Genomic DNA, 113,600 nt, shown 5'->3' on the forward strand with positions numbered 1-113,600 from the left:
TCAAAACCTACTTTTGCAAACTAGTCCTAGGTTTTTACCTCAAAGTCATTCAAATCAGTGCAGTGCAATTCTCTGGACTCTCTAGATCAATAATGATCAAACCCATGTTGAATAATAATCAAAAACATGTTGAACATTAGCCTTTTGGGTAGCAATAGACCAGTTATAGGTTTGTAAACATTCGGGAAAACCTGGGAAAAATAGCCTTTATGGCTAGAGAATTACACAAATATTGTCCAAAGTAGTTTGATTTAAAAAGATTATAGTCATTTTCTAAAATGTCATTTTCTAAAATGTTCTCCCCATATTACAAGAGCTTGTCACACAGCGATAAGCACTGTTATTCAACGAAATAGGCGTTACATAGTGGGATAGTCTTACAGATCTGAAACAGAGGTTAAGTTTTTGTGGGTGGAGCCTATCTGGTGGCAGAAAATGACGGTTTTCAAGTGGCAGTCTATGGAATAAAAGAATATAAAAAGGTCAATTTAAATTTTATATGTCAAAACTCTGACCTTATTCTCGCAATAATTCTAAAAAGGAAAAAACACTCATCACTCTCTCTTTTCCCCTCGGCTCGGAAAAGTTTATATCCCACACTTCTTTTCCCTCAGAATTGACAAACTCACTAATTTTGAGTTAAATCAAGTTATAAAGACCAAATTAGAAGATATAAACTTGCATTTGCAAGAAAAAAGGCTAAATGTAAAAATTTTAATATTAAAAGGTTTAAATAATATTTCATGCTGTAACTGTATACATAACATTTTGAACAAAAAGCTAAAAAAAAAAAAAAATTACTTATGATAATGAAAACTTAGATGTCGATCAACACCCAAAAGTTTGACAGTCATTATTACCTCTTCATGGGTCGACATTTTATTCAATACACAGTTTTACATATCAATGGTTTTAATGGTGTTTTATGTCTGACGATTGTGTTAGATTACATGTGGAAGCATCTGTTGTTTTGGTTTCTTCTTCACTTGTGTTTTGGAAATTCTGTACAATAATGTGTAATAGCACCCCTAGCGTAAAACATTGAAAACACAGATTCTCAGAGCACAAGTATAGCTCAAATATACTTAGACTTTTTCTAAGTATAAGTCAAGTATACTCAAATCTCATTTTAAGTATATTTCTGAGAAGTATATTACGCACATTTCTGAAAAGTAAATCAAAAGTAGACTGAAAAGTATACTTTCCTATTTTTTTAGTTTAAGTATACTTGAATAAACTTATTTGCCGTAAGGATTTTCATCACTGGTTTCTTTTTCATCACTGGTGGCCCACAGTCCAGTTTGATCAGCTGTTAAATGTTGGAATAGCAGTTATTTGAATTCTTTATATGTAAAAAATGTCTTTTAGTAGATTATTGTGCATTTTATTTACAAAACTCTGCACTGTATGTATGCATGTATACACTACTGTTTAAGAGTTTGGGGTCTGTACTTCATTCTGCAATGTTTTACTCTTTACATTTATTTAATAAAATAAACAGGAAACAGTATTACCTTGAAATGTTGTTTGATTTTAAATTAAATATAAAAAATCTGTTGTCTACTTGAATATATTTTCAAATGTCATAATTTGATGGACAAAACTGAATTTTCAGGATCATTACTCGAATGTTCAGGATCAAATGATTCTTTAGAAACATTCTAATATGCTGATTTGCTGCTCAACAAACAATTTTCTTACTTTTTTCTTATAATAATATAGAAAAATGTTTAAAAAAATTATTTAAAGGAGAAGTCCGGTGTGATATTGACCTAAAGTGTGTTGAATCATGATACCGAGTGTGAACTTACCCTTCATAGCTCATCTCGGCTCATTTATACAGACATTCCCCTTAGTAAAATTACCGCTCGCCACCATCTTGAATTTAGTCACGATAAGTCGAGTGACGAGCAGGAAGGAACTCATCAGGTTATCAGCTTATCAGGTTGTAGTTTCCTTCCTGCTCGTCACTCGACTTATCGTGACTAAATTCAAGATGGCGGCGACCAGTAATTTTACTAAGGGGAATGTCTGTATAAATCTTCTTGTAAATAAACTACCAGTGCTTTTTCAAAGTTCTCAATGTCTCGTTTTAAATGTCAGGGCCCTAGGAAGTCTACCAACGAAGTGTGGCGCTACTTTGTGCCTCGTAAATGGTGTAAAACAGTGATTTATTTACATGGCTAGTCCGATGCCCTATTCACCCTCATTGACAACCTGTTGTTAGCATCGGCTAACTAACGCCAGATTTCGGACTGCAGTGGACAAGCCGAGATGAGATATGAAGGGTGAGTTCACACTCGGTATCATGATTCAACACACTTTAGGTCAATATCACACCGGACTTCTCCTTTAAAATAGGAATCTTTACTGTCAAAAGTTGATCAATGTAATATTATAGACCTTGTAATATTATAGACATCCTTGTAAAATAAAAGTAATGATTTACTCTTTTATTTGCCAATTATTTGCATAACTCCTGTAGATATTGTAAATAAATACAATAATATATACCTTACTTCAAAATGTTTGATGACTGACCAGTATTTTCAGTCAGCATGTTTGAAACTGTCAAAGTGAACAAGTTCTCAGTATGGGGTCTGGTGGGCTGATGTTAGGCCCACACACTGGACCCCCTGATAGCTAGACGTGGGGGTGGAAATGGTCACGTAAGAATGGCCCTTTCTCTAATTTTATCAACATCATATTGTGATTACAAAGCCAGCAAAGCCTGGAACTTTTGCATGACACCTAAAAAATGTCTAAGTAGAGAGATCTACTCGCAGAAGAATTATATTGGTCATGTATTACCAGAAGTTCATTAGAACAATTGAATCATAAAAGACCGTCGAAACTTTACAGCACAAATAAAGCACATTTTGGTACAGAAGAAGAACATGTGTCACAACAAACCCACAAACATTACATTTCTGCTTTTGAACTCTCCAGAAAGTCTGATGTGATTCAAACATTATGTCCTGTGGTAATCTGTTGGTAAAGCAACTTGTTTTGAATCTTGAACACTGAGTGGGACGAAAGCAGCGGGTTACAGGAGTAAAGTCAGCTTTTCTATCTCCTGTCTTTCTGACCTTTGACCCCAGTAAGTGTCCAGCAGAAGCTGACATAAGATCTCTTCTGCCGACCTGTCCTGAAGGGCACGTCTGCACATTATTTGCTCTACGCCTCCACGTTGTCCTCTATTGTCCATGTCTCAGCATGTGTCCTCTGCTGCCTCTTCTGGACTTTACAGGAGAAGCTATTATGCTAATTGCTAATGTGTTACAATTAGTTTATTCAGTTCACACACAGACTAGTTCAGAAACCTAAGATCCTCAGTTATGATATGGATCTGCAGAGAAGTGTGATGGAAAGCTTTACCTTGTTGCTGATGATGTGTTTGTTGTTGAAATTAATGTTGTTTCACTAATAAAGGCACCATTAAATGAAGGAGCCAAAACAAGAGAACATCCCTCAGCATTTTTTCATGCTTTATGTGAATTTATAGTTACAAATGTCTGACACTAATGGTGAAAATATATTTATCTTCCATTTTTCTAGGTGTTTTTTTAAAATAATTTGAATTACATATTATATTGTATATAAATGATTCATACCCCTGGCAAATTCTGACTTAAAGTTACTTTTATTCAACCAGCAAAATATTACTCTTTTATTTACATTTTAACAAAAAGTGGCATGTCCAAAATTATTCATACCCTTCTCAATAATCAATAGATAAACCTTTATTGGCTATTACAGCAATCAAACGCTTCCTATAATAGCTGACCAGCTTTTTGCATGTCTCCACTGGTATTTTTGCCCATTCAACTTTGGCAATGAGCTCCAACTCTTTCAGGTTGGAGGGTCTCCTTGCCATCACCCTGATCTTTAGCTCCCTCCACAGATTCCCAATTGGATTTAAGTCAGGACTCTGGCTGGGCCACTGCAAAACGTTAATGTTTTTGTCTGCTAACCATTAACCTTTTGCTATGTGTTTTGTTCGTTGTTGTGCTGAAATGTCCTCTGTTGTATTGCTCCTTTTTCATTGTGTCATTTACTGTGATTAGGTTCCCTGGTCCACCGGCTGAAAAACACCCCCAAAACATTAGGTTTCCACCACCATGTTTGACAGTGGTGATGGTTTTCTTAGGGTTGAAGGCCTCTCCTGTTTTACGCCAAATGAAGGCTACATCATTGTGGCCAAACAATTCAATTTTTGTTTCATCTGACCATTAAACAGAAGAACAGAAGTCTTCTTCTTTGTCCAGATGAGCATTTGCAAAGGCCAAGCGGGCCTTCTCTGAGAAGTGTTGTCCTCCTTGGTCTGCATCCGTGGAACCCAGCAGTGTGCAGTGTTCGTTGGACTGTCTGCCTTGAGATGTTGCAACCAGCAGAGTCCAGATTCATCAGGATGGCCTTGGTGGTGATCCTTGGATTCTTGGATTTACCTCTCTCCTCCTGGCCAGCACAGGTGTCACTTTTGGCTTCCGACCACATCCTCCTTGCACTGTGGCCACTGGAACTTCAAAACATTTAGATTTAGTCTTATAACCCTTTCCTTACTTGTGAGCAGCCACAGGTCCTCAGTGAGCTCCTTTGTCTTAGCCATGACTGTCCACAAACCAACAGCAGAGAGCTTCTGTTTTTCACCTGTTGAGTTGATTAAAACAGCTGTTCCCAATGAATCAGGGTAATTAGGATGCTTTAGAACAGCTTGGACTATGTGGAATGGTACAGCATTTTGGATTTTCCCATAGACTGTGACAGTTTGCAAAGGGTATGAATAATTTTGGACATGCCACTTTTTATTCAAATGTAAATAAAAGCTGAGACAATTATCTTATTATCGTCTTATTATCTTTTAGGAGAAAGATGTCATTTCTGGTCAAAAAAAACTTGCTGGTTGAATAAAAGTAACTTTAAGTCAGAATTTGCCAGGGCTATGAATAATTTTGGGCTTGGCTGTATATACAGTGCAGCTTGAAAGTTTGTGAACCCTTTACAATTTTCTTTATTTCTGCATAAATATGACCCAAAACATCATCAGATTTTAATTTAAGTCCTGAAAGTAGACAAAGAGAATCAAACAAGTGAGAGAGATATGTTTTCTTTGTCATTTATTTATTGAGAAAAATGATCCAGTGTTACATATCTGTGCGTTGCAAAATGTGTATTTGTAATTGTATGTGAATCTCTTGGATTAGCAGCTAATTTAAAGGTGAAATTAGAATCCATCTGTGCAGATGTGTTTTCAGGCAGTGCAATGACTATCAAATGTCAGTAGGTGACCTGTTTTATTCAAAGAACAGGGATCTATCAAAGTCTGATCATGTTTGTGGAACTGAATCATGACACAAACAAAGGAGTTTACTGAGGATTCCGGAAAAGTGTTTATGATGCTCGTCAGACTGGAAAAGGTTACAAAACCATCTCTAAAGAGTTTGGACTCCACAAATCCACAGTCAGACAAATTGTGTACAAATGGAGCAAATCCAAGACCTTACTGAGAAGTGATCGACCAGCAAAGATCACTCCAAAGCAGAATGTGTAATTGTCTACGAGGTTGCAACAGTTCCCAGGGTAACTTTTAAGTAACTTCTAAGCAACTAAAGGCCTTTCTCACATTGGCTAATGTTAATGTTCAGGAGTCCACCATCAGGAGAACACTGATCAACCAATGGTGAGCATGGCAGAGTTTCAAAAAGAAAGCCACTGTTCTCCAAACAAAAATTGATTGCTAAAGATCATGTGAACATGAGAACTATTGAAGAATGGTTTAATGGATGGATGAAACCAAAATTGAACGTATTGGTTTAAATGAGAAGCTATTATTTTCAGAGAAAGGAAAACATTCTAGCTTAAGAATCTTATCCCATCTGAGGGGGTCACACCAGATGCTGAAAGTAAAGATTCACATACATTTGTAATGCACAGATATGTAACACAGGATCATTTTTCTTAATAAATAAATGACAAAGAAAATATTTTTTGTTTGATTAGGTTCTCTTTGCCTACTTTCAGGAGTTATATGAAAATATGATAATATTTTAGGTCATATTTATGCAGAAATAGAAAATTCTAAAGGGTTTACAAACTTTCATCACTGTTTATATATATATATATATATATATATATATATATATATATATATATATATAAATATATTATTTTGCAAAGCAAAGAATAATTGTAAAATAAAAAGAATAAGAAGTACTGAACTAGATTCAGCAATATATATATATATATATATATATATATATATATATATATTGCTGAATCTAAAAAATAATAATAATAATAATAATAATAATAATAATAATAATAATAATAATAATAGTAATAATAGTAATAATAGTATCAATTCAATAAAAACTGTAATATTACAAATTAAAGTAATTGTTTTCTGTATTTTAAATGTAAGATTTTTTATGTTTTTTTAAGAAGTCTCTTCTGCTCACCAAGCCTGCATTTATTTGTTCAGAAGTACAGCAAAAACAAATCTTTACTATTTAAAATAACTGGTTTCCATTAGAATTTATTTTAAAATGTAATTTATTCCTGAAATGACAAAGATTATATAATGTTAAAAACATCTGAGTTTATTTTTTTCATTTCTTTCTTTTTTTTTTTTTTTTTTTGATGAATAGAAAGTTCAGAAGAGCAGCATCTGAAATAGAAATCTTTTGTTACATTATAAATGTCTTCATAATCACCTTTGATCAATTTAAAGCATCCTTGCTAAATAAAAGTATACATTTCTTTATACTTTATATTTTCTTCTTTATAATTTTCATGTACTCAACTGTTTTAAATATTCATAATAATAATGATAATAATAATTGTTTCAAATCAGCATATTAGAATGATCTCAAAAATAATAACTCTTGGGCAACAAACAAATATTCATTTTCACTTTGTGCAAGGATCGACCCAATACTGCATGTGCTAAATGTTGCATATTTTTTCTGAACTATCGACTTTGTAAAAATTCTGAACCACTGCCATTTCAATTATGAAAATAAATCAGTAGTGGTTTTCTTCAGTGTCAAAGACTGATGCACTGGTACAGTTTACTAATGTAGCCATCCACTAATTAATCCCCAGGGTCTTGGTTTAGGTAATTTAGTTTCCATGGAAAAAAAACTGTAATCACATGCTAGAGAAGTCATGTGAGAAGAGCAAAGGAAATGACTTCACCTGTTCACTTCCTAAAGGTGAACTCAGATGATACTCGCATGCCCTTTGACCAGTGAGACAACAAGGGAAATAGACCTAATGGGGCATGGAAAACAAAAACACACCCTTTTATTGCCTATCTCGGTCTCCACCTCTCCTTCACACGTCTGAGTCTCCATTAGTGTGTGAAAACATTTACAATGCAAAATGTGCTCCTACTTTTACGACACATTACTGGACAAAAGTGTTTGCTCCAATAAATAAACATCATCTTTGTCTTACAGTAGTAAAAAATGAGCACCAGAGCCGAAAGATATTCTTTAAAAATGTATTATGTATCAATTTACACAAATATAAATATGATTGAGGTGATTCCAAAACTTATATAAAAAAGCAAAACCTTCAGGCAGTTATACATATTCTACAATGGAGTACAATGGAGTAGTGTGAAATCAATCCCTGAGAAGCAATTACATTTGTAGCATCTTTTGGGATCACTTTTATGTGCAAGTCCATGCATTGAAATGGAAAGACCATTTTGATTGTGTGAATTTACACAGTGTTGTGATGATTTTGTTTTAAAATATGGGATGCATTTCAAATCTCAAATGTGTGCATGGAAAAAAAACCTATCTATGATCAACTGTCTGAAATGTTGACCTTATTTTACAACAAAGCATATTTTCTCATTAAATCCTATTTACAGTATTATTGAAGATTTCATCACCTAAAACCAACCGGTGTGAAAGCTTCGGCTCAGTATTCAATCGTCTTAGCAAGTTCCGCCATTTTGTTCTGTCATCCATTATGGCTCAAAGGTGTAATATATCAATCACTAGTCTTCATTTGTCGCAGAATCCAGTGGCAGTGCTGCTCCTGTTGGTTCTCCATGCTGACAGGTTGCAAAGTAACCGAGAAACGCAGATATCATGCACTGCTGTTGCTAAGCTGCCGAGGAAGTTCTCGCTCCGGTGCATTTGTTCACCAGGCCTGCAAAGGACACTGCAGTGACAACAGAGAATAACGATTATACATCATGAGGACCAATACAGATACTGCCATATTTCTTATGATTCATTAGCTGCTGTATTTAATAACTTAAAGAATCAGAAAGTGCAGTAAACAGTAAAACTATTTATGATTACGATACTATGCCAAATTATTAACATTTTAGTGGCACATTAAAAAAATAAAAAAAAATCTAAGATTACAAGATTAAAGTCAAAATATTTTGAGAACAAAGTCCAAATATTTCTAGAATAAAGTAAAAATTCTCAATTTTATTCTCAAAATTTTGACTTTCATCTCGAAACATATCAACTTTATTCTCAAAACATTTTGACTTCATTCTCAAAATATTTTCACTTCATTCTCATAATTAAAATTTTATTCTCATAACATTTAGACTTTATTCTCAAAGCTTTGACTTTATTCTCAAACATTTCAACTTTATTTTCATAATTTCAACTTTATTCTCGAAAAATTTTGATTTTATTCTCAAAATTTTGACTTTAATCTCGAAACATATCAACTTTGTTCTCAAAACATTTTGACTTCATTCTCGTAATTTCAACTTTATTTTCAAAAAAATTTGACTGTATTCTCTCAACATTTTGACTTTATTCTCTAAACATTTTTTTATTTTTATATTTTTGACTTTATTCTCAAACATTTCAACTTTATTCTCTAAATATGTTGACTTTATTTTTGAAACATTTCTGATTTATTCTCGTAATTTTGACTCAACGCACTTCTTGTTCTTGATATTTTGACTTTATTCTCGAAATTTCAACTTTAATCTCGAAACATTTCAACTTTATTCTCATAATTTTGACTTTATTCTCAAAACATTTTGATTTATTCTCATAATTAAAAATTTATTCTCAAAACATTTAGACTTTATTCTCAAAACATTTAGAATCTATTCTCGCAATTTTGACTTTATTCTCAAAATATTTTGACTTCATTCTCATAATTTACATTTTATTCTCAAAACATTTAGACTTTATTCTCAAAGCTTTGACTTTATTCTCAAACATTTCAACTTTATTCTCAAAACATTTTGACCTTATTCTTATAATTTTGATTTAATTCTCAAAACATTTAGATTTTATTCTCAAAATTTTGACTTTCATCTTGAAACATATCAACTTTATTCTCGAAATCTTTTGACTTCATTCTCGTAATTTTAACTTTATTTTCAAAAAAATTGATTGTATTCTCTCAACATTTTGACTTTATCCTCTAAACATTTAGACTTTATTCTCTAAATATGTTGACTTTATTTTCTATACATTTCTGATTTATTCTCGTAATTTTCACTTTAATCTCGAAACATTTCAACTTTCTTCTCATAATTTTGACTTTATTCTCAAAACATTTTGATTTTATTCTCGAAATTTCAACTTTAATCTCGAAACATTTCAACTTTATTCTCATAATTTTGACTTTATTCTCAAAATATGTTGACTTCATTCTCATAATTTCAATTTTATTCTCTAAACATTTCGACTTTATTCTCAAAACATTTAGAATTTATTCTCGTAATTTTGACTTTATTCTCAAAACATTTCGATTTATTCTCAAAACATTTAGACTTTATTCTTGTAATTTTGACTTTATTCTCGAAACATTTCAATTTTATTCTCGAAATTTTCTACTTTAATTTTAAAACATTTCAACTTTATTCTCATAATTTTGACTTTATTCTCAAAATATTTTGACTTCATTCTCATAATTTCAATTTTATTCTCTAAACATTTCGACTTTATTCTCAAAACATTTAGAATTTATTCTCGTAATTTTGACTTTATTCTCAAAACATTTCAACTTTATTCTCAAAACATTTCAACTTTATTCTCATAATTTTGACTTTATTCTCAAAACATTTAGAATTTATTCTTGTAATTTTGACTATTCTATAAACATTTTGTTTTTATTCTCGAAATTTCAACTTTAATCTCGAAACATTTCAACTTTATTCTCATAATTTTGACTTTATTCTCAAAACATTTTGATTTATTCTCATAATTAAAAATTTATTCTCAAAACATTTAGACTTTATTCTCAAAACATTTAGAATCTATTCTCGCAATTTTGACTTTATTCTCAAAATATTTTGACTTCATTCTCATAATTTACATTTTATTCTCAAAACATTTAGACTTTATTCTCAAAGCTTTGACTTTATTCTCAAACATTTCAACTTTATTCTCAAAACATTTTGACCTTATTCTTATAATTTTGATTTAATTCTCAAAACATTTAGATTTTATTCTCAAAATTTTGACTTTCATCTTGAAACATATCAACTTTATTCTCGAAATCTTTTGACTTCATTCTCGTAATTTTAACTTTATTTTCAAAAAAATTGATTGTATTCTCTCAACATTTTGACTTTATCCTCTAAACATTTAGACTTTATTCTCTAAATATGTTGACTTTATTTTCTATACATTTCTGATTTATTCTCGTAATTTTCACTTTAATCTCGAAACATTTCAACTTTCTTCTCATAATTTTGACTTTATTCTCAAAACATTTTGATTTTATTCTCGAAATTTCAACTTTAATCTCGAAACATTTCAACTTTATTCTCATAATTTTGACTTTATTCTCAAAATATGTTGACTTCATTCTCATAATTTCAATTTTATTCTCTAAACATTTCGACTTTATTCTCAAAACATTTAGAATTTATTCTCGTAATTTTGACTTTATTCTCAAAACATTTCGATTTATTCTCAAAACATTTAGACTTTATTCTTGTAATTTTGACTTTATTCTCGAAACATTTCAATTTTATTCTCGAAATTTTCTACTTTAATTTTAAAACATTTCAACTTTATTCTCATAATTTTGACTTTATTCTCAAAATATTTTGACTTCATTCTCATAATTTCAATTTTATTCTCTAAACATTTCGACTTTATTCTCAAAACATTTAGAATTTATTCTCGTAATTTTGACTTTATTCTCAAAACATTTCAACTTTATTCTCAAAACATTTCAACTTTATTCTCATAATTTTGACTTTATTCTCAAAACATTTAGAATTTATTCTTGTAATTTTGACTATTCTATAAACATTTTGTTTTTATTCTCGAAATTTCAACTTTAATCTCGAAACATTTCAACTTTATTCTCATAATTTTGACTTTATTCTCAAAACATTTAGAATTTATTTTCGTAATTTTGACTTTATTCTCAAAATATTTTGACTTAATTCTTGTAATTTCGACTTTATTCTCAAAATATTTCAACTTTATTCTAAAAATATTACAACTTTAATCTCATAATTTTAGTTTTTTTTTTGTTTTGTTTTTTTACGTGGCACAAAAATGCCGTCGTAGCAATGCAATGTAAAGCAGCATAAAAAATGTTTTTGTACGACTAAAATAACTGGAAGCGTATGACACTTGAAGGCTTTAAGCATTTAAGTAACAAATAACCGTACAGGAAACTGATGTTTGACCTGCTTGCTGGAGCCCAGGTGTGTGATGGTGCTGGTGTCCATGGTCGCGTATCGGGATGGATGGGAAAACTGGGCAGCTTCTTGTTTGGGAGAGTACACTGAAAAAGACAAGAAAAATCTCAGTTTTGCACATCATTATTTAGAATCACAATATTTACTGCTGTCATAAGCAAAGAAGCGAGTATATTACTGTGTGATTGTGTGAAGGGCTGCTGGGAGATGTGAGCGGTGGTCAGCTGTGTCAGACTGGTGCTCTGAGGGAACTGCATGGGCTGCAGGGTTGTGAGTCCAGACACGCTGTTGATGACGGGCACACTCTGAGACTGAGGAGACGTCAGACCTGGAAAAACATTAAAATGCTGTTAAAGTCTTCAGTCAAATTGTCCTACAAGAATTAAGATAGTAATAATCCTTCACAGATACTATACTTAATATATATTTGAATTACATATTTATCAGGATTATTATAGCTAATTAAAACTAAATGTTCCCCAAAATATAAAAAAATTATGTTTTGAATTTTTAGAGAACAAATGTTTTATAACTTAATGTACTCGTAATTAGATTATAGTACATTTTAAAATACTTGTAATCAAACTACAGTAACTTTTTTATTGATTACATGATTACATATTCTTTTTTTAATAAGTGTTTTATTTTGATTGAAATGAGTTATTTTCATTTTACAGTTTTTATTATTTATTAGGTTTTTCATTAAAATATATAAACATTAAATAAATGTAATGTTTAATGCTTCATGTTGTATTTTTAAATCAACGTGATATATGAGTTAGGAAATATATATATGTACACTGTCATTGTTTGGAATCGTTTTTAAAGAAGCCTTTTCTGCTAATCATATCAAATACAGAAAAAATATTATTGCAATTAAAAATAGCGTTTTTCTATTTTAATATACTTTAAAATATAATTTATTCCTGTGATGCAAAGCTGAATTTTCAGCATCATTACACAGTCTTCAGTGTCAAATGATCCTTCAATGATGTATTATATATTTTAAATAGAAATCTTTTGTAACAATATACACTACCGCTCAAAGTTTGGGGTCAGTAAATATTTTCCTTCTTTCTTTCTTTCTTTCTTTCTTTGAAAGAAATTAATACTTTTATTCAGCAAGGATGTGTTTTTAACTTTTTATTCATCAAAGAATCCTGAAAAAAGTATCACAAGTTCCAAAAAAAAAAATTAAGCAGCACAACTGTTTCCAACATTGATAATAAATCAGCATATCAGAATGGTTTCTGAAGGATCGTGTGACACTAAAGACTGGAGTAATGGCTAATGAAAAATTAGCTTTGCATTACAGAAATAAATTATATTATATAAGTATATTCAAATAGAAAATCACTATTTTAAATTGCAATAATATTTCATAACATTACGTTTTGTTTCTGTATTTTTAATCAAATAAATATAACTTTGATGAGCATATGGACACTTCTATAAAAAAAACATTAAAAATCAGTACATATATTTGGAAGGGTTTAGGTTCTGCAATGTTTCTTTAATAGTTTATTTATAGCTTAAAAAATAAATGAAACGGGGTCCACATCTCACACTTTTCAGAATTTTAAGTCCAGTTTTAATGTTCTTATTTGTGTCAGAACAGTCACATTATAGTTTTACATGACAGTTTGAATCCTTAAACAGGATGAATTTGCTATTGTACCTTTAAGTCCTGTAAATGAACCTGTAACTGAACTCTGTTATGACTGCCTGACGTCTGTTTACTGGCTTAGGCAAGTGTGCAAACATGGACTCAAATGCTTGATTGATCAGTGCATAAAAAGTGTTCTTGCGTTACTGTGGTGGTCACACACCTCAGAACTTAAGAGGGGGATTTGGTGACCTTCAAAACCATATGTGTTACCATCTGGTAGCTGGCTATAAACATGTTTATAAGATCTAACAAGATAATCAAGATGCTTATCAAACTATTACTTCTGCTATCAAAACATTGTTTGTTTGAAAATCCCAACTGGCACAGCAATTGTGGCTCAGCCAAACCTATGTTGGGGGCGGGACTGGGGCAGTGTTTGATGGACTAATGGAAGAAGGAGGAGTTTTTGAAGAAACTGTTTAAATTGTTTCTTACAACTCTATTTGATAACTAATTAGAAAACAATGAAAGACTAAATTTAATGGGTTAGTAGGTTAATGGCTCTCAAACTTTTAGACCAAATACAACATCAGAAAAAAAGAATAATATTTAAACACACGCACACACTCACACACGCACACACACACACACACACACACACACACACACACACACACACACACACACACACACACACAGTAAAAAAGTGCAAAGGATGAAAGGATGTCAAAATGTGGCCTATTAAAACCTATTAACATGGGGATAGATAAAGTTAAATTAAAACCATAATCAACTTTAGAAAGAAAACTGTACAGTTATGCAAGAAATATGTTTGTAAAATGTGTAATATATGTGTAAAAAATAGTAAATGGTTTAACATTTGATATGTAATTTGGTGTGTGATTTTATAAAATTAAAAAAAAAAAAAAAGTGTCTTTTTCCACAAAATTTGTATGTGTGCAAATTGTATATCCAAGGTATTCATTTCTAGTAATTTTGTAGTTAATTCTCATATTTTATTTTCAGAAAGTTTTGGAATATTTTTTCTCTCCGCAAATTTGTCACTATTGAAACTAAGTAATATATAATTATATAAGATTACTTTACTGTTACTTTACTGTTTAAAAAAAAAGCAATGACATAAAGTGCCATTTCAGTATTTTCATAAGTGGAAATTTAGGGGTTAGGGTTCAGGACAGCCACCTCCCAATTGCAAGTAATCACTAAATGATGATTTTATATATATTAACTCACTGATATTTAAAAAATTATTTTGGGTTTCAATACATTCTAAAAGGATTTTAGTAAACTATCTGAGATTTGAATACTTAAAGGAGAAGTCCGGTGTGATATTGACCTAAAGTGTGTTGAATCATGATACCGAGTGTAAACGTACCTTGCATATCTCATCTCGGTTTATGTCCTGCCGTCCGAAATCTGGGGTTAGTTAGCCGACGCTAACAACAGGTTGTCAATGAGAGTGAATAGGGCATCGGAGTAGCCATGTAAATAAATCACTGTTTATGCCATTTACGAGGTACAAAGTAGCTCCACACTTCATTGGTAGACTTCCAAAGGCCCTGACATTTAAAACGAGACATTGAGAACTCAGAAAAAGCACCGGTAGTTTATTTACAAGAAGATTTATACAGACAGTACCTGGAAGAAATTTACCGGCCGCCGCCATCTTGAATTTAGTCACGATAAGTCGAGTGACGAGCAGGAAGGAACTTATCAGGTTATCAACTTATCAGGTTGTAGTTTCCTTCCTGCTCGTCACTCGTAAATGGCATAAAACAGTTATTTATTTACATGGCTACTCCGATGCCCCATTCACTCTCATTGACAACCTGTTGTTAGCATCGGCTAACTGACCCCAGATTTCGGACTGCAGGACACAAACCGAGATGAGATATGCAAGGTACGTTCACACACGGTATCATGATTCAATACACTTTAGGTCAATATCACACCGGACTTCTCCTTTAAATGCTTTTTAAATGTGTTTTGTTGGATGTGGGACAGCAGTTTGCACCAATTCTGTGGAATGGCCCACATATGCAAATATTAGCCATTTTTTATGGTTACGATGTATATAAATATATATACATATATATTAGGTCAATCGATTCAAATATTTAATCGTGATTAATCGCATGATTGTCATGAGTTAACTTGCGATTAATCGCACATTTTTATCTGCTCTAAATATACCTTAAATTAATACTTTTTTAATTAATAGTTTTTAATACTCTAATCAACATGGGCATGGTCAGATATGTATGCTTTAAACAAATGTATGTTTATTATTAGTGAAACCACACTCGACATAGAGCATGAAGACTAGACATGTTTCAAAGGTCGTAGATGTTTTTCAAATAACTTTTTCATGTCTATTAGACACATGAAAGAAAAAGAACATAGAAATACCAGGTTCCCGTTACTTTACATTCTTTGCACTGAGCAATTTACTTACACACGCCTGTTTACATTATTTGCAGGACAGGGCAGCACACTTCTTCTGAGCATGCAAAATGTACATTTATTATTTATTATTACATTTGTTTGCCTCTCTGTGCTCACATACTGTTATTTGATGCAGCCACGTTCTCAACAAAACTGTTTCCATTGTTATATTTTAGTGTTTCTGTTGTCAGACAACCAAAGTAATATGAAATAATGACTGAAAGAAATGCTGAATTATGATCATGATTAAATCGCTAAAAAGAATCATTTACCAGCATCTGGACATACGTCACATAAGTCACTGTTTTAGCTTACTGTTTGAATGTCTTCACGATCTTTGGACTTTCCAGGAGTTTAAAAAATAAATTTATGTGATCTAAAAAACCTGCTTCTTTTAATTTTTTAAGGTATTGTTTTCATTATAATGTACTGATGAGAGCCTGGTCTCATGAAAATGCGTACCAGTAGCACGATTTTCTGTTTCTATATGGCGTGCTATTAATAAGCTGCAATTAACTTTGGCGTGCATATGATATGCATGTGCAAATAATACGCAGTTTTTGCGTGCATACTCGTACGTGGCTCTACGCATCAACCCTACACCACCAATCCTAATGTAGACCGACTCAGCCCGCATTCATTCAATATGTCAGAAGTGCTGGTATGCACAAAAAAGTGCCAGTACGCAAAAGGCCCACTTCAAGCACTGGAAGCAACATAACATCTGGTTTAACTGAAAGCGCTGCTCCACTGCCGTTCGCTGAACAAAGTAGACGCAGATAAAAAAAGAGGGAGCTGCAGTGCACTGGGAGCAAAACATCGTTTGTCCAATTAAGTGTTTACTTTTTGCTAGGTTGGCAACATTGTGCATCTATTTCTTTATCTATGGGCTAGGTAATGGGCCAAACAGAAAATACGTGCTGCATTAATCGTGCACGTTAATTGAATTATAATTATTTAAGAGGTTAACAGAATTATATATATGGCATCCCATAATACCTGCATTTCTTATGTGAAAGTTTAAGAAACACAATGATGTAAGAAAAGAAGAAAAAGGATGAAAATAAAATGGTGAAACACTCACTTTGAGCAGCCAGGCTCATAATGAGGCTCTGTGCTTGCTGATGATGATGAGACGACTGAGACAGACTATGAATGTTGGTCAAAGTGCTCACAGGAGGCAAAACTCCACCAGAGACTGAGATCTGGACACACACGTGCACACACAAACACACAGTGTAAATACATTTAAGGTACACAAAAACACAAGCAAGTAAGAGCATGGTTCCTTTCCTCTGGTGCAAAACGCTGTTTTGAACTGTGAGTGTGCACTAATATAACATAACAAATGTTTATTGGGGGGCCTATTCACTCGAGCCATAAAAATGAATAAATGCACTGCCTACAAAAGCTAGATCAATGCTCTCTTTGACCTAGTTGAGTCAGTTTTCAAATAAAGGCGACTTTATCAATCATGTCTGTAAAATGTACATTGATCTCTGCGACTACATGCTATTTCGGGTCGAAAAAAGGGCTGGGAGACTTGTACTTGTCAAAGCGTGCACTATATTGTGGACACTAAAACAGATTTTGCTTTACCATTTTGGTATCCGTCGATAGCAAGCCGTGGCAGGGGTCCAGACTACCCGGAGACACCTGTTGCAATACTGACTGGCTGCTACCATGGTGACTGATGGTCGTGGAGGAAGTGACCTCACTGGTTCCTTGTTGACTGTACCTGAGTTCTGCATTGAAAAAAAACATAAAAACGATATTTTAAAACTTTTTATTGCTGCGCACAGTTAATGCTTTTTGTTGTTCTGTCACGGCTACTAAAGAAACTAAAACTGCTAGTCGCACTTACTGACCTGATTCTGTCTATCTTTATTTGACCTCGTTGTGTAGCTGTAAATGCAGCTAAAATGATAAGAGTCTGCAGTCCAAACACTGAAAGGCCTTCATCAGACCGTCTATTTCTTAAATGCATTCTCATAAACATAACTCAAAACTGATTATGCTAACTGTTGTGCCGTTTCTTGCTCTGGGCAAACAAATACAATCAAAGAGCTTTTGAACCGTTGGAGGTCAGTGACTGAAGCAGAACACACAGGTTGAGCAAACACGCTGTTCTCTGACTCACTCTCTTGACGTAATATTAATCCATTCGCAAACATTTTGCGGAATTCGGTCCATTTCACAGCCTGACAGTTTACAGCTTTTCAACAGAACAGTGTCCTTTTGTAGTTGTCAAGAGTTAAGCTGAAGCATTTCTGATTTTATTACACGATCATTTTAAGCTACTGCATGATCCTTCTGGGTTTAAAATGCTTTTTACAACCAGCTATCGATCTTCTGAGGGAGAGAATGTGTGCTGCACACCCTCCCAGACACAAAGCTCAAACCTTGACTTGACCCTGGTTTGACCCTAAAGATTGCGGTAAGCGATTTTATGTCCTCTATCTCACATGTGTCTGCGGGTGCGGCTGTGTGTTTTGTTCACATACTAATGGGACGAAAGAATTCCAATAAAACACACACAAACTTACTGCATCTGTGACCATGTTTACACCTGATATTAACACTCATAATGGTTTAATACGACTGTAATAACTGGTAACTGAAACTATTAAAACCATTTTTGTTAGCTGCAATAAAGCTGAAAACATGTTAGACAGGGTTCCCACTTTTCCATGACTTTCACTAACTAAAAAGCTGAATTTCCATTTTTTTTTTGCTTTTACTTGTTAAATGCACTTTGATATTTTCTGAACTATTTCTACACAAATTAATTTACAGTTTTAATGCTTTCAGGGGTTAAATGCTCTGAAGGTTTTTTTTTTTTTTTTTTTTTGTAGTGGAAAGAAAACATCCAAAATGTTAAGTGTTTCTTTTATAGCACTTTATCTATTTGTGTCAATAGATTTCAATTACAATACATATATTTAAAGGCTGTTTTCTCAAAATGAGTTTTTTCTCCTAGACTGAGCCAGAAATCTCCACTTCAGTAGCACTTACACCAAACCCTACATTTTTAAGGGATATATAATTTGTGAGTAAACTGAGTAAGTAAGGTGATATTAGTTAATTTAGGATTTTCTGTTCATCATCAAGTTCATCATTCAGTCTTTTTATTTCTTCCCATTTAGTTTTAGCTTTTCTGTCATCTACTTCTTTGAAGTGGTTATTTTGTAGCCAAAGCTCTTGAAATGTAAATTTTCTTGACACATTTGACTTAGTTAATAGGTACAACATTTGACTTAAGTGACTGCCAGTTGACGAGCAGAAAAGGAATAAAATGGCGCTTAAAAATTGCCCAACCATAACAATATGTCACCTTAGAATTATAACGTTCTATCTGCATTCTGAGCACTTTTGAAATATTGAGTTTTTGCATTCCATAGACTTCTGTAGATAGAACCATTTTTATTTTTTTTGAGTTTGAATAACTCAATTTTGACAAAAATGTCAGATAGAACTTTATAATTCTAAGGTATTGAAAACGGTAAAGAAAAATTACATTTTGATAAATAGAAACAACATTTTTTAGCGACAAACAAAAATCCCTGATATTCCATTACTTGGACAAAAAAATATATATAAAACTCCCTGACTTTCAATGTCTGGAACAGACCTTTTAAAATTCCATGATATTCCAGAAATTCCATGATGAGAAGAACTTAAACTAAACAAAAATGCAAAATGTAGTCTTGTCAATTAAGTGAAATGTTTAAGCACTGGAAAAGCATTAAAATTACAAACTGGAAATAAATAAATCTAAAAGAAAAAATAAATGAAACCTGTAAAAATTAAAATGACAAAAGCACATATCAAAATAATTAAAAATTAAAAAAAATACTGAAAATACAAAAAATAAAAGCTGATTTAAATATTAATAAAAACTATGATAGTATGTAAATAACACTTGGCAGACATCAGATCATCCAAGTCAGATATTAATATCAAATGTAAACAGAGCCTGTGATTATTTGCGCAGCGGCGAAATCTTACTTGAATCTGAGCTACTGTGATGGTGCTGGGTATGTGATGATGGATGGGACAACAGGGGGTTCATGCTGTGGGGTGCATACGTATCCATAGCCAACTTCTGTCTGAAGGCTTCCTCCTTACGCCGATTAGCAAACCAGTTGTACACACGAACCTCCGTGACCAAGTTAGATCCAAGTCCGTGAGCTTTAGAGGGCGACACACCCCTCTGCACACACTCAGCCCTGAGAACACCCAAAAAATAAGTTTTTTTTTTTTCATTTTTAGTTTTTTAATGCATTTAGGTAACTAAATACAAAAGAAGATGAAATAAAACTACTTTACAAAATGTCAAATATAAAAAAATACATACTAACATAATAATATAAAAAAAATTATAATAAGAAACAAATATGTCACTTTAAACCACAAAACCAGTCATAACGGTCATTTTTTTAAATTGAGTGAATAAGCTTTTCATTAATGTATGGTTTGTTAGGAAGGGGCAATATTTGGCCGAGACACAACTATTTGAAAATCTGAAGGCGCAAAAAAAATTAAATCTAACAAATAGCCTTTAAATTTGTCCGAATGAAGTTCCTAGCAATGCATATTACTAATCAAAAATTAAAATTAAAAATTAAGTTTTGATATATTTCCGGTAGGAAATGTACAAAATATCTTCATGGAACATGATCTTTACCTAATATCCTAATGATTTTTGGCATAGAAAAGAAAAATCAATAATTAATTTTGACCAATACAATGTGTTGTTGGCTATTGCTCCTGAAGATGTTTTGTGGTCCAGGGTCAAATATAATTAAAAAATTAAAAAATGTTTCATAAAATTATATATATATATATATATATATATATATATATATATATATATATATATATATATATACTTATATAAATAACACTAATATATATATATATATATATATATATATTAGTGTTATTTTTTTTTAACTAAAACAATATCTAGAGAGAGAGAGCACATTACCTGTTGCATTCCTCTACCAGCGCTTCTCTTTCTTCTTTGCTGGGGTTCTTCTGTCGTTCATAGGCCTGGTAGAGTATCTCCTGAGATGCGGGACCCCATTTGAAGCGGTTTCGCCTCATTCTCTTAGAGCCTGGCTCCCCCTCTTCTACGATCGGTCCTCCAGAACCTCCCACAGCCCCCGAACTGAGTCCGGTATGATTGAATTCTGGGAAAAAAAACAGGACCTGATCCTGACTGCTTGAGTCACTGGGGTCAGAGCCCTGAACACGGTCGAACTCTGCGGAAATAAGAGGGGGACACGATTGGGGCAGAGTAAGGCAGAATCATAATAGATAGTGCTTGGATGGGGAGGCCCATAACGAAGGTGAGCTTCTCACAATTTGATAAGGTTAAAAACGGATACAATAATGGGGCTTACAGAGCAGAGCTCACATGATGCATGCTGGCCTGTGCTAAAATTACAACAAAAGTCCTTCATAAATGTAGGCTATTCAGAGTGAGTAAATAAAAAGACGTGTGACCCTGGACCACAAAACCAATCATAAGTAGCACGGGTATATTTGTAGCAATAGCCGACAATACATTGTATGTGTTAAAATGATCAAAGTAAAGATCATGTTCCATGATGATATTTTGTAAATATATCGAAACAATGCTAAGAACTTCATTTGGGCAACTTTAAAGGCGATTTTCTCAAAATGTAGATTTGTTTGCACACTCAGATTCCAGATTTTCAAATAGTTGTTTCTCAGCCAAATATTGTCCTGTTCTAACAAACCATACAAAGCTTATTTATTCAGCTTTATGTATGTATAAATATATTATTTATAAATTCATTAAAAAATATATACATAATAAAAATGATATATACAACAACATAGCACAAAACCAGTCATAAGTAGCATGGGTATATTTGTAGCAATAGCCAAAAATACATTGCATGAGTCAAAATTATTGATTTTTCTTTGCCAAAAATCATTAGGATATTAAGTAAAGATTCTGTTACATGAAGATATTTTGTAAATTTTCCACCATAAATATATTCAAACTTAATTTTCAATTAGTAATATGCATTGCTAAGAACTTCATCTGGACAACTTTAAAGGCAATTTTCTCAATATTTAGATTTTTTGCACCATCAGATTCCAGATTTTCAAATAGTTGTATCTATACAGCAATGCTTTTTGAAGACCATACATGAAAGCTTTCAGATGATATATAAATCGCAAAAAAAATACCCTTATGACTGGTTTTGTTGTCCATAAAAATATTAAAACCAGATGCGGAAAAAAAAAGCTTCAAAATAAATTGTCACTTGGCATGATATTTTGTCAAGCTATTTAACGCAAAGAGAATCACTATTTTTGTCCATAACTGTTCATAAACATGAACTTCTAAAAGTAACACTCTACAATACGGTCCCATTAGTTAATACATTAAATAACATTAACAATTGTTTACAGTTAATAAACAATAGTTAAAAATACAGTTGTTTATTACCAGTTCTCAAGTCTATTAAATAATATTAACAGACACATTTTCTAATGACGCATTATTTAATGCCTCAAAAGTATTTTCTCATCGTTCTTCCAAGTTAATCAATGTAAAAAAAAAAGAAAAAAAAAGAAAAAAAAAGAAACCTTGCTGTGAAGTGGAACAAAAACAGTCTGCCTACTTCGCATGCAACAGAATTTGAACAATATAAGATGTTGACTTACGTCTGTCGATTTCGCGCTGTTTCTGGACATACCAGGTGTAAAGCGCGGCTCGTTTGGCCGTCTTCATCGGTGTACCTTTATTCAGGTGCTGCGACAGGTGAGACTGGTTGAGCCCTGTCACGTCCACCACTTCGCGCTGAGGAATATTGTGCTGCTGCATGTAGCCTTTGACAGTGCGCGCCACACGCCACGGGTCCTCACTGCCAACCACAGTATCCAATGCTATTATGCGCGTTCACAATGCTTTATTTTAATGTGTAGCCTATGTTATTTGTTAGTGTAAAATTGTGCCTTTATGTTTTGAAAAGTCTAAACATGTAAATAACAGATGTGCATGTAATCGTGCAGTAGCCTAAATGTAATCGACATGCAATTATAACAATTAAAAAAATAAAATAGCATCCAAAAATATTTCAAAAGTACCTCAGATATTTAACAATTTCACAGGTAGTGCTAATTAGTTTTAGTCTTGAAGGTTTTCGCTACGACTCGACAGTCATTTCGGATTAATAGGCTGTAGCCTTCAATAAAATAATAAAATGAATAGTTATAATAGCTATTATGCACGACATATAATTTAATATATATATATATATAAATACAATTCGTTCTGTGACAGCCTACGTCAATACGATGACAAACTGACTTAATAAAACTCTTAATTAGGCTACTTAGTAAAAAATTATGACCAACACTCCGCATTTAACAAGTAGGCCTAAAACGTTTGTGATCGTTTTAATACGCCTAAACGAAAAAAGGAAAATGTCTGACGGATCAGCTAATGTTTGTTTGGGGAAATAACCCATCACATTAGAGAGTGCTCGAGGATGTTGATTTAAGACTATAACTTTAGACAATGAATAACTAGATATCTTTTCCCTCTATTCATACGACATTGTGTATCTTTCAGTTGATGATTTATAGAAATAAATTAATAACAACTACACGTGGTTTCGTTTTGTCTTTACGTCAATATATGTAATCATGTCTATCTTATAAGTTTAAACAGAAGCATTTCGATGTTCTAGTAATTTAAAAAAATATTAAAATAATACCGAAGTAAGGAAAAATTCAACAATAATAATAAACAACATCAGGGTATAGGTTTTGTCAAATCATTTAAATTATCTTTGGGTAACACTTTTTAATTTAAGGTAACCTTGTTACAGTGTAATTACACATTGAAGTACTTGGTAATATTGATTAACTACATGTACTTACTATATGATTAGGATTAGGGTTTGATTTAGGGTTACCTGCATGAAATTATGCATAAGTAATTGTTATTATGGTAAATGCTAATAGTAAGTAACATGTAAGGACACCTAAATAAAGTGTTACCATTTTTGTCATGCAAAAATTAAAACGTTTATAGCTAAAACATAATTAATAATCAGATAAAATAGGATAGAACAAACTTTGCTAGTGTTTGTTACAATGTAACTACACTCTTAAAAATAAAGGTGCTTCACGATGCCATAGAAAAACCTTTTTTGTCTAAATAGTTCCATAAAGAACTTTTAACAATTCAAAAAAGATTCTTTGTGGCGAAAGAAGGTTCTTCAGATTATAAAAAGGTAAAACAGAGATGTTCTTTAAAGAACCTTTGACTAAATGGTTCTTTGTGGAACCAAAAATAGCTCTTGTATGGCATCGCTGTGAAGAACCTTTTGAAGCACCTTTATTTTTAAGAGTGTATGTGAGTTTCTACTGAGAAACAATTGTTTTATAGGTCTGCTCATTGTTGCGCAGTTCTTTTTACTGCTAACGACTTTAAATAAATAAAATGTACTCTGTAATAAAATGTTTTGCCCTGCGTAAAATATTTTAATAACACGCCATTTAGTATCTTTATTGCATCTTAACTCACGATAGCATGCGCTCGACCTCCGCGCGTTGCTCCGCCGCTTCCTCCGTGTTGAGCGACTGCAGCTCCCGCAAGATCGGCGGTGTGTCGAAGTCATCCCCGTCATCCGAGCCTTCATCGCCGGACAGTTTACCCCCTTTACCCTGAGCGCTGGTCAGAGTCAGAAACACCGGTTTGGAGTCATTAGAGTCGCTACCACCGTTGACACTAGCCGGGGACAAGGGTTTTTCCATTTTTATTCCGAATTCGGCAGGGCACGGACATAAATCCTCCAGCGCCTGGACCAGCACATCCTTAGTGACCCCCGAGTCCAACAAGGCGCTCAGGAGCTCCTGCTGAAGCGATGTCAACTTGGACACCATGTCAGTAAACATCAATCCGGTCTCGTTGAAAGTCCTCTCGACTTCGGTAAATAGACGTGTGAAAATAACGGAAATGAAGAATGTTTTTAACGACTGGAAATCATGAGACTAAAGTGTCTTTACGCAAAGTTTCTGCAGTTGTCCAGAGAACCAGCGCACCTGCTGAAGGAAGTAGTTCCACGTTCCTGGTGGGCGGAGCTGACTTGGTGGTCATTGGCTGTTGCACCTTATGCAAATGATGTTTACTCGTTTATGAATATTCTAATATAAACAAGGAATTCGTACCTAAGGCTTATTCAAGTGTTAGAGTTTGAAATGTTCAGTGCGTTTGATACCTTTGGGATAACTTTCTATATACTGGGCTACTTTTTAAAAGGGTGAAACAACTATAAATCTTGAAAGTAAGCATGCAAGCAAGCAAATAAATAAATTAATTAATACTGCATTATAAACATTATTACTATTAATGACATTTCAAAAAAAAAAAAAAGATTTAAATAGTCACACATTTAAGTGCTTCTTTTAATTGATTTACTTTGTAAGTCTTAAACGTTTAAGCTTAAATATATATATACTACCAGTCAAAAGTAAGAATTTAATGTTTTTTAAAGAAGTCTCTTTTCACCAAGCCTGCAATTATTTGATCCCCAAAAAACAGTAACAATTTTAAATATTTTTGCTATTTAAGATAACTGTTTTCTTTTTGAATATATTTTTAAATGTAATTTATTCCTGCGTTTTTAAAGAAATTTTAGCTCAAGTCACATGATCCTTCATAAATCATTCTAATATTCTAACTTGCTGCTCAAAAACATTTTTTATTATTATTATGTTGAAAACAGCTGAATATAATTTTTTTTTCAGGGTTCTTTAATGAATAAAAAGCATTTATCTGAAATAGAAATATTTATTATAAATGTCTTTATCATCCATTTTTAGCAATTTATTTAAAACATCCTTGCTAAATAAAAGTATTGATTTCTACAACTTCTTTTTCAAAAAACAAAACAAACAAAAAAAATTATACTGACTCCAAACTTTTGAATGTTATAGTGTATAATGTTACAAAAGATTTTTATTTTAGATAAATGCTGATCTTTGGATATTTTTTATCAAAGAATCTGGAAAAAAATTACTCAACATGTTTTAAATATTGATGATAATAATAATAATAATAACAAATTTAATAATTTAATAATAATTTAATAATAATTGTTTCTTAAACATCAAATCAGCATATTGGAATGATTTATGAAGGATCATGTGACAGTGAACACTGGAGTGATGAAGTTGAATTAATAATTAATAAGTTACATTTTAAAATATATTCAAAAAGACAACAGTTATTTCAAATAGTAAAAATATTTCAAAATATTGCTGTTTTACTAAAATAAATGCAGGCTTGGTGAGCAGAAGAAAACATTTAAAATCTTTCTGTCCAAAAACTTGTTCAATGGTAGTGTATATATATATTTTCCTAGACCTTTTGGATTTTTCATTATTCCTAAATCCCACATTCTTTGTAATGTAGTTCTTATTTATTTATTTACTTATTTATTTAAAGATAAGATCTGACCTTAAGGCAAGTGTGTTGATCAGCACATCATGTCTGATTATTTATTTAATAGAATTAAATAAAATTCATATTCCTATTAAAATAAAAACATCATCATGATACATCTGAAATGTGAGTCACTCACAAGACCAAATTTGCTGCTGGAACAGAATTTTAATGCCCGCTGCATTTCAACCTTTCTCACACATTTTGGGCACTGGTCATTTCTCAATGATTAACAACAGTTAATAACAAACTTACAGAAATTACATCTTTTTTTCCAGGATGTGAAACTACTTCTGTTGTGAAAGCTGCAGTGGAGTGTGACTGTATCGGATGAATAATTTGTTCAGTTTTTTTTTTTTTTTTTCTCGGACGAAGAGGTTTTTATGTTGTTCCTTGACAGTATCAAAAGCTCTGCTGTCTCCCTAACAAAGCCTCTTCCTTTTCCTCCACCGGTATTTTTCGTAAATATGGCTAATTTGCCTGCAGTTCAAACCCAGAGGTATTATGAAGGTCACTAAGCCTTCAGAGTTGACCAGTAGGCAACTATTCATGGATATTTGATTTGATTTGATTACAGATATATCATCGTTTTATAAGAATGGCTGGAATATGCTAAAATGACGCATTTAGTAAAACTTTCATAGTTAGCTAGGGAATCAGTGACCAGAAAGATGAGTTCCGGTCAGTAAGCTGGACCTTGACTTGGACTCAAAAGGACACATAAACTCAAGTACACACACAAACACACACTTAGAGCATGAAAGAGATGGAGAGAAGTTTATATCTAAAAATGACACCGGTTTTGTTGAGAGCTGGTGTTCTGGGGTGAGGTCTCGAGGCATTTATTGTCTATGTTACAGAACAGTGACAGAACTGTGTCCACAGGTGTTTCACCATATAAAGACTCCGTTGATCACTCTGTTAGACATTAACCTCAGTAATCTAACCTGCATGAGCTTCCTTTTCACGATGATGAGCATGATTATGATTGTTTTGTGTTATAAAACAGCCTAGGTGTGTGAATACACACACCTTGCATTTTTCTATTTATATTTTCTGTAATATTTACAGGAATTTAAAATGCAGATGTTTTGTAAAAATAAATAAATTAATTAAAAATGTGCTTTTTTAGATTAATTATTGTCCTTCTAGTTTACATGTTCAGGGTGGGAGAACTGATCAGAAATATAATTAAAGTCTGAACGTTATACAGCAAATTGAGTCTGATGAATGTGCAAGTGCACACGGTGGAGCACAACTCACTGAAAGCTCTGCGCATTTGTCAAAATTAAAGTGACTCAAAGACATCAGACTCATTTCCTTTAAGGAGGCAGAGGAGCAAATGAGATCAGTCGCAGAGGAAATAAGGAGTGTGAGTGGAGCTACTCTCCCAGAACCGACTGCAGCTCTCAAGCCCCCGCTGACATACACTTACTGAAATCTATCCAAACTAATCCCAACAGTGAATTAAGTGTCAGTAAAAATAGGAGTAAAACAGTACAGGCTGTGAATGAAGGAATCAGGTGGTAATCAAAGATAGTGACACAATCATCATAGCTTTATTGGAAGAAGGAAATTGACTTTCACAAACGCAGTCAGGATCACTAGGAAATCAAACACTGGGGGAAAGGACTTGAAGTTTGGAAGGAGGAATCCTAACTTGAGAGTGTGACTAATACACACTCATTAAATGCATTAAATGGATTGTTTTATTGGTAGGTGAAATTGTAATTATATTTGGCAAATCTGTGACTACTAATGTGAATTAGTTGCAGTTAATAAATCTCTATCTATTCTAAAGTTGAAGTCAAAAGTTTACATACACCTTTCAGAATCTGCAAAATAAGAGGGATCATACAAAATGCATGTTATTTTTTATTTAGTATTGACCTGAATAAGAACTTTCACATAAGACATTTACATATAGTCCACAAGAGAAAATAATAGTTGAATTTATAAAAATGACCCTGTTAAAAAGTTTACATATGCTTGATTAATACTGAATGATATTTTGTTTAGTGAAAGTTGTTCATGAATCCCTTGTTTGTCTTGAACAGTTAAACTGCCTGCTGTTCTTCAGAAAAATCACAAATTCTTTGGTTTTTCAGCATTTTTGTGTATTTGAACCCTTTCCAACAATGACTGTGTGATTTTGAGATCCATCTTTTCACTCTGAGGACAACTGAGGGACTCATATGCAACTATTACAGAAGGTTCAAATGCTCACTGATGCTCCAGAAGGAAAAATGATGCATTAGGAAAACTTTTTCAGTTTGAAGATCAGGGGAAATGTAACTGATTTTGTCTTCTGGGAAACATGCACGTATCTTCTGCAGCTTCTGAAGGCCAGTACTAAATGAAAAATATGGTATTTAGACAAAATAAGAAATAATAATCTTCATTCTGTTCAAAAGTTTTCAGCCCCGGCTCTTAATGCATCGTTTTTCTTCTGGAGCATCAGTGAGTGTTTGAACCTTCTGTAATAGTTGCATTTGAGTGCCTTAGTTATCCTCAGTGAGAAAAGATGGATCTCAAAATCATACAGTCATTGTTGGAAAGGGTTCAAATTCACCAAAATGCTAAAAAGCCAAATAATTTGTGTAACCCGAAGGACTTTCCTGAAAAACAGCAGGCAGTTTAACTGTTCAGGACAAACAAGGGACTTATGCACAAGTATCACTAAACAAAAAAACACAGCTGTGGATCATTCAGGTAAAAACGGTAATAAGAATCAATGTAAACTTTTTAACAGGGTCATTTTTATAAATTGAACATTTTTTTTATTTTGTGGACTAATATGTAAATGTCTTTTCTTTGAAACATCTTATTCAGGTCAGTACTAAATAAAAAGTAACATGAATTTTGTATGATCCCTCTTACTTTACTTAAATAATTGACATTTTGCAGATTCTGCAAGGTGTATGTAAACTTTTGACTTCTTAAAAACATGTTTCTTAAAACATTTTTCATAGTGACAGAAGTTTATTTTTTTGTCTGAGCTGACTTTAAATAAAAAGACTAATAACATATTCTATGTTGTTTCTAGGTAACCTTCCCAGAGAATGTTCAAGGATTCCTGCTTTTTCGACTAATAGCCTGTTTTATCAAAATTAACTTCAAGTAAACTCTAATTCTCATTGGAATTTTCATGATTAGAATGAAGGCCGTCCATTTCAGTCTACAAACTTTTGACCCTCACTCGAAGTCTTTGCAAAAATCACTTGACAATTCATGTAAACTGCACAGACAGAACACCGAATAGCATTATAACACATATCATTCAAAAGCTATGATGCTGTACTGCATTTTTACAACACAGTAAAGAATTCATGAGTTTTTATGGAGACTTTGATGGCTCCTCGAGAGGGGTCAAAATCTGACAAACGAGCACCGTAAATGTAAGAAGGAGAATAACTACAGGAAAAGCATGTGATGCTGGCATAGCACCAGACACTTTAAATGTCTATTACGGCAAATCCATTTTTTAATTTCAGCAGGGATTCCCATCCCGTACACAGACATTTAGCTAAATGGTTACTCAGGTTAATCAGGTATTGCTTAACTAACACACTGCAAATCTTTCAACCAACACAAACATCATTTTAACACTGATTACCTTCCTATGTAACACATATAGAGAGAGAGATAAATGCAGTTTGATGTAAAAGTGTTGTATTTGGAATGTTTCTTTACCATACGTGCATTAGAATTTCTTATTGTATGCATTAGTGTTTTAGAGAGCCTCATTCACTCCTAAAAGATTTTATGGTGTTTTATAGATCCTAATTGTCCCTCGTCTCATGGGACCCCCAGTGGGTAGAGGGGGATGAGGGTGAGCGCTCAGGAACAGACGTGCTTGAATCAGCATTCCCCCCCATTCCTCCCTCCCTCCCTCCTGTTAGAGATGAGTGGACTCTGCCCTGCTGAACCTCACGCTCGCTTGATCTGCTCTTCACAGGAATCACACGTTTCGCCCTCTTCTTCATCCTGATTGCACTCCTCCTGCTGCTTTTCTCTCTCATGCCTCAGTGATCCCGAGGCCCCAGAGGGCCAAAGTCAATCAAGGTATCACGTCAAACTAAAACTCACAGCTAATTTCATTAAAGCCTTTTAGGTTCTGTCTTTGCTTTTGTCGTTTGGATATTTACAGCTACTTTCCCACAGATTATCAGTTATTCAAAAATAACAACATATTAGGATTTATTTAAAAAATGACTTTAAATGTCTTCCTTATTTTTCAGTGTTGATAAGCTGCGCTCAAGCTAAATTATATAAACTTCACTGAGTAGTAGTTTACTACGTACAAAGTAATACAGTCAGTAAAAATTACGTGTGTGTGTAACTAGATTATATGTTCCAAAACGCTCATATTCAGTTACTTTTTTGTGATTACATATTATTCACATACAGTGCCTTGCAAAAGTATTCATACCCCTTCATTTTTTCACATGTTGCAGCATTATGTTAAACTACTATAAATTAGTTTTCCCCACATCAATTTACACTCCATACACCATAATAATGACAAAGCAAAAACCAGATTTGAAAATTTTACAAATTTAAAAAAAATAAAACACTGAAATAAGTACATTGCATAAGTATTCATACCCTTAACTCAGTACATAGTTGAAGCACCTTTACAGCCTCAAGTCTTTTTGGGGTATGATGTGACAAGCTTTGCACATCTGCATTTGGCAAATATCTGCCATTCTTTGCCTCACCTTTTCACCTCTCAAGCTCTGTCAGCTTGGATGGGGGCTGGCAGACATTTTCTAGAGTCCTAATTTTTCGTCCTCCATTATGGATAATGGAGGCTACATGCTTCTGTGAACCTTCAATGCAGCAGATATTTTTCTGAACTCTTCCCTAGATCATTGCCTTAATGCAAGTCTGTCTCTGAGCTCTACAGGCAGTTATTGACCTCAGGACTTGTTTTTTGCTCTGATATGCATTTTCAGCTGTTAGACCTTTTCTGAGAGGTGTGTGCCTTTCTAAATCATACTCATTCAAATGAATTTGCCACAGTTTAACTCCACTCGAAGTGTAGTAACATCTAGAAGCAACATGAATGCTCCTGAGCTAAATTTCGAGTGTCCCAGAAAAGGGTATGAATACTTATGCAACGGGATCTTTTCAGTTTTTTATTTCTAATAAATTTGCAAAGTTGTTACAAACCTGTTTTGTGCTTTGCCATTATGGTGTATGAGATGTAGATTGACGTGGAAAAAAGCAATTTAAAGTAGTTTAACATAACGCTGCAACAAAACGTGAAAAAAATGAAGGGGTATGAATACTTTTGCAAGGCACTGTATATGTTCATAAATTATTTTATTTCTCTTTTAAGGCAAGACACTGCAGGTGAATAGAGTAAGAAAAAAACTAATAGTTATTACCTTACTTATTAAGGAGAAAACTTTTTAATATATTTAAAAAAAACAACAACAGTACACTTATTGTTTTTATGCTTGATCCCTTTTTTATGTTTGACCCACAACCATTTGATTCATTTCTAAAAAAGACTAATTCTTTTTCATGCCATTCCACACATGAATGGCGTAATTTCCTCTTTATAATTCTAGAAACTTTCCCATAATGCAAATATTTTTAAAACATATGGGCTTCGATCTGCATCACTTGGAAAATCTCCCTTGTATTATTATATCATGTAAATACTGGAAATTTGTAATCAATGCTTCAGAAGTCTGGGACAAAATCAGTACTCAATTAGTCCATGTATGAAAAAAATATTCAAAGTACTAAACATTGGTAATGTATAAGCGTGAAATACTGTCTTCATCATATCCAGTGACCTTCACTAATGATGGATTCTAGAAGTCTAGAGAAAAAACAAACAAACCTGAAAGACTTCTTCCATGTGTTTTGCTGATTTCTTGTTTATTATTGTTTGTTCATGTAATGTCAGGATTCCCAAACTTTTTTGTCACCTGAACCCCTTTGAAAATATTTACATGATATTCTAATGACATCTTGATGGCTCTCTGATGTTAGGAAAGAAATAAAATATTTAACCTTTTTTAGTGTTTGTTTAGTTTATATTTTAAAAGTATTTAATTACATTTTTATGATTTAATTATCAACTTTTCATAAAGTTATAAGCCCTAGGTTGGGAAACCCTGATGTATTTAATGCACTTAAAGGGATAGTTCAGCCAAAAATGAAATTCTGCCATAAATTACTAACTGTCATGTCGTTCCAAACACATAAGACCTTTGTTAATCTTCGAAACACAAATTAGCTGACCCTCCATAGACAGCAAGGGTACTACCACGGTCAAGGCAGAAAAAGATAGTAAGGACATTGTTAAAATATAAAATAGTCCATGTGGCATCAGTGGTTCAACCTGAATTTTATGAAGCTACGAGAACACTTTTATGTGCACAAAGAAAACAAAAACAACAACGTTATTCAACGATTTCTTCTCTCCCAGGACAGTCTGCTGCCATTATTGAGGGTCAGAAAGCTCTTGGATTTCATTAAAATGATCTCTGTGTTCCGAAGATGAACGAAGGTCGCATTCGGAACAACATGAGGGTGATTGATTAATTAATAACAGAATTTAAATTTTTCCATGAACTATCCCTTTAATTTAGAAAGAATAGAATATATTTTTTTTGTATTCACAGTATTCACTTTCTATATTAGTTGATGTCTCAGTGATTTCTAGTAAATGCATGTCAGTTCTCCTCAAGTTGTAGTTCATTACATTAACTATGAACATTTTCTGCTTACATTTGACAACCAGGAAGTGTTCAGATTGTCTTTGCCTATAAGATGTGGTAATCTAATGATTAAGCTAATGGCTGCTAATACAAGTTACTGATTCAATCCTAAGAATGAATGACCTAGAAATGGAAGTTACGGTAAGAACAGTTCTTCTTAATTAAATGGGTACCATGTTCATAAAAGTTGCCTCAGGGGACAGTAATTACTGTAAATTGCTTTGGATGAAAATGGCGAGTAATCATGATTTACATTTTAGAGGGTTTAACCAAGAGATTCCAGCTGCTCTCAAATGCAGAAACACAACCACAGCCTTATACACTACCAGTCAAAGGTTTTTGAAACAGTAAGATTTTAATGTTTTTTAAAGAAGTCTCATCTGCCTGCATTTATTTAATCCAAAATACAGCGAAAGCAGTAATATTGTAAAATATTTTTACTATTTAAAAAAAAACTGCTTTTTAAATATATTTTAAAATGTAATTTATTCCTGTGATCAAAGCTAAATTTTCAGCATCATTACTCCAGTCTTCAGTGTCACATGCTATTTTAGAAATCATTCTAATATGCTGATTTGCTGTTCAAGAAACATTTCCATTATTATTAACATTACCATTATTTACATTATACACTGTACCATTCAAAAGCTTGGAGATTTTGGAGTAATTTTAGAGGGGGGTGGGGGGTGATAGGGTGATAGAAATTAATAGTTTTATTTAGCAAGGATGCTTGAAATGGTTTAAAAGTGTTGATAAAGACATTAATAACATTACAAAAGAAAACGCTGTTCCTCTGAACTTTCTATTTATCAAAGAAACCTGAAGAAATTCTAGCTCTTTTTGTAAGGGATAATGTACAGGCAGCCGGTAGTTATCGCAGAAATAAGCCCCGACAGTGTGTCTTGTATCCCTATGCTTGTATCACACTGAAGGGGCTTATTTCGCGATAACTACCGGCTGCCTGTACATTATCCCGCTTATTACACGGCTACTTGCCACATAAGGAAAAAACTGGACATGAATATGAATTTGAAACCTTTTATTGGCATATTTGTTTTAAATTAACATTTTTATCCTTCCGCGAAAGGATATAGTACCACGTGACTAACATTCAAACTATGTACGTTAGTAAGACAATTTAAATAGATTAATGTCGAAATTGTGGTTGTCCAGTGTTTGTCACAAGATGGCGCCAAACGGTAATCTTTGTTGGCACGGAGGGATTTTAAACATATTATGTCTATGATTTTAAACATACAAGTAGTACCGGCTATGCGTTATTACTTTGGAGCGGTGATTATTTGAAAAGAACGAACCTGCAAATGTCTCAACTGACCAATCAGAATCAAGCATTCCAAAGAGCCGTGTAATAAAACATAATAATAATAAATGTTTTTTAAGCAGCAAATCAGAACATTAAAATGATCATGTGACTGGAGTAATTATGCTAAAAATTCAGCTTTGAAATCACAAGAATAAATAATTTTTTAAAAATATATTCAAATAGAAAATAGCTATTTGAAATAATAAAAGTATTTCAAAATTGTACTGTTATTTGCTGTACTTTGGATTAAATAAATGCAGGCTTGGTGAGCAGAAGAGACTTCTTTAAAAAAAAACAAAAAAAAAAAAAACTTTTGACTGTTAGTGTAACAACACACCGAAAAACCACAGCAAACTTGTCTTGATAAACTTCAGAGGATGAGATGTTGATGTAGTTCTAACAAAATTTAAGTTGAAAAGTGTAAATTTAGCAAAAAAAAAAAATGTATTAAAACCTGTTGAAAATGTCTGTAATGTTTTTATACCCAAACCGCTTGTAAAGTTACAGTATTAATATACTATCATAACGGTCTATATTTAGCTCTTTCCCAGCCAAACATGGAATTTTCCATTATTATGAACAATAAACATCATATAAATGAAAACTGCCTAATGTTTGCAGGGTAAAATGTCGATCCAGAAAGTGGTAAAGGACTGTGAAGCTTTGTAGGTGTTGATGCAAGCAATCTATGCTTTGATCATATTTCGCAGCTTTTTGCTCAAAATGTTGCTTTTTTATTAAACTTACCTACTGTATGAGTGTGGTTACCTGAATCTGATACAGCATTTATTCTTCAGTTCAATCTCACATTCACAACAAAATTTTAGTTTGCATGTCTGCTGAGGAAAGTAACTTTAATATCCTTTTATCTGTTGTGATTTCTGATAACAGTGCTGCTCAGTGCATTTGTTAGCTGCATCAAGCTGTTGTTGAAAGTAAAAATAAGCATTCATTTTTTTAAATGAATTTTAAATCAGCTTTACTGCTGACAGGCTTTTATCGCCATCTAATGGTGGAACAATGTAACTAAAATCACCGTCATGAATACATGCACTGTTTTTTTAATACAAAACACTATTATTAAATCCTACTCAATCTATCTAAAATATTATTTATTGAATAGTATTTAATAAACAACAACAGTTATCATAAAAGTTGCTAAGCAATTCAGTCAAAAGTACACAGGCAGCGCTCTGATATACAGCAGAGCCAGTGGTAAATTACAAAAGATCTGGCCGAGGTTAGGCTTCTCTCTGCAGGTTATTGAGCATAAATTTTCAAACAGACGCTATCTTCATTAACAAACTGCATATATGAACTATAAACAAGTACATTGTTGCTGAAAACCTCAAAAAATATATTCCGAAAAAAAAACAAAAAACATTATAGTGGATTTGGGCGTCTGCCATGACACTTGCAGTGAGAAATCTAGTGAAACGGCTGTTGGAGTTCTGTTTGACTCTAATATCAGATTCTTCTTAGATTTGAGGAACAGAAAGAACTGTTGTTTAAAACTAAATATTCTGGGAGCCATTAAATTTTAGTAAAAAAACTATTTTTTCAAAAACTCTGAAAGTTTAACCTGTCGTATAATTTCAGCTTCACTTTTCAAAGAATCTTAGTATAATAAAAACGCAAACAAACGAAAACCATCCACAATATATATTTGTTTTAACTTGCTACAGTACTTTAGAAACACATGCTTAGCAAGTGTGTGCACAAATAATTCAGAATGATCTCCTTCTGAAGTTATTCTTTCATATTAAGGAATAACTAAGAACTAAAAAAAGAAACACTTGAGTCCACATGCGAGAATGTTTTTTTATTTGTCCACAATCTGCAATTGTGTTTTTATTGGTTAAATCACTTTATGTGAAACTGGTTTCAAAGGAACAGCTCACCCAGAAATGTAAGTTTGCTAAAAATCTGCTCACCCTCAGGCCATCCAAGAAGTAGAAGAATTTGTTTCTTCTTTTTAAAAGATTTGGAGAAATTTAACATTTTGATATGAGGGGACAACAGGGGATGAAACTTTCCCTGGAGGAAGTTATGGATTATGGACTTATGGTTTAAAGTTAAAAATGACTTAATGACAGACTTGTTTATAACAAACATGCAAACATGCAGCAAGAGATTAATTGATAAACTAGCATCATGTGGAATGCTTTTATCAGCTGTTTGAACTCTCATTCTGACGGCACCCATTAACAACAGAGCAAAGCATCTCTCCAATCTGTTCATACAACGAAGCAAACTCTATATCTTGGATGGCCTAAAAGAGAGTAAATTTAAATTTATGAGTGAACTATTCCTTTAATACGAGGCTCGACAGGAATTTCTTTGATACTTTGAAATATATTTTAACATATACATTTTTTATAAAATCTAAAAGGCATTTGGACCTCAGACAGTCTTGCTGCATGGCTTCATTACAGCTGAACACATCTGTATTTCACTTTCACTTATTGAGTGCTGTCTGATTCTTTTACCTCCTCAAAGTTCCTCACTACATCCTCGAAGAAATTCACCACAGTCTTCAGATCCTCACTGCTGTCCAACACAGCCTCTTCCAGCTGTCCCTTCAGCCTGGTCAGCGTCTCGTTGAGCACCATCAAACCATCTTCAGGCACCGCGTGATCCCCAGCCTCCTCCCCTGCAGCTCCATCAACCCCAGCAACCAAAGTCACGCCCTTATTGCTAAGGTAGTGAACCAGAAAGCTTTGTAGCACTGGCCTGGATTGGTCAGTCAGTGATGACCTCAGCGCTGTAAGGTCATCAGGCTGGCATACGGACAGAAGGTGCAGAAGAGCATGGCAGAGTTGTGAGCGTAAGCTAGCACAGTAACGATATTCAAGGAAGTCCTCTGTTTCTTCGCTGTGTTCAAGGGCCTGAGCCAAGGCTTGCCAGACTTCGGCAAATTGGTGAGCGTCACCGTAGCGCTCTCGTGTTGATGGAATGGAAAGTGCAGCAGCAGATTTGATGCGTACTTTGAAGTTCTTGCAGGATGTGACAACGTAGGACAGGGCAGAGTAAGCTTCTTGAGACCAGACAGCAGAACCTGCAAGTGAAATGGTATGTGTGTTAAAGGGATAGTTCACCTAAAAATTAAAAAAAGGTCATTAACTACTCACTCTCATGTCATTACAAACGCTTCGTTCAACACAAATGAAGATATTTGTGATGAAATTCCAAAGCAAGGCAGTAAAGACATTGATTACATAAATCCATGTGACATCAGTGGCTCAACCATAATTTTATGCAAATACTTTTTGGAAGCAAAGAAAATAACAAAAATAACAACAACTATTTCTCCTCTTCGCACAAATTCATCAAGGTACTTGAGTTGAAGAGTAATGCATAAGAGAAGAAATTGTTGAATAAAGGTGTCATTTTTATTTTCTTTGCACACAAAAAGTGTTCTCGTAGCTTCAAAAAATTATAGTTGAACCACTGATATCACATGGACTGTTTTAAAAATGTCCTTACTACCTTTCTGGGCCTTGAACATGGTAGTTGCATCGCTGTTTATGCAGGGTCAGAAAGCTTTCGGATTTAATTAAATATATCTTCATTTGTGTTCTGAAGGTGAACGAAGGTCTTAAAGGTTTGGAGTAATTAATGACAGAATTTTTATTTTTGGGTGAACTATCCCTTTAAAAGAACACTCCACTTTTTTTGGAAATAGGCTCATTCTCCAACTTGAGTTTTACAGTTTTGAAATCCATTCAGCCGTTCTCCTGTTCTGGGGATATCACTTTTAGCATAGCTTAGCATAGATCATTGAATCCTATGTGACCAACACAGCATCGCATTCAAAAATGACCAACGAGTTTCGATATTTGTCCTATTGAAAACTTGACTCTTCTGTAGTTATACTGTGTACTAAGACCAGCGGAAAATGTAAAGCTGCGATTTTCTAGGCCGATAAGATTAGGAACTACACTCCCATTCCGGTGTAATAGTCAAGGAAGTTTGCTGCCGTTATATGGACGCAGCAGGCGCAGTAATATCACGCAGCACCTGAAGTTTGGTCACAAATTAAAAAAAACAGTCACATTGGCAGTTACCTTGCTGGGAACTAATTTCAGGCGCTGCGTGATATTACTGTGTCTGCTGCGTCCATATTGCGGCAGCAAACTTCCTTGACTATTACACCAGAATGGTAGTGTAGTTCCTAATCTTATCAGCCTAGAAAATCGCAGCTTTACATTTTCTGCCAGTCTTAGTACACGATATAATTACAGAGGAGTCAAGTTTTAAATAGGACAAATACCGAAACTCATTTTTGAAGGCGATGCTATTGGTCTAATAAGATTCAATGATCTATGCTAAGCTATGCTAAAAAAGATATCGCCAGAACAGGAGAACAGCTGAATGGATTTCAAAACGGTAAAAGTCAACTTATGAACTCGGGGGGAGTTGGAGAATGAGCCTACTTCCAAAAAAAGTGGAGTGTTCCTTTAAGCCCTTAAAAATTATTGTAATTACAAGATCCCAACTTTTAAAAAGCATTAATGTCCTTATAAACTCATAATTACAACTTGTAAACAACCTGAAGTTTTTGGAAGCTTTGACTTTGTTTGACCACTGTACCGCCTGACCACTGGCGAATCTTTTTGCCGCTGATAGTGTCACCACTTGCTATGTTTCCATCCAAAAAGTTGCAAATTTAACTTGTGCAAAATTAGAATCATCACATTTAAAAAAAAAAAAAAAAAAGTGAAAAAAGCTCCATTTACATCCAAAGACAATGACAATAAAATAGTCACATCCTGATAAAATTACTAGGGATGCACCAAAATGAAAATTCTTGGCTGAAGCCAAAGCCGAATGTATGAACTTATAGCCAAAAGGTGCTTTCTACAGTTTTGCCTGAGCATTTTTAACATTCTAGTAGACATTATAGCCTGCTAACAAACCACAATTTAACTTAAAATTAATAAGTTAGTAAAATATTATTTTTTTTGCAATTTTTAAGACCCTCTTGAATCAGGCATGTTTTTTAGTGTACAAATAAATGCAGCCTTGCTGAGCAAAGGAGAATGTTATAATAAATGTATTAATAGAGCTGTTGTAATGATTGTTATTATTTTTGTCTTACTTTTTTTATTTTACAGAGCAACAGTAAAATTCAAAGCTAACATTTATGAATGCTGACTTTTATTTTGGCGGAAACCCGCAAGAACTCCTCAGTACTACTTTATGCTAAAAGCAGCAGATTTATGAATGATTCTCATTACCCTGTTTCAGCGCAGATTTTCCTTGTGCTTTGGACATTGAACCCTGGCTAAGGAGCTTGTGTTAGAATAAATATAATTTGTGCGTGTATTAGACAACATTCTTTAGTTTATTTACTAATGGTTTAAGGCCATTTCACGATTTCAGTCTTCATACAGTAACCAACCACCTCTTTGATATGCGATGCGTTTCTCAACAGTCTCTTGCTGTCGGTGCTTGTAATGATTTTTGCGTCTTTCTCTGACAGTTTTAATTGCTTCCACACTGCCGACATGTTTGCTGCATTAGTGCGCACCTCTATTTGATTGTATCACATCATTGTTCGGTATAATTTATTCAGCCTTCTCGCTTATTATTGCTATTTTCGGACGAATAATTTTGTTTGCCGAACATTCGGGGCATCCTTAAAAACTACTTAGCCAAATAAACCCATCCCTAAATCTTTATGATATTTTGATCTCTAGATGGCGACAAACAACAGCTAAAGTAACTTTAGTATTCACACAAATGCACACATACATAGGGTTGTCACGATACCATAAAAATGACTTACGATACTATACCAGCTGAAGTATCACGATACCAAGTAGTATCACAATACCATGCAGTATTCTGTTAATTTAAAATTCAAATCTACAAAATGAATAAAAAAATTCATTAATAAAAAGATGTAAATGAAAACAGGCAAGATTTTTCTCTGAATACTTCACTAATGTGAATAAATGACTGGCTATTGTTATCCATGAAATCATGTCAACAAAAGTCATCTGAGCACTGCACAGAAGCTTCATAGAGTGACATTTAGATGTGGTATTTATGCATTTAGACTGTACTTATAATTGCATAAATAATGTTATAAGATAAATGTTTTAAATACAAAACTCTGAATATAGAAATATGTTGGAAAAGAATGGAACATGACGGGAAACTTAAAACCGCCAGCAGATGGCAGCAGTGTTCATGATTGAATCACTGAGTTGTTCAAACGATTCTTTCAAAACGGCTGAATCATTCAGGGGTGAATCAAATGACTCGTTTTTATGAATGGCTTAGTGAATCAGTGATTCGCCCAAACTAACGCGAATTCAGATTCGAACACAGAAACGAAACTAAAACATCTTGCTCGTGTCTTATTGCTGAACTGTCACGGGCATTTTTGCTGCCATATCTTAAAATTTCCAAGTTATATATATATAATGATTGATAAGAACCAAGGTCAAAACCACTATGTTAATTAATGGAATTGCATTCGTGATCGCAAAGATGCTTCCAGAAACAAATTATTACACATGTTCTAAAAGTGGGCAAATTAATAAAAATATGAAAATTCTGTCTAGTAAAATATTTTGATGTTTAATAATTGATTCTTGGGTTGATATTTTTTAAATAACATTAGACAGTCGTCTGAATCAGACCCTCTCTTCTGAAACTGCAGCGTGAACAAGGACGTGCGCGTGCAGCTTCTCATTTCAAACTGAACTAAAGCATGGTGAAACACTGAATAGCATATAAAGCCTATACACTGCTTGTACTACACAAAGCACAGCAGAAAGACATTTTGGCAGTCAACTTGTAATGTTTCTGCTGGCGTGCATGAACGTTTTAAACAGTGTTCCTGCCGTGCATACAACATATCTTATGGTGCTACCGTTTGGACGATACTACCGTTTCAAAAATGCAATGGCACCGCGGGTATTTGTAAGCTTTAGTATCGCGATACTACCGTAGTACCGGTATACCGTGCAACCCTACACATACAGCTTTAGATTTTCAAAGTTTGACAAACACTACAAACTTCGCCCAGTGTCTGTGCTATTTCTCTCAAGAAATTATGAACCTTTTCAACATGTGTTGTCCATTGTGGTTATATCTCCAGTAGTTCGTTTTTGTTATTGTTCTGTCTCTTGCGTTTCTTTTTGTTTGTTTGTCAAACAACAGCCCAGTCCAGTGTTGCCACCTTGTGAACCAAATAATTATTGTGAAAAAATTAATGCGCATATGTGAGCCGAGCGAACAGACTATATAGTGCTAGAAAACTGGGAGTGCCAAGAATAAGCACATACTACACTAAGGACGACACATCATGTGTACACTTGATATTTACATCATGTGTACACACAATGATAAAGATTTTTTTGTAATCTAGTTTAAAAAGTAGTTTTGAAAAAACTTTTATTGTAAATGTCAAATTATTTTTGACATTTATACTTTTTAACCTTGATACAGTCATTAAAGTCATGAGGGTCTTCTCCATGATACCATTTCTTATTTTATGTTTTTGTTATGACTTTAAGGGGACAAATATTATTGAACAGTATTATTATTAAACAGTACAACATTATGTTTTTTTCTTTTTAAGAACTATTAATTTTCTCTTCATTATTTTAACAGGACAGCTGCATCAACCTGATTTTTATTATTTTTTTATGAAATAAACCAAAAAAATATAAATGTTCCCTCACCCAGAGGCAGGTTGTGATTTCTGAAAGCATTTCCCAGTGCATAGCAGGCGTTCCAGCGCACTTTCATGGTTGCATCTCCTCTAACTGTCTCTATCAGAGCCCTCATTGACTCCAGCAGAGGCTGCTCAAACACAGGCTTTCCCAGGTGCACCGGCTGCAGGAAGTGAAGCAGATTCCCAAGTGCACGAACAGCATTGCTTTTTACCTGCAACACAGAAAACCTTCATCAAGCTTGGAGTTCATTATCACTTGACACATTATGAAAAGGCAGCTTTTGTTTCTGCCTTTACTGAGGATGTACCATTATTCAAATTCTGATTGATAAGCTAAACTATTTTAATGTTATGGCCAACAACATTATATATGGATAGATGCACAAGGAACTGAAATATGTTAATGATAATTAGCAAAGTTCTATTTTCAAATGATGTTATTAAAGTGTTATTACAGAGAATGCAGTCTTCAAGAAATGGTGCTTATAAAAGGTTACATCAGATTTTTAAGACATTGTGAATAGACAGAAATGTCCACAGTTCAATATGTTTTTTAAGATACGATTTATACATCAATAAATAAGCTTTCCTTTGATGTATGTATGATGTATTGATTTGTTAGGATAGGACAATATTTAGTCAAGATACAACTATTTGAAAATCTGGGGGAAAAAATGCAAAAAAAATCAAAATATTGAGAAAATTGTCTTTAAAGTTGTCCAAATGAAGTTCTTAGCAATGCATATTATTACTAAAAAATAAGTTTTGATATATTTATGACAGGGAATTTACAAAATATCTTCATGGAACATGATTTTTACTTGCAAAAAAGAAAAATCAATTATTTTCACCCATACAATGTATTTTTGGCTACTGCTACAAATATACTTGTGCTACTTAAGACTGGTTTTGTGGTCCAAGGTCACAAATATAAACTACTGTTGAAAAGTTTTGGTTCGGTAATATTTAGAAAGCAATTAATACTTTTATTTAAGAAGAATGACATTTATAAAGTCATTTAAAGACATTTATCATATCAAAAAAATATTTCATATAAATGCGGTTCATTTGTACTTGGTATGAATCAATGAATTGAAAAATATATCAAGTTTCCAAACTGTGATGATAACAAATTACAATTGCTATGTGAGCACAGTTGAGTGTGTGCCTGTGTGTGAGTATTTATGCAAGTAACATTCAGTAAAATTAAGAAATAAAGTGTAATTTCATTGATAATATTAAATATAGTTTAAAATAATGAATAAACTTTTAGGTGGAATTTAGAATTTTCTGTAACACTTTATAATAACTACACGCTATGAACCATTAGTTAAACATTAGTAAATAGTCAATTCATCAGTTATAAAGCATTATCCCCACATTAATAGACAGTAGTGAGCAGTTTATAAATGCAGCTATGAATGTTCAGTTCCTGATTTTTAAGCACATCTATAATGATCAATTAATCCTTTCTAAATTAGGTTTTATATTATTAACAGACAAGTTATTTAGAGTTTTCAGAGATTCTGTAACTAAATTATTAATAAACTTTAAATGCACATTTCTACATATTATTTAGACACACAATGCTTTATTAACACTTATTCTTACTGTAATTCATGATTAATTCAGGTGGGTATAAAACATTTAGTAGTTGTCAGTTATCTATTTTTGTGAGCTCATCTAAAGTGAAGACTATTTATGTCTTGTAAAACTTTTACAAAGCAGATTTATTATAGTTATTATAAAGTGTTACCAAATTTTCTGACATGTAATAAGCTTCAAGCATCAGTAACAAAAAGATACTCACCCTGTCTTTATCTCCGGAAGCTTTAGTGGCAGATCTCAGCATGTTCAGCAGCAACATATCAGAGAACTCCTCCTGAAACTCCAGTCCCACTGACTGCCTGAGGACAACAGATGAGCAAAGGAAAACCATCAGTATACTAGATCAGTGGTTTTCAATCCTGGTCCTGGGGACCCACTGCTCTGCACATTTTGTATGTCTCCCTTATCTGACACACTCAGTTCAGCGCATGCATCTCTCTCCTAACGACATGACAATCTGAATCAGGTGTGTTAAACGAGGAAGACACACAAAATGTGCAGAGCAGTGGGTCCCCAGGACCAGGACTGAAAACCACTGTACTAGATCAATGTATCACACACAGAGATGCGTTCATCTGTCATTCTTACATGTTGACAATGAGCGTGTCGGTGAGGTTGCCTAGTGACCAGGCTGCCTTTGCACGAACATTGGGTGAGCGGTCTTCTAGAGCGGTGAGGATGGCATTAGCCGTGTCTGCCACAAACATCACATCCTGTGGTAAAAAAAACAGCAAAATTAGTAAAGATAAATAAGTGCTGAGTACTTTTCTAGGTGGATGAAGGTGGATTTAAGCTATAAATCAAATGCGTACATTCTTTAGAAATTAAAAGTGAAGCTATTTCAATATATGATAAGCCTGATCCTGTACCTCTCTTAGGCAGGGAAAGAGGATGTATACACCTAGAGCTCTCACTGCTGCTGCCTTTACCAGTGAGTTTTCGCTGTACGTCAGACCCAGCAGTATTGTGATACACAGCATCTGCGTCTTATCCTGAAAGGATCCAAAAGAATATTACATGTGAAAACTAGGGATGCACTGAAATAAAAAAAATTCTTGGCCGAAGCCGAACAAAATTACACACCGGGCCGAAGGCTGATAACTGAACATGGTTTTTCACTGTATTTTGCTATTTTTTCACCATTGCATAAATTAAATAGCCAATATTTGGTTTTTACAGTTTTGCCTTGCTTTTCTAAGAATTACAAAACATTTATTTAACACTGATTTTTAATACTCTATTAGACATAGCCTACCAACAAACTTAAAATTAATAAGCAAGTAAAATAATATTCTTTGGCCATTTTTAAGACCCCTTCTTGAATCAGGCATGTGTTTTTAATGTACAAATAAATGCAGCCTTGCTGAGCAAAGGAGAATGTTATAATAAATGTATTAATAGAGCTGTTGTAACGATTGTTTTGATTATTTTTGTCTTACTTTTTTTTTTTTTTTTACAGAACAGTAAAATTACAATACTAACATTTATGAATGTTGACTTGTATTCTGGTGGAAACCCGCAAGAAGACCTCAGTACTACATTTTTGCTGACAGCAGCAGATTTATGAATGATTCTCATCACGCAGATTTCCCTTGCGCTTTGGACATTGAACTCTGGCTAACAAGCTTGTGCAGAGCTGTCAGAATAAAAACAATTTGTGTGTGTATTAGACAACATAACATTCTCAGGCCTGATAGTGGAAAAAATTCCTGAGCCTGAACTTTTTTTTCCCTTGCCCCCCGAGGTGAGTGGGGTGGAGGTACTATGTATGCGACGCACTTTTAACACATAACTTGTTGGTTCAGTTCAGTCAGATAAAGGTTTTTTTTTTTTTTACAAAAAAAGCTTATAGATTGGCATTTCAGCCTTTATCCCATTAAAATGAATAAATCAAGTATATAATGCATAACATTTATTTAAAACAATGTCCTAATTGTTTAGATTTTTAGAAAGCACATTAACTTCTTTCACATTTACAACTCTGTGTTTGCATAAAAAACATTGGTCGAGATTTGCAATAATCTGACCAAAAACGTGCAAATTAATTCTATGTCACGAGGGGGCGCTTTAGGAGCGATGAAATATTACGGTTTCCCTAAGAATGGCTGAAAGCAAAGCAGCATTAACGCTGTTTTATCAGTCATGAAATGAAAATGCCAACGACACGTTTCTGAGGACAGTCGCTTCCCTTCAGATACATTCATATAAAGACAACAGTGCCGCGTTTTGACTTTGAAAGTGCAGTGAGCATATTTATTCAATGAAATCATTGCCTCTTAAAGTTTAATCCAGCTCTATCGCGATTCTCGTCTTTCCGTCCCCAACTGTAAGACCTCTTAAAATAATTAATCCTCTTCTTTTACTATTTAAAATATTTACCACTTTTTATGGCCTTAAATTTGATACAACTAAATTGAGTTTTAAGGACCCCATGAGCCCTCTACTTCAGGATAGCCCGTCGGGCAGCCGGTCAAATAATGTTGGTAGCCCGACTGGAAAACCCAATAGCTCCGGGACGTCGGGCTAGCGATTTTGCGAGCCCTGTAAATATGCCTTTATCGAAATCCTTAATGTCTTCCCCTGGCTTCATAAACATATCCATGAATTACGGTTTGAGTTGCCAGTAGGAGACAATTGTACAGTATGGGAGCTAAAAACACCTTCGCGCATGGAGCATTGCCTTAACCTGTATCAATCTATTTGACAAAGACACAAGGCCCGCCCCTTCCCTACTTCTGATTGGCTCATCGGCTAGAATGTGACTTGTTTGAGTCGTTGAGCGTCAAGCTGCTCTCTGACCTGCACATCTCAGAGAAATGACAGATCAATATCCGCGAACCTGATTTTTTTTTTTCCCGCAGCCACAGTACGCCGGAAATCCGGCGTGGTGCCGGAACGCTATCACCCCTGCATTCTGTAGTTTATCTACCAATGGTTTAAGGCCATTTCACGATTTCAGTCATCATACAGTAACCAGCAACAACCAGCCCTTTCTCTTCTCATGGAAGACATGCGATGTGATACTAAACAGGCATGTGCTGTCAGTGCTTGTAATGATTTTTGCATCTTTCTCGGACAGTTTTAAATGCTTCCACACTGCCGACATGTTTTCTGCATTAGTGCGCGCCTTTATTTGATCACGTTATTGTTCGGTATAATTTATTCAGCCTTTACGTTGATTCGGACAAACACCAAACATTCGGTGCATCCCTAGTGAAAACTCAAGAGGTCAAACACACTCACAGGCAGCTGGCTGAAAGCTTGTGGTAAGATGGAGGAGAGGGTGTCGCACGCGCTGGTCTGTAGGGTTGGATGCTGCTCGTTCTGTAAGGCGCTGATCAGTGGACCACCCAAGACCTCTGACCAGAACTCAACCACCTGAAAAGGGCAAAAGCACAGAATTAGATCAATATCATGATGTTTGAATTTAGTTTTGTACCACCTCACATGCCCCGTTTTTTACCTGACACACTGACACACATTTGGCACTTGGTGGAGTGTTGGCATCAGCTCTGTACTGCTGGATAATACCTGTTCCCAGTTCTTCCAGAAGCTTGTAAAATACACAGAACTTGTTAAACAGACAGTTTATGAAAATATTATAGGCGCTTGCCAATGCTGGTGTCTTTGCTATGATTCTAGGTAGTTGCTTAGGTGTTCTGAGTGGTTCACACCAAGCCCAATAAATGTAGAGATAACTGTAGTTATATGCGAGTTTTAATAATCATTCTAATTCTGTGAGAACAGGTTATTCCCCATAACAACTATAATGATAATGACAGAGGAATTATATCATTAGAATCCCTTTCAAGGATTATGTGACACTGAAGACTGGAGTAATGATGCTGAAATGTAGCTTTGATCACGGGAATAAATTACATTTTTAAAATATATTCAAATAGAAAGCAGTTATTTTAAAAAAATATTTCACAATATTACTGCTTTTGCTGTATTTTGGAAGAGAAATCTTCCAAGAAAAATCTTAGTGTTCAAAAACGTTTGACTGGTAGTGTATATTTTCACAACTTTAACTTTTTGTTTATTAAACTGTTGTATAAAATCAGTATCACATTTGCAATCATGCAGATATTCTGGGAAAAAAAACAGCACTCTTACAAGTGTGTAACAATATAAAGATATTTGTATCAGCATCTACATCTACATCTACATCAATGGATGATAATTCATTTATGATTCATGATGATTATTATAAGCACGCACTGGAGTTATGTCGCCAGCCATTGCTTGAGCTCTTTAAAAGTCGAGTGCATTCTGATTGGCTAAAATGTTTTTATCGTTCATGAGCAGGAAAAAATAGTTCTGAAAGTGATTTCAAAAAACATTGTTCCAGTGTGTCTTTGTAGTTACAGCTGTGGCATGGATTGTTTCCCCCCATCTCATGGAATTAGAATGATTATTAAAACTTAATAGCAATAGTAATCATTATTGTAATCATCCTCAGTTTGAATGGCCTTCAAGATGTACAATCTGAGGTATCATTCCTACAGCACAAATAGTCCAGGACAAGTTACATGCTCAAGATTAAGACTAAAGGCCTGCTTACACTAAGACAAATTTGTGGCGCGACAACCATTTTAATCTGAACTACTGTTACAATGTCTGCTCAGACCAACAAACATTTAAATTACTGCTTTTCCATAAGCGCCACCTACTAACACAGAGAGAGAATTTAAATTTTCTTCAAGCCCATCTGGCGTTTTTTAATAATTGGTCTGAAAACACAAATTGCATGGAAAACCTAAATTTCCATTGTGAAAATTCCTGTTGGTGCGAACAGACCTCGTTCGTGCATTATTAGGCACGTTGATATTCTGGTCATAATTTTTTTTTCAAGCACATTTTGCCAAATTCCAAACCACATCTATTTTAATAACTACTATTAATTTTGTATTTAATCATTTATAAGTGATATATAATTGTCCATGAAGGCTTGAAGTGAAAAACTTCTTATATTTAGGTGTGCATAATTATATAATTAAATTTTCTTTTACAGATAAAATGAGCCAAAAAAGATATATCACTGAAACTGAAAATCAAAAATTATGAAATGCCCATGAGAAGGATGCAATACTAATTCAATACTAGAATTTGCAAAGTTAAGACATGACCGCTGGACAGCGAAAAGCTCACTGGGTCAGCACCATCAGAAATAAACAGATGGAGAAGAAAAGACACGTTAACTGCAAAATAATTAAGAATTAAGGTGAAGAATTGAGAGTGAAACCATCAGGAAGCAATTAGTCTCCAGCACCACCATTTTCCAAAACTGCAACCTACCTGGAGTATCCAGAAGTACAAGGTGTCAGATTCTCAGAGACTTTTCTTGGGTGAAAAAATCCTAAAAAATGACCCCAACTTAATAAGAATAACATGTTAATAAAAGTGTTTTGAAATACATATGTGACCCTGGACCACAAAACCAGTCTTAAGTCGCTGGGGTATATTTGTAGCAATAGCCAAAAATACATTGTATGGGTCAAAATTATTTATTTTTCTTTTATGCCAAAAATCATTACGAAATTAAGTAAAGATCATGTTCCATGAAGATTTTTTGTAAAATTCCTACTATAAATATATCAAAATGTAATTTTTGATTAGTAAAATGCATTGTTAAGAACCTAATTTGGACAACTTTAAAGGTGATTTTCTCAGTATTTTGATTTTTTTGCATCCTCAGATTCCAGATTTCAAACAGATGTATCTCGGCCAAATATTGTCCTATCCTAACGAACCATACATCAATAGAAAGCTTATTTATTGAGCTTTTATATGATGTATACACCTCAGTTTTGTAAAATTTTACCTTATGACTGGTTTTGTGGTCCAGGGTCACATATAGGCTTTAGTCATATAAATGACTCTTGAAGGACCAGGATGTGATGCTGGTCCTTCAAGAGTCACTCTCAACTCACCTGTCCATAAAAACAGTCCTGATGTATTTCACAACACTTTCAGCATGCTATTCTTATAAAGTGAAGATAATTTTCAGAATTTTTTACCCAAGCAAAATTTCTGAGAACCTGACACATTGCACTTCTGGATACTCCGGGTAGGTTGCCGTTCTGTAAAATGGTAGTGCTAAAGACTAAATGATTCCTGAGGGTTTCACACCTCAATCTTCACCTTAATTCTTAATTATTGTGCAGTTATCATGTCTCTCTTATTCTCCACCTGTTTTTTCTGACTGTGCTGACCAAATGAGCATTTCGCTGTCCAATGGCCATGCCTTAAATTTGCAAATTCTGGTATTGCATTAGTATTGCATCCTTCTCATGAACATTTAATCATTTCTGATTTATTTATTTTTTTCTGTAAAAGAAAACATACCTAATAATTATGCACACCTAAATATAAAAAGTTTTTCACTTCCAGCATTCATGGACAATTATATATCACTTATAACCAATTAAATACAAAATCAATAGTAGTTATTAAGATTGATGTGGTTTGGAATAGGTAAAATGTGCTTGAAAAAAAAAAAAAAAAAGGCCAGAATATCAACGTGCCTAATAATTATGCACACACTTTAGTGATGTTTGCCAGAGCAAGCACCAATGAGACAGGAAATGACAAAGACATAAAGATCCAATACTTTAGCGCCATGAAGTTGCACAGAAGGTTCTTGTTCGGTAAGACAGCGAGCACTGAGTTGCCCCAACTCCAACAGAGACGTCTGAGCCAATGAGAAGTAACCCTTCACAAGATGAGCCAAAACCTGAAATAAACCCCACACAATCAAATAAAGTCTAACATTTCAGGATGCTCAAAAGCTGTGGTTGCATCTTCACAAACAGACCACTCACCTGCAGGGCTTCAAGTCGGACGGGTGAAGGTTCCAGCGATGCTCCACTAGACCCGCCGGCGTCACTATCCGAGTAGAGTTCCTCACGAGGCTGAGTGACCAGGCTCATGCACAGCTGCAAAAGCCAGCACGGCCCCTCCGGAGCCCCCTCAACTCCACCTCCAGGAGATGAGGCCTCTCCGTCCCTCCGAGCGGGATGTCTCCAGTTGTGAGAGAGCTCCTGTGGGGTGCTAATGCCGGGGGTGCTGAGGCCGGATGTAGATACAGGCTGCTGAAGGAGAAGCTGGATCTCTGGAAGGGGGGCTTGTGTTGAGACTACCGCACCAAAGAGGGTGAGACTGGACACACGGACGTTCACATCTACCATGGGAGGAGGAGACACAATGGTGAATGCTCGAATTAGCAGAATTTTTAGAACTTGGCAATCAGACCAAGTTTTCAACAACTGAAAAGTGTACAAATTGTAATAGTACCTCTGTGGCGCACATATGGACGGATCTGTTTCCACAGTGGGCTCAACAGGCCTGGTCTGAGACGATTATAGGGCACGTTGGATACTAGATGGGCAAGGCACTGAAAGACAAAATACAAAAATAGTGTTCACAAACAGATTTATTAACAGCTTGCACCAGTGCAAACACTTTTTTGGTATTAAAAAAACTACTGTCAGGATTTACTCAAGGCAAATTTAGCATTCACTAAAAATCTATCAAGAGCAGCGCAAATTAGCACCTGCTTTAATATATGCTTTTTTTAGGTGTTAAATAATGGCGCAAATATCAGTAATTTGACAAGCGCAAACCTTAGTAAATCGCACTCTATGATTAATTTTAAAATGCGTGGACACAGTTATTTTTTAGGTTGCCTTTTTGCAAATACATTCGTAGAAGTTCCCCTTTCAGACGCAACATTTATGGGAGGAAAGTTTAAAGTTTTTTAAAGTTTATCTTTTACAAAAAAATAAATAAATACATTTTCAAAACTAAATCTGGCCATTAAAAATCAAAGTCCATCAAAACATGTTTCAGACTATGGCATAAGGGCCATGAAGTAGGAATTTTGCTTTTGTTCTTCTCAAAATTTTCTCTGTTGAAATATGTAATGTTTCTATGCATGTTTTAATTTTGGTTGTAGTTTTAGAAACTTCAGTTTATTATCTTAACCAAAGCTTTATTTCCAATATTTTTAAGTTAGGTTATTCATCTAATATTTATATTTAATTTTTTTTATTTGTAACCCTGGACCACAAAACCAGTCTTAAATAGCATGGGTATCTTTGTAGCAATAGCCAAAAATACACTGTATGGATCAAAATGATCATTTGTTCTTTTATGACAAAAATCATTAGGATATTAAGTAAAGATCATGTTCCATAAAGATTTTTTGTAAATTTCCTACCATACACATATCAAAACTTCTTTGATAAGTAATATCCTAAACCATACATCAGTGGAAAGCTTATTTTTTCAGCTTTCAAATGACGTATAAATCTCAACTTAAAAAAATTTACCCTTTTGACTGGTTTCGAGGCCTAGGGTCACATTTTATCTTTATTTTAGCCGTCAAAAAAGATTTGTAATAGTTTTAGTTGTAATAAATAATAAGAACACTGGTGTGAGTGTGTGTTCTATTACCTTCAAGACTTGTGTGAGTGTCTGACAGGACGACTCTGCTACGAGCGCTAGCAGCAAGCAGCGGTGCAGCTCTCTGACACTGGCAGCTAATGTGGCTGAAAAGGGAGTGAAGGCCTGGCGGGGTACACTGGTGTCTTCAGCGGTGGAGAGGAACTGGCGTGAACCTTCTAGAAGAGCAGACAGAACCTGCAGAGAGCCTGCCCGTACCTAGAAGCAAATGTGGTATGTCAAATGTCAAACAGGGTATATTTATCTCAGGTCAGAAAATAAATGGCCAACAGTGGACTTGTATTTTACCTTTGGAGAGGGGTCCTTTAGGGCAATGGTCAGGAGGGTAAGAGGAGGAGGGCCTCCAATCCCAGGAGCATCCGGAACAAAGGAAGACCAGTAGCCATAAAGGATTCGTTTCTCAACACACTTGACCACAGCCAGGAAACACTGAAGCGCACTCTGCCGCACACGTGCTTGATACAACCTAGATGAGACGGCAGCCAAAACAAACACATTTATATTTTAAACCATTACAACAAAGTGCAATTAGTTCTCTTTACAAAAAAAAAAATAGATTAGCTAATTAACTTTTTACGTAACAATTATATTTCAGTGAAAATTTACAGAAATATTTGATGTAGCATTTTTAGCTAAATACCCAATAATTTATTGTACAATATACAATATCATCATGGTGCAAAATATTTAGAAAGGACAGATTTATTGTTTTAACATTATTAGTTAGTTATATATAATTACTATTAAAATTAGGTTAAGGAGTAGTTTAAAGTATAATTTAAAATGTTAAAAAGTAGAAATGCACCATTAGTTATTGGACACTTAAGTCATGCACAAAACCCTTAATATTTATGATAACGATAATAATTAAGATTAATAATACTGATAATCATGAACTATTAATTTTTTAAACATTAAAATATGCATGACTAAAACAAATTACACTCTTAAATTAAATTATAATTATTGTACAATAAACACTATTTAGAACAGTACATTTTTTGTTTTTAAAGAAGTCTCTTCTGCCCACCAAGCCTGCATTTATTTGATCCAAAGCACAGCAAAAGCAGTAATGTTGTTAAATATTTTGACTATTCAAAATAACTGCTTTCTATTTGAATACATTTTAAAATGTGATTTCTGTGATCAAAGCTACATTTTCAGCATCATTACTCCAGTCTTTAGTGTCACATGATCCTTCAGAAATCATTCTAATATGCTGATTTGCTCTTTAAGAAACCTTTATTATTATTATTAATAAATTAATAAAATAAATAAAATAATTAAGTACATTTTTTCAGGATTCTTTGATGAATAGAAAGATCCAAATATCAGCATTTATCTGAAATAAAAAACTTTTGTAACACATGGTTACAGATATTAATACTTTTATTTAGCAAGGATGCTTTAAGTTGACGATAAAGACATTTAGAATGTTACAAAAGATAAACGCTGTTCTTCTGAACGTTCTATTCATCAAAAGAAAATTCTAGCTATTTTCAACATAATAATAATAATAATACATTTTTTTTAGCGGCAAATCAGAATATTAGAATGATTCCTGAAGGATCGCGTGACTGGAGTAATGATGCAAAAAATTCAGCTTTGAAATAACAGGAAAAAATTACATTTTAAAAAACATTCAAATAAAAAGCGGTTATTTTAAATAGTACAAATATTTGCTGTTTTTGCTGTACTTTGGATCAAATAAACACAGGCTTTGTGATCAGAAAGAGAATTCTTTAAAAAAAACATTAAAAATCTTGTCTGACTGGTAGTGTACAATAACAATCAGACAAAATATGCATAATGCATAGGTTTTTGCTGTTGTAATATAAACACTATTTTGTTTTATAATTACAGTTGCAGTTGTGTTGGAGAAAAAAAACAGTATCAGTTACTGAACATTTGTGCAAAAAGTGAATATAACAAAGATAATTCATAATAAAAAAACAAAACTCGATCTCTATGTATCTCTACACACACATATACATATACATATACATATATATATATATACATATATATATATATATATATATATATATATATATATATATATATATATATATATATAGGTTTATGTGTCTTTCCTAGGTCATTTACCACCTGTCAACGTTTTTTTGACCTAATAATGTAAGAAAGCTTTCCTTGAATTAACAGTCTGAGGGTCAAACCTGAGTTTAGACTGCATTCCTCCCTCAGGGTCAGAGAATTCTGAGTCAGAGCTCCCTTTCTTCCAGGAAGGGTAGAATTGTGGAGTCGCTCCTGATGGGGACGTCACACTAGTGGACTGCGAGCCAAGTGTCCAACTAGTTTGATCCACGCCACCTCCTCTAGTTTTAAGAGGCCCAGAGATGTGGTCACCCTCTCCCTCCTCTTCATCCTTCTTTCCCTCGGGTCCAGCTTTTTTCCCTTTCCCACGAGACTTGCGCTTCTTGTTCTGTTGGGACTGAAGTACAAGTACAAGACTTTTTTTTCCCACTGGGGATAATCAAATTATAGCCTTGATTTTACAACATCCTTTATACTTGTATTTCCAACACATGCATTTACAGTCCAACCAAAAATTATTCAATTTTTTATATTTATATAATTTTTTATATTTCTTTACTAGTGGGTACAGGACACTATAGTTCATTTACGTAAGTGAAGATAGCAAAATAAAATAAACTGTGACGTATTATACCAAAAAATTTGTCATACTGTGCACTACCGGTAAAACTGATAAAAATTTTGGGATCAAAAATTTGATATGACCATGTATTGTTACATATTTTTCTATCAAAGTTATCTGATATTATCAAGATGAATTTGTTCTGACACAGTTTAACTCAAGTTCTTGTCATATTTTATTACCATTTTCTAAACTATAACAAATAAACTGATAATGTGAGCAAAAGTTGAAGGTGTCTGAATACATTTTGGTTTGACTGTATATGAAATGTTCTGGCCACCTACCCCAACTGTTTTTTTCTGTGCAGTTGTGTCTTGTGAAGGTTCAGGTTTTGCAGCCGGTATAGCCTCATACTGAGGGAGAGGAGCTGGGTACAACACCTGTGGCATTTCCACACTTATTCCTGGCAGCCCGTAGAACATGAATCTCTGCCAAAGACACAGTGACAAAATTATCAATTATCATAATGCACTTAGCTCCCTCCCACTTACCAGTTCAGCTTTGTTTTCGAACTGTATAATCAATCTGTAAATCTACAGCTATAAAAACAATAATAGAACAGTATGAATACCTTGAGAACAGCCATTAAGGTGCCCAGATCCTGGTTCGGAACAGATTTCCATTTTCCACCATTGAGAAAATACTGCATTCCCTTCAGAGCACTCTGTAATAACTGAAACAAACAATGGGAAATGTTTACAGTACATAAACAAAACAAATTGTGAATAACTAACAGTTTGATAGTACTTCACTCTTAATTAAAAGGAACAGTTCACCCAAAAATGAAAATTTGGTGATAATGCAGTAAATGGGTGCCATCAGAATGAGAGTCCAAACAGCTGGTAAAAAACATCACAATAATTCACAAGTGACCCACATGACTCCATGCACTTAACTTTCACTTCACAAGAAATTAACTGATGGACTGGAGTTTTTTCGATTATTTGTAGATTTTTGTGATGTTTGGTCCCACTTTATATATTAGGTGGCTTTAACTACTTACATCAAAAAATATGAACAATGTAATTGTGTTCATATGGTATTGCAAAACACTTCTGGACATAGATATGATTAGGGACAGGTTTGGTGGTATGGGTAGGTTTAAATACAATGTAAAAACATGTCCAGTCTAGCCCAAAATTATTCATACCCCTGGCAAATTCTGACTTAAAGTTACTTTTATTCAACCAGCAAGTTTTTTTTTCGATCGGAAATGACACAGGCTTCTCCCAAAAGATAATAAGACGATGTACAAAAGGCATCATTGTGGAAAAAAAAATTCTCAGCTTTTATTTACATTTGAACAAAAAGTGGCATTTCCAAAATTATTCATACCCTTCTCAATAATCAATAGAAAAGCCTTTATTGGCTATTACAGCAATCAAATGCTTTCTATAATTGCTGACCAGCTTTTTGCATGTCTCCACTGGTATTTTTGCCCATTCATCTTTAGCGACGAGCTCTAACTCTTTCAGGTTGGAGGGTCTCCTTGCCATCACCCTGATCTTTAGCTCCCTCCACAGATTCTCAATTGGATTTAAGTCAGGACTCTGGCTGGGCCACTGCAAGACGTTAATGTTTTTGTCTGCTAACCATTTCTTCACCACTTTTGCTGTGTGTTTTGGGTTGTTGTGTTGAAATGTCCACTTGTTGATGTTGTTGTTGAGAATTTTGATGTATTGCTCCTTATTCATTGTGGCGTTTATTGTGATTAGGTTCCCTGGTCCACCGGCTTAAAGAAACCCTAAAACAAGCCAAGCAGGCTTTTGTGTGCCTTATCTGGAGAAGTGGTGTCCTCCTTGGTCTGTGTCCGTGGAACCCAGCAGTGTGCAGTGTCCGTTGGACTGTCTGCCTTGAGATGTTGCCACCAGCAGAGCCCAGATTCATCAGGATGGCCATTTGATTGTCTCAAATTTATAATTTAAATATAAGTACATTAAATAGTAGTTTAGGGCACCAGCTGTTTTTATCAGCTGTTCGACAGCACCAATTCACTGCAGTGGATCCATTGGTGAGCAAGCGATGTTCTCCAGATTTCGCTAAATCTGTTCTGAAGAAGAAGCAAGCTCATTTACACCTTAGATGGCCTGAAGGTGAGAACATTTTTTTTGTATAATTTTAGGTGAACTATTACTTTAAAGGTTGTATCAGCGATTTCAAGCCTGAAACATAAAGTGTCACATTTAGCTGAACTTTCTTCACGATCCACGTCTCTGTGGTCAGCCTAGGGTCCGAGATATGGCAAAAAAAACAATCAGTGCTACCAACCATTCCACAGAAAAACAAACAGTGTTCCAACCAATCACCGTCAGGGGGTTGGTGTTGTGGACTTTCCCTCTGCCTCCCTCACATCCCTGCACCAGTACAAAAGTCCACAACACCCTGACGGTGATTGGTTGGAACACTGTTTGTTTTTCTGTGGAATGGTTGGTAGCACTGATTGTTTTTTTTGGCATATCTCGAACCCTAGGCTAGTCTCGCGTAGCCAGACCTTCAGACTGACGGCTGAAGGTCGCGAATTCATGGCAGCTTTAATTGGCCAAGGCCCACCCATAAGGCCGTTTGACCGACATGTCAAACAGCCAATCACAGTTCGTTTCGTTCAGCGTCACGTTTCGGTGCATGGAAATGCCTCAACAACAGACTGGCGTGCAACAAGTCAGTCACTGAAATAACCAGTTAAATAAGAAGAGGGAGAACAAGCAGTAAGTCAGTAATTTGTTCGCGAACATCGCAAATGTGTATAACCACAATGGCATCTGCATAAGCACCTTTTAGCAAAACGGCGAGTAAATCAGTCTGCGCTTTGTTTCCCGGAGGACCGAAAGCAAACGCGACACTCGCGTCTCCCGGAAATCCGATCAAATTCTACTAATCACAAACATGACGACTTCGACATTCCTGAAGTGTTTCCAGTTAAGTCTACCATATGCATCAGACGTTTAGCCAACGTTCCGTGGGCGTGACGTCTGAGGCTGAGACTAACCCTAGGCTGACCACAGACACACGTTTTTTTTACAGCCAATTTATGGGGCAGGCAGCGAGCGGATCGTGAAGAAAGTGACTGTGACACTTTATGTTTCAGCCTAGAATCGCTGATACAACTTTTTGCGGTGCGGTCACATTTATCATTGTTATGAGAAAACTCATGGGTCATTTTAATTGGAATCTATATGATTGCGAATTTCATTTGAGCTTGATAAACGTTCCCCAATGCAAATTTTGCTCAAGTTTAAGCTGGTTGTGAAAATTCATGCTGACCAATAGAAAGCTACTTTGCTTGAAAGTGACATTGGTGTGTCACTTATGAAAATCTTGACTTATGGTAGCATCAGATAAACATGCAGTACTGACTGAACAGAAGACAATGTCCTCCACATCAGGTGGTTTGGGGGTCTGTAGTGTCCGCAGGAGGATTCCATAGCATACACCTTTATATGGCTCCTCTAAATATGGCTGACCAGGAACACTAGTACACAAAAAAATACATTTAACTCTGTAAGTGCCATTCTCACCAAGGATTCATGACATAATTTCATTACAAAGATACTGTACATGGCTCACCTGAGACAAAGATTTGCTATGCAATGCACGGCAGAACGACGCAACTCTATGTCAGGCTGGCTGGGGTCACCGTAGTTTACCAGAATACCATTTAGTCCAAGGAGCTCTGGAAGATGCTGGAGAGGATTCAAAATCAAGAGGATTAGATTATAAACAATATAAAGTGTGGGAGTTGCCAGATCTGTAATTCTTACCCTGTTACATTTGGATCCATTGCCGTACACTAGTGACGAGAGGGCAAGCAACACTTCCGGGTGAGTCCATGAGTTGCATGTGCGCAAAGCACGTGAGCAGTATGATACCAGAACATCAAGCGTATGCTCATCCACTATTACCTGTAAGTAGTAACATCAAGTACAGTTGAAGTCAAAAGTTTACATACACATTGCAGAATCTGCAAAATGTTAATTATTTTACCAAAATAAGAGGGATCATACAAAATGCATGTTTTCTTATTTCGTACTGACCTGAATTAGATATTTCACAAGGAAGACATTTACATATAGTCCTAAAGACAAAATAATAGTTGAATTTATACAAATTACCTAGTTCAAAAGTTTACCTACGCTTGATTCTTAATACTGTGTTAATACCTGAATGACCCACAGCTGTGTTTTGTTGGGTTTTTTTTTGTCCCTTGTTTGTCCTGAACAGTTAAACCACCTGCTGTTCTTCAGAAAAATCCTTAAGGTTCCACAAATTCTTCAGTTTTTTAGCATCTTTGTGTATTTGAACCCTTTCCAGCAATTACTGTATGATTTTGAGTTCCAACTTTTCACACTGAGGACAACTGAGAGACTCATATGCAACTATTACAGAAGGTTCAAATGCTCACTGAAGTTTCAGAACGAAAAACAATGCATTAAGATTGGGGGTGTAAACTTTTAAACAGAATGGAGATGTGTACATTTTTCTTTTTTTGCCTAAATATAATATTTTTTCCATTTAGTACTGCCCTTCAGAAGCTACAGAAGAAACTTACATGTTTCCAGAGGATAAAATAAGTTAAATTTACCCTGATCTCAATGCATCGCTTTTCTTTCTGGAGCATCAGTGAGCGTTTGAACCTTCTGTAATAGCTGCATATGAGTCCCTCAGTTGTCCTCAGTGTGTAAAGATGAATCTCAGTCATACATTCATTGTTGAAAAGGGTTTAAAAAGACAAATATTCAAAAAGAAAACAAAAAAATCTGTGGGACTTTTCTAAAGAGAACAGCAAGCAGTTCAGGACAAACAAGGGATTCATGAACAACTATCACTAAACAAAAAAACAGCTGTGGATTATTCAGGTATCAACACAGTATTAAGAATCAAGTGTATGTAAACTTTTGAACGGGGTCATTTTTATAAATTCAACTATTATTTCCTCTATATGTAAACGTCTTTTATCTGAAATCTTTTATTCAGGTCAGTACTAAATAGTAAATTGCATGCATTTTTTATGATCTCTCTTATTTTTGGTAAAATACTTAATATTTTGCCAATTCTGCAAGGTGTATCTAAACTTTATATCCAACAACTGTATGTATCAATACAAATATTTATGCCTCTTGATAAGAATGCATATGCATATTCAATACAGGCCCGTAGCCAGGGGGGGTTCGGGTGGTTCGAACGAACCACCCCATATTGCCAAAGGTCCATAATTTAAATACATTTTTTTTTTTTTATAAATGAGTGTTCTTTTAAATAACGACATTGAATTAGTGTAAAAGCTTTATTTATTAAAGATGTCATAAATTTGGGCAAGGAAAGACAAGAATCGCATTATGGATTAAATGCGATAGTCATTTAAAGCATGCCACACGGACCGTTTATACTGTATCCGCTCAGATCACAGCAGCGGAGCGCAAATTCACTAAAGCAGACGCGTTTACTAGCGAGCACTAAACAGCGCTGTAAGATCCACAATGAAGCGCTTGAATTTAATAAAAGAACACAAATGACTTTGCGACTTAAACAGGCGAAACAGCGCTGACAAACAGGAGAAACACTGTGCGCGACGATACAGTCAGAATCATTTACCATGTAGCCTTTTTATTTTACACTAACTGTACCATGGTATTGCGGTAGAAATGCGGAATATTATATTAATGTAGACATGTATTAACTGTAAAGAAGTAATGTAATATAAGTATAGTATCTATAGCATTTGTGCATTTATACTAAATTTATTTAGACCACTGTTCTTTATACAAATACATAGAAAATATGTGGGCTAGTTAATTTTTATACCATGGTGTTAAGGTGCTATAGGCCTATGTGTGTGTTTTTACTGGTTATCATGTATGCTACTAGCAAGGGTTCATTTTAATAACTCAAACAGTCAGAATAATTACATTTCACCATAAAAAAATGAGCTTTGTTACAATTTTTACAGATGTTATTGTTTTTTATGAACATTATCTGAGCTGTAAATCATGATAGAGGTTTAATATTTTACTAGACATTGCTTTATCCCACGCATTCAATATTAATTCTATTTCTGCAGGTCTTAAAAAAGGAAACAAAAAGCCTTAATTTTGATTTTAAAAATCCTGCAGATACCATGTGGGCCTATATAGTTAAACAAAATTCCTTTCTTGATATTTGTGTTTTGAAAAGGAGGGCACTGCATAGGGCCCAGAGGTTGAAAGGGGCCCAGAAAACTCAGTGCAGGGGTGTAGCATGGGTCAAGGAAGAACACGGTACTTTCTGACTAGAGGCAGTTCTGGACCCTTTTTAGATTGTCATCAACTTTTTTATTATTCTTGTTCAATTTGCACAGTGAACATAGTTGTAGCTCTTATTTTTGAACTCTCAAAATGCACCAAATTAATGGATTTACCTGTAAAATGTATAAAATTTTCTCCAGGGGGGCATGCCCCCGGACCCCCCTAGAGGGATGCACATTCACCCACCATTGTCTCTCGAAATCTTACATGACCATGCTGTGGGCCCTCAAGCAACACCATTACCCCCTGATGTTTTGGCTCAAGCCAAGTTTTTTATTTAAATCCTACAAACACAAACTCAATTAGAAGTGTGTCAGTATAAAGGATCTGTGCATTTTTTGCATTAACAATGTCAGTTGTGGCTCTTTATTAATTGCTTTAGGTATTTGTGTATATTTACTGAATAAGGTAGTACATGATCTTGGTAAGTTTGACCTCATTGTAGTAAATATGTTTGGTGCATCAAAAATCATGCTTATTAAGATACCAACAGACATGCTAATCCAGCACAAACATGCATGAGAAGTCACCAAAATGAAGTAGGCGGTTTGAACCTCATAATTAAATACAAAATGGGTGGGAACTGAAAAAGGTCCACTTTTTGAAAAAAAGAACCCCCCCCTTCTGCTAGGCTGGCTACGGGCCTGCAATATATGGCCATACTGTAAGTACCTGTAGCTGGTTTAGAAGTTGATGAATCAGCTGGCACAGTTTGATGAAAAGATGCTCTTGGCTGAGAGGAACCAGACGGCTTGCATGTATAAGCATCTCACACACAACCTATGAAAGATAACAGGTAGTCATTAAAAAGCTATATTACACAACCACTACCACAGAATTATGCCCTCTCACAGACTTAGGATCTGCCTTATTAAGATTCTTGGATTATTTATTGATTATTATTACTTTATATTTATATATTAATTGTTACATGTGCACGTTTGGCCTGTTGTATAGTGATACATTTGGTAATAATAATAAAAAAGGTTGTATCTCAAAACCTAATGACACGGTTATCTAAGCAGTGTGTGTGGTTGTCAAAGACGTGTACCATCACTAGATTCAGGCAGATATGAAGTATTCCATTGGAGCTTTAGATCCCACGCCCAAACCTGTTGTCTAGGAAGTAACCTACTTGGTTTTGGAAGGCTGACAGCTTGACAGCTAAAGAAAACAGCATAAATCTGCCCATACCTCTGCATGAATGTTGTCATGATTGCCGCTGCTGTAGTTTTCTGAGATGAGCTGGTCGAACAGTAAATTGAGCTCAGTTTTCAAAGTCGCGCTGTCAGACGGTCTCAGTGATCTGAGTTTATTAAAGCAGCGACTGATCTGATCCTGCGCCTGCGCGGAACCATCGAGCTCATGCTGTGCCTTTGATAGAGGGGCAAACCTTGATGTCTCGGGTGAGGCGGACTGAAATCCCTGTGTGTTGCGATTTGAAGGAAAACTTAAGCTCGAATCAAAAAACGTTACCTTACCGGCCATCTTTACAGGGGCAAAATAGCGGCTTTACTATGGTAACCAGGAACTACGTCCGAGGTCAACCGGAAATGCTCGTTTTTAAATTAAAAGTATTTTATTTTGTTCATTTTTTGTCAGTTCTTTTAAATTAATTCGAAATCATTAACAGCATTTTGAGTAAGTTTCAAAAAGTGTGGCTCTTAATAAAATTAAAGTGCCTTTGGGTAACGTTATGACATGAACTGAATCACTTATTTTGGTCATGTCATGATTTTGGTGTTTTTGTCAAATTAAAGATTTTGCCAGACTTTTCTTTATAAATGAGAAATGTTATATTTGGGTATTTTGACTCAGACCCCACAAAAGAAAATATTTGTTTTATTATTAATTAAATTCTTTTCTTAGGCAAATTTTATATCCACAAATGTAAATTCTTTGTGGTCTTTTTAAGAGATATGGAAAATTATATTAATTTGATTTCAATATCTACTAATAAGAAAGCTATGAAGACAATGAAGTTCAAATTTGTTCCGCACTAAAGCACGAAGTTTAACTTTGGATTGTCGCACTTTTGAAACCACCTGTTTTTTCTCAGGTTTAATGCATAATTTAAATGGGTCTTAACAATGCCACAAATGTCATTTTATTTTTTTCCATCTATTTATTATTATTATTATTATTTTCTTGTTTCAAGGCTTTGACAACTGAAAATAGTTTTAACTTTGATGTTTTATATAATGTACATAAATAACGCAAAATGTATATCTCCTGTGAAAGTGAAATAAAAAGATAATCACAAAAAAATTTATTCCGCACTTAAAGTTTTTGTGAAAGGTTTTTAACTATGGTTTTTAATGTGAAACAATTGCCCCTTTTTTGTATTATTCTTTGTTTTTTTGTTTTTTTTACTGTTGTATGTTTGTTTTTGTATTTCAAGTATCACTACTGTTGATATTTTGTGCTGATGTACTTGTATGTTCTTGTTTGTTTGTTTTGTTTCGTTACAGTTACTGTTCTTACATAAAAATATACATATTGAAAATCATTTATTTATTAATATATTCAATTATAATTTACGTAATTTAAAATTGCGCACGTCTTTATTTCGTTCGTCTTGCATGCACATGACAAATGATGAAAACATCACAAGAACTGGTAATGGGAGAAACGAAGCTTCTAAACGCTGAAGCTCTTGAAACAACAGGCTGGCGGCACCTGCTGGTCAAAACGAAAATTTAGCTCGAACGTGTATATAATGACACCTTTTACAAATCAATTGCATATGTTTTCATGAAAGTGTAATCTATTAACCATGTGACATTGCAAAATTCACTGGCCAGTTAGAACATTTACCAGCATTTGGCACTTGGCAGGAGTTAATTTCGTACCCTAGTTTGGGGGCAAAAAGCAGGTAGGTTTTACAAAACAATGCCCTGGTGAAAAAAAAAACAGCTAAACCCAGCCTAGCCTGATTTTAGCCTTAGCTGGTCAGGCTGGGAAACCACCAGCTAAAACCAGCTACTTCCAGCCTAAACCAGCTAAAACCAGCCAACCAGTCTAGGCTGGTTTTAGCTGTTTTTTTCAGCAGGGTGTAATGTACATATTACATTACCTAAAACGAGTAACCTTGATTTGTAGCAAGTCTTACGTCTTCATGTAAAACCAGCCTAGGCTGGTTGGCTGGTCTTAGCTGGTTTAAGCTGGAAGTAGCTGGTTTTAGCTGGTCTCCCAGCCTGGCCAGGCTGGTTTTAGCTGGTGGTTTCCCAGCCTGACCAGCTAAGACCAGCCTGGCCAGGCCGGAAAAGTGGCCGAAACCCCTCTAAAACCAGCCTCCTGACCAGCTATGACCAGCTAAAACCAGGCTGGTTGACCAACAAAAACCAGCCAACCAACCTAGGCTGGTTTTAGCTGTTTTTTTTGTTTTTACCAGGGCAGCTCTGCATGTCTAGTTTGCTTTGAAAATGCATATTATTTGGTAAATTGTCCTTCACAAGGCTTTCTGTGAAGTTCTTTCCTTTCTCTGCAGCCATTAATTACTCTTGTACCATCAACTTTGTGTTCCAATTTTCATATATTTTTGCTTCAAATCAAAGTTTGTGATTTTGTGATTAACCTTGTAGCTGATCAGTTTGGTTCATGGTTTATAACTCCTTAAAAAAGACTTGTGGAAACAATGAATGTCAAAAATACTTAGGGGAAAGAGCATTTTTGCACTCCATACCACTGCCTCAGCTGTTTCAACTGAAAATATGTCTACATAGAAAAAAATTGTTTTGTAAAACCTGTCACAGAGTCTTTTATTGTCAGTTGAGCTCAAAAGTTTACATATATATGTTGCAGAATCTGCTAAATGTTAATTATTTTACCAAAATTAGAGGGATCATACAAAATGCATGTTATTTTTTGATTTAGCACTGAACTGAATAAGATATTTTACATAACAGATGTTTACATATAGTCCAAAAGAGAAAATCACAGTTGAATTTATAAAAATGACCCCGTTCAAAAGTTTACATTTGTTTGATTGTTACTACTGTGTTGTTACCTGAATGATCCACAGCGGGGTTTTTTTTGTTTGTTTGTTTGTTTGATTTTGTTTAGTGATAGATGTCCATGAGTCCCTTGTTTGTCCCGGACAATTAAACCACCCGCTGTTCTTCAGAAAAATCCTTCAGGTCCCACAAATTATTTGTTTTTTGTGCATTTTTGTGCCTTTTGAACCCTTTCCAACAATGACTGTATGATTTTAAGATCCATCTTTTCACACTGAGGACAACTGAGGGACTTATATGCAACTATTACAGAAGGTTGAAACACTCACTGATGCTGAACAGAGTTAAGATTTGTACAATGTTCTTATTTTGCCTAAATATCTTTTTTTTTCATTTAGTACTGCCCTTCAGAGACTAAAGAAGATACTTACAGGTTTTCCAAAAGACAAAATAAGTTAAATCCACCCCCGGCTCCTTTTGTATGATCCCTCTTATTTTCTGCAAGGTGTATGTAAACTTTTGACCTCACCTGTATTTATATTTTAGTACCAAATTGACTTGACCTGCATGTTTCCAGAATGGAGGTTTTCAAATTATGAGTGTGGTGTGTGTAATTCATGTTGTAGAAAAAAAAATGTCTCTCCGCTGATTAGGTACATCACTGCATTTGAAAACACTGACAGCAAATAGCAGTCTGGCTACATGCACACGCCACATTGACTTCATCAGGTAGAGCTGCAGAAAAGACTGAACTCATCACTGTATAAAATATTTAGAGTAGGACTGCCACTCACCTAGGAGGGCTTTTGTGTCATGACAAAAGGTTTACAGGGGGCTATTGACGTTTAAATATACACACTTTCATAAGAAAGGCATAAATGGGCATAAAAGCACCAAAGCCTGTAGTAAATGTGTGCCCTTGAAATTCAAGTGGTAGTGTATCCCGTTAATGGCCCCTTGTTTCCAGACAGGTCTGCTCATTAGTAATTGAGCTCAGCCTGCATTCTCCCTACCTCAGCAAAAAATGCACACAGCAAGAGACCTCACGTCTCCTGAGATAGTGAAGTTTGCACTTCAGTAAGGGGAAAATGAAGACAATTGATCATGTTACATTATAAATGCAAAAAGAGACACCGTGATTTCATTTTACATCATTTACAGATGAAGTCAAAAGTTTACATACACTTTGCAGAATCTGCTAAATAAGAGGGATCATACAAAATGGATGTTATTTTTTATTTAGTACTGACCTCAATAAGATATTTCACATAAAAAACATTAACATATAGTCCACAAGAGAAAATAATAGTTGAATTTATAAAAATGACCCCGTTCAGAAGTTTAAATACACTTGACTCTTAATAATGTGTTTACCAGAATGATCCACAGCTGTTTTTATTTATTTATTTATTTTTTAATAATGGTTCTTTATGAGTCCCTTGTTAGTCCTGGACAGTCAAACTGCCTTCTATTTTTCAGAAAAATCCTTCAGGTCCCACAAATTCTTTGGTTTCCCAGCATTTTTTGTTTTTGAACTCTTTCCAACAATGACTGTATTTTGATGACTGATTTTGAGATCTATCTTTTCACACTGAGGACAACTGAGGGACTCATATGCAACTATTACAGAAGGTTCAAACCATAGATATATATACATAGATACCGCATTGGACCGCTCCAAGCACGTAGATGCGTCCGCCATATTGGAACGGTCCACTTGACGTCATTCACCATATAGAAGATTTGCAGACCAACGGCTGTGCAGGACTGTGGCATTTCGAATATTCAGTGATTACAGTCAATTACATAGAGTGAATGACGTCAAGTAGACCGCAGTGAAATGGCGGACGGCTTACGTATAACGGTCCATAGAAACAGTCGCTAATGAGGCATCTATGTATATATATCTATGGTTCAAACACTCTGACACTTCAGAAGAAAACACAAGAGCCAGGGAGTAAAAAGAAGATCAGGGTAAATGTAACTTATTTTGTCTTCTGGGAAACATGTATGTTATGTAGCTTCAGAAGGGCAGTACTAAATGAAAAAATATATTTAGGCAAAATAAGAAAAATGTACACATGTTAATTCTGGTCAAAAGTTTTAACCCCCGGCTCTTGGTGCATTGTGTTTCGTTCTGAAGCATCAGTGAACATTTGAACCTTCCCAGATAGAACATGTATGTCTGCAAGATGTCTGTTAAAAGATCACTTGATCTGGAAAGCATCTGCTGTGCACAAACATCTGACAGACATTTGTAAGATGTGAGTTTTACATACATTCGAAATAATAAACATCTTAAAGACATCTAATAGACGTCTATTTGACATCTGATTGCAGATGAGCAAACACTCAAAAAATACGTCTTGCAGATGTAAATGGAGACATCAAATAGATGTCTCCGTGATGTATGTGTGCTATCAGGGTTGTGTAGTAGTTGCATATGAGTCCCTCAGTTGTCCTTAGTGTGAAAAGATGGATCCCAAAATCATTCAGTCATTGTTGGAAAGGGTTCAAATACACAAAAATACTGGAAAACTCATGAACAACTCTGGATCATTCAGGTAACAACACAGTATTAAGAATCAAGTTTATGTAAACTTTTGAACGGGGTTGTTTTTATAAATTCAGCTATTATTTTCTCTTGTGGGCTATATGTAAACATCTTTTATGTGAAATGTTTTATTCAGGTCAGTACTAAATAAAAAAATAACATGCATTTCACAGGATCCCTTTTAGTTTGTTAAAATAATTTTGCAGATTCTGCAAGGTGTGTGTAAACGTTTGACTTCAACTGTAACTGGGATAAGTAACAGTCATTTATTAAAAATTGAATGCAGACAATCCTGTTTGGATCTACAATAATATAGAAAATAATAATAATTCACTTTATACCCAAAATATGTATGACATATCATTCTTTAATATAATTTAAAGGCAGCGGTCAAAGCATTTTGTACAACTTCAGTGCAAAACAAATTTGGACTTGGAAAAAAACTAACAAAAATCATCTTGTTGCGTCAACTCGTGCAACTGCAGAAAGCAAAAAAAAGTTACTGTATTGCAACATATACAAATTAAACAATATACACGGTCCATGCATTTATGCACAGCCTCTATAGCTAAAGTCATGAGTGTGTATGTGGGAAAGAATGGAAGCGTGTATGTGTGTGTGTGTGTGTGTGTGTGTGTGTGTGTGTGTGTGTGTGTGTATGTAGAGTGTGGCTTAAGCCATCAGTGCATCACAGTCCAGGTTTGGAGTTGATGTCCAACTTTCAGCCATCCCCTCAGCCAGATTTGAAAAGCAGAATGGCCACTTGACCCAAATAAAAGTAGATGAAATGCTTAGTTTCGTGCGTCACGTAACTGCCAAAGTTCCGTCCCACGATACAATGCCATGTCGGATTATACTTCTTATCGAACTCCTGTTGAAAAGCAAAAACAGTAATTTACACTTTAGTAGGAGCAACAGTATTCTAGAAGGCATGGCCTACAAGAACAGTGTATAATGCCATATTAATGTATCAAACTTTATGATGCATATATTGCAAATGTATTACAATAATAGTGTACATACTGTTCATTAAAAAGTAATGTTGCATAATACATTTGGTGGATGGGAGGCAATAAACATTTGGATGAACATTAGTTTCAAAGTATATTACAAAGCCCAAGTTAACAATCAGTGCTGGGAATAACTAGTTACAGTGGTGGACAAAATTATTTGAACATTAGTATTTTCACCAGCTAAAAATGGTTTTAAGTCAGTTATCTCTGTATTCTGCTGTAGCGTGTCAGTATGAAAGTTTTTCATTTCCAAACTTTGATTTTGCCATTATTTGTAATAATCCAGTGATATTTTTGAAATTACATGAAGAAACAGAACAAACTGAGATAGACTAAATCCATAAGAACTGTAGCAATGTCTCCAATATGCTTTAAAAGACCTGCCTGCAAAGCTACAGTACTGTTAAATTAGACACTTGTGTAAAAATGCTGTAAAATGAGGATGCTGTCAAAAATGTCAGAAATAAATTCTTCATTAATTAACTTCTATTAACTAAATTAAATCAACATTTAGTGTGACCATCCTTTGTGTTTAAAGCAGCGTTTGCCCTAGGTGCACTTGAGCATAGTTTATCAGGTAGGTCTCTTGAAGCATCTTGGAGATGTTGCCACAGTTCTTCTGGATTTAGTCTGTCTCAGTTTGTTGTGTTTCTTCATGTGATTCCAGACAGACTGGATGAGGATGAGATCAGATCTCTGTGTGGAGCACTGCCTGTTGTCAAACTCCTTGTGCAAACAAAAACCTCACTGGATTATCACAAGTAATGACAAAATTAATGTTTGGAAATGTAAACTGATATTTCCTACTGACACACTACAGCGAAAGATAGAAATAACTGACTTAAAACCATTTTTTTAACTGGTGAAAATACTAGTGTTCTAATAATTTTGGCCACCACTGTACATGTATATAACGACAATACATAATTTAATAAAATAACTGTAATCTGTTACACTTACTGAGAAAAAAAAAATGTAATTAAATTACAGTTATTTTAAAAAGGGTTACATCTGAATACTTCTTGTATATTTTAACCTGTATTTAACTGTATTATCTCAAAATAAAAAGAAGTGCTAAAGTCTGATTTTGTGGTGGCTGTGCTTTAAATTAAATTATTATAATTTTAACTAAAGAGATGAAGGATTTTGAAAGTGTTTGATTCTATTGTCCTCATTTGTAAGGATAAAGTTGCTTTGGATAAAAGCGTCTGCTAAATGACTAAAATGTAAATCTAAATTTATAAAAGTAATCAAATGTAATCAGTTACATTACTTTAATAAAGTAATTGAAACAGTTACACTACTGATTACATTTTAAATAGGTTACAGATTACAAGTTACCCTATTACATCTCCAAAGTAACCTTCCCAACACTGTTAACAATATATTTTTGTTTTCATTTCACAAAAAAACTATTTAAAAAAGATCAAACAATAATTCAAGAAACAGTTCACCCAAAATGGACAATTAGCTGAAAATGTACTTCTTGTCAGGCCATCCAAGATGTAGAGGAGTTTGTTTCTTTATTGAAACAGATTTGAAGGTATTTAGCATTACATCACTTGCTCACCAATGGATCCTCTGCAGTGAATGGGTGCCGTCAGAATGACAGTCCAAACAGACATCACAAAAAGTCAAAAGCAATCCTTACGACTCTGTCGATTAACGTCATGCCAAGAAAAGAGATACATCTTTCTAAGAAACAAATGCATCATTAAGGTGTTTTAACTTTACACCTTTCCCAGATAGCACACGTACATCTGCAAGATGTCTGTTAAAGATCTCCTGATCTGGAAAGCATCTGCTGTGAACAAACGTCTGAACATACATCAATCCATCAAACGTGGTTTGCTCAGCTGCAATACGTCTATTGGACGTTTCCTATCAGATGTCAAATAGACGTCTATTAGATGGCTTTAAGATGTTTATGAATTAGAATGTATGTAAAACTGACATTTTACAGACGTCTACCAGATGTTTGTACACAGCAGATGCTTTCTGAGTAAAGAGATCTTTAACAGACTTCTTGCGGATGTACGCGTGCTATCTGGGAATCCACTAATAAATTTGTTTTGCACTTCTTTCAATTTCTCCTAATTCAGATGAGATGACTTTTCACTGAAGAAAGTAAATTTATGGATAAAGGACTTCTATTTAGCCAGAAGCAAATATTTAAAGTTAATGACGAATTTATTACTAAACAGCTTTACAAGTTATTACCGTAATTGATGGACTGGAGCTGTGTGAATTATTGTGATGTTTTTAATCAGCTGTTTGAACTCTCATTTTGAAAGCATCCATTCACTGCAGAGGATTCACTTGGGAATCAAATCTGTTCCGATGAGAAAACAAACTTCTCTCCATCGTGGATGGCCTGAGGGCGAGTACATTTGAATCTTTCTAAGAATCGAGATCAAATAGGATATAATGGCTTAAACAAAACACTGTTGAAGTCTGAAGAGCTGTCAATCATAAATATTCTGTGGATGGGTGACCTTTTTGATATATGCAGCAATGTCCTTCTCAATGTTGTACTTCTCCATGGCCTGTGTGGCACAATCCACTGCATCCTGCTGCATGTCCTCAGACATATCAGCGTTCTTTATTACTGCCTTTCTGTCAGTCATGATGGCTGTGAATATAAAGAGAAAAGGCATAAGAGATTCACAGATCGTCTGGTATAAAGTCATATGAACAAAGAACCTTGATCATGAAGCTGAATTAGCTACTTAAAGCTTTCTCTTCTTGTTTAGCAGTGCCAGTATTAACACCCAAAAACACTCCGTGCAACTGGTAAGACTTTAGAAAGTCCCACTCCTCAATTCACACCATTGATTGAGCCAAAGCTGCATTCGGATGTAAAAAAAAAATATTCTAACTGATCTTGCTTATAGTTGACGCTGCGTGCTAAGTTGTCATTGGAAAAAGCATTTATACAGAAAAAATTAAACCTTCACCTGAAATGACTGCATTTATTTTAAAATCATAAAAAAGGTCATTTTTAAGTTGACAACCTGGATGCCTGTTTAGACAAACCGAAAAAAATCACAGACACAAAAAAAGCTCATAACATTCTGTAACCTAAAAATCCCTGTTGCTTTATTCTTGGCTAAGACATCAACTTCAAAAAGTGTGAAATATTCGCACACAGCCACCACTCCCAAATAAATAAAAAATAGGCCCTGACTCGCTATAATTGCTTGCGAGTTATTTTAATGGCAAATTCGGATGTAAACGGTCTGCTCTGGGACCTGTCTGAGTTTACAGAGTCATCTACCTTTCCAATCAGCTTATTAAAGAACTAGTGCATCTACTAAAAAGGAAACGTGCAGTCATGATTTGACAAAAAGGAGGCCACCTCAATCAGCTCCCTCTGCAAAAGACTCCTAGTGTTAGGCCCAGGAGAGGGTGAAGGCTGATGAAATCCATTCAGTGAGGAGGACGTATGAGAAAGCACAGAAATCAGATCTCTATCCAGCTCGATTTACCGACATGAAACTAAACCAAGGCCAACCGCATATGCAACAGAGAGGTCATCTACATTGGAGACATTTCAAATCAGTTGCATTCAATAAACTGACATTTAGAATTAGAGATTGACTGATATCATTTGTATGACTCATAACTACTATTGCTTGTTCTGAAGATGAAATATTTTCTCCAATACTCACTAAGTATGCAGAAAACACTAAAACATTTGTAGTTTAATTTCCCTGAACAGTTTAACTAAGATTGGGGCAGGATGATTTAATTTCTCAGAAAAGTTCAAACAATGTGGCATTATAGAGTGTATTCACAATGTGTGTTCTATCGGTCATATTGGCGGCACTAAAAGTAGACAATGCCACTGAACCGAACAAAACTAGCATAATGAGCTAATTATTGCTGTTGAAAATGATCAATTATAGTCATGTTTTGGGCTATACTAATTGGTTGGACTGGAAACAAAACATTTGGAGTACTATAGACTGCCAAAAGTTATAACAAAACAACGAGAAGTGTGTCTAGGGAACAAAAGGCATTGCGGTTGGCCAAACTGAACCAGGATTTTTTTTGTGTTTCTTTTCATCATTTCAGGTCAGGCAGAAATATTAGGCTTATATTTTAAATAACACTGTTTGTATGTATCTTTACGCCCTATTAAGTTTAGTTTGCCAATATATTGCACCCTTTCCTGCTAACCGATTCCTTCTCTACATGTTTTTTTTCCTATGGTTTAGACAGCATAAATTAGCAGAACGTTTTTCAGTAGTACATTAACCGTACAATCCATGCTCTTGTTTACATCCGAGTATCGTCAGTATGGCCGTGCATCCAGCTAACTGACAAAATCATGACAAATGCAAAGCCTCTATAGAAACATTGCAGCTAAACAAAATTGGCTCAACCATTCACATACGTTTGGGGCAGGACTATTTGTTTGACTGGCCAATGGCAAATGGAGGTGTGTTTGAATAATTTCTCCCTATAAAATGTCAAGTAACTGATCTGTAAAATTCATTTGTGAATTTTAAAATGGACAAAGGAACAAAAGGCATTTGTGGTTGGTCAAACTGAACCAGGATTTGAAGGGCAAGAATCCTGACAACATTTGTGTTTGTTCTTATCATTTCTGGTCAGGTAGGTGAATTATTAGGCTAATTTTTCTTAATTTACACTGCTTGTATGTATCTTTACCACCTATTAACTTTAGTCTGTCAAAATACGCCAATGGTTTTGACAGCATACATGAGCAAAACTACGCAATCAGTAGTACAGTCATGGCCAAAAGTTGAGAATGACACAAATATTAGTTTTCACAAAGTTTGCTGCTAAACTGCCAGTTAGGAGACGATCCTGGCGCTTGCTGGACTTTCTTGGACGCCCTGAAGCCTTCTTAACAATGCAGTGGAAAGTTTTTTTCGGGATTAAGTTCATTTTCATGGCAAAGAAGGACTATGCAATTCATCTGATCACTCTTCACAACATTCTGGAGTATATGCAAATTGCTATTATAAAAACTTAAGCAGCAACTTTTCCAATTTCCAATATTTATGTAATTCTCAAAACTTTTGGCCACGTGCGATCAATGCTGTTGTTTACATCCGAGTATCGCCAGTATGGCCCCGCATCCGGGTAACTGACCAAATCTTGACGTAAATGCAAACCCTTTACAAAAACATTGCAACAAAACAAAATTGTCTCAACCATTCACATAAGTTTGGGGCGGGACTATAACTAATGTAAAATAAATTTTTGAATTTTAAAATTGACAAAGTAAGGAACAAAATGCGTTTGTGGTTGGCCAAACTGAACCAGGATTTCCAGGGCAAGAATCTTGACAACATTCATGTTTGTTCTTATCATTTCCGGTCAGCTAGGTGAAATATTAGGCTACTATCTTGATTAATACTGTTTGTATCTTTACCACCTATTAACTTTAGTTTGTCAAAATATTGCACTCTTTCCTCCTTACTAAGTCCTTCTCTATATGATTTAGCAGCTTCCACACACTTTTTCCATGGTAGACAGCATAAATGAACAGAACAACGTATTCAGTAGTACATTAACCATGAAATCCATGCTGTTGTTTACATCTGAGTATCGCCAGTATGGCCACGCATCCGGGTAACTGACCAAATCATGATGTAACTGCAAAGCCTTTTTCTTCATGCAAGAACAGGTATGCCATTTGTAAAATTTATGGGTTTTGCTGCTTGTTTTTCTGCTTGATATTGCAATTTGGTGTGTCTTACCATATTATTTTTGTTGTATTATCTTAATTATGAGCACACTGGTTTGTGTATTTCCCTATAGCGGATAATAAACTGTAAGTCCCACCAATGTAATTACTTCTGCATTAAAGAAAAAGGTGGATAAAAATATTGTGACAAAAAATTGGCTCAAACATTCTCATAAGTTTGGGGGCGGGACTATTTGACTGGCCAATGGCAGGCACATGTGGGTGTGTTTGAAAAATGTGTCCCTTCAAGTGTCAAATAACTGATATGAAAGATAATTTTTTACATTTTAAATTTTACAAAATAATCACAAAAACAATGTATATGTTTAAGGAGTAGTTCACTTTCAGAACTAAAGAGTACAGATAATGTACTCACACCCTTGTCATCCAAGATGTTCATGTCTGTCTTTCATCAGTCCTAAGTAAATATGTTTTTTGAAGAAAACACTTCAGGATTTCTCTCCATATAATGGACTTCTATGGTGCCCCCGAGTTTAAATGCAGCTTCAAAGGGCTATAAACAATCACAGCCAAGGAAAAAGGGGTCTTATCTAGCAAAACGAACGGTTCTTTTTTGTTTATTACAATTCATATACTTTTTAACCTCAAATGCTCATCTTGTCTAGCTCTGTGTGTACTATGTGTAGAGATTAAAAAGTATATAAATTGTAAATGTTTTCGGAAAATAACTGATTCTTTCAGATAAGACCCTTCTTCCTCGTCTGGGATCATTTAGAGCCCTTTGAAGCTGCATTTAAACTGCATTTTGGAAGTTCAAACTTGGGGGCACCATAGAAGTCCATTATATGGAGAGAAAACCTGACATGTGTTTCTCAAAAAACATAATTTCTTACTGACAGATGAAAGGAAGACATGACTATCTTGGATGACAAGGGGGTGAGTAAATTATCTGTACATTTTTGTTCTGAAAGTGAACTACTCCTTTAATATCTGGTTATAAGCATCACCATTGTTACTATTATTGACAACCTAATTCAGCCATGACCATTACAAATGCTTTCAAACTAATGCTTATTAGCAGATCTGATAAGTGAAATAGAAAAGTGTGAATAATATTGTCCAAACCGATAATCGGACTATTCAAAATTTGCATAAGTAACAGGACGCAAGAGTTAAGCATTAAATTTCATTAAGCAGAATGAAAGTGAGAGTGAATTATGCTGCAAAGCACAATTAATAATTCACACAGCACAGGTGTCTGCCTGTGATAAGGTCATCACCCAAAGCTGATATAACTATTTGTTGCAAGCTGTGGCTATTTTTACAAAGCAATTTGAAGTAACTTTCACCAAAGTGCTACCATATCAACAAAATACAGCCTTTGGCTGGACTCTGGTGTCTACAGATGAGTCCATTAAAGCCATACGGTACTGATGTCCTCAGCATCTGCTCTCAATGGTCTCTCCTGATTGGCAGAATTACGTAACATTTTTCTCCAGACGCCGAGCAGTTCTAACTTTCATTTCACGCCACCGCCCTGATTATTCTCTACAGAAACCATTTTAGCAGCATATTTCTTGTCAAAAACGCGAAAAAAGACGAGTGCCTAATAGAATTGCTGGAAAGTACAGGTAGCGGCGAGTGCTGCGTCCATGATGCTTCATTTGAATACAGCACTAATTACTAAACTTCCCCAAATGCATAAATGTCTTAAATGCATTATTTTCCCCACAAGCTCAACACTTCGGATGCATGCATAGTAAGTAAACGCACATTGCTCACCCTTCTTTTGATGCTTTTACTCAGGAATACTGTTAAGCTCAGCCTTTATTGAGCCGCTGTGTTCACGCTTGACTTCTCTAACCACTATTTCAGTCGTAACTCTACCCATGCGGCTGTGCTCGTAACTCATATCCAACTTCGCGTCACGAAACCCGTGGTGACCCGCCCACCGCACTGCACCGGCTCTCTGATTGGCTCGCGTAGAGGCTCTCCCCGCGTGTTACGAGCGTTTTGCACTAGCTTTTCACTCCCCGCATTTTATTTCATCCCATAATGCACCAGGGCCCGTCTGGACTCAGAATCCCACATCCTCAGGCCAAAGGTATTAATTCCTGTGAGGTATTACTCGACGTGTTTACCACACTATGAGAAGTCAGTATTATATGTAACTAAGTAAATATGGTTTAGACAGTTTACGTTTGGAATCAGCCAATCATAATTTAGTATGAGTTTATATTTCAATTTACTAATCTACAGCTGTATGTAAAGACAATGTGTACTAAACTATTACCTCAGAATCTTCTATCACATTTCATAGACGTTAAATACTAATATTAAACACTGAATCCTAGGAAAACGAAGCAAAGAACACAACACAAAACACTTGAATTGAACATTCAATCTTTATTGAAAGAAGGGTGAAAGAGAAAAAAAGCAACACTACAATTTAGAAATATAAAGTAGCCAATTATGGGGGAAAGAAACACCACTGCCAACACTGCAAATGCCAACAAATATTATTTGTAAATTTTGAAACCCTAAATAAACTACAAGATCCCCCTGAAAATGTGCCTATTATCCCACAACCTCCCATGAATTCCCCCCTTATTTACCACGCTCCTCATGCCGATTCCATCCAAAGCAACTGATCCAGCCTTCTGGTTCCTTGCTCTGCTTCTTTTTATACCAAAAAAAAAACAACTCTCGCAAAAACAAAAGAAGCACCTGGATCCCTTCTGCGCGCATCATTGGGGCTCCACAGAAAAAGAAAAAAAAAATGAATTTGGTTCTAGAGAAGCCAATTACGACGTCAAGTATCCTTTAATTGTGGTTTGGTGGGGGGGGGGGGGATGCGGGGCTGGGGTTGGGATCCTCTCCTATGGTTCCCGTTCCCGGTAAATTGATCCCGCTCCATGTATGTATCCATCCTTATCCTAATCCTAATCCTGCTCCTGATCCTGAACTGATCCAATGATCCGGCTCCAAGGATCGGGACACAGTGAGCCCCTCCTCCAATCCAAACCTTTGAATACCAGCAAAATCAAAAAGAGGGAGGTAACAAGTTAGAATCACAGAGCTTCTATTATTGAAAGCTTCTATAAATTGATCATAGGAGCGGTATTTTTTGTTTGTTTGTTTTCTTACTTTTTTCTGTGTAAATGAAAAAAGGATACCAGACTATGATATGCTCTCGAAGAAATTTAGAGCACCACCTAAACACATTAAATTGTGCTTATTCATTGGAAAACAAGCAAAACTAACCTAGAAACAAAAAGAGACACTTCCTCTTGACAAATACACAATTTACATGAGAACAACTTCACATGGCAAGCCTTTGTCTAATTATAAATCTACATGAGAGTTCAATAGTGGCCAAATCCCAGCACATTTTGGACAACAGGCAAAAATGTTTTTGTTTTTAAAAACAAAACACCCAAAAGAAAAAAAGCAGAACAAGACAATGCTGTCTTAATGTATGCACAAGCATCGCAACATCCAGACAGTACACATGCATGCTTAGCAGCAATGACCAGTGAGAAAAAGGTAAATTAAACAGGAAGGGGAGTGTTGTGAAGGGAGGAAGAATGGCAAAGCAAAACTAATGTGTTACTGAACTAAGAAAATCCAGAGTACTGGAAGTCTGTAGAAAAAACAACAACTGCCTTTTTGAAGGTGACTAAAGCCGCTTGCCGTCATACCATTGCCTCCTTAAATGAAATGCCTGCTCCTCCTCCTCCAAATATCCTAATATGAATGAACTGTGCTTCAAAATCCTTTATTCCAAAGCTTTCTTTAATCCTGCTCTTCTGTTGTCTACAGAAAGACATGAAAAGGTAAAAGTAGAACAGTTTTCCAACGGAAAAAATAATCCCACCCCGAAATAAAGCCGGCAATGAAGCATCGTTAACAAAATAAAACAGTAGCAAATTAATTAGTCACACATACAACTAGTTAAAGCATTTCAACATGTCCCTTGAGTCAAATATAGTACAAGGGATGTGTATGAATATCCAGTTAAAATGGGAATGCGAGACAAAGACACAACAGGGTCATGGGATAGGAGACAACAGAAAAAAAAAAAGATTGAAAAGAAAGGAGAGAGAGAACATCTACTTAGCTACACGTAGCTGTCATCAGCAGAATGACAGTCAAAACAAAAAAAAATATAAAAATGAGAGAAAGCAAACTGGGGAAAGTGGAGAGACAAAACAAGTCAAGAGAGCAATGAAGTACAACAGTGGGTCCAATAGAGGGCGACACAGGGTGTATATGATTGTGGCCAGCCAACTAGCTGGGATGTGGATGTTTAGGTGCGGGAACGGGAGCGGCTGTGGCGGGGTGAGTAACGCGGCGATCCTCGGCTGCGGCGTGGAGAGTAGCTGCGACTGCGGCTGTTGCTCCGGCTGCGACTCCTGCTGCGGCTGCGAGAGCGCGAGCGCCCGTAACTGGGGCTGCGCGGGCCATCCACCTTAACGCGAATGTAAGCCGTCTCCCCCTGAGAAACACATAACAGGACACTTTCTAACAAAGAACTTCTAGATCTCAGGATACTCCTAATTTATGACTCACTTGGCGAATCTAAATGAGATTTTTTTTTTTTTTTTTTTTTTAAGAATTAGCACTACACCAAATCACTTACATTCAAAAGAGCCATCCCATGGATCCTCCTAGTGGCTCCATCATGGGTCTCTGACATCAAGCTTACCTTGATATTCCCAAATCCTTAAGCTATGCCCTGTCCTGTCCAATGGCGGTCTACGGTTACAAACTCACACCTACCTCATGTGACCGGAACTTAGTGTTATCCAGCTTTCGCACGGCGTAGGTCATGTCTTCTTTGCGCACAAACTCCACAACCCCGGTGCCATCTCGGAAAACGTCAGCATAACATACATCACCTGCTTCACGCATGTGATCCTTAAGGTCCTGCCAGCTGCCACTAGGAGGAAGTCCTGGACAAAAAGAAGGTTGTAACCATTACATAAATAGATCCTTCTCTCTTCTATAAATAAGTAACCATTTTGAGAAAGGAGTAAGACAGGAAATCCTGGTTTTGCATACCTGGGTTGCAGGTATTTCGCCAATATCTATGGGAATTATAGCCCTATTCAGACAGTAATTGTTTCTCACAGGGACACAAGTAAATTTCACACATTTACAGAGTAGTCAGTGATTTTATTGCCGTCCAAATCCAGAATGTTGCTTAGGGATGTTCATTTCATTTATTTCTCCTAACCGACAGCCAACGCCCATTAACCGGTTATTAACCATTAACCAACAAGATTTTAAATTAGAATAGGGCTGGGCGATATGGCTGAAAACTATATCACGATATCAGTGTTTCATATCGGTCGATATCGATCAGTGTTTCCCCTACCATTATCTTAGGGGGGCGCCGCGCCACCCCAACGGCACCCCCCGCCCCCCTTGAACGTCAAGTTCATTTTATTTTGGATATAGCGCCAGATCACAGTTTAAGTCATTTAAGGTTATCTTTCCTATAGAACATGTCTATACATTGTTCTTTTATTAAACAAACTAAATAGCCTTATGTTATGTATCTTATTTACACAAAAGCATTTCATTTCTGTCTCGCGGTCGCGCGTTTACAATGTCTCCTCCCCGAAAACACAGACGGGTTCACGGACTCCATTCATAAAAACGGAATTTACTATAGCGCGGAATGCCACGGAATTCGTCGATTTTTGGATTAATAAACCAAAAGTTGTTCTGTCACTTTATTCAAATCGCGATATGGACTAGTGTCTGTGAAAACTGAGATGCAAAAAGACCATTTTAATATGAATCCTGCATGTTTCATTTGCCTCTGTATGTATGAATGGCGAAGACGTGTTTTTTTTTTCTATACGCATACTGAAGCACACGTAATTTTTGGCATTTGCATCTCACATGAACAGATAAACTCAATCTCCAAAGCTGTCACTTTTACCGTTTCATTTGAGAAAACTAGCATCATACCATACTGTACACAGAAACTTCACGGCAACTTGTCCAAATAAAAGTACGGTTTAACATGTAACAGAACTATATCAGTATTGTATTACTTTTGTACAGTATAATGTAGGTGTTTATATATTCCTATTTAAATAATTTACATAAAACAATAAATATACGATGAAAAATAAATATTACAACAAGAATAACCACTTAATTGTAGAAAAAAATACTACAATATTATTTAAACGTTTTAAACTGAATATAATTTTTCTTCCATGTATTGATTTTAACAGTAAACCTCTGTTTGTTTGCCAAAAATTAAAAGGGTTTATTTTTCATTTAATTAAAAATAAATAAATGTTTATGCTTTCATTTGATTATCAGAAAAATTAAAACACACAAGAATTTCAAAAAAAAAAAAAAAAAAAAGCAAAAGATTGCAGAACCCTATTGTTCAAAATGTTAAAATACAGAGATTTGGACTTATTTTTTCACTGAAATAAATGTTTTCGTTATTACACAAAGTAGGCTAAAGTACTAGAAAAAAGTAACTACCGCATACGCCGCCCCCCCCCAAAGCGGGAAACCTAGGGGAAACACTGTCGATAATTATTGATATTTTTATGACCCATTTAAAATAAGGACCAGGAGAAAAATATATTACACTCAAGCATTTTTATTTTAAACTTAACCTGCCTCTGATCATAATCCCCTCAGTTATTAAGACAGAAATGTCAACAACCATGGAAAACTCAAATAATTAAAATGTAAACATAAGTCTAAAGTCACAATATACACTTAATTAGCTCTTAATCCTCAATTCAAACCCCATTCATTGTCGATGAAGTGAATGGTCAAGCTAATGTATGGCCCAGAAGTACGGCTTGACCACAGGTCAGAGGTTGTTGCAAAGTACTTGGCTGATTATATTTTTTTCTGCACAGATTGCTGGTTGCCAGTAGCCAACATTACTTCTTTCCCGGTACTTTAGCCTATACTTTGTGTAATAACAAAAATATTTAAGTGAAAAAATAAGTCCAAAACTTTCAACATTTTGAACAATACGGGCCTTACAATCTTTTTTTTTTTTTCAGAAATTCTTGTTTTAATTTTTCTGATAATCAAATGAAAGCAAAATCACAGATTTATTTTTAAAAATAAAAATAAACGGAGCTTTACTGTTAAAATTAATACATAGAAGAAAAATTATATTCAGTTAAAAAAAGGTTTAATAATAATAGTATTTTTTCAACAATTAAGTGGTGACTATTTTATTTTTATCATATATATTGTTTTATGTAAATTATTTAAATGTGAACATATAAACACCTACATTATACTGTACAGTAATACAAGACTAAAGCTGCGTTCACACCGCCCAAACCGTCATGCGTCAGTTGCGGCAAGATTACATGTAAAGTCAATGGTTGAGTCCGTCAGAGGTCCGTCAGAGGCTCTGCGTTGCGTTGTGTCCGTTGGATCCGTCAACTTTTCAAGCGTTACCTGCGTTTCAAGCGTCAACGCAGCCAACGCAAGCAACGCAGAAGTTCAGCTAGTTGAACTTTTGACGGACTTAACGCACTTGACGCAGTGCGTCAACCAATCAGAGCGTCTCACTGTAGCGACGTCACCACACGTATTTTGAATGAAGCGGGAGCAGAAAAAACAACAACATACATTTCTCTGCGATTGACGACGGCTACAAACTTATTCTAGCCGTCTGCAATCGCAGATAATTGTATGATCCGTCCTCGTTGTTGTATAAAGACAGGGATGTAAAGGAACTTGCTTGGATGAAGATCGCTGAAGAGATCGGGTTGTCAAATCTTTTCTCAACGTAATTATTTCCCATTTCGTTAGCTAGCGAAACATGTTCATGAGAGGATTCCAAAATGTCCAGTCCCAATAGTTTGCCATGGTTTATTCAGGGGAAGTGTGCAGAAAACTAGATGCGTTGGGAGCGTTGCCTGACGTGTGCGGTGTGAACGCACCAAAAAGCAAGCGTTGCCAGCTTCAACGTACATGCGTCAAACTAGATGCGTTAGGTGCGTTGCCTGACGCAGACAAAGTGTGCGGTGTGAACGCACCATAATATTGTTCTGTTACATGTTAAACCGTACTTTTATTTTGACAGGTTGCCGTGAAGTTTCAGTGTGTAATACAGTATGAATGATGCTAGTTTCACTAATGAAACGGTAAAATTGACAAAAAGTGACACTCACAGCAGCTTTGGAGATGTATTTATTGGAGTTTGTCTGTTCATGTGAGATGCAAAGGTCAAAAATTAGCGGGAGCGTCACGTGTGCAGTATGCGTGTAGTGAAAATAAAACGCGTCTCCTCCATTCATACATATAGAGGCAAACGGAACATGCAGGATTCTTATTGAAACGGTCTTTTTGCATTTCAGTTTTCACAGACACTAATCCATATCGCGATCTGAATTAACAGACCAACTTTTGATTTATTGGTCCAAAAATCGACGAATTCCGCCCTATAGTAAAGTCCGTTTTTATGAATGGAGTCCGCCTTCCCGTCTGTGAGGAGACATTGTAAACGCGCGATCATGTAGAGACAGAAATCAAATGCCGTCGTGTAAATAAGATAAATACCATAAGGCTATTTAGTTTGTTTAATACAACAACATGGACCCGTTCTGTAGGAAAGATAACCTTAACTTCTATTGTGATCTGGCGCTATGAACTGAACGTTAAAGGGGGGCTGGGCGGGCCGACGAAGAATACAAAATATCGAACGTTTTATCGAACACATTTTTTATTGATATCGATCTCTTGTCTATCGCGATATATATCGTTATCGTTTTATCGCCCAGCCCTAAATTAGAATTAAATTAGAAACGATAAGTGTCTGTGTCCCATTTAAAATACCAACATTTATATTCCAGGGATTCATTTTACATGCACAAAAAGCAGCAAACAACAGAACATGAGGATTCACATGGTCACATCACGCACCTGCAGTGCTTTAGGGCAAAGAAAAACATAATAAAGATAGGCTATAAAACAAATAAATAGGCCTATACAAGAAACAAAATAAAAACTGCAACAAGTATTTTAGTAGCCTATGCTTTGTTTCACTTTTGTGGGGCGTCAAAAGAAAACCAAGATGCCAGAAAGCGACATTCCTATTTTTCTTTATTTTACACAAGCACAAAGATTTGTTTTTATTGTGAATGTACACAAATAAAAGCAAACTATTTACAGTTTCAATTATTTGTATGACTAGAAAGAGTAGCTGTGTCGACTGTTCCACTGCATTCAAATACATCGCGGATTTGGAAACATTTGGATTTGTGTCAGTTGAGAGACCCAACGTTGGTTTCAGTTTTGTTTCAGCCATTAATTAATTTGTTTTGGCTTATTGTTTATAGCCTATTTCATATGTTTTAAATATATTGTTAAAAACTTTGTTTGTTTTTTTTACATATACAGAGGTTGTGTGGTAATTTAATTGCTGTGCGTATCCACATCTTTGAGTTTACGAGAAGAAATCGGTTCAAAATTCCATGTTTAATAAATTGACCACTGCCAAACACTGTACGCTAACTGTTGTACTTCAGTGTAATTTGCATGCTTATTAATTACTGAAATGCTGGAAAGTATTTAAAAGAACAATACTTCGTAACTGCTCCACCACAGCGAATGGGAGCAGAAAGAGAAGAAAAGCATGTGTATTATATACAGACATATATATAAACATATGACGTATAATTATATACAACTATAGCGCATCCATTTTCTTATTTTTAAACTGAAGATTTAAATAATCGATTAATAAATAGGTTTATATATTATAAAATATGCTTGGAATCATAAGAATACATTTTACACAATAAATTCATGACGAATCCATGAACCTCCAGTTTTATGACTGAGGTGATAGGTACATTTTTTTTTTTTTACAAATGTCCTTATGAGAAACAATTACTATCCGAATAGGGCTTTTGAAAACATGCCTGTGGTGCAAAAGCCCGATATGATTATTGCATTTAAAAATAGTAAATGCATGCATAACAGTTTCTGCAATTTAATTTATATTTATTTTAAATCATATTTAAAAAAAATATACATATATTTGTGACCCTAGACCTCAAAACCAGTCATAAGTAGCACAGGCATATTTGTAGCAATAGCCAACAATACATTGTATGGGTCAAAATTATCGATTTTTCCTTTGTGTCAAAAAGTAAAGATCATGTTCCATTAAGACATTTTGTAAATTTCCTATCGTAAATATATCAAAAATGTACTTTTGATTAGTAATATTCACTGCAGATTACAGATTTTCAAATAGTTCTCGTCCAAATATTGTCCTATTGCCTGTCTACTCACCTGACACTATGACCCTGTACTCTGAACGCCTGGATGGAGGGCCATATCTGCCTCTAGGAGCTCCAACTCCACCACCACCTCCACCTCTTCCACCTCCCCTGCCACTCCTTGGGAACTCCACTCGAAGACGATAGCCATCATAGTCATAGCCATCTCGTCCATACACAGCATCCTCTGCATCTCTGCAGACATAGAAAACAATCAGTGGACAGAAAAGTACTGTACTATGTTCCTCGTAGTTCACGTGCAAGACATGGTTTGCGCATGCGCAGTTTTTCTTTTACTCTCAATCCAAACGGGGTACAATTAACAATAGTATTTACAAAATTATAGCATTTGATTAAAATACACTGCATACTTAACAGTACGTCTCTAAAGTTCAGTTTAGTTATAGTTATACAGATACATAACGTAAACTTTCCCACTTCCGTGTTATGACATAACGTTACGTTAGCTGAGAGATTTGCGCGCCTCATATGAGCACTTAATTTTGCAGACTAAAATTAGTATACAAAACACGTATTTTTGAATCACATAGTAAGTTGGAGAAATACCATCGTCTTGTTGTCTGTTCATGTAGATTCAGGCTAGGCTAGGAGTAGAAAACCCATACATGTAGCTTCAGGCTAACGTTAGGCTCATGGTTAAGCTGTGTTTGTTAGGTCTGCGTGTTTAACGTTACCTCGGGTCCTCGAACTCCACAAATGCAAACGGCGGACCTCCTCTTCTGTTTTTAAGGTCGATATCCCGAATGGCTCCGTATTTATAAAAGACATCCTCTACGTCCTTGGTGCGAATATCTGGGGGTAAGTTACCTACGTAAATCCGACAATCGTTGTTGCCTGCAGGCCCTCGAATCACACCGCCAGACATTTTCAACTAGAAGTTACGCAAACTACGTTGAATTTGTAACGGCTCGTCAGGTAATATAAAATAAGTCCGTTAGCACTGTTGTATCAATATACGTTCGCTAATTAAAGCTACTGGCTATCTTCAAAGCGTTTATCTCTCAAAGAAAAAAACAATACGATCCCTCCCAATATGGCGCCGTCCCTTTCTCCCTCAACACACGTTCGCGACTGCGCGGAGGAACATCGACGCCACGCGGAAGGATACGTGCTTGGCAGTACTGCGGCAGCTTTCGTAGGTCAAATTGAAACCATGTTATTTTATTTTGGATTAATATATTTCGTGATCTGCATTTGATTGACATCACAATTTGTGTATCAGCATCAATGTTACGTGAGTTTACAAACCTCATTCTAAGGTTGGAGCCCCAATTCCATGCATTAAACCTGTATGTTCGGCAGAATGTGAGGGACCTATAACGTCAGTTACCCTTTCATTCAGATAGTCTCTTTTTAAGATTAGTCAAAATTACCACATTAAATTGAAATAATAAAATTATATCATCTAACATGTCCCTTTTAAAAAACACCATTAATCATATGGTGCAATTCAACGCATCAATCCACTAACTTACCTAACTAGACTTGAAGTACACTCAGATATTATAATGGAATATTCTAGCAAAATATTAATAACATGAAACTAATCTACCTTATCAGTCAAACGCTTTTGAACAGTAAGATTTTTAATGTTGTGTCTCTTCTGCTCATCAAGAGTGCATTTATTTGATCCAAAGTACAGCAAAACAGTACAATTTTGAAATATTTTTACTATTTAAAATAACTGTTTTCTGTTTTAATACATTTAAATATGTAAAATTCCTGTGATTTCAAAGCTGAATTTTTAGCAACAATAGTCTTCAGTGTCACATTATAAATCATTCTAATATGCTGATTTGCTGTTCAAGAAACATTTATTATTAATATTATTAATATTTAAAACAGTTGAGGTTTTTTTTCAGGACTCTTTGATAAAAAGAAAGATCCAAAGATCAGCATTTATCTGAAATAAGAAAAAAACTTTTGTAAAATTATACACTATACCATTCAAAAGCTAAAAAACTTTTTTTTTTTTGAGAAAGAAATGATAGAAATGAAAAACTTTTATTTAGCAAGGATGCTTTAAATTGATCAAAAGGATGCTTTAAATTGGTGATAGACATTTTTAATGTCAAAAGATTTATACTCGAGACAAATGCCGTTCTTCTCAACTTTCTAAAGTTCAAAGAAACTTGAAAAAAATTCTATTCAGCTGTTTTCAACAAAATGATGATAACAAATATTTTTTGATCAGCAAATCAGAATATTAAAATGATTTCTGAAGGACCATGTGACTGGAGTTATGATGCTAAAAATTCAGCATTGAAATCACAGGAATAAACTACATTTTAAATTATATTTAAATACAAAATGCTTGGTGGGCAGAAGAGACATTAAATATCTTACTGTTCAAAAACTGGTAGTGTACTTGTCATAAATTCTGTGTGAATGGTGGAAATACAGCATGGAAAATACTTCCATATTTGTCCCTGGCACATTTGGTTTTTAGTCAAACTGTAAAACAAACAGTTAAGGCTGACATTTGTATAAATATGAGGTTTTCACATTGGAAAATTCATAGAACTGTAAATACAACACAACTTCGTATTGTGGCATCATACTTGGATCTCTATACAAACCCATTTTAAAGTCAACACACAACTCAAACATTCAGAGAAATGATTGTAATATGTCATTAAACATATCTAATGTGTTACTTTTTATTTTTTATATATTTTTTAATTGTATTGTTTTTGTATGAACCCTTTGAGAAACAAACCACAATATGCCCAATAAACCCTTATGAACCTTCTTAAAACTCAGATTATGATCCAGTGTTACAGTATTAAAACAAGACAAGCAGTGCAAACACTTAATGTGGACAGAAAAAGCAAAACATCAATTATTTCACTCATTCATTGCTCAGTACAGCTGTCTTTGTAAATTTAAGCAGCAATAACACATAACCCACATTTCATATCAGTTATTTTCAGCCGATGACAGTTTAGACAACTGGTCTAATAAATAAAATATACACCACACACATCATCTTTTAATGAATCAATGTGTTTTTGAACATGCTGCACAAGTGCAGCCATTAGCTGCGTTTCCTCAGTCCTTTTTGGCTTGTTTTGCTGCTCGCCTTTGTTTAGCTTCACTCACGATTTTCAGTAGTGAGAGTACAATTGGTACACACATGGGCAGAAAAAGAGGAATGTAGATGGCGAATTTCTGATCGTCCGGAAAATAAAGAAGATGCAACAGAGAGGGGTCGAAAAAGGCCTTCTCTGAAGCCAAAATGGCCTCTCTGCTGTACTGGAGAGCAAAAGCCAAGTTCCCAGCCTCCAACTCGGCCACAGCATATTGTAGCGACGTCACCGCACTGGAAACCTGCGTGAGAAATAATAGCGAAATCATGCATTTTATAATTCCTACTGTTCAGGACTAAACGTTACAGTGGGGCTATTTCATTATGTGATGAACTATGAACATCTGGACCGCCCACCTGCTGTGCAATGTTGTCATTGATGACGATGTTTCCAATCTGGTCGAGGAGCTGAGCCAGCGAGGTGATGGTGGTGCTCGCGGTGGCGATGTTCTCCACGCTGCGGCTCCACAGGAGTCGGTCCAGCTCCCAATCAGCCAGTCCAGTGCTGCCTGGACTCTGCAGCACAAAGCCTGGGGGAGGATTAGAATGCTGCACTCCTAGCATGAGTCTGGAAACAAAATAAAGAAAGAAAAATGAAACACCTTCATCTGGGCAAACAGGCTTTTTCATTTAAATTTATAAAAGTGAAATGTTTAAGTACTAACCGTAACTGTGCTAAGAAGACACCCATCACTTTAGCCATATTAATGTTGATATCTACAGGACGTTTAGCTTCAGGTCCGTACATTTCATTCACATTGTACACCTGAGGACATAATGAAAAATGAAAGAGACAATATAGCAATGTTTGCAACATCCAGCACATTCACATTGTTTCATATAATTTACAATATTTAATGTAAGTATGGAAGCCCGGAATTAAAAAGTAAAAATTTTTTAAATCAGTCAAAGATTTTTTATGTTTTTTAAAGACGTTTCTTCTTCTCACTAAGCATGCATCTATTTGATTCGAAGCACAGCAAAAACAGTAAAATTTTGAAATATTTTTACTATTTAAAATAACTGTTTTCTATTTGAATACATTTTAAAATGTAATTTATTCCTGTGATCAAAGCTAATTTTTCACCTTCATTACTCCAGTCACTTGATTTTTCAAAAATCATTCTAATATGCTGATAGATATTTATTTATTTATTATCAATATTTAAAGAGTAATTTTTTTTCAGGATTCTTTGAAGCATAAAAAGTTCCAAAGATCATTTCTCTGAAATAAAACACATTTGTAACATTATACATGACACCATTAAAAAAAAGTCAGTATTTTATTATTTTTTTTAATTACAGAAATTAATACTTTTATTCAGCAAGGATGCTTTCAATTGATAAATAGTGTTGACAAAGACATTTATAATGTTACAAAATATTTTAGATAAATGTTGTTCTTCTGAACTTTCTATTTATCAAAGAAACCTTCAATTCTACTCGGCAGTTTTTAACATAATGATAAATGTTTTTTTGAGCAGCATTCAGTGTTGAATAAATTACATTTTAAAATATATTTCTATATATTTCTATTTCTATTCAAATAGAAGAAAGTTATTTTAAATAGTAAAAAATATTTCAAATTTGTACTGTTTTTGCTGTACTTTGGATCAAATAAATGCAGGCTTGGGGAGCAGAAGAGACTTATTTTAAAAACATTAACTCTTAGTGTTAAATAACTTTTGACTCGTAGTGTATGTTGAAGTGAATAAATCCGGACCGTACCATAATGCCACCCCAACGAGGGCTGTGAAAGGCGTTAGAAGGCACTTCCCTTTTGCTGTGGTCTTTGATGAAGAGAGGAGAGTGGTGGGCATCTGGCACATACAGCAGGAAATTCAAGACAGGGTTAGAGGAAGCTGCGTTGGAACCTGCATGAAAGAGAATACCAACGTGTACATCTACATGAGAATAAAAAAAATCATTCAAAGCAAATCACATCTGTCATAGGTCAAGTCTTACCTAGTCTGGCCTCAACAGGGTTGATAACATGAGACAGGCTGTCTGCACTGAGTGTATAAGCCGACACACTGTTGTCAAAACGAGGGTTCACACCCAGAACGGCATAATACAGAATCTTGGGGGAAAAAACAAACAGACACTCAAGTGACAATGCTAAAACGCAAAATATAAAATTCTAACTGAATGAGTCTTGAAGATAAATAAAATGACCTCTCTTGCACTGCTTTATGTTTATTCATTTATCTTGTGTAAAAACACAAAGCAGCTCTAATAGCAGTGCAGGTTGACACATTTATAACTGTTGCAGGGAACAGAATATACCGTCAGCCCTGTGAGAGGACACATTTGTTAAGTTCCACACAAACTACAATGTAATTGTGCTTGGGTACCTGAGAGTCCACTGAAAAGTTGGCTATAGGTGCAAGTTTGTTCAATAAAGGCTGAATGTAGCTTTGAACTGCGCCTTCGATATCCCAGTGAAGACTGTGTGACTTTGGGTCTGGGTTGAGCAGACTGAATGTGATCTCGTAGCCTTAAAAAAAAAAAGGTGAAATTATAGTTGAGTTGAGGTCAAAAGTTTACATACACCTTGCAGAATCTGCAAAATGTTAATTATTTTATCGAAATAAGAGGGATTATACAAAAAACGAATGTTCTTTTTTTATGTAGTTCTGACCTGAATAAGATATTTCACATAAAAGATGTTTACATATAGTCCATAAGAGAAAATAATAGTTGAAGTAATAACAAAAACCCCATTCAAAAGTTTTCATACAATGATTCTTAATACTGTGTTGTTACCTGAATGATCCACAGCTGTGTGTTTTTTTGTATAGTGATAGTTGTTCATGAGTTTCTTGTTTTCCCCCAACAATTAAACTGCCTGCTGTTCTTCAGAAACATCCTTCAGGTCCCACAAACAAATTCTTTGGTTTTTCAGCATTTGTGTGTATTTGAACTCTTTCCAACAATGACTGTATGATTTTGTGATCCATCTTTTCACACTGAGGACAACTTAGGGGACTCGTATGCAACGATTACAGAAGGTTCAAATGCTCACTGGTGCTTCAGAAAAAAAAAACGACGCATTAACAGCTGGGGTGTAAACTTTTGAAGAGAATGAAGAGGTGTACATTTTTCTTATTTTGCCTAAATATCATATTTTTCATTTAGTACTGGCCTTCAGAAGGCAAAAAAAGTAAAAAGTTAAATTTACCCTAATGTTCAAATTAAAGAGTTTTAAGTAAGCGTTTAAACCTTTTGTAATAGTTGCATATGAGTCCCCCAGTTGTCCTCAGTGTAAAAAGATGGATTTCAAAATCATACATTCATTGCTGGAAAGAGTTCAAATACACAAAAATGCTGAAAAAACAAAGAATCTTTGGGACTTTTTCTGAAGAACAGTGGGCAGTTTAACTGTTCAAGACAAACAAGGGACACATAAAAAAAAAATTTTTTCTCTGTATGTAAACATCTTTTATGCGAAATATCTTATTCAGTTTTGTATGATCCTTGTTTTGGCAAAATACTTAACATTGTGCAGATTCTGCAAAGTTTATGTAAACTTTTGACCTCAAGTTTAGATTAAGAAAACTAAATGAGTATGCTATTGAGAAAATGAGGGAGAACACTCACCAGGACTGGATTTGATGGCCCTCATGCTGTCTGCCATACTTTCCTTAGTCACTTTGGTCAAGCGGACACGGTCACTCAGAGCAGCTACAACATCCTGGTGACTGAAGGACATGGTGCTCACCACCTGCTCCACTTTCACATCCAGACTTGATAGGACTTCCTTCAGACTCCAAGAACTTTTAAATGGAGGGGAACGTAGCAGTGCAGTGCGCCGTTGCCCCACATACACTTTCACATCCTGAACGTAAACAGCCGGAATGAGCACAATGAGCTTCAGAGGTGATTTCACAGTATGTATCTAAATCTTACCTCTGGTAGTAGGGTGGAGGACTCAGGAATCACATACACAACTACAGACCCACAAGAGCTCTCAGAGAGCATGTGCAGGGATAGATCTGCCTCTGTGGAGAGAGAAGTAAACAGCTCAAGAATAGAAACACTATTGTACTGTTACAGAATTTAATTTATGTTTAAAAATGAGTGATGCGAGTAAACTTAAGAAAACCAAAACTGATCATTTAAAATTTTGTTTGGAATAACTCAACAAATACTATTAATATTATTTTTTTGTTATCCATATTTCAGGGACAATGCAAATTTCTAATCAATGCAAAACGTGCATAATATTGCCAAAATACACCAAAATCCCTATAAATGTTCACAATTTTGAGTTAACAACTAAATCAATTTTTTAGTTCTGTTGGGAGTCAATTCAATTTATGGCTCTAAAAGCAAAATATAATGGACTAAGTGGACTACTAAGTGATTGCAGTTGTTCTTACTTAAGTGGGAATGACTGCAATGAAATAAAAAAAGTCTAATTGAATTGGTATTAATTAATAATTCAAATAAATAACTGATTAAATAATCCTGTGAATGCTGTGTATTTGTACACTACCAGTCAAAGGTTTTTGAACAGTAAGATTTGTAATGTTTTTTAAAGAAATGATTTCAGTGAATATTGATGATACTGTGAAATATTTTTTACTATTTAAAATAACTGCTTTCTATTTGAATTCATTTTAATATGTAATTTATTTCTGTGATCAAAGCTACATTTTCAGCATCATTACTCCAGTCATATGATCCTTTAGAAATCATTCTAATATGCTGATTTGCCGTTCAAGAAACATTCATTATTATTACCATTATTATCAATATTTAAAACAGTTAAGTACATTTTATACAGGATTTTTTTTGCTGAATAGAAAGATCCAAAGAACACTTGTCTGAAATAAAAAGCGTTTGTAACATTATACACTTTACGATTGAAAAGCTTGGAGATAGTATTTTTAAGGAGAAAGAAATTATAGAAATTAATAGTTTTATTTAGCAAGGATGCTTTAAATGGATCAAAAGTGATGATAAATACATTTACAATATTACAAGAGATTTATATTCTTCTGAACTTTCTATTCATCAAAAGAAAAACTACAACAAAATAATAATAAAAATAATAACAATAAATTTTTTTAAGCAGCAGATCATATTAGAATGATTTCTGAAGGATAATGTGACTGGAGTAATGATGCAAAAAAAATTTAACAGCTTTGAAATCAGCTTTGAAATCAGTAGAATAAATTCGATTTTAAAATATATTCAAATCGAAAAGTTATTTTAAATAGTAAAAATATTTCACATTTACACTGTTTTTGCTGTACTTTGGATGAAATAAATGCAGGCTTGGTGAGCAGAAGAGACCTTTTTAAAAAAACATTAAAAATCTTTAAATCAAAAACCTATCAAAAGCTTTTGACTGGCACTGTATACCCGAATTATTAGCAATAATAAATCCACTTAACCTGCGGCAGTTTGCTGATTCAAGGCGTCTTCCTCCATTACAGTAGCAGTGCGATATCTGGTTTCATATTTGTACCGCAAACCTGTTTTAGCTGGAGAGGAAAAATATATTTAAATTTCTGTTCTTTGTGTGAACACATTCACATTTGTTTTATGATGAAGCTTCCAAACACTTTCAGAAATTGCTCACTTACCATCAATGTTGTGCTCCTTTTCATTGACATGACTAAGTGGAACCTTCTTCTGCTGTTCTGGGGTCAGTGTTCCTCGAGAGAAGACCACCTCGACATCAACACTTAGCTGGAGCTGTCAAACACAAGATAATGTATCATTTCAGAAATAAAAAATTCACAAACATGATTCTGATTTGATGAAGGACGAAGTTGGTGTTACCTGGAGGGTGTCGAGTTCGCTGATCTCAGAGAAAGGGAGCCAGGCGCGGTAGGTCTCTGTGGTCTTCCACCATAGTGGGACACCCACAACAATGACCACTGCAGCGATGGCAAGAGCAGCATATCGCCCTCGCTGCTTTTCTGTAATGACCAATAATAGGAATTATTACTAAATAGGAACTACATATTCACTGAAATTGTGGTGAACACAGAATATGCTATCATACATACATAAAAACATAGTGAGTGACCCAACCCTGATTATCAACATGCTTAACAATAACGAAGCTAACGTTAGCAATACGCTAACATTTGGCTTTGGTGTTATAACCGTTATATGAATATCTGAAAGAAAAAAAAAAGTGGACATTTAAATAATTTCCAAAGAAAAATAAGGAAATCGTTTTGAACTAATGCACAGGACTCACCAAGCTGCAGGGCTGCCATTGCTGTGTGAAATGACTACCGCATAACCCGCTATTGGAGGATTCTATCCAATCAGACGACAGAGGACACAGAAGCGTCCAATCAGAGCCAAAAGAGGCGGGTTTAGTGTCATTCGCACTTCCTTAAAAAGCCGATTCATTTCTCTTCCGGTTTGCATTAAATAGTAACGCCACTTTTAAAAAACAGTTCACCTGAATGTGACCCTGGACCACAAAACCAGTCATAACTGAAACATAACTATATACTTAATAAACATACTGAATAAATAAGCTTTCCATTGATGTATGGTTTGTTAGGATAGGACAAAATTTGGTCGAGATATAGCCTAACTATTTGAAAATCTGCAATCTGAGGGTGCAAAAACATCAAAATATTGAGAAAATCGCCTTTAAAGTTGTCCAGATTAAGTTCTTAGCAATGCATATAACTAATCAAAAATTAACTTATGATATATTTCTGGTAGGAAATTTACAAAATATCTTCATGGAACATGAAGCTTAATATCTAAGGATTTTTGGCATAAAAGAAAAATCGACATTTTTTACCAATACAATGCATTTTTGGCTATTGCTACAAATATACCCGTGCTACTTAAAACTGGTTTTGTGTATTTTTTCTGTATTTATTTACTCATTCTCATGTCGTGTTAAACCTATATATGTTTATTTCTTCTGCAGATCACAAATGAAGCTATTTTAAATAATGTTTCAAAAATGGTTTTGGTTACCGGCATTTCACAAAATATCAAATTTTATGTTCCATGGAAGAAATACAGTCATACAGGTTTGGAATGACTAGGTCTGTTTAGTTTTCATATATTTAATATTATTCATCTGTCTGGCATCCTTCTGTCTTCAGGAGACGATGGTGTAGCTTCCAGTTGGGTGATGTTCTATCTGCACCTTCGCGAGTGGCTAAAACAGTCCGATTCTAGAGTGGCAGTCCTTCTTGCATTTGCTGCAGGTGAACGACGATGCCGGCTGGGGCTGCTGTTGTTTCTCCTTCCTCCTGGTTCTCTTTACGGCCAGGGTTTTATTTCTGGCTTCCTCAGCTTTCTGTGTGCCTTATCTGACAGCAAGGCGCCACGCGGATTGGTCTTTTGCGAGGCATTCCCATGAGTTGACGTTGATGTTAAACTGCTTCATGTCTTTCTTGCAGACGTCTTTGTAGCGCAGTCGCGGGCAACCAGTCAGTCGTGTGCCCTCAGCTAGTTCACCGTACAGCAGGTCCTTGGGAATGCGGCCTGGTTCCATTCTTCTGACGTGGCCAAGCCATCGCAGGCGCCTTTTACTAAGAATGGTGAACATGCTGTTCATGCTGGCGTGTTCCAGGACCTCAGTGTTGGGTATCTTGTCCTGCCAGTGGATGCGCAAAATGCGCCGCAGGGACCTCAGGTGAAAGCTGTTAAGTTTCTTCTCCTGACTCACGTAGATGGTCCATGCCTCGCTGCTGTAGAGGAGTGTGCTGAGCACGCAGGCTTGGTAGACGCGCAGCTTGGTCTTCTCAGTGAGATTGGAGTTTTGCCAGAGCCTCTGGTTCAGTCCAGCGAAAGCTGCTGCTGCTTTGGCGATCCTGCTGTTGACCTCTGTGTCAATGGAGAGCGAGCTGGTGATTGTGGACCCGAGGTAAGTGAAGCTCTCCACAACTTCCAGGTTGTACCCATCGATGGCGATGGTTGGAGGAGAGTCTGCGTCCTGGGCCAAGACGTTGGTCTTCTTCAGACTGATGGTCAGTCCGAACTCCTTGCCGGCGTGGGAGAGACGACTGACAAGCTGCTGCAGGCTGTCTTCCATATGGGATGTCAAGGCTGCGTCATCGGCAAAGAGCAACTCACGGATGAGGACTTCTGTGACTTTAGTCTTGGCGCGGAGACGGGCGATGTTGAACAGCTTGCCGTCAGCCCTGGTGTGGATGTACTCCCTCCCTGCAGTCCTTGAAGGCGTATTGGAGGAGCATGGAGAAGAAGATGCCGAAGAGCATCAGCGCGAGGACACAGCTTTGTTTCACCCCGCTGCTGAGTGGGAAAGCCTCTGATGTTGCACCGTTGAAGACGACTGTGCTGTGCATGTCCTCATGAAAAGCCGACACAATGATGAGCAGTCGTGGGGGACAGCCGATCTTCTGCAACAGCCTGAAGAGTCCGCTCCAGCTGACGAGGTCAAATGCCTTTGTCAGATCCACAAAGGCGATGTAGAGGGGCATCTGCTGCTCTCTGCACTTCTCCTGCAGTTGGCGTAGTGAGAAGATCATGTCTACAGTTGATCGGCCAGCTCTGAAGCCACACTGGGACTCTGGGTAGATGCGGGATGCTAGGGTCTGCAGGCGTGCCAGGGCGACGCGAGTGAAGGCCTTGCCTACAATGCTGAGAAGAGAGATGCCTCGATAATTGTTGCAGTCGCTACGATCACCTTTGTTTTTATAAATGGTGACGATGTTGGCGTCTCGCATATCCTAAGGGATGTAGGATGTAGCCCTGTTCCCAGCAGAGGCAGAGGAGTTCGTGCAGGGGCTGAAGCAGCGCAGGCTTCCCATTCTTTAGGGCTTCTGCCGGGATGCCGTCACTTCCTGGAGCCTTCCCGCAAGCAAGGCAGTCGATGGCTTTTCTGAGCTCATCTAAGGTGAGTGGGATGTCTAGCTCCTCCATGACTGACATGTCTGGGATGGCGTCCAGTCCGGTGTTAGTGACGATGTTTTGGGTTGCGTACAACTCGAGGTAGTGCTCAACCCAGCACCGTAGCTGCTTTTCCTGGTCAGTGATGACTTCACCCGTCTTGGACTTCAGAGGAGCTGTCTTGGAGCTTATTGGGCCAGTCGCCTTCTTGATCCCTTTCGTACATGCCTCGCGCGTCCCCGGAGTCAGCAGCTGTGTGTATACTGCTGCAGAGGTTCAGCCAATAGGTCTTGGTACAGTGGCGAGCAGTCTACTGGGCGTTTCTCCTGGCAGTCCTGAGGGCTTCGAGTGTAATGGGGGTTGGCGACGCCTTGTAAGCCAGGAGGGCTTTCCTCTTTGCTTCTGTGACGGGCTCCATTTTCTCCCAGTGGGCCTCGTACCAGTCGTCATTCTTCCGTTCCTTCTTCCCGTAGGCAGAGATAGCCGTGTTGTACGCAGCGTCACGGAGGTGGGACCACTTGGAGTCGATGGTGTCATCAGGCGTCTCTTCTGCGAGTGCCTCCTGCAAGGTGCTGACAAAATGTAGTGTCTTCTCCGGGTTGCTTGCACAGCAGATGTTGATGCGTGGTCATCCCTTCTTGTTGGAGTGGTGGAGCTTCTTCGGGAGTACTCGCACCTTGCTGGCCACCAGGGAGTGGTCTGTGTCACAGTCGGCGCTATGGTAACTGCGGGTGAGGAGGACACTGGACAGTTCCGCACGCCTGGTGATGACGAGGTCTAGCTGGTGCCAGTGGCGGGAACGCGGGTGCCTCCATGACATTGTGGGGTAAATAGTGCATATCAAATCTATTTTTGGTAATAAAAAGTACACTACAATACCAGTTGAACAATAAGATTGTATTTATTCGATTGAAGTACAACAAAAACTGTAAAACTGAGCTTTTATTTTTTTTACTATTTAAAATAACTGTTTTGTATTCTAATATATTTTAAAATCTAATTTATTTCTGTGATTTTAGTGCATATTTTTTAGCATCATTACTCCAGTCACATGATCCTTCAGAAATCATTCTAATATTTTGATTTGCTGCTCAAAAAACATTTATTACTATTTTTATGCTGAAAACAGCTGAGTAGAATTTTTTTTCTTTATTTGATGAATGGAAAGTTCATAAGAACAGCATTTATGATTTATCTGATCAATATAAATCATCCTTGCAAAATAATTTCTTTCCCAAAAAATGACTATACTTGACTCCAAGCTTTTGAATTGTATAGTGTATAATGTTACAAAAGCTTTTTAATTCAGATAATGATTTATCAAAGAATCCTGACAAAAATGTACTCATCTGTTTTAAATATTGATAATAATAATAATAAATGATTCTTGAACAGCAAATCAGCGTATTAGAATGATTTCTGAAGGATCATGTAACACTGAAGACTGGAGTAATGATGACCACAGGAATAAACTACATTTTAAAATATATTCAAATAGAAAACAGTTATTTTAAATAGTAAAAAATATTTCACAATATTACTGCTTTTGCAGTATTTTGGATCAAATAAATGCAGGCTTGGTGAGCAGAAGGGACTTCTTTAAAAAAAAAAAAACATTGAAAATCTTAAACTTTTGAGTGGTAGTGTAAATACTAATTAAATAAACAATTAATTCGCAATTTTCTGTTAGGTAATATTCTATCAAACACATCTAATAGGTCTCAACACACTGGATTTGTGCCTCTAACGCTTTATAACAATTATGCAACCATTAATTTTAGAATAATTATACAGACATTTTACCACCCATTTGTTCTGCAAAATGCTTTATATTACATAACTCTCTCGAATAAATAACTGATAATTACCCATGTACTTAGATTTATGTGAACATGCTTTATTCAGTGAATTGCTTAGGGTCTGTAGAGGAAAGCTTCAATGGAATGAATGTGGTAACTAAGTTATGGCTCAAAATAAATCTATAATAATGACAAACAGAATCTGGGGTTTTACAGTATTTTATTTTAGTTTTTACTATCTGACACACAAAGTGCTTAGAGAACAACATCAAATCACAAGATCACATTTTGTCAACAGAGCAGTGAGTGCTCCCCTCCCCAGAAGCTCCACAGTTTGGTCCGCTCCCGCCGTTTACAACCAATATAGAGTTTTTTATTCATGTAGCACTATGTAACAAATACAGGGAGGAGAGGGAGAGCATGATACACTCAAGCACACAACACATCGGAGCACAATTCCAAAATAATGGTCCTTCTCAAACTAATATTGTTAGTATTTTATATTAAATTTCTTGAACAGTAAATCACACAGCCCAGACAATGCATTAATATTATATGTGAACACAACACAAAATAATATTCCTCAGAGTCTGGTGGAGTTAATCATAATTAGCCATTATATATTACTCTATTTCATTCCCTATTATGGTAAACTGCCCCTGCTGGCATACACTAATCTGAGCTCAGTATTCACATCTTCCACACATCATCATGAGGACCGACGAGGTCAAACTGCACTGAAAGGAATGTGACAAGTCAACTCGAGTGGCTGGTGCCTGAATTGGAATGACTTATGTTGGAATAATAAAAACAGAACGGCTGATATACATATACTTTCATTTAAAACCAGCTAACGGGCCACAAAAAAATACTGTTTTCTTGTTTGTAGCATGAAACCATGCTCAGGATGTTTCAAAAATAAAAAGGAATCTTCTGCGTACCTTTCTATATCTCTATAGTTTAATACATTTTAAATAGATACATTATGAGACATTGCAATGACAACCCTAAAGTACAGAAGACAGCGCAGGCCTGTGATTGGTCGGTGACAGGAAGGGTAGCAGCTGTGCACTATACTATTGGCTGGCGGAAGCTGGAACGATGGGACCCGGGATGTTTAGTAGGCGTGATTGGCCACGTACAGGGACTGTCCCGCTGATCCACCGGTTCCTTTGGAGACGTACTTGCCTTGAGCAGCCAATCCATTAGCCTGGGGAAAGATCACAAAGATCAGTTTATGTTGCCTAAATCAGCAGTTTTAGAAAGACCTTACAAAAACAAAGAACAAAATAATTGTAGCCCAAGCCATTTAAAACAAATTCACCTCCTAACTTTATTGGTATCAAGTTTTATATTATTTTGGAATATTATGCCCTTCCAGTCAAAAGTTTTGAACAGTAAGATTTTTAATGTTTTTTTAAAGAAGTCAGTTATGCTCAACAAGCCTGTATTTATTTGATAGAACAGCAAAAACTATTTTGAAATATTTGTAATATTTAAATGAACTGTTTTCTATTTAAATACATTTAAAAATGTAATTTATTTCAGTGATCAAATCTGAATTTTCAGCATCATTACTCCAGTCTTCAGTGTCACATGAAACTTCAGAAATCATTTTAATATGCTGTTCAACATTAACAATAACATTTTTATTATTATTATTATCATCATCATCATCAATATTTAATAATAATTAATTTTTTTCAGAATTCTTTGATGAATAGAAAGATCCCAAGATCAGAATTGATCTTAGCAAGGATGATTTAAATTGATCAAAAGTGATGATAAAGACATGTATAATGTTACAAAAGATTTCTATTTCAGATAAATGCTGAACTTTCTATTCATCAAAGAAACCTAAAAAAAAAATCAACTCTGCTGTTTTCAACATAATAAATTAAATAAATGTTTTTGAGCACCAAATCAGAATATTAAAATGATTTCTGAAGGATCATGTGACTGGAGTAATGATGCTAAAAATTCAGCTTTGAAATCACAGAAATAAATTACATTTTAAAATATATTCAAATAGAAAACAGTCTTTTTAAATAGTAAAAATATTTCAAAATTGTACTGTTTTGCTTTACTTTGGATTAAATAAATGCAGGCTTCTTTAAAAAACAAAAAATCTTTTGACTGGTAGTGTATATAATTTTATTACAATATTTTTATTAAATTTTATTTAAACATATTATTTCGAAATAAAATTATAGTTTATTAGTGTTATGTTCTCACACGATAAAACCAATATTTCAGCTTAACAAATTTATTTTATTTTAAATTTTGCTATTATGGCTGTATATTTTTGGCTGATGGACTTTCAGTACATCAATAACATTATATGCTAAATAATTGTTTAGATTAAATCCAAATTAGTTGTATATATCAGTATTTAAGAAAAGCCCCCCACAAATGATAATCTATAGATATCACACAGAAGGTTCATAATATGATAATATCTGTTATATGAGATTTGTTATATCAGCCGGTCATGATTTCTGAAGAAAATTTAGATGTACATTTTATAGATATTACCATTATTATCTGAAAAATAAAATAAAATTAGTTAAATTGAAATTAGCATATTTACATATTGATGAGCATATTTATTGAGTATTATTTAAATTATATTAACTACAGAAATGTCCATAAAATTCATTAATTAAATGTTAGGCATTTTAGATCAAAAATAAAATTAGCTTTAGGGGTAGCCACAATTACCAGTGTTTTTGTGGCAAAATTCAGTCATTTCAATAGGAATCCTAGTTTAGGACAAATTTAGTAACTGATTCCAGTAGGTCACACAAATGAACTGTGCTGACCAAGAGAAAGTTGCTTAGTTTGGAAGTGACTTCTGTGTGAGCTAAAGTGACTGCACCTTAATGGGAAAACGATTTGATCAACTGACCTCAGCGCGCTTAATGAACTCCTCTGTGGCGGCCTTCTCATTGTCCTTGGCTCCGCGCCAGGCGTTGAGGGCAGAGGCCTGCAGGGCACGTCCGTAGGAGAAGGTGAGGGCCCAGGGTTTTGTCAGAGGGCAGTTGTTGATGGCGTTCAGGTTGACAGAAGCCTCCTCCTCGCTCTGACCTCCAGAGAGGAAAGTCACACCTGCCAGAGGAATTCCAAAACGGATTATGTACATTTTCCGAAATGGGACTGAGATCGCCACATACTGTTTACTGCTCTCACTGTTTTTTCAAAACACGCCACTTGCACTTATTATCTACATCATGCCACTCTTCATATTCTTCAATAACCAGCAACCACATTCTTAAAGCTCCAAATGGTAAATGAATGTTTGCTCCATTAGACTCATGACTCACCTGTTACTGCGGGGGGAACAGTACGGCGCAAGGCTGTCACTGTAGCCATGGCAATTTCCTGACTGTTGTATTTGGTGGGGCAGGCGTGTCCAGCTGTCACCATGTTGGGTTTCAGAAGAGTTCCCTCCAGATAGACGTGATGGTCAGACAGGGCCTTGTAGCAGGCAGCAAGGACCTGGAGATACATGGGAAACAAAGATAAAGTAAATTCAACTATATATTATGTAACAACTTATTAAATCAAATGCTGGATGCTGTAAAATGACGTCAGTTTTTATGTACCTTCTCTGTAACATACTGGCAGCGCTTCAAGTCGTGGTCACCATCAGGCAGAATCTCTGGCTCAACAATGGGCACAATCCCATTCTGAAAAAAAAACAAACAAACAGACAATATTACGTTAAAACTCAAGACTCCATTGGTTACATCTTATCTCTGATATCTATGCATTAGCTTCAAGTCTCAAAAACATCTAAATACATATCAAGACCTGTTAATGTATTTATTTTCAGTTTTTAATTTAAAACAATTTTTAAGTTTTAGTCATACTATGTGATGTTTATATTTCTGTTTTTAGTTTGTCAGTTTAGTACACCAGCTTATATCAATTCAGCTAGTTTTAATTTTTTATTTAAATACACTACCAGTCTAAAGTTTTTGAACAGTAAGATTTTTAATGTTTTTTAAAGAGTTCTCTTCTGCTCACCAAGCCTGCATTTATTTGATCCAAAGTACAGCAAAAGCAGTAATTTTGAAAAATGTGTAGTATTTAAAATATTAAATATTAAATAATTAAATTATATTTCTATTTAAATATATTTTAAAATGTAATTTATTCCTATGATCAAATATAAGCATCATTACTCCAGTCTTCAGTGTCACATGATCCTTTAGAAATCATTCTAATATGGTGTTTTGATGTTCATTTATAATGTTACAAAATATATCTATTTCAGATGAATGCTGTTCTTCTGAACTTTCTATCAATCAAAGAAATCTGATTTTATATTTCCAACATAATAATAAATGTTTTTGGGCAGCAAATCAGAATATTAGAATGATTTCTAAAGGATTGTTTGACTGGAGTAATGATGCTAAAAATTTAGCTTTGAAATCACAGGAATAAATTACATTTTACAATATATTAAAATATAAAACTCAAATTGTTATTTTAAACAGTAAAAATATTTCAAAATGGTAGTGTTTTTGCTGTACTTTGGATCAAATGAATGCAGGTTTGGTGAGCAGAAGAAACTTCTTTAAAAAACAATAAAAATCTTACTGTTCAAAAACTTTTGACTGGTAGTGCATTTAGATTTAGATTTAATTTCAGTTTATTCTAATTATTGATTCAGCAACTGACTTTTAATAGTTGTCATATTTAGTTAACAATAACAAAACTGTTTGCCTCTAAGATAAGCGCAAAGACGGCCAAGATTTAATGAGCTCACCTGCTGGCAGATGCTGGCGTAGCGAGCCAGGACGTTAGCATTCTCCATGATGGCTAACTCTGAAGGAGTGGTCTCGCTGATCTTCAGCACACACCGCCACTTGGCAAAGTCTGCGCCGTCTTTCTTATACTGCGCACAGCGTTCTGACAGGCCATCGAGCCCTTAAGACAAACAGGCATCCCATTAACAAAACATCATTATAATTTCCATCATTTTATTTTTTTAAGATTTATTTTTTGCCATTTTTGCCTTTATTATGATAGGACAGATCAGACATGACAGCGAAGTGGGAGAGAGATGGGGGCGGGATCGGGAAAGGTCCTCGAGTCGGGATTCGAACACGAGACGCCCGGAGCGCAACGGCGCTGTATGTCGACGCACTGCTCACAAGGCAATCGGCGCCGACATAATTTCCATAATTTTTAGCCAATATTATATCAGTGACTGTAAGCTTACCCTGTGTTGTGGTCTCTCCATTAGTTCCTGCCAGAGGGACAACACCTTTGTCAACCTGTAAAAGAAAACAACCTGCTTTAGGATCAAACTGTCATGGAAGCACTGCTAATAATCCAACAGTCCTAACTATATTTTCTAATACCCATCTTAATTTTTTTTTTTTCCGGGGTTCAAGCACTTTAAGGCATTTAAGTACACATATAAAAGACATTATATACATGATATTAAGCAAGCCTATAACCACCTAAATCAATGATTTGAAAAGCATTTTTAGCAAATACTGGTAATGTGCCATAGAAATATGTTTTTTAATGTTTATGACTGCAATAGCTGCAGCTGTGGTCCGATCTCCTTAAAACATTGCATGCTTGTTTAGAATCATCTGTCGCAAGTGCTTAGCAGGTTTCGTGAAGTTTTAAGTTTTAAATTTGACCCTGTTATATCTTAAGTTTCAACATTTTTTTAATAATTATTGACCCAGAGAGTCCAGAGAATTGTACTGAAGTGTTTTTTCAGACAAACAGGCCCACCAAGTTTTCGTTCTGATTAGCCTTCATTAACCTGGTCTAACAGGCGCTCAAAATTCTTCGGCCAAAGGTGGCCATGATTTTTCGAGATATGCAAATGTCCTGACAGACACTTCTAGCATTTTGGACCAAGACTGCGAACAGCGATTTTCATGTTGATAGGATAAATTTTTACGTATTTATAGTCATTTTTATGTTTTTATCCCTCCTATAGCACCACCAAGTGGCCAAGCTCCACGATTTTTTTCCTGCGACCTCAGATTGAGCTCTTATATAAGTGTTCTGAGTTTGGCGAAGATATCTCATTCTGTTCAGGAGTTATAGGCATTTTACCAAAAGTGACCCTGCTCCTTTCAAACGTTTCGTTGTCGCTTTGCGACGGTGAGTCGACTTTTTTTTTTTTGATAAATATTGATATTCACTCTTCCGAGAATCTTAACTGGTTTGGTTCCGATCAGATGAAAAACCTAGGACAAGTTCGCAAAAGTAGAAAAATAAATACCCCCAAAATTTCACCACACGATTGGTTTAGAAGCTATGAGTGATTTCATACTTTTGTTTGCTGTAGTGCCCCCATCAGGCCAATTGGGGCGAGTCTTGGTGACATTGTTGGCTATGTGAATTTCAAGTCTCTACGACTTAGGGTTTGGTCTGAATGATCAGTTTTACATGGAGATGGCTGATCCTTGGCCATTCTAACAATTACAATAGGGTTTCAGTGCTACACGCTTGAACCTCTAAATACCTTAAATATGCTGAATTTACCTGTAAACTATAAATACAAAGAAAATTATACAAATATAATTTGAAAGTATATTTCTAATAGCTAAAAAGGTCTAATAAAGGCACCTTGTTGCGGCAAATATGAACAACCTGTTCTAACCTATTAATCTTATCCTAATTCTTGGTCAACATGCCTACTTATTTATAACTCAGCACTCAGTATTTATGGCAGGTCTAAATATTTTATTTATAATTTAATACTATATATACACACACTATTAAAAATTTAGAGGTTGGTTGGTTTCTGCTCTTAAAAGAAGACTCTTATGTTCAAGGCTACATTTACTTGATCCAAATACAATAAAAACAGTAATACTGTGAAATATTACAATTTAAAATAAATTCTTACTATTTTATTACGTATTCAAATGTAATTTATTCCTGTGATGCAAAATTACTCTAGTCCTCAGTGTCACATGATCCTTCAGAATTCAATTGAATATGCTGATTTACTGCTAAAACAACTGAAATAGAATTTTTTTAAATTACTTTACTGTCATTTTTGATCAATGTAATGCATCCTTGTTGAACAAAATAATTAATTTAAATCAAATCTTGTACCTTGATTCCGACAACCATGCCCCTGTCTTTGATCATCTTGGCAAACTGTGTGCCATCATCAGCGTTCTGGTAAAGGGTCTCATGGAAGAAGATAACACCACCAATGCACTTGTCAATGCGCTCATCAGCAGTGAAAAGGAGCTGGCGGTACAGACGGCGGTTTTCCTCCGTGTTCTCGACGCCGATGGGGTTCAGGCGCTTTGCCATGCTACCTGTATAGACGCAGAAATTCATATCATTGTGTTAGAGCGACACACAGAAAGCTGTTTGCTGCATATTTCATGCTCCAAGGGAGACAGAACATCAAATGGCTTTGGAACAACATGAGGGGGAGCAAATGATCTAACTGAATGTGTTATTTCCATTTAAGATGAAACCCTCACTGACCTGTGGACTCATCTGCAGCGAGGATGCCTTTCCCAGGAGCTACGATACGCTGAGCGATGTCCTGCAGCTCCTTCTTCTGCTCAGTTGTTAATGCGGGGTACTGGTGCGTCATGTTTGCGGCTCAAAGCAACCTGCAATAGAGGAATGGTAGAGACACATCTTACCAACAACTTCACACAACAATCATAATGCACAACACAGAGGCAAAGAACCACTCAACACAATATATATATTTTTTACATACATTTTGTTACGTTGCTGCCTTATGTTAAACTACTTTGAATTACTTTTTTCCCCCACATCAATCTACACTCCCTACTCCATAATGGCAAAGCAAAAAATAGGTTTTTAACATCTGTGCAAATTTATTAAAAATAAAAAACTGAAAAGATCCCGTTGCATAAGTATTCATACCCTTTTCTGGGGCACTCAAAATTTAGCTCAGGAGCATTCATGTTGCTTCTAGATGTTACTACACTTCGAGTGGAGTTAAACTGTGGCAAATTCATTTGAATGAGTATGATTTGGAAAGGCACACACCTCTCAGAAAAGGTCTAACAGCTGAAAATGCATATCAGAGCAAAACCAAGTCCTGAGGTCAAGATAACTGCCTGTAGAGCTCAGTGACAGACTTGCGTTAAGGCAATGATCTAGGGAAGAGTTCAGAAAAAAATCTGCTGCATTGAAGGTTCACAGGAGCATGTAGCCTCCATTATCATAATGGAAGACGATTGGAACAACTAGGACTCTAGAAAATGTCTGCCAGCCCTCATCCAAGCTGACAGAGCTTGAGAGGTGAAAAGGTGAGGCAAAGAATGGCAGATAATTGCCAAATGCAGATGTACAAAGCTTGTCACATCATACCCCAAAAGACTTGAGGCTGTAAAGGTGCTTCAACCATGTACTGAGTTAAGGGTATGAATACTTATGCAATGTACTTATTTCAGTGTTTTATTTTTAATAAATTTGTAAAATTTGCAAATCTGGTTTTTGCTTTGTCATTATTATGGTGTAGGGAGTATAAACTGATTTTTTACATAATGCTGCAACAAAACGTGAAAGGGGTATGAATACTTTTGCAAGGCACATGTGTGACCCTGGACCACAAAACCAGTCTTAAGTAGCACAAGTATATTTGTAGCAATAGCCAAAAATACATTGTATGGGTCAAAATGATCTATTTTTGCCAAAAATCATTAGGATATTAAGTAAAGATCATGCTCCATTAAGATATTTTGTAAATTTCCTAACTTAATTTTTGATTAATTAAACTTTAAAGGCGATTTTCTCAATATTATGATTTTTTTTTTTTTTTACTTTTTTTGCACTCTTAGATTTCCAAATACTGTCCCATCCTAAAAAGCCATACATCAATTGAAAGCTTACTTATTCAGCTTTGATTTTACAAAAATTGACTCAAGACTTTTTGTGTTCCAGGGTCACATATATAATTACTGGCTATATAGTTACACATACAGAGACACTATGGCTCTTGATTTGTAAATCAGACCATGGCTCTAATGGGAAATTGGCAGTGTTTTCTGCTTCTTAGAAACACCATTTCACCCCAAAAAAGTCACATAAAGAAGAACAACTCTTCTTCTGGAAACGTCTGACTGCTGGCTATGGATAAACAAAACTGTGCCTCATTATTCAGGGCATCTAAAAGGGTCTGGTTGATATTCCAGCCCACTCTTCCTCACAAGCTCTTCAGCGAGGCTGATTGCGTAATAACGTGGACTAAAGCCAGCAGAGTGTTTTCTATTGCTGTTATATAATCACACTTCTCTAATCTCTGCTGTCAATCCCCATTAGACATGCCCCACTGTCTATTACTACATAGATTTAGAGTCCTGCATTGACAACATTTTTATTATAAGGTTTTGTTTATTTTCCTTGTGAAAAAGAAGTATTATAGTTTAAATTCATATTAAATGTAATTAGCCGAACTAAAGAGTGATTTAAATGTTATACTGAATAACAACCTACATGTAAAATTATAATCAAACGCATGGTCTTTAGTATGTTTGTCAACACACTAAAAGTAGTGTCCTTCTTTAAGCACAAAATTATTATAGATTAAAATAATGACTTAAAATTAAATTTGTTTTATTTAAAAATTATTTGTTAAGAAAGAGTGACAAAAACTGACTTTTATTTCATTGATATTATATTATCTGCAATGTATAGTTTTTTAAAATACACATCTAAGATTTTAAGTATATAACACAATTAAGCACACTTCTTTTAGACAAGGGTTATTATCGTTAGTATCGACTGTGGAGTTTATCGCTTGTCTAAATCTCTTTCTATGCCTGTATATTGATTACACTTTCTGGCTGAGTGCTCCCCCATCTCTGTGCTGAATGGAACGAGCCAAAACCGGCACGAACTGGCTGGTCTGTTTAGATATAAATCACAGCTAGATGTGCTGTGACACCAAACACACCAGTTCATGCACAGAATGCATGGAATAAAAGAGAAAACCAACCTATCAAGATACATAGAATGACTTAATGTTATGTTGTCCTTAACTAATGCTACTGAAATTATTTAATCAGAGATACCCCTCTGTGGGTTTTAATGAGAGACTGAACAAATAAGCTGCTTTCATGGCAGTTTTCGTTTCTCTAGCATCTCAGATGATGTTGTATTTCTATTCTAGCATATGGCTTATCACCGTATTACTGAAGTGATCCCTGAAGGCTGACTCTGTGAATGAATATGCCTCATTAGGTTTGTTGAACAATGGAAGTTTCCATAGAAAAGCACAGCCCATGGCTGCCGCTCACCTCTTTCTTTGCATGGTTTCACATATTTTGAGTTTTGTAAGGGATGTGTCACAACATGCTCTTACCGTTCCACTGACATACTGCAGTCCAGACATACTGAATGGATTTATTTTGAGTTCATGTTTAAGGGATAGTTCAATCTCAAGTTGTTTCAAACCTAAATGAGTTTCTCTCTTCTGCTGAGCACAAAAGAAGATATTTGGAAGAGCGTTGGTAACCAAACAGTTGACAGTAGCCATTGACTTCCATAGTATGGAAAAAATACTATGGAAGTCAATGGCTACACTCTTAAAAATAAAGGTGCTTCATGATGCCATAGAAGAACAAAACAAGAACAAACTTTCTGTTTTACAAAAGGTTCTTTGTGGCAAAGGCAGGTTCTTCAGATTATAAAAAGGTAAGAAAGATGGTTCTTTGACTAAAATGGTTCTTCTATGGCATCGCTGTGAAGAACCTTTTAAAGCAACTTTTTTTTTTTTAAGAGTGTGCTGTCAACAATAATAATTTAAAGAAGGTTGGCAACCAAAAGTTTGCCGGTAGCCATTGACTTCCATAGTATTTTTCCTATACTATAGAAGTCAATTCTGCCCTCCAAAGGCAAAGTGCAGTAACTACGCCAACATTGAAACTGAGAAAAATGCCTGTAAAGTTTTTACACCAGCTAGTCAAACATGTTGACACTCTCGTTTCTCTGAAACGGGACAAAATTGAACCAGGAGACTTTGCCACAAGACAAAACAGTTGTCACAAAGTCCATTTTAAGCCTTAACTCAATGTTGACCAAATGTGTAGTTACTGTGCTTTGCCTTTGGAGGGCAGAATTGCTCTGTCTCATCTGAAGGCTGCATCCTCCAGAGGTCGCATTTGTCAGCCACATACAGTCTTATTTAAAAAAGTATTAATAAAATTCACTCATTTTGTCTGAGGTGTGACTGTAATTTCCATCTTTCTTTGCAATCTAATGGTTACTTTTCTTAATTGAGATATATATACAGTCAATATTTGCGACATCTGGTGGGCCCAGCCTCCAAAATGAGATGCAACAAATGGCTAGCATCAACTGTTTGGTTGCAAACATTCTTATAATTATTATTGTTGACAGTACACTCTTAAAAATAAAGGTGCTTTAAAAGGTTCTTCACAGCGATGCCATAGAAGAACCATTTCAGTCAAAGGTTTTTTAAAGAACCATCTCTTTCATTCCTTTTTATAGTCTGAAAAACATTCCTTTACCACAAATAACCTTTTGTGAAACAGAAAGGTTCCTCAGATGTTAAAGATTCTTTATAGAACCATTTAGACAAAAAGGGTTCTTCTATGGCATCGTGAAGCACCTTTATATTCAGGAGTGTAGCCATTGACTTCCATAATGTTTTTCCATACTATGGAAATATCTTCTTTTGTGCTTGACAGAAGAAACTCATAGGTTGGTTTTTGTTGCTCTTTTGTTGGTTTTGATTGCTTCTCTTGTCCTCATTTGTAATTTGCTTTGTATAAACCATTTGCTAAATGACTAAATGTAAATGTAAAATTTTCATTTTTGGGTGAACTGTCGTTTTAATGCAAAAGGCCAGACTGTATTGGCTTCATTGACAATGTATTGGATTTTATGACACTACAAAGGGCAACCAAAGGTCATTTTAATGTATGAGCACAGTCAGTGATCCATGATGAAGAGGTGTCCAATTGTCCTTATTCAAAGTGACCTCTCTTGCTTTTCGCTTGCAACACAATTGCTGTTACAAACATACCACATAGAGTAAGGGTTATCACTTGTGTAAATTAAACTTCAAATAACCCTGGATCACAAAACCTGTCTGAAGTAGCATGGGTATATTTGTAGCAATAGCCAAAAATACATTGTATGGGTCAAAATAATAAATTTTTCTTTGATGCCAAAATCATTAGGGTATTAAGCAAAGATCATGTTCCATGAAGATATTTTGTAAATTTCCTACCATAAATATATCAAAACTTAATTTTTGATTAGCACTACAAATTGCTAAGACCTTACTTTGGACTTTTGGACATTTAAAGGCAATTTTCTCAATATTTAGATTTTTTTGCAACCTCAGATTCCAGATAGTTGTATCTCAGCCAAATATTGTTCTATCCTAACAACTCATGCATCAATGGAAAGCTTATTTAGATATAAAAGCAATTTTAAAAATTGACCCTTACGACTGGTTTTGTGGTCCAGGGTCACAAATGCTTTCAAGTTGCAAACTAAATTTCGATTCATTTAAGTTTTTAGAATTAAATAATATTAATATTATTTTTTGCTATTTTATTAATGTATTGTTATTTATATGAAATATTATCCTACATACACTAATAGCAATAGGTTAGAGACAGACTAGATGTTATTTAGACAGCTTGCCTATGTTACATAGTTTATTATGTAATATTTCACAGAAAACTGCAAGCTCTGTTTATATTAAAGAGAACCACATGGGCTTGGTTCCCATTAGTGTTTCTAATGCAAGGGAATACATTTTGATGAGTCATGATGGCATGATGTTTAGACACAGTGCTTTTAAGTCATTTAATTACAGTCTTAATTCTTAACTGGTTTTAAACAAATCACACAGTGGGTCAAATTAAGGCCTATAAGGCATCAATCTGCTAGATGCTTGGATATACAAGCTCAAAATAGCAGGATGGAAGAGCTATCAGTTATGGGCGTGAAGAACAACCCCTTCCGATCATTGCTGACCACTTTTACCATTGCACATAAAAAGCTGAAGGGATTTGGTGCTTCAGATCTAATTGCAATAGAAAAGAAATGCACTGAAAATAATAATGTCAAATGCTTATCCCTATATTTATTCAAACAAGTCTTGTTTGTGAGTGGCCTTGCAGAAGATGCTTCTCAAAGAAAATGCACGAGGCATAAGTGACAGCTGACAGATTCAGTCTGCATCTGTTGCTCTGCACTGCATCATGCGCAACAGTGAGTCAGTCACCGCCCATTTTTCCAGGGACTATTATGCCGGAAGTATCTTTTACATTCATTTTCTCCATTGGGATTTCAATGAAACAAACTAGCCTTCTCCATGAAGGCTAAGCATAAATGTATATGCATGATCTATCGAAGACTACGCACTTAAATTGTGGCGTCATCAAATAAAACACTTTTCTGATTGGTGGATCTCACTTCAGGATTATGGGTAGTGTAGTTCTTCACACAGAGCTTGGCAATTTCCTTTTAAATGATCTGTTTGCTAAGAATTAGTTTCTCTAGAAAAAATACTAATTAAAGATTTAATTAAAAATGTTTGCAATGGTAAATACAAAAAGTAATACAATGGTTATGCAAAAGATACAAAAATGCATTAAAGTGCATAAAAGAAGAAATAAAAGAGTAAAAGGACACGGGTTAGAGAACAGTACATCCTGAGCTTAGTCTCCATCATCAGCTTAGTTCATTTAACCTTGAGCAACACTTTACATGTACCTGCGGTGTACTCACAGAGGAGAGACACCATCCTCAGCACGTATACACGAAACGCGAGAGGATGAGAGCACAGCTCGAGTGATTCATCACAACGTTATATACGCCGTGACGCAACGGGATGTGAGCGTTCTAGCGTTCATGTTAAAGCGTATGAGGTCGACTTTTAGAGTGAAGGACGTCTTTGATAAAACCTAAATTTGATGTACATCTTATTTGAGAGCGTGTGATGTTGTAAGGATGTGTGTAAAATCTCTAAAGAACTCAGGAAATGTTATTTCATCACGTTAGCTCATCTCAGCTAGGCTAAAGCTACGGTGATGTAGGAAATGCCCAAATGCCTACGTGCAGATCGGCCACACTCCCTTCCGCAGACATCAACCGCAACCATAATGCTGTGTAGACATAAAACGTGCATATGACGACTTAATTAGCATATTCTGTCAGAAAAACGTTAATATAGATTCGGTTTGTCAGGTTTCTGCTAGCTCTGTTACTCTAAATACACGGAAGAGCGATTGTGGTGATGATGATAGTGTGTTCACCCGTGCTCAGGGTGACATTGAATGTCATGAATGTCGACATGATGATGTTTGTCGTTTTATATAGTTGATACTGAAGTGTTAAAAGCATTAAAACGTTTTTACATACATTTAACATTGAAATAAATGAGACGTCTTTTATATGTTTATGTAAACATAGCTAAAACGCATTTATCATTGTAGCATGATGAAGGCCTGATGAAGAAGTAACGTTAAATGAGACAACCACCTGTCGGATCTTTTAACGTTAACTTACTTCTGACAGTTAATGCAAAGCGAATAACTGACGTTGGACTATTAAAATAGCACATATTTGAAATAAAATTTCAGAATGAATGAATGAACAAAATTATATTCAACATCAAAACGAGCAACGTTAAATGACATTTAAATGTCAGTCAAGCATCAAGTCACTATCATTTTAAATAGTTAAGTATTTTTAAATTAAGAATTCAATCACTTACCTGTTTAGGAGAGAGAGTGATGCAAAAGATGCCCTACTGTCGACAGCCTTCCGTTTCAATGCCGCAACGCAACGTGACCGCTTAGAAAAATCAACCCACCCAGGGGGCGTGGCTTTGGTCACGACCTTATTGTAATAATGAATATTCATGACTCTTTAAAGTGACCTTGCGCGTCATCGTGAGCGTCGCCATTACATCCTACGGCCTCATGCTTGAGGTGTGTTGCACGAGCACGTAGGCTTTTGGGAAATCAAGTAAAAATAGAATAATAACTATCTATGTATTTAATGTATATAACTATCTAATAATGTCTATCTGTATATTTAATGTAAAAAAGTATAAATAAAAAGAAAGTGAACATTTGCCTCGAACTATTTTTATCGAACAAAAACATTTGTCTATTAATTATATGCAATGATCACTGCATATACAAACCAATAAATTATTGGTTCTATTTAAACACAAAAAGGCTATATTTACGTATGGAGAAGTGTTTAAATATAACTCTTCTTGTTTGTGACCCTGGACCACAAAACCAGACATTTTTTTAATTAATAAATGATTAAATAAGCTTTCC

At 35.3% G+C, this 113,600-nt stretch overlaps 6 protein-coding genes across 8 annotated transcripts; all 6 read right to left on the reverse strand.

Annotated features, from left to right (window-relative positions):
* Window positions 1-7,490: 7,490 nt before the first annotated feature.
* hnf1bb (HNF1 homeobox Bb) lies at window positions 7,491-24,827 on the reverse strand. Of its 2 annotated transcripts, none has more exons than XM_073824869.1 (9): window positions 24,316-24,827; window positions 22,446-22,645; window positions 20,728-21,004; window positions 19,746-19,966; window positions 17,337-17,482; window positions 16,822-16,942; window positions 11,841-11,990; window positions 11,651-11,748; window positions 7,491-8,178 (listed from the first exon to the last, which is right to left on the reverse strand). In XM_073824869.1, exons 1-9 carry the CDS (start codon window positions 24,684-24,686, stop codon window positions 8,158-8,160), a joined length of 1,605 nt encoding a protein of 534 aa, XP_073680970.1. In that variant the 5' UTR covers window positions 24,687-24,827; the 3' UTR covers window positions 7,491-8,157. The 2 variants fall into 2 exon arrangements, with proteins under 2 accessions (XP_073680970.1, XP_073680969.1); XM_073824868.1 differs by having other exon boundaries at window positions 11,633-11,748.
* An 11,279-nt stretch (window positions 24,828-36,106) lies between these two features.
* On the reverse strand, window positions 36,107-62,509 carry heatr6 (HEAT repeat containing 6). Its single transcript, XM_073824953.1, has 20 exons — window positions 62,216-62,509; window positions 61,694-61,801; window positions 58,502-58,642; window positions 58,308-58,423; window positions 58,098-58,212; window positions 55,315-55,416; window positions 55,028-55,171; window positions 54,244-54,518; window positions 52,355-52,532; window positions 52,058-52,264; window positions 50,897-50,996; window positions 50,425-50,783; window positions 50,214-50,336; window positions 47,064-47,153; window positions 46,844-46,978; window positions 44,470-44,592; window positions 44,189-44,313; window positions 43,803-43,899; window positions 42,000-42,204; window positions 36,107-37,357 (listed from the first exon to the last, which is right to left on the reverse strand). Exons 1-20 carry the CDS (start codon window positions 62,507-62,509, stop codon window positions 36,762-36,764), a joined length of 3,633 nt encoding a protein of 1,210 aa, XP_073681054.1. The 3' UTR covers window positions 36,107-36,761.
* Window positions 62,510-67,880: 5,371 nt separating this feature from the next.
* dynll2b (dynein, light chain, LC8-type 2b) lies at window positions 67,881-76,145 on the reverse strand. The gene is made up of 3 exons (XM_073825047.1): window positions 76,010-76,145; window positions 71,040-71,176; window positions 67,881-68,402 (listed from the first exon to the last, which is right to left on the reverse strand). The coding sequence occupies exons 2-3, from the start codon at window positions 71,169-71,171 to the stop codon at window positions 68,265-68,267; spliced, it is 270 nt and encodes an 89-aa protein (XP_073681148.1). The 5' UTR covers window positions 71,172-71,176; window positions 76,010-76,145; the 3' UTR covers window positions 67,881-68,264.
* Window positions 76,146-76,613: 468 nt separating this feature from the next.
* On the reverse strand, window positions 76,614-85,608 carry srsf1b (serine and arginine rich splicing factor 1b). 2 transcript variants are annotated; one of them, XR_012340554.1, is made up of 5 exons: window positions 85,221-85,608; window positions 84,539-84,720; window positions 79,010-79,182; window positions 77,929-78,725; window positions 76,614-77,252 (listed from the first exon to the last, which is right to left on the reverse strand). XR_012340554.1 is itself a non-coding variant. In XM_073824692.1 (4 exons), exons 1-4 carry the CDS (start codon window positions 85,409-85,411, stop codon window positions 78,537-78,539), a joined length of 735 nt encoding a protein of 244 aa, XP_073680793.1. In that variant the 5' UTR covers window positions 85,412-85,608; the 3' UTR covers window positions 76,614-78,536. The 2 variants fall into 2 exon arrangements, 1 of the variants encoding a protein (XP_073680793.1); XM_073824692.1 differs by having other exon boundaries at window positions 76,614-78,725.
* A 1,584-nt stretch (window positions 85,609-87,192) lies between these two features.
* Window positions 87,193-93,895, reverse strand: pigs (phosphatidylinositol glycan anchor biosynthesis, class S). Its single transcript, XM_073824468.1, has 12 exons — window positions 93,855-93,895; window positions 93,428-93,567; window positions 93,229-93,340; window positions 93,037-93,126; window positions 91,544-91,635; window positions 91,235-91,472; window positions 89,989-90,131; window positions 89,600-89,714; window positions 89,363-89,508; window positions 88,300-88,400; window positions 87,992-88,202; window positions 87,193-87,876 (listed from the first exon to the last, which is right to left on the reverse strand). Exons 1-12 carry the CDS (start codon window positions 93,871-93,873, stop codon window positions 87,598-87,600), a joined length of 1,686 nt encoding a protein of 561 aa, XP_073680569.1. The 5' UTR covers window positions 93,874-93,895; the 3' UTR covers window positions 87,193-87,597.
* A 4,591-nt stretch (window positions 93,896-98,486) lies between these two features.
* Window positions 98,487-113,152, reverse strand: aldocb (aldolase C, fructose-bisphosphate, b). Its single transcript, XM_073824113.1, has 9 exons — window positions 113,024-113,152; window positions 105,772-105,902; window positions 105,385-105,596; window positions 103,514-103,568; window positions 103,058-103,218; window positions 101,889-101,972; window positions 101,607-101,781; window positions 101,192-101,391; window positions 98,487-99,493 (listed from the first exon to the last, which is right to left on the reverse strand). The coding sequence occupies exons 2-9, from the start codon at window positions 105,881-105,883 to the stop codon at window positions 99,401-99,403; spliced, it is 1,092 nt and encodes a 363-aa protein (XP_073680214.1). The 5' UTR covers window positions 105,884-105,902; window positions 113,024-113,152; the 3' UTR covers window positions 98,487-99,400.
* Window positions 113,153-113,600: the final 448 nt, after the last annotated feature.

Source organism: Garra rufa, chromosome 19 (assembly GCF_049309525.1).
Source record: "Garra rufa chromosome 19, GarRuf1.0, whole genome shotgun sequence".
NCBI classification, from domain to species: Eukaryota; Metazoa; Chordata; class Actinopteri; order Cypriniformes; family Cyprinidae; genus Garra; species Garra rufa.

What these genes read in the sequence shown, in the direction of transcription:
- hnf1bb (XM_073824868.1), bottom strand. Translation starts at nt 24,686, where the DNA reads ATGTTTACTGACATGGTGTCCAAGTTGACATCGCTTCAGCAGGAGCTC. An exon ending in GAGGTCGAGCGCATGCTATC is followed by an intron (nt 22,646 to 24,315) that starts GTGAGTTAAGAT and finishes TGTGGTTGGCAG; the next exon opens with TGAGGACCCGTGGCGTGTGG. An exon ending in TATGAGCCTGGCTGCTCAAA is followed by an intron (nt 11,991 to 16,821) that starts GTGAGTGTTTCA and finishes ATGTTTTTCCAG; the next exon opens with GTCTGACGTCTCCTCAGTCT.
- heatr6 (XM_073824953.1), bottom strand. Translation starts at nt 62,509, where the DNA reads ATGGCCGGTAAGGTAACGTTTTTTGATTCGAGCTTAAGTTTTCCTTCA. An exon ending in AAGCTTTCAGCCAGCTGCCT is followed by an intron (nt 44,593 to 46,843) that starts GTGAGTGTGTTT and finishes GGATCCTTTCAG; the next exon opens with GATAAGACGCAGATGCTGTG. An exon ending in AAATCACAACCTGCCTCTGG is followed by an intron (nt 37,358 to 41,999) that starts GTGAGGGAACAT and finishes TTTCACTTGCAG; the next exon opens with GTTCTGCTGTCTGGTCTCAA.
- dynll2b (XM_073825047.1), bottom strand. Translation starts at nt 71,171, where the DNA reads ATGACTGACAGAAAGGCAGTAATAAAGAACGCTGATATGTCTGAGGAC. An exon ending in TTGCTGCATATATCAAAAAG is followed by an intron (nt 68,403 to 71,039) that starts GTCACCCATCCA and finishes GCTTTTCAACAG; the next exon opens with GAGTTCGATAAGAAGTATAA.
- srsf1b (XM_073824692.1), bottom strand. Translation starts at nt 85,411, where the DNA reads ATGTCTGGCGGTGTGATTCGAGGGCCTGCAGGCAACAACGATTGTCGG. An exon ending in GTGGAGTTCGAGGACCCGAG is followed by an intron (nt 84,721 to 85,220) that starts GTAACGTTAAAC and finishes CTATGTCTGCAG; the next exon opens with AGATGCAGAGGATGCTGTGT. An exon ending in GTACAGGGTCATAGTGTCAG is followed by an intron (nt 79,183 to 84,538) that starts GTGAGTAGACAG and finishes CTTTTTGTCCAG; the next exon opens with GACTTCCTCCTAGTGGCAGC.
- pigs (XM_073824468.1), bottom strand. An exon ending in AAAGGAGCACAACATTGATG is followed by an intron (nt 93,127 to 93,228) that starts GTAAGTGAGCAA and finishes TTTCCTCTCCAG; the next exon opens with CTAAAACAGGTTTGCGGTAC. An exon ending in GAATCAGCAAACTGCCGCAG is followed by an intron (nt 91,636 to 93,036) that starts GTTAAGTGGATT and finishes CTCTCTCCACAG; the next exon opens with AGGCAGATCTATCCCTGCAC.
- aldocb (XM_073824113.1), bottom strand. Translation starts at nt 105,883, where the DNA reads ATGACGCACCAGTACCCCGCATTAACAACTGAGCAGAAGAAGGAGCTG. An exon ending in GCCAGTATGTTACAGAGAAG is followed by an intron (nt 101,782 to 101,888) that starts GTACATAAAAAC and finishes ATGTATCTCCAG; the next exon opens with GTCCTTGCTGCCTGCTACAA. An exon ending in TGTTCCCCCCGCAGTAACAG is followed by an intron (nt 101,392 to 101,606) that starts GTGAGTCATGAG and finishes TTCCTCTGGCAG; the next exon opens with GTGTGACTTTCCTCTCTGGA.